Source organism: Lutra lutra, chromosome 10 (genome assembly GCF_902655055.1).
Source record: "Lutra lutra chromosome 10, mLutLut1.2, whole genome shotgun sequence".
Lineage (NCBI taxonomy): Eukaryota > Metazoa > Chordata > Mammalia > Carnivora > Mustelidae > Lutra > Lutra lutra.
The window spans coordinates 23,428,521-23,572,699 of record NC_062287.1 but is presented as its reverse complement, the minus strand read 5'-3'; positions in this window follow the sequence as shown (position 1 = coordinate 23,572,699).

The following is a 144,179-nucleotide window of genomic DNA, read 5'->3' as shown; positions in this document are numbered from 1 at the left end:
GTTGCCGTAATAGCCTAATTGATTTATAATGTTTTTCTCCATATTGTACCATGTGTGCAATTAGTTACTGAAAAGGAAATGCAGCTCAGCTCACTTGCCGCATCTGCTGTTAGTCAGGGACGTACGATTTCATGCCCTATTTTCCAGATGGCTTGGTTAACATTCAGGGAAACCTAGTGACTTGGCCAGAGCTGCAAAGGAAGCTGGGGAGCTCAGGTATAATTGGGCCTGGGAGAACTACCCCAGCTGGAAAGAAAACACAGCACAATTTCAAAATGCAAGCCAAACATACAATACTGGGAGATCAGGTCCAAAAAACTGTGGAGTGCTCTTTTTTCCTTCCTTCAATCACACATCGGTTCATTCACATAGCAAATGTTCACTGAATACTGAGGGGATGGCTGTTTTCTTTGATTACACAGTGGCGAGCACACAGGTACATCTCATGCTTTTATGGAGCCCACAGTCAAGGGGAAGAGGCACCTATTAAATAAACAATCACATGAATGAAAATGTGAATGTGGAAGTGATACGTGTTGGAGGGAAGTACAGTGTTTGAATCATGGGAGCCTTCTCTGGGTAAGAGGTGTTAAATTCTGAGACTTAAGAATGAGTAGAGATTAGCTCCAGAGAGGAGCAAGGGAGTTCTAGGCTGAGGGAATGCAGACTAAAGATGTTGGAGAATTCCAGGAATTGTGGGAAGGCTGATGTGGCTCTAACATAGGGAGATATCTGTAGTAATATAGGTAAGGCTGGAAGTGTTAAGAAACTAGACAAATGAAGGCTTTGAGGTTTCTTTTAAAAACTTTAATGCAGGGTGGGGGTGGTACCTGGATAATTAGTCGGTTAAGCATCTGACTTCAACTCGGGTCATAATCTCAGGGTCCTGGGATTGAGCCCTCTGTTGGGCTCCAGGCTCAGTGAGGAGTCTGGTTGTCTCTTTGCCCCTCCCCCTGGTCATGCTCTCACTCTCTCTCTCTCTCAAATAAATAAATAAAATCTTTAAATAAAAGAAATTTTATATGTGGAATCTTAAAAAAAAAAAAAAAGGAAAGAAAGAAAGAAAGGCAAACTCAGAAATAGAGTAAAAAAGTGGTTGCCAGGAGCTGGGGGATGAGGGGAACAGGGAGAGGCTGATAGAATGATGCAAGCTGTCAGCTATAAGATGGATAAAGTCTGAGGATCTGAACTATAACATGATGACTATAGTTGATAACACTCTACTATATAACTGAAATTTGCTAAGAGAATAGAACTTAAATGTTCTCGTGTATATAAATATGTGAGGTGCTGGATGTATTAATTAACTAGATGGGAAGAATCTTTTCACAAGGCATCAAATCATTACTAAGTACACCTTAAATATCTTATAATTTTATTTATCGATTGTGCATCAATAAAGCTGGGAAAAGGTTTATATTTTTAAGTGTTAAAAAAAAACATTAAATTAAGGGGTGACTGAGTGACTCAGTCAGTTAAGTGTCTAATTCTTGTTCTTAGCTCAGGTCTAAATCTCAGGGTTATGAGTTCAAGCCCCATATTGTGCTCCAGGTGGTATGGAGCCTACTTTAAAAATTTAATTTAGCCCAGTAAATTAAGCCTTTTAAGTAGAAGGGATAATGTGATTTAAAATTTTAAACATTTCTTTTTTCTTCTCCATGGAGAATGGAGACAAGTTTGAGAGAATAAGGAGAAGAAACAAAGAGGTTGGAATCCAGGTGATTGTGGACTGGGCTTGGGAGAAGGTGGAGAAATGGAGTGACTTAGGTGGTGTAGAGAGATATCCAGGAGGCAAAATCAGTAAGATGTGATGGGAGACTGATGTTAGAGACAGAGACAAAATGGTAAGAAGGATGTCCTGCTTTCTTTCTTGAGCAACTGTGTGGGAATGACATTTACTGAGCTGGGAAAGGGCAGAGTGGGAGATATTAATTCTGAAGCCTTATCACAGAGATGGAATTTAAAACAAGAGGGTGGAATAAATCATTTTAAGGGGAAGAGTAGACCAGGAGGGAAAAAAAGAGCTCAAGACTGAGACTTGAAAATTTCTAACTTTAGAGGTCAAACTGGAAGAAGACCCAAGAAGGAAGAAGGAGGGTATCTGGAGAGATGAGAGGTAGACCAGAAGAACATGATATCCCGGGAGTCTCAGAAGAAGAAATGGATCAAGGGAAGGGTAACTGACTTTAATGAATGCAGCTGAATTAGCAGAAACCATGAGAACTGAAAAATGCTTATAAGGTTTAGGAGCATAGGAGTCATTAATGACCTATAAAAAACTAGTTTTGGTGAGTGCATGGCATATTTTCAAAGACCCAAACTCAATGCCAAGTTGACACCTAAGACATTACTCGAGGGGCACCAGCATGCTACAGAATTTATCTCCGTGAGCACTAAAGGGTACAACTGGATATCTAAATGAGTAGGAAAATGTAGATGTGGCCCACAGCTCAAACATTTTTTTTTTATTTTGTCATTTTCCTAAATCCTGTGGTAAGAATATAACACGGTATGAGTGAAGACACTAAACAGTGATGGAGTTGGGAATTGTAGCCTTTCTTTGCTAGGAGAAGAAGGCATGGAGAAGATGTCTTCAGGAAGTGTCTTTGTTGATATTGTTTTTGTGTTTTTGTTTCGTTTCATTTTTTTGTTTGTTTTGTTTTAGACATTTAGTTGTTTTTTGTTTTTTGTTTTTTTGTTTTTTTTTTGTTTTTTTTTTGCATCTCACTGTTGAAGAGCTCAAGCATCTCCCAGGGTCCAGTTCGGGTTACCATATAAAATAAAGAGTGCCACTTACATTTCAGTTTCAGAAGAACAAGGAAGGATGTCTCAGTATCAACTTGTCCCGTGCAATACAGGAGACTTTTTTTTTTAAGATTTTATTTATTTATTTGATAGCAAGAGACACAGCGAGAGAGGAAACACAAGCAGGGGGAGTGGGAGAGGGAGGAGAAGGATTCCTGCTGAGCAGGAAGCCCAATGCAAGGCTTGATCTCAGGATCCTTGCTCATATCATGTCCTGAGCCGAAGGCAGACAATGACTGAACCACCCAGTCGCCCAGAAGACATCTTAATACTAATACATTATTTGACTATTTATCTAAAATTCAGGTCTGACTGGGAGCCCTGTATTTTCATTTGCTAAATCTGGCAACTTTATCCCCAGGACAAAGTTGAACGTTCTGAAGGAAGGAAAACAAGTTTGACTTTTGGCGGTCTTTGATTCCAGGGTGGGGATCTTCTCAAACATTCTCTAATTCACCAGCCACTAACCTATATTCAAAGTACAGCTTTAGGATCTGTGAAGCCTCCTTGGTCCACACAGAACAGAGCAAGTTAACAATGAGACAGCACTAGTGGAGGATAAACTACCCATTTAATGTCATTGGAAACGCTTTCATCTGGGAAACCAAGATTAGAGACTGAAGTCAAGGCATTCAGCCAGTGAGACCACTATTATCACTAACTGAATGAAATTTGGGAGTGCTTCACTTTATTTATTTATTTATTTATTTATTTATTTATTTATTTATTGGGTCGGGAGGGGCAGAAGGAAAGGGAAGAAAGAATCCCAAGCACACCCCGCCCTGGGTGTGGAGCCCAACAGAGGCCTTGATCTCACAACCCTGAGATCATGACCTGAGCCAAAACCAAAAGTTGAATGCTGAAACGACTGCGCCACCCAGGTGCCCCGAAGAAGCTTTTAAAAGACATTTTAAATATAGTTTGATATCCTTGACTCAAAAACAGTTTAATACAGTCTTGTTATTTTCAAAACTCATTTATATGAGTCTTGTGCTCATTTATATCCCAATCAAATATGGGTTTGCTGTTTTGTAATTATGGGTCACTAGATTTAGGAAATAAAAACACAGAACAATGAGTTAAATTCAAATTACTGTTAGATAACAATCTTTCTGTATAAGAATGGAACCGCATTTGTTACCTATCAGCAACTCAGATTTAAATGTGCCTCCTATGGTTCATTTGGTGACTCTATGTGGGATACATCTGATATTCCTGATCCTGAAGGCACACAAAGATGAAAGAGAAGGGAAGAATGTTGTAAGTATTAATACTGCATTTGATCACAGATTTCTGGCAAGGGGAAGGTTTGAGGTCTCCCTAGGAGATGGGTAGAATTATACTCCTGCCTCATTGCAAGCCACTCCTGGTTTTGTGATCCAGTCACCACTGGTTGAAAAACCAGGGATTTGCAAAGCAACTGAGGGAGTTCTACTCTGCACAGGGTGTGCTGCAGACTGTACTTTCAATTCAGTTCACACACCAAGGATAACCTCCCTATAGGATTTCTAACAGAAGGACAGAGAGTTCAGAAAATTGGAATCTCTTCCAAAGTGCTATCTGTTGCAACTTCAAAGCTTCATGGATCACCTAGAGAAGCTAACATGTTCAAGTGAATGTGGGTGGGAGACCCTGTGCGCTTTAACTCCTGATGCTTCTGGACTTCTAACTCAAGATTTTGCCTCTCTTGGAAAATGTGACTTTCTGAGTTGTACAATAATGGGAACTGTTCAGAAATGAAATAAGTGACCTCAGAAGGGAGTTGAGTTCCTTGTGTTTGGAAGGCTGGGTGAGCATTTGGTAGGCACGTTAAAGAGATGTTGTGTATTTGCTAGAACATGTTTATCCAGTATTTGGTTTTGATCTCAGGATCGTTTTTCTGGTCCTAAAAATGGGGATAGTATAACACAGGTTCTAGAATCATAGATTTAGAGTAAAACTCACAACTTGGCCTTTTATTAACTTTGAGTAAATTACTGAACTTTTTAAAGCCTCCATTTCTTTATTTGTAAAATGGGGGCAAACCTAAGGAGTTGTTATAAAGATTTAAAAAGATTAAGCAAATAAGGCATGTAGCCCTTTTTAGACATACACAAAATATTGCAGTGAAATAAATGTTAGCCTTCATTCAAGTCCCTTCAAGTTCTGAGATTATACACTTCCATGAACTTTGGCCAGAAAACTAACTATGGGGATTTAAAGACATGAGGATTTAACTCAAATATTACCATGGTAATGATCAAAAGAGCATTATAGAGTCTTTGGTGTATTTTTTTGGAATTGGCTCAAGGAAAATGAATTCAGGTCCTACTTGTCTTGTCTCTCTCACCAGCTCCTGGCACAACATTAAGTATGCATTTGATGCTCATGAAATAACGTTTCAGGGGTAATGTGATCTTCTTTGCCATAAATGAGAACAGGGATTTTATTATTTATTCCATAAAATCCCTGGTTAGAAATTAGAAAATAAATTCCATATATATGGACAATTAATTTACAACAGAGAAGCCAAGAACATACAATGGAGAAAGGATGGTCTTTTCAATAAATGGTGCTGGGAAAACTAAACAGCCATGCAAAAGAGTGAAACTAGACTATTATCTGACATCATACACAAAAATTAACTCAAAATGGATTAAAAATTTGAATATAAGACCTGAAACTATAAAATTCCTAAAGAAAACAGGCAGTATGCTCTTGCTCATCTGTTTTAGCAATGTTTGTGGATCTGACTCCAAATCCAAAAGAAACCTATATGTAAACCAACAGGACTACATCAGACATAAAAGCTTCTGCAGAGTGGAGGAAACCATCATCAAAATAAAAAAGGCAACCTTCTCTCTTGGAGCAGTTATTTGCAAATCATATATCTTATAAGGGTTTACTATCCAATATATATCAAGAACTCATACAACATAAACAATTGAGAAAAAAGGCACATGACCTGATTAATAAAACAGGCAGAGGATCTGAATAGACATTTTTCTGAAGACAACATACAGATGGGCAACAGACACATGAAAAGATGTTCAGCACCACTAATAATTAGGGAAATGCAAATCACAGCCACAATGGCCTATCACTTCACACCTGTTAGAATAGTTATTATGGGGGCGCCTGGGTGGCTCAGTGGGTTAAGCCGCTGCCTTCGGCTCAGGTCATGATCTCAGAGTCCTGGGATCGAGCCCCGCATCGGGCTCTCTGCTCAGCAGGGAGCCTGCTTCCTCCTCTCTCTCTGCCTGCCTCTCTGCCTGCTTGTGATCTCTCTGTCAAATAAATAAATAAAATCTTTAAAAAAAATAGTTATTATGAAAAAGACAAGAAATAACAAGTTGGAAAGGATGTAGAGAAAGGAATCTCTGTACGCTGTTGGTGGGAAACTAAATTGGTGAAGCCACTTTGGAAAACAATATGGAGGTTCCTCAAACAATTAAAAATAGATCTACCATAGATCCAGCTTGTCTACTTTTGGGTATTTTTTAAAAATATAAAAACACTAATTCTGAAAGATACATGTACTCTTATGTTCATTGTGGCATTATCTACAATAGACAAGATATGGAAGCAAACTAAGTGTCCATCAAAGGATGAATTGTTAAAGGGGATGTGGAATGAATATATATATATATATTCATATATTCAATGTTCATATTCATATTCATACAATATTCATATTCATACATTGTTGCAACAACATGGGTGGACCTAGAAGTATTACTCTAAGTGAAGTAAATCAGATAGAGAAGAATAAATACCATATGATTCCACTCACAGGTAGAATCTAAGAGGAAAAACAAAACAAATAAACAAACAAAAGAATACAAAAACAAGCAGATTAGTGGTTTCCAGAGGGGAAGGGGCTAGCCTGTGGGTAGATGGATTGAGGAGGTCAGTTGGATGGTGATGGACAGCAACTAGATGTTTGGTGGTGATCCTTTAGTAGTATATACAGATGAGGAAGGAAGGAAGGGAGGGAAGAAGGAAGGAAGGAAGGAAGGAAGGAAGGAAGGAAGGAAGGAAGGAAGGGAGGGAGGGAATTCAGTCATGAAGAAAAAATGAGCCATTTCTGTTTTTCAATTTCTCTGCAAACCTTCTAAAATGTGTTTGTGAGCTTCATTGCGGACAAAGAATGCACACTTGCATTTTAAGCAACTCCTACCAATGAGATCTCACTTTTTAAAAGACACAGTCTCAAACATTCTAGGTGGAAGCCATGTGACTATCTTAGTTGTATGTCCTTATTACCCAGATGAATATTTCTAACTGGCTGCTAAACTGTTTCTCAGTAATGTCCAGAAAACTTCTCTTTTTTTAGAATGAGTCATCTTGATTTGATCTATTTTTTTTTTCTAAAATAGCACTATCTCACAGGTCAGCACATCCAAATAATGAATATATTTGACACAGAGGCTTTATAAAAATTAGTTTGTTTCCTGCCCACATCAGGAATGTGTTGTGTATGCAAAATATACCGGGAAGTTTAGTTTATGAGAATTGTACGTCCACCCTGAGTGCACAGAGATAAGTTCTAAAAATAAAGCCAACTTCTACTCTCTTCTTTTGGCGCTGCCCCGCCAACCCCACTCCTCCAGGCAGAGCTAAATGCTGAGCGCAATTCCTGCAAGGACTTGAGAAGGGAGCACAGAGCTCTCTCATTATTCCTCAGTCTCACAGTGCCCCCTGTTGGTATATGGTCTCCTGTCTCCTAAAGGTGATTTCCAGACAGCTGGTTCCTGGGGTGATTTTTACAATCGTACTTCCTTGGTTATGGCTTGACATAATTTCCCTGGAGAGTTCAGGCTTAGGGTATGATAATATACCTTGGATCTGCAAAGCATTAAAAGGGAGGATATTGTCAGATATATGATCTAGCCACGGACACAGGCCAGATGCGTTTGTAACTAATAGAGAAAGCCCTCTTGTCCTTGTCTGCTCCTAACTGGTTTGGCTCTGCAGTTACCTATCAGCACCTTCTTTACTTTGCAGAAAGGCTCAGGTAATTTCTTTCATTGGCCCCCCCAGTTATGTTGTTGGGAGCTTGCTTACAGCCATATATATAATAGGTGACAACAATGTCATTCAGAGAAATAAAACCAAGAGAGCAATAGTAAGAACTCTGAGTTCTTTTCAACATGGTTTCCCTGGAATAATTGCCCACAGTATGGAGTGGGCTGCAATGAATTATTTATAGATGGGGGCAGACCTTCCTTCCTTCCTTCCTTCCTTCCTTCCTTCCTTCCTTCCTTTCTTCTTTCCTCCCTCCCTCCCTCCCTCCCTTCCTTCCTTCTTATAATTTGGGTTGTGTTTCTGGCATTACTGAAATTAGACTTGAGTTAAAAATACAATAAGTCTATCTAGGCCAGTCTGTGGGAGGGAACTTCAAAACAGCCAGAGACAATGAGTTATGTTTTATGCTATGGCTTCTAGTTCAAAACCTTGGGGAAAAAACTGGCTGAGTTCTCTACAGTTAGGGTTACTGAATGACAAGGCCTCAGAATCCCAAGGCAACCATTTGGCTGAGGTCCTGCACCGCCCCAACAGCTAATCAACTCAATGAAAACATGACTTGCGTCGCTATCATGTACCCGCCCCAACCAAAAAACCCAAAAAACAAAAACAAGAAAACAGTTGAATTTTTCCTCCTTTAGTTTTCAACAAGAAATGTTGTCTTCTTAGGGACTTAGTATGGACTGGTAGCATTCATTGTAGAGCCCTTGTTATTCTGTGTTCCAAGAAAGAAGTGGTGGACAGATGTTAGAAATAGAAATTCTAGTATCTGCATTTAGTCTGCATTTTAGTAGACAAGAGAGGGCCAATATTTTGGTCAGGATGTTTGAGCTTCTCTACTTATAAAAGTCCTACCTATCTGTCACATTCCAAGCCAAATCTTATTTACTCCAAAAAAGCCATTCTACTTCCCTTCTCTGCTCAGTGTGGACTCTGCTTGAGATTACCTTTCTTCCTCGCCTTCTGCGCTCCTTCCACTTGTGCTCTCTCTCTCTCTCTCCAAATAAATAAATATATCTTAAAAAAAAAAAGATTTTTCAAAGCTCCAGGACAAAGTCTCAATTTCCTCTGGGAGTTCACATAATTTGGTTCACTATTTCATTATAATATCTACTGTGCCTTGTATCAAAATTTTTCTACCTATATTAAGTTACTTACTAGATTTAAGCGACTTGAAGGTACTGACAATATTGATTTTTTTAGATCTTCAAGCCGCTAGGCCAGTGTGTAATACGTAGCAAGCTTCCATAAATATATGATGGATGAATGAATCAATAATCTTGAAGGGTAATGATAATAGCACTGGACTTGGGAATTGGTAGACCTGGTTCTAGACTCAGCTATTAATTCCTATTATGAGATTTCAGGCAATTTAACCCTACTGGTGTCAGATTACTAGCATGCCTAATAAGTGTTTCAAATTAGGTGACCTCAAAGGTCCCTTCTTTTTTTTTTTTTTTTTTTTTTTTTTTTTTTTTAGATTTTATTTTTTTATTTGATAGAGAGATCACAAGTAGGCAGAGAGGCAGGCAGAGAGAGAGGGGAAAGCAGGCTCCCTGCTGAGCAGAGAGCCCGATGCGGGGCTCGATCCCAGGACCCTGAGACCATGACCTGAGCTGAAGGCAGAGGCTTAACCCACTGAGCCACCCAGGCGCCCCTCAAAGGTCCCTTCTGATACAGGACTGGTGGAGTTTAGACTCCTGAGCAAAGTTCCTCAAGGCAGGCTCTCCAGAAATTCTAAATTCAATAGGTTTCGACTGATAGTTATGAAACACTCTTCCAAACTTGTTTGCTCAAGATGTAGTGAGGGTAAATACCAAGTTAGTAATAAAAAGATTGGAATTTCTAGAGGGAATGGATGCTAATCTTGAGCTTCTGGCTAGATTAGAGAACTGAAATATTATAAATATTGCCTATTTCTACTTACTTAAGGTTAATTAGTGGACTTTGGAGAATAAAGGGTTACATCGTGCTGGCATATGAGTAAGTGATTTGAGCTTTTTATAAAATACCCATAGTCAGTGTCAGATTGAATTCCACAAAAGATAAAATTCACACATACTTTTCATAGATCCTAATCTAGAGAAATTTTTTTTAAAGATTTTATTTATCCCTTTTACAGAGAGCACAAGAGAGCCTGAGCAGGGGAAAAGGGAGGGGCAAAGGGAGAGGGAAGGACAAGCTGACTCCCCACTGAGCAGGGAGCCCGACTCAGGGCTGGATCCCAGGATCCTGGGATCATGACATGAGCCAAAAGGAGATGCTCAACTGCCCGAACCACCCAGGCACCCCAATCCAGAGAAATTCCTTGGACATTTTAACCAAAGGTCTACTGAGCAGTTAGCTAAGGTGCAACCTTCTGGTTGGGTCGTACATTATTTTTACCTACTATGCTTCAACTTAAAAGGGACCAAAAATCTAAGAAACAGAATCCTGTGGTCCCTTGCATATTCAACTTTCTATTCAATATCTAATGATGTCAAATAGGTATTTTCAACTTAACATGGCATAAACAGAACTCTTGCTTGACCCTAATACCCAGCATTCATTTCTCCAAATGTTATTTATTTAAGCAAATGCTATCGTTGTTCACTTCGTTGCTTAGAACAGAAACTTAGAAGTCCTCCTAGATACGTCTCTTTCCCTCAGTCCCATCATCCAATCCACCAATCAGATATAGCTTTAAAATATATTTTGGGGCACCTGGGTGGCTCAGTCACTTAAGTGTCTGACTCTGGTTTCGGCTCAGGTCATGATCTTAGGGTCCTGGGACCCAGTCCCATGTCCCGCTCAGTGCTCAGCAGGGAGCCTGCTTCAGGATTCTCTCTCTCCCTTTGCCCCTCCCCCGACTCATGCTCTCTCTTTCTGTAAAATAAATAAATAAATAAATAAATCTTTTAAAAATAAAAATTCTAAAAATTCTATATATTCTGAATCCAACCACTTCCCACCATCTCCACTGTAACCACCTTTTCCCAAGGCACCATGATCTCTTCCCTGGGTTACTGCAATAACTTCTGAGGTAGTTTTTCCACCTCCATATTTGCTTCCTTACTCAGAGTCCCTTCTACACTGAGCAGCCAGAGTGATCTTTCTAAGGCATAAATCGGATTGTCATACTGCTCCCCGTGACAGTCACTGGTAGCTTCCAAATATACTTTGACTAAAATCCAAACTTTCTTTCATGGCCTACCTATCCCAGTATTTTCTGGCCTTTAAGTGATCCCAAACTAATCTCGTTCTCATCCTCGTCTCGTTTATTTTGCCTCATCCATGGCCTTCTTTGGTGGCTTAATCATACCCATTTGTTCTTAGGTTTCATTTTACATCTAAGGCTTTCCCCATACTGCTGGTTCACTCTTAGTGGTTTCATCTCCATTCATGGCTCTTCCTCATGGAGAATTTCTCTGATAGCCCAAACTAAAACAATCTCTTCTGCTACAGCCCACTCTCTGTTGAAATCACCCTCTTTTATCTTCTTCAAAGTCCCTACCACTTTACCTACCTTATTGATTGGCTTATTTACTTCTATGCTGCCCGATACTCTGTTACAATACAATCTCCCTGTGGGTGGAGATTCTGCCCATCTTATTGCTGGGTTCCACACTCTTAGGATGTGGTAGCATGTCATAAAACATCAATAAATATTTGTTAATTGGCTGACCAACCAAGCCTTCTGATTATTATATATGAACCTTAGGGAAACAGAAAACAAACATGTTATTAATAAGGATCTGGATATCCCCCCCTACAAATATGTAAACCCTTTGGCTTATAAAGGAAACTTGCAATATACGATATAAAGTAAATATACATAAGACTTTTTCACGTTCTCCTTTTTCTTACTCTTTATACCAGAGTGAGACCATCATATATATATATATATATATATATATATATATGTGTGTGTGTGTGTGTGTGTGTGTGTGTGTGTATATATATTTAATAGACAGATAGATAGAACCTAATGACTACTCAAGATTGAGCGTTAGTGTCCTCAAAGGAAATAGCACACTAAAACTGAAGTTGAGGCAAGTTCAGTGAAGAGATCATTTACAAGGATGCAAACAGGATTTAGGCAAAGTAGTAAGGAGGGACCTGATAGTAATGGCTCCTAGCACTGGAGCCGTTAGTACCTTTATTCCTGAAATGTGAAGAAACAATTACCTGAACCAAAAAGAAGTGAATAGAGAAAGCCTTCTGATAGCAGCTGCAGCTTTTCTGGAAAGATGGAGCTAACTGAACCTGATCTGCCAGAAATTAAATTATGGGAATAACTGTCCCAACTGTGCTCTCCTCCTGCCTGCTGCTCTCCCCTGGGCAGTCTCCCCCCAGCAAAGCTCCCCCAGAAGCCTGGAGATCTTGGATGCTGCACACCTAGGTCAGCTTTGTGGGGCACAGAGACGGGTAGAGAGTGTGCAAGAATGGCTATGCAGGAACAAGTAGAAAGTGTCTGACATGCAGCAAATTCAAAGAAAAACATAAAATACTGTCTCATTGAAAAGTTAGCAGGGGGGCGCCTGGGTGGCTCAGTGGGTTAAGCCTCTGCCTTCAGCTCAGGTCATGATCCCAGGGTCCTGGGATCGAGCCCCACATCGGGCTCTCTGCTCAGCGGGAAACCTGCTTCTCCCTCTCTCTGCCTGCCTCTCTGCCTACCTGTGATCTCTCTCTCTCTGTCAGATAAATAAATAAAATCTTAAAAAAAAAAAAAGCAAAGAAAAGTTAGCAGGCCACGTGAGAGATAGCAATAATCCAGTACTAAAGCAAGGGTTGATAACCTTCTATAGGTTTTCTGTCAGGGTTTGGACCCATTTTCTTATCTTGCGCAAGGGAAGGAAAGAAGATGCCTGATGCTTGATTCACAAAGAAGGGATGAAAGAGAGAGGGAGAGAGAGAAAGAAGGAAGGGAGGAAGGAAGGAAGGAAATGGGTAAGAGAGTGCCTCAACACATGACTCTCTCTTTCTCTCTCTTCTTTCCTTCCTTTCCTTCTTTCTTGTTTTGATTTACCTTTCATAAGCATAAGCCGGTGACACTGACTCATCTAGAAGGAGGACAGGGATAACTATAAGAACTGTTCAAGGGCCACGGCCGTCAGAAGTAGTGGGGGGCATTGCCAAGCTTTGTTGTGCTCAGCAGTCTACCTTCTTAATAGAAATTCACAAGAAAGAAATAAACAAATTTTAATAAGTGCTGAAGCTAAATTTAGGAAAATAAAAAGTCAAAGGACCTCATATAACTGTTAGATATTACTTATCTGTGAGGTTCCAAACATTATAAGTCAGAATCAATATAAAATTGCCCATGATTTCATACTATTCCTCCAATAGCATGGGCCTGATTTTCAACATCTTCTCCAGGTAGATTTTTAAGAGACATCACAAACACTCAGAAGAAAATACCGGTATACTCTTCTCCAGGATGATGAAAGCAGCAGAAAGTTTACTTGGTGATTCCTTCTTTGGCCCTAGTTGGTCTCTACAAGACAGCAAATCATGAAAATGTTAAAAATGTTTGCTTTTATCCTCTTGAATCTTTTTTATTCTCTTTATCTGACCCAAAGACATTTAGGAAAGAAGATTCCAGAGTAGTTTAGAAGAGTTCAGAAGAATGAAGATATACAAAAATACATGGAGGGGAATCACAGGACCCAGAAGACTAGGAGTTGGGTGGTAGAAGTAGTGCCCCCCCAAACCTGTCCAGATTGAGTTGAATGAGGATTCTCAACCATGGATTTGTCTGCAGAGCACAAGGAGAGAGTCACAAAGATGGAAGAGAGGGAAGGAAACAAACAAACAAAAAGAAATGGAGAGATGCTTCAAAGAGAAGAAAGAAGGGGGAAAGCCTATGGTTAAGACAAAGAAAAGAGAAGAGAAAGAGAGCAAAGAGAAATGCAGTAAAGAAAATCAGAGCCGTGTGGGAAGCCAGCCTGCTCAGAAGGCAGAAAGACTCTATGGGTTTTACCTGTTCAGGCATTAAGAAGCCAGCTGCAAACAATTTTCAGTAGTGGGATTTTTTAAGGTTTGGGGGGAGGGTGGTTCTTGGAAATTTGGTGCAGGGAGGAAAACTCAAAAATTTATTTTGATGAATCTATCCTTAAAAGTAAAAATAAAAAATAATTCAAAAATACATTGAACATCTGAATTATTAGCGTATCGGATGGAAAAGACGTCCAATGCCCAGTCCTAAGTTATGAAAAGATCGACTTAATAATTTGCAATTGTAAATAATGCCATTTTCAGGAAACTCCATAGATAAAAAGCTAGCAGTATAAATAAAAGCCAGTCCATAGTATATCAGAGTGAAGGGAAGGGCTTTTTCCTTTGCTTTATTTCCTCCTTCAACTCTTTTGTCTGTCTATTAGGAATAGCATTATTGCTAAGCAACACACACACACTTCAGTGTGTGCACACTCGCAGATGCTTCTAAAGGGAAGGGAGTTCTTAAGGAGCTAATGTGAGTCACTGCATCAGTTAGTATGTGAGAGTACTTGTCATGTTTGCCTGGCCTCGTCGTGACTGATGAAAATGTGTTTGTACATGTGTGTCAGTGTGTGCAGAATCTTACCACAGCAGACTTAATGCAATTGAATGCAACTTTGGGATTCAAAGTGAGAAGTGATTTCTTAGACTAGTGTCTTTGGGAGGTTTCTTTTGGGAAAGAGGGAGAAATACAGTATTTACCACCCAAGTCTCAGCCTTGGACAGTAAGGAATTCTTACAAACTAGTTTCAATTGTCCTAAGCAGTAAGATTTCCTTTGATCTGTTTGGGGAGTTAGTTTGATAAGTAACTCTTGGGGCATGCAAGGAAGTATTTTCTGACACTCAAGTCTAAAGTCTTTTCCTTTGTTTTACTTACTTATTTCCAATCATGCCTTCTGAATGCTCTGGAAAATTATTTTATCTAGCTGGCTAGGTATGAAATAGTATATAGACAACCAAAAGCTTTTCCACTTTAGTATGTGTTTCCTGGGGGAGCAGAAAGAAATTTTGAAAGATAACCCATTTGATTAGGTAGAAATGCAGTGCAAATATGGACCATGTTCTTTTTCAGGCTTCCCTTATAAAAGCCCTGTGCAAGCACTAGCTGAATTCACTATGGGAAGACCTGCAGGTTGACCCCAGAGATGACATCCTGGAGAGCAGCTTTCTGATGGATCCTGCCTTTGAATCAATATATCCAGGGATCCTGAATTCCTGACTGTAATTAGAAATCACAACGCCTTGCACTTTTAAAATTACTAGGGCTAAGACACGTTGATAATTTGGGTATGTTGAAATCAGTGCGCATACAGTTGCATTTTCAATGTTCTAATCTAAATCACCTTTTACACTAATAAGTATATATGAGAGTGAAGATGGGAACTCATACTTTTCTGGAAAGAAATTTAGTAATGTTTATCAAGAACTTTTATTTTTTTGTTGTTTTTTAGATTTTATTTATTATTTGACAGACAGAAATCACAAGTAGGCAGAGAGGCAGGCACAGAGAAAGAGGGGGAAGCAGGCTCCCTGCTGAGCAGAGAGCCCAATGCAGGGCTTGATCCCAGGATTCTGGGATCATGACCTGAGCCGAAGGCAGAGGCTTAACCCTCTAAGCCACCCAGGCACCCCTATCAAGAACTTTTAAAGCTGTCCTTAGCTTTTGACCAAAAATTCTTCCTATAGGAAGATACTGTAAAAAGTGACAATAGTGAATGAACACCAAATTGGGCATATTTTATATATTCATTCATAAATGGAAAAAATATGGAAGTTAAACTGATCAACACATAAAGATCAATTAAACTGTAGTCCATTACTCAATGGAATATTTACAATCCTCAAAAGAATCATACTTCAAAAATATTTAATGATGTGACAATGCTCATAATATAGTCTTAAGTTTAAAAAAGCAAGATGGGAAGGCCCTTTGAATATAATTCTAATTTTAGAAAACATATGACATATATCTTAGTTATGCTAATAACAGCTGGAACCCCAAATCCAGGTCCAGTCTGTGACCAGAAAAAACAAACAAATTTACATTTACATAAGTACGCATGTACCTAGAGCCCAGAAGATGATATAAACCATTTATTTTCTTTAAAATAAAGGTCACTGGGGCACCTGGGTGGCTCAGTGGGTTAAAGCCTCTGCCTTTGGCTCAGGTCATGATCTCAGGGTCCTGGGATCCAGCCCCACATCGGGCTCTCTGCTCAGCGGGGAGCCTGCTTCCCTTCTTCTCTCTCTGCCTGTCTCTCTGCCTATTGTGATCTCTATCTGATAAATAAATAAAATCTTTTGGGGCGCCTGGGTGGCTTAGCAGGTTAAAGCCTCTGCCTTCGGCTCAGGTCATGATCCCAGGGTCCTGGGATCAAGCCCCACATCAGGCTCTCTGCTCAGCAGGGAGCCTACTTCCCTTCCTCTCTCTGCCTGCCTCTCTGCCTACCTGTGATCTCTGTCTGTCAAATAAATAAATAAAATCTTTAAAAAAAATAATAAAATCTTTTAAAAAAATAAAGGTCACCTTTCAAATTATAATACTGAATCTACTTTGGAAGTATCTAGTATTTCCTTCATATTTGACAATCCCTTTGTCTTTAAATCTCTCTCTTCTCTCACCAAAGTCCTGCTTCGTCCTAAGGGAAAAAAAGCATGTGGTTCTTGATTTTCTAGGTGTGATAGCAGGCTTATCCCAAAGGGGTAGCACTGCATTGCTTGTAAGCATTTTAGATTTTATAGACTTTTTTTTTTTTTTTAGAATAAATTATCCACAGGGAAAAAGCACTTCTTTCTATCAATATTGACCGCCTCTAGCTATCATAGTCAAAACCTCTTCACACTGGGTGGGAAATGCATGGGAAAAGAGAGAAGAAAATAGAAAATTTCTAGACAGACACACAAATGATTCACAGGATATAACTCAAAATATCATCAGTGGTTATTCCTGGGCTTGGGGATTCTGATTACTTTAATTTTCTAAGTTTTACTTTCCTTTATCTTCAAGATTTTCTAAAAAGAACATATTTCTACATAACTATGATTTTTTCTTTAAAAGAATACATTTGAAAAAGAATACCAAAATCTTCAAACGATAAAATATTGATAAAATATAGTCAAACTATAAAATATTGATAAAATATTAGCCTTCAGTCAACCTCATATTCTTATACCTAACTGTATTCATCCCATTATAGATACAGATACACTTGGTGACTAGCAATTATTAAAAGGAACATGAATGAAAATATTCATCCCAGAGAGAAACTGGCTAACAGAGTGTTCAATATTAGCCTTGAAATTAAATATGTATAAGATATTTTCTCTTGGTTCGTTTCATTTATAATTACTCCTGAGTAATATCACTCTATATTTATCAAGAAATTGGATCATGAGGGTTGTTATTTTAGGATCAAAGTCAACCCGTTGGCAACAATTCAGATTCCAGTCACGTGAGACAACTGGTTTTTGGAGAGGCAATCATGTTATTAATGCTACTAGTTAATATGGGTCTTTCCCGGAGGTGGTAGACGAGTGGTTTCTCAGAACCACAACCGCTGATCCAAACTGTCTCCAGCAACACCATGGACAGCCCTGTTCTGAAGTTCTAAAGGGGTCATTTTATCATCATTTATATGCATTCGTTATACGGAATTCAATAGATTACAGTCAATCTGCCAATCCTCTTGAGAAGGTTTTTCAACAAAGTGAGCTTTCAGGTACAGACCTTTTAAAATGTCTCATCACAGCTGAGGCTGAGACAGAAATGTCAACTTTGCTAATTAATTGTTGCTGTTTTGTCTACTTTTCAACTGACCTGGCAGATCCAAATTCCAGAAGGGGGTAAACTGTGACCAACACTTGAGATGCACTCATTTTTTTTTGTTTTGTTTTGTTTTGTTTTTTGTTTTTTGTTTTGCTTTTAGCAAATTCAGGCAGTGTGAATTCAGCCTAGTGATGAATGTGTCTTTCCCCTTCCAAAGCATCATCTGGACCAAACTGTACATTTTGGCGTCTGCCTTGACAACTCTAACAAGCAATCATTTTGACAGCAGACCATCTGTGTCGAACAATATACACAGTGTCTACATGAAACAGAAAGGGAAAGAACAGTGCCTAGGAAGAAATTATTGTCTGAAATGACCCTGGAGTTTGGTATTTAGAATCTCAGGGGAGACTATGTGCCAAAAGTTGAACATTCAAGACAAATTCCTGTCTTGAATGGTTTCAGGGACTAAGAGTCTCCCCTGAGGATGGAAATGATGAGAAAGAAACATTTAATAAACAACTACCAGCACTGGATTAAGAAGCTGACTCCAATCCTTTCTCTTCTGTTAACTGACTCTGTTTCCTGGGGTAAGGCACTTGACCTCTTGGTGTTCTGCCCTTTTTCTGTATTAATTAGTTGTGTGTTTCCTTGCATAAGTCACTTGGCATTGGTTTGTCTCTCCAATAAACCTCACCTTCTCCCTTTCTTCTAAGAATTTCCCTAGCTCCATTCAAACAGTGAGCCCACCCCCTCCCACGCTGGCCAATATTCATTGCTCCAATCAAATTCTTTCCATTTTGTTTGGAATAGGGACTAAAAGATTCCAAGTCAAAATAATCTGTCTATTCTCTTGAATTCAGACATGAGATCTCTTGGCAGCAGCCATTTTCCATCATGTGTATGAGAAAGTTGAGAAAACTATTCTGTACAGAACAGAAGGATAAAATAGATAAATAGACAAAGAGAAGAAAAAAAAATCTTGGATGATCCTTGAAACCTAAGTTTACTCTTCTCCTCGGATTTAAGGTGAAATTCTGGTATCTTATTCCTTCCTTCTTTTTTTTTTTTCTTAAGCTAGTTTGTCACTTAGAAAAAAGGAAAGCTAAATAATTTAATATTTTACAGGAGATTTGCCTCTGATTTTTCCCCATCTTTATATTGCTGTATCGCTTATAAATCTTTGATTCTCAATAAGGAAAATAAATGACCTTCAACATGATCAGTATACTGAATTATATGAGCCCTGTCACCCCATCCTGTTCTGACTTTCTATTTATAATTGTTTCTCTTAAGGCCAACGTTTTGGTTGTGGTTAGAGGAGAATACAAAGACAAGAATATATTGTCTCTGTCCTCATGGAACAGTGGTGGGACATCCATACATAAAACCCATCAGCTCTTGATGCCAGCTTGAAGGGGAAGCCAGAGCAGGAAATGGCTTCTCCATCCCAATGATTCTGAGGTCTTGTGATTGTGACTTCAGTAATATCAGAAATTGCAAATGAAAAATGCCATTTAAATGAGTGCTTCAGGTACTATGCAGCTGGTAAGACCTGACACTTTCAGATCCAAAGCAGGCTTTTGTGGGAGAATGAAATGTCTAATTATTGTAATAAGAGACCTACCTACCTAAGGAGGGTCTCATTGCCTACAGCCCAAAATACATTGAAGACAATAGCAAGCTGAAGACTTTAATGGGTAATCAAGTGCTTGGTATATGGCCTTTGGGGTCACAATTGTCTCGGTATTCTGGAACAGCTATCTGCTCACTGTCGTTTCTGTATGTGTTCGGTCTCCTGCCTGGCTTCTCCACTTGTGCGGATCCTCCTCTGGGAGCAGGGTCCCTCCCCAATAATTCTCCATTCCAACTTCATCCCTTGAAGGAAGCCTTTAGCCTGCTTAATCCCACACTGATTGTTTCCTCCTCTGATATTAACCCAATTCATCTGAAAATCATGCGGTGCCTTGTTAGGAGAATATAAGTTACTTTAACAATATCCAAACTTTCAGTGGCTTAATCCAGTAGGTGCATAGTTCTTGTTTATGAAGTAATACAAATTTCTAGGCATTTGATGTCTTTCCTCTAAATGGTGATCCAGGAACCTTCCATCATGCTCTCCTACAATGTGCTCCAAGACCCTAGAGTCCTCCATGTCCATCCAACAGACCAGAAATGCCATGCCATCTCCATCTAGTAGCGACAAAATTTTATTTTTCTTTTATTCCTTTGGAAAATAAGTAATCACATGGTTTCACCAGCAATTGTGATGAGAATATGGATAACTCTTTCTGAATGCAACTCTAAACCATAGAAGTGGGAAATTTGAATTTTGGTTGATAGTTGTCCTTTTCACACATTTCTTGTACTTAAATCTCTTCCTGTGTGATACTTCTCATTTCAGCCATTAAAATTCTTTTTTTTTACAAAGATTTTATTTATTTATTTGAGAGATAGAGAAAGAGAGAGAGAGAGAATGCGCACACACACAAAAGTGCGGTAGGGAGGGGCAGAAGGAGAAGTAGACTCCCTGCTGGGCAGACAACGTGATACGGGACTCAGTTCTAGGACCCTGGATCATGACTTGAGTGAGCCAAAAGTAGATTCTTCACCAACTGAGCCACCCAGGTACCCCCCAGTCATTAAAATTCTTGATGATGACCCAATAACATAATGTAGTATACAAACTTGAACATATTTTGTTCTTATTTAACATGTCTTGATTGGTTTTCACTAAATTGGGAAAGTACCTAAGAATTGCATTGATGCCAAATTGCCCCAAAGTGCCTGGAAGTTACCCTGTCATCTGCTTTGAAGACCCCTAAAAATAAACAGATAAATGGAATGAAAACACTCTCTTAAAAATGTGATACTATGGGGGGCGCCTGGGTGGCTCAGTGGGTTAAGCCGCTGCCTTTGGCTCAGGTCATGATCTCGGGGATCCTGGGATCGAGTCCCGCGTCGGGCTCTCTGTTCAGCAGGGAGCCTGCTTCCCTCTCTCTCTCTCTCTGCCTGCCTCTCTGTCTACTTGTGATCTCTCTCTGTCAAATAAACAAATAAAATCTTTAAAAAAAAATGTGATACTGTGTTTTATTCAACAATATTCAGTTCACAAACATTTATGCAGCATTTACAGTGCCCTAAACATTAGGCCAGATGTTTTGGTAAACTGGATGAGTATCTCAGAGACTGTGACCATGACAGTTCACAGCTAAGACTAACAAGAAAAGTCAGTTATGAACATACAGACTGAGAGAACCACATACATATAGGTACAGAGTGAAGTAAAGTTGACAAGCAGACCAGAGAAGGGAGGTCCCTCACTTTCTATTTTGATCCACTGAGATGAGCCCTAGACAGAAGTCAGGAGGCCATGCCTCATCATGATAAAATCAGTATTACTAAGAAAAAAAAAATTGGTATAGCACACTATAAAACACTGTCATGTGCACCATATTGTTTCCTCCCACTACAATCCTTTGAGACAAGTCTAATAGTCATTTCTCTTTCGGAAGATTAAAAAAAAACAAAAACACTAAAGCTCAATTTCTTAAGATTATAAGAGTAATGAAGGGTGGAGGTTGGAGTTATTCGACTGACAGTAGTAAATGTTGTCGTTCTGTATTAGACACTTTCTTGGATTCTTTCAAACTTTATTCTTTTAAGTATATGTAAGTGAAGAGTCACAGCGGCAGTCACGGGCGTCTCACCTTTTAGGTGCTGCATAACTAATCCTAATGAATGGGTGGGTTGGCATTTTACAAAGCTGCAGGTACCAGTTTGGATCACTAGGGGGCCATCACCAAATTGCTCCTTCTGGAAGTTGCGCTAAATTAGTAACTTGATTATATGTTTCCCCCAAAAATGAGGAATTGAATTCAAGTCCCAACATACTAGCTTTTCTTTGAAGGTAGGACCAGCACGGAAAGAGACAGTGTCTTTCACTCGGAGTTCAGCGAGAACAGAGTCCGCAAAGCAGCCTGGAGTCCACGTTTACTCCAGAACATCTTTCTATGAGAGCTATGCTGGATTGAGCGGTGTTACAGCTCCCTCTACTGGCCCTTCCTTAAACCACAACTGGAGTTTTGATGGACTGTGACAGTCTATGAGAATTTAAATTTGAATGCCAATCCGTCTTCCTCTTAAAGATATGCACTTACCCATGTGCAAAATAAGATAACTTCCTATAAAAGTTATCTCACTTCCCCTCGTTTAAGGTTAGCTTTTTTATGTGTAAAGACATGACATTTAATGTTTCTTCTTACACTAAAATACAGTAGGAAACGTCTCTGTTCTACCACCCCAAGTCAAGTGGAATCATTGATGATATAGAGATGCAACAATATCAGCATCTGTAAATCTGAGTATTTTTATAAAAGGCGCTGATCTGCCAAGTCATCTATATCTCCTTTCTTCTGGCTCAAAAGTGAAGGTCAATTTTAGTCTTCAAGGAGATTGCCAGGGAGGGCTCCCCTTTTAAAACCGCACATGCCACCTTCAGCCAGAACCCGGTTTGTGCTTCGTCTTCCTCCCACCCCATGCCTTCTTTTCCCTTCCAGATACTTCCACCCCCATTGTTCTCTCTGCCTTCCCATAAACCTGGGGCAAACTGTCGTCTGTAAGCAGCCATACCAGCCACAGCAGCTTGCATTCGTTAAAAGCTTTACAGATGAGCTCAAACACATATTTCATCTCATTCCCGAAGTCATCAGATTCAAGCTTGTCACATTCTTTGGACACAAAGCTCCAGGCATGTTTTATTCATTATCTGTTCTCATCTTTGAGACAGACACCTGCAACCTATTTCGGGGTCTGGAGATATCCATGGAGTTTCAACCTACCATGCATAGGTTTCTGTATCTTTCTTTGGGCCAGGACCCAGCTGGTTCACTGCAGCCACTCGGTGGCCCATCTAAGAACGAGGGTCAGTTGTTCATGAGGGTGTTTGTGCTGCTGGCATTTGAGGACAAAGTTGAAGCTAACATAGGAATAATTCTTTACTAGCTTTTACATCACATGACTTAAGTTCTAAACCATCTTCTTGAAATGCTTGAGGATGATGAAGAGAAACAAGAGTAAGTAATATTGAATTGAGGGCTGCTGGCCTGATTACTGTTCTGGAGCCCTGCATATAACCCTGTGATTCACTGACGGCAACCATTAGGGAGCACAGGATTAAAGTATGAAGGCTGTTTTGTCCCCCGTACTTTCAGGTGGCTATGGATAGCTGTTCTAGTTCTCTGCTTTGGTGTACCTACCTTTGAGGGAGGGTAACTGTAACTTGATCAATCACTTGCAAAAAAATATGCCTTCTTTGTTAGATGCTCAAAAGCAAGTACATGGTATAGATTGTGTATCCTTTTTGGATCCCTGACCATAAGAACATGAGCAGAAACATTCTAAAATTAGGTGATATGGCAAATTCGTGGTAAAAATAAATGTACCTCAAGTATTCTGATTCTTTAGGCTAGTCTGTCCTCTAATAGTGTCTTTTTCAGATAATAAAGATTTTGATATTTTGAAATAATTGAAAATGTTAGAAGAAAATCAGAATTGGTTTAAGGTTTAGAGAGATTAACGAGCATACACTAACCAAGTCTACCCCAGCTTTCTATAGATGCTAATCTTTGTGTAGGGTGACAAAGCTTTGTTTAACTAACTAGCTAGCTAACTAACAAACTAAATATATAAATTAAAAAGGAAAGGTCCCACAAGGTTAAACAAAAAATTACTTGCACAGAGAATTCTATGGGGAGGCAGTATGGGGAGACCCCACTCTCTTTTCTTCCATTCGCAGAAAATCAAATCTAGTGCTAGGCCACAAGTCAATTGGTCGGTCAGAGAGAACTTGGACACCAGGCTCTAGACCTTTAGAGGGTTAATCCACTTCTGAAAAGGACCGAGTATTAGACCACAAAGGATTTTCAGTCTGTCCCAGTCTCACACTCTAGTGATCCCATGCTAGACAACATCATTTCCTCCTCCTCACCTGTTGAAGGAGAGAGACGTCATGTCCTAACATAGACCACGCTTTCCCAGCCATAGCCAACATAAAAGAGAAACAGTCACAGAAGACCAACAACTTCATACATATTTCTTAAGAGCACGCCTTGGCATTTTAAGACATATAAATATGTAAGAGATACAATCTCTATTGTACCAGCACTTACAATTTGCTTGCATTTGTATAACTCACACGTGGCCTAAGCCAGTAAGATCAGTCGGGCTGCTGGTTAGCAGCAGAAACCTGCACTTACTCCTCACTGCCTCTTTTTAATTTATTGTTCTAATCACTGGGCATAATAGCAGCCAAGCCATCGAAGGATGGTGCTGTGACAGGATAATGGTCTCCGGCTTTGAAAATAACGTCTCAGTTTCTCTGAGGCCTCTTCTTTGGCAGAAGGAGACCATTAGCTTGTCACATGTCCCGCTCTATTGACATTATCTTTTAATTACCCCCAAAGACCCATCTCCTAGGCAGTATGTCTGAGATTTTCAGAACACGGGGCTTTTTTTTTGGACTGACATCCCGATCCATTTTATCATTTAACTTCAGAAAGTCTAAGGTGGGGGAGAAGATTAAAGGCTTTTAGAGATGGGGAAGAGCATTATGGGAAGACATGGGGAAAGCTAGATTCATGACAATAATTAAAGGGAAAGTGAAGTAGCAAGGAAAGCAAGTTACTGTGCAAGAATTCCAGGAACAGATGTGTGTGTGTGTGTGTGTGTGTGTGTGTGTGTCTATATGGACAAGCATATCATGTTAAGTAGAATATTCGAGACAAAAGTTAAGTTCTTAATTGAGTGTTTTTATAGTTTTGTATAGGGCATAATTAGAGAAGCAGAAGGCTGCCAAGTCCCAAGAATATTTTGCTCTGCCCTCAACATCTCTTGTGAGACACATCCATATATCTGGGTGGTCCTTTCTGCGGGCTCCAATGTTTCTGGCAAGTGTCGGAAGTGTTATTATGCCCACGAGGCTGGCCAGCTGTTCCCTATCTCCACTGAGGACAAATAAAGTAAATAAGCTTAAACTGTAGAAAGAGGCTAGGTGAGACAGGAGAAAGCAGTCTGGGGCCATGGAAGGTCTGAGATCTGAGAGTTGAAAAACGGACAAAGAGGAATTCTTTGTTAGTAGCGGGTTCTGGCGTGGGAAGGTTTAGGGGTTGCATGGTCAGGAAACCCCAGGCAAGTGGGGAGTTAGAAAGGAGGGACGGGGTAGAGCTTGTTACAGAGGGCGGTCTCCGGCCTTGTGACAGAAAGGGATGGATACTGTAGGGGATTCAAGCGTGGGAGGTAAACTCCATGTCCTCTCTTGCTTCAGGGCTGGGATTCTGCCTTCATCCTTTTAGCGGCTGTGTGGTTCCCCTCGAGGTCATTAGTTAGGAAAATGAGCTCTGCACAGATGTCTTTGTCTTGGTATAGCCCTGTGACCCAGTTAACAGTGATACCAAAGCAGCTATGTGGGGATGTGCACTCCTCCTTGTCCCAGCTCTGGGAAAGATGGCTCCCTGCCCATGTTTCCAGCTCACACTAATATCATGGCTGCCAGTCCCTGATTAGAGACCTCCCTGGGGCTTCACTTGTAGCCTGTCTCCTTTCCCCGAAGCCCCACCCTCTTCTACATTCCAGAATCCCCTCCCTTTTCCTGTTATTGTCCTGCTCCTCTCTGATAAGATTACATTTGTCCCTATGAAGAGGAATTTTTCTTTCCTGCACATTAATGTTTTTCAAAGGCTCGCTAATGAAAAGATCTCTATCCTAATGCCAGATAATTTATACTAAGTGTTCGGGGATCTGAGAGAGGAATAGGAGGGCCCAGGGGTGTGGGAGCCCTGATACTCCTTTAATCACTTATGAAACATTTGACAAACTATCACCACGCTTCTGATTCTGGTTTCCAAATGTAATTTTGTTTTGGCTACAGGGAAAGGAATTGCATTTTACAAGCTAGAGTTAATAGTTCATCTGTGAAGGAGAAAGACTCACAAGACATGAGTTCCAATGTTAATTTTGCTACTGTGCTTAGTCGCTAACACAACTTACATCAACTCTACCTCAGCTTCCTCATTTGTGAAGTGGGGCCATTAATCTACCTCTGGGCTCCTATGGGGGTTAATGACATATCATGTCAACCGTGCTTTATACGTGGGACATATAAATATAAGGCACTTTGATCCCTGAACACATAAATTGTGATTTGAGGTGAGTTGTAAGAAACAGGCCCTATAAGGGGTTTTAGAAAGTTTAGACATCATCTTCATCCCCAAATTCAGCTCCCAGCCAGGTCTCACTCAAACTTTGTTTAAAAAATACTGTAGAACTCTGTTCAGGCTTGACCAAATGGAAAGTGCTCCTCAGCGAGTATTTTATAGATGGCAAAATTGAGCCCCAGAAAGTACAAGAGAATTATTCAAGTTTGTGTGCATCTTTTAACAGCAAAGCCAACCCTCTGATTTAGCTCAGACATGAGATACCTGGGCTGGGTCCTTTCCAGTCAAACATGTAGTTTCTTCTGTCAGGACCATGAATATTGTGATTGTCCTTAAAGTCATGTTGGATCTAAACCAAACAGACCTTGGACCTACTTTGGGCTCCCCAGCATGAAATTTAAATTTCATGCTTAGATTTAAATTTACAGTCCTTGCATTTCAAGGCTGTTGCTGATCTGCTGAACCGACTATCTTCTGGCCTGTCTTCCTGTTTCTGTTGGCTCTTCTGATTTATACCCCTCTTGGCCCTGACTGAGCCACTTGGCTTGCTAGCTAACCAGAAGTTGTGGCTGCAGGGCAGTTGGCTTTGGTCCATTTATCAGTGGTTCAGAGAATTTGACATCCCATAGTGCAGTGGCAAACCTTGCCACCCCACCTGGAAATAATAGAAAACTGTTTCCACCAAAGCCACAAGAACACAGGGAAAAGCCATTGAATTCATATGAAAGTGAGGCTGGAGACTCAAACCCCCAGGAATCTTTGGGGAGAACTGTCATTTTCAAACCAGGATGCATGTGAGATTCATCTGAGGAGGTTGTGAGACATTTGAATGCCCAAGACCCAGCCTAGACCAACCAGTGGTTCACCAACTAGAACATTCATCATTAACATCTGTAAGGATTATTAAAACCAATTGTTGGGTCTCTCTCACCGAGTTTCTGATTCAGTAGGTTTGTGGTGGGGTCTGGGATTTTCAATTCTAACGTGTTCCTGGATGAGGCTGATGTTGCTGGTCTCGGGATCTCATCTTGAGAAATACTTTCTTCAATCAAATATCTTGAAATTTCTTTTTTAAAAGTTCCCTTGGTGATTCCAGTGTGCCACAGAACTTGAAAACTACTGACAATAGAGAGGAACACAGATACCAGAGCATCATAACTCTAATCTTCTCAAGACAATGAGTCCTGAATCTTCTCAAGAGTGCATCCTTCTGGGATGCCTGGGTGGCTCAGTGGGTTAAGCCTCTGCCTTCGGCTCAGGTCATGACCTCAGGGTCCTGGGATTGAGCCCCACGTCGGGCTCTCCGCTCCTCGGGGAGCCTGAGCCTGCTTCCCCCTCTCTCTCTGCCTGCCATTCTGCCTACTTGTGATCTCTCTCCCTCTGTCAAATAAATAAATTAAAAAATCTTTAAAAAATAAAAGGAGTGCATTCTTCTGATAATCAGATGACTAGGCCTTTGCTTCTGTGGAATATGCAATTTAATTGGAAGGACACTCAGAATGCACCAAAATATTCCTTCCTTTGTTCCTTTCACCCTTTCCCTTCTCCTTAACAAGGAGCTTAAGCTTCCCAGAGGACATATGTTTACTCCCTGTGCTCTAAGACATCAGGAAAGCTAGCCTGAGTTTCCTGATGGATGCTGGAAGAAGTCAGAGACTTGACCTCAGATGCCCACCTCATCTCTGTGGTCTGAAAGTATTTCTAGCTGAAAGAACAACAGAGCTGGACACTGTAACTGTGAAATGCCAGAGGTCACTAAGTTGGCCTCATCATGTTTATCAGCAGACCCATTTGGTCAGAGAAGACGGGGCATGAGGACAGCTTGCGTGAACTTCTCACCCTCTGCAGTCAGTGGGATGATAATTCCTAAACTGGAAGGGGTGGATATTGACCTGATAGCCATTAATTAAGGATAGCTAATAATCAATTAATATTGATCTGTTGTATGATCAAGTTCATTGTATATGCTTTCTTATTTAATTTAATCACATCAATCTTATGAGACAGACATTAGGTTTCTATTTTACAGAGGGGGCAGTAGAGCACAGACAGAGAAAATAGTTTGCTAAAGTTCAGAAAGCTGGATTCCTACCTCTTTAAGTCTAACCTGGTACACCACTGAGTACTGGAGATTTCTGTCCAAAGGACAGATCAAGAGGGGAACAGGCAGCACCAGGGATCTAAGGTATGGCATGTGCTGGGAGACACAAATATTTTTAGATAAAGGAGGTGCTAATGAGGCTTAAGAGCAAGGTCAAGATGGTTCAGAAGACAATGATACCAACTTCATTGGCATAAGGCCTCCTTTCTGGGCTAGGATAGTCCTTGATCAGTGGAAAAACAAACACAACAAAAGCTTGAAAACCTGATTCTCATTAACCAAAGATATTGTCAACATGACGTAGTAATTTATGCATATACACTTGACCCCTGGATAACTCGGGGGGTCAGGGTTATTGACTCCCACACAGTTGAAAATTCATGTATATCTTTTGACCCCCTTCAAAAAACTTAGCTACTACTAACCTACTGTTGACTGAGAGACTTCCTGATAACACCAACAGTAAATTAACACAATTTTGTATGTTATATGTATTATATAATGTACTCATATAATAAAATAAGGTACAGAAAAGAAAATGTTAAGGGGTGCCTGGGTGTTAAGGTTAAAGCCTCTTCCTTTGGCTCGGGTTGTGGTCCCGGGATCCCAGGGGGATCGAGCCCTGCATCGGGCTCTCTGCCTCCCCACCTCCTGCTTGCCTCTCTGCCTACTTGTGATCTCGATTAAAAAAAAAAAAAAAAAAAAGTTAAGAAAATAATAAGGAAGAGAAAACACGTTTTCAGTGCTGTACTGTATTTATGTAAAAACATCTGTGTATAAGCGGATTTGCACAGTTCAAACCTGTGTTGTCTAAGGATCAACTGTACATGGAAAATTAATTTGCAAAATCTGAAGATATGCAGTGATTTGTTTACATTGATAAATGTTTTTCTACAATATGATTTTTAACGAGTGAATTTCATTACGCTCTATGTGTGTGCCATATTTAACCTATGGTAGGACTAGCTTTTATCCAGTTGTCCTCTTTATAATGTAAAATTATGGTAAAGATTATATCAAATTCTACATCTTTACTTATTTTTAATGTAAAATTCCTATGACTTGAAGTGCTGGGTCTTATGTAGGCATACCTTTAAGGTCTCTGATCGTCTTCCTAAATTGCTGGTTCACAGCATGTCATGTTAGTGTGACACCCCATGGAAGGAACAATTTGTTGCAGGACCTGTGTTTTCCTGGCGTGGCGTGCTGACGAGAATGGCTTGCTTCTGCAGGGGGCGCTGCTTTTGGATTTAGCGGCTACCTGCAACCCCTGCCTTGAGAATGGACAAAAAAAGACTTCATTCTCACGAAATCCCCTATAGCAACTCTCCATAAAGTTGATTCTCTGCTTGCTTTTTTGAAGTTAAAGAATTGCCTTTATTTTTTGCAAATTAAGACTATGTTGATTTTGTATATTTCTGAATCAAAAGCACCTTTGTCTTCACAGCACGAGTTAGAGGATGCACAAGGAGCTAGAAAAGAATGCGATACTTACCGTGATTACCTGTTGGGCATTTCCCTTAAAGCACTTTTTCATATCTTGTCATTCTTAGCGCTGTTTCTAAAGAAGAACTTTATCTCAAGCAAAAATCACAAAAGGCAGAGCTTGGCCTCCAGAGATGTAGCTCAGATTCTCAGGCCTAGTGAAGAACTCACAAAATTGTCTACAAAAAAAGGTTTTATTTTGTTAAAATAGTTTTCCACCTCCATCGTCAAAAGGTGCTCATGTCCGCCAACCTCAAAAACATGCTGGGTATTAAGGCTTTTTTTTTTTTTTTTTTAATTTATTTATTTGACAGAGAGAGATCACAAGTAGGCAAAGAGGCAGGTCGTGGGGGGGGGGCGGGGAGCACGCTCCCCGCTGAGCAGAGAGCCCGATGTGGGGGCTCGATCCCAGGACCTTGAGATCATGACCTGAGCTGAAGGCAGAGGTTTTAACCCACTGAGCCACCCAGGCACCCCGGTATTAAGGCTTTTAAATCGCATTTTGACAGGTAAAAATTAGTGTTCATTGAAATGTGATTGGCATCTCATCCTACTACAAAATAATAGTTTTAAAAAACTTATTTCACCAAATAGGATTTCTGCATTAGTCATAGGTATATCAACACCACTGCAATGAAAAATGTTGACTTAAATCATGGGGGTGGGGAGATAGGGTGGCTGGGTGAGTGTTGTGAATTATGTAAGACTGATGATTCACAGACCTGTACCCCTGAAGCAAACAATACATTATATGTTAATTTAAAAAATTAAAAAAATAAAATAAAAAAGTGGTAAAACTCCAAAAAGAATCATAGTTTAGACTTATTAGCGCACTTAGCCACATTTTTCTCTTCATGCCTCTAATAGCCTCTTTCTTCACTAACTCTAGGTTTTCTGACTTAGAACTCCCAGATGTAGTGTGTGTGTGTAGGGGGGGATTATTTCCCGGAACCCTTTGTGTTTTGGAACTAATGAAAGGAATAGTTTCTCTTTAGGAAAACCAGCATTTCCATTTGCGTCTTCATTTTTCTACCGTACTCCACCCCCTTGTTAACCACCTCATTTTCCAATTAACCTGAGGATCCCTGATTCTGGGGGTGAGAGGCGAAACAAAGGGTTGTGCAGACAATATATAATACCCCCACGAGGGCGTCAGAATTTGACAGCCTTCAATAGGTTAATTTTTCAAAGCGGTAAGCTGATATTTCTGTATAAAATGCACATCTGCAGGGTAAATGGTATTAAGTGTTGGTGAATTATGGTCCCAGCCTAGAGGTCACTTGAGCTTCGTTGCTACAAGCACCTTAATGCTTTTTTGAATGAAGGCTCCGCTAATTGCTTCCATATGATTCTCCCCTTGCCCCTCCTCTCAACCTCCATCACTGGCCCCACCCCCTCCCCAATTGTGCTTTGGCACACACAGGAATAATGAGCTATGAAATTGTACCATGTTGATTGGAGGCTGATGTTGGAACAGAACCTGCCATTTTCCCCTGGATTTGCTTTGACTCTTGAAGTTCAGACAGCTTTGGGGTCAAGTCCCAGAAGCCCTAAGTCCGCCCCCCTGCTCCTGAGTCCCCCATTCCTTTAAACCACTGGGAGTGCACACTTAGACTGTGAAAGGGAAGGCAGACCATTAATTAGCTTGACTGTTATGCTGTCTGGTGGAAGCGGGATCTGAGGGCATTTTAAAGGGTGTGTTGGCATGTTGATGGGAAGGAGGGAGGCGAGAGGGGTTGTAAGTATTTCCAAAATTTGCCACCGAAGGATCCCCTGTGCGAGCCAAGCTGGACCCGACGTTAGCCTTCTGAGGTTTGCCTCCTCCCCACCCAGATTCCCATGCAAAGTCTGAACCCGGGCACACTGGGGGAGCAAAGAGACAACTCACGGGGGCCTCTTGGATGGAGGTTACATTTTTAAATATTGTCGATTTAGCTAAAAGAGGACCAGCGGGAGACCTGGCAACAGGCACATATGAAGAAGAAGCCCTGCATTAATCAGGCAACTCTAGCTCACCCGGCGCTTTCTTAAGGGGGGATGCGTGGGCTCTAACTCCCCTGTATCAGGTGGGAGATGCCCGGTGAACACGTCCACTTCTACCAGGAAGAAAAGAAGGCTCCTTGTATCAAGCCGCTTGCCCAAGATTACAGCTCAGATCTTACAGATGGATCCACCACCTGGATCCACCCTGGGGAGCGCCGGACTTCAAAGCCTGTGCTCTTGGGCAGCGTCGGTTAGTGGTACATGGGTGTGTGCGTTCTGGAGTTGAGTAACCCAGAAACACGCAGTTTTCACGTCTGGAAAGTGAGCACGGTCTTTCAATATACCTTACATAGCTATTGTGAGGTAAGACAGGGTCAGCTAAGAATGCATGTGCGGCCATGAACACTGTGCACCTACTGAGCACTCAGAAGATGTTAACCGGGGGCACCTGGCTGGCTCAGTGGGTTAAGTCTGACTCTTGGTTTCAGGTGAGGTTCAGATCTCTCGAGTAGTGAGATGGAGTCCCACCTCTGGCTCCACACTCATCAGGGAGCCTGCTTGGATTCTGTTTGCCCCTCCCCCACTCTTTCAAATAAATAAATCTTAAAAAAAAAAAAAGGAAGAAAGAAAATGTTAGTTGTTATTCATCCTGCATTTTGTTGTTATTAGACTTTCTGTTTCCTCCTAGGATCCACCAATCACCGCTGCCTCCTAATCCTTGATATTCATGAAGGCCTAGAGCTCCTCATGCCAAGCTATCCTTGACTTTAAGCCCAGCTTCGTTTCCCGATCAGTCCAGCTTGAAGTGATTTTGGCTTTTCTCGAATTCCTCTAGCGCTACCTGTCCTATTCTCCTGGTAGTAGGAGGAGGGGCACGCACTGCCCCTTCCCTTTAATTGCATTATTGAACTAGTATTTTCATTTTATAGCTATTTAATGCCCCTCCATGTTTATGGCTTATTCTCCCTCAACTAACTATGGGGGTCTCTGTAGGGTAGGGGTCTCACATTTCTTTGAGTTTCTTAGTGCACCTGGTTTGAAGCCACACAGACATTGCTGGTCTGAGAAAGTTTGAGAATTCTATCTTATAACATTTTAATAAAGAGGATAAACCCTCATTTTAGAGATCCTTTAAGAAATTTGGTAGAATTTGTTTTTATTCCCTGCATTTCTGGTCTGGTCTGTAGTCCGAACCTGGCCGGACCACTCAGAAGCACCTGTAGGTCTCAGGCCTGTGACTGATGCTGGCCATCTAGGTGTGAACTAGTAATTGGAATTCGCTTTTGAGACCATTAGATGTTGTTGGGCGGAAAACAAAAACAAAAATATAAACACCAAAGTAGGAAAAACAGTTAAAAAAAATTTTTGACGAAAGTTTTATTCGTATTTAAAAGTTCTATTTTCCCACTATGGATCTGCGCTTGTAACCACATAAATGGTGACATTTATGTATCTTTACCCAGCAAAAACTCCTGCTGAATGTGTTTATCGTCAAGGTTCTTTCAGACATGTTTTATAAAAGCTCAACACAAACTAGCTTAAGTGAAAAGGTTGCAAGGGATGAATTGAAAAACCAAAACAGCTTTCAGGGATCTTAAAAACTGATATCCCAGGATGGCTTTGTGGCTCAGTTAAGCGTCTGCTTTCAGCTCAGTTCATGATGCCAGTGTTCTGGGATCAAGTCCTATACCCCACATCCCTCATTGGGCTCCCTGGGAGCCTGCTTCTCCCTCAGCCCTTCCCCCTGCTCATGCTCTCTCTCTCACTCTCCACTCTATCTCTCTCTCAAATAAGTAGAACCTCTCTCTCTCTCTCTCTCTCTCTCTCTCTCTATATATATATATATATATATATATATATATATATATATAAAAACTGATATCCAAAGCATCTTCTCTCTCTTTCCACACTTTTTTTTTTTTTTCTTTTTCTCTAGGCTGTAGATCTGTTCTTTGTCTTTTTTCAGCTCTGGGATTACTTTCTCAAAGCTCCTTAAGAAAGTTTTCTCTAGCAGCTCCATTTAGAAAACTACTTTGGGAGAATTCTGATAGAAACAAGAATAAGGAATATTCTAATTACCACAGTCTGGGTCGCATTCATTCCCACCCAACCCCTGATATAGTCAGAAAGGCCAACTTCACTGCCTTATCACTCTTTTTAAAAAATGTATATATTTTGAGAGAAAGAGAGAAAGAGCGAGAGTGACTACAGGGACAGAGGGAGAGGGAGAGAGAGAATCTTAAGCAGACTTCATGCACATTGTGGAGCCTGTCGTGAGGCTCGATCTCACGAGCCTGAGATCATGATCTGAGCCAAAATCAGGAGTCCAAAGAGCAACCAAATGAGCCACCCAGGTACCCCATGCTTAATCACTCTTAACAATCTTAAGACAGGTAGGATAAAAGGTTAAATAATTGAATGTTATTAGGTTATTTTGTCTTGCACTTATTCATTATGTATTTATTTAACAAGTATTTACTGAGCACTGAGGAGGGAATGAACAACAGCCATGGTTACTACTCTTGTGTAGCTAATACTCAATGGAGAGTGGCAATTAAATAATTCCTAACAAAGTGAGGTCAGTGTCATGGGACAGAAAGTTCAGGGTGCTCCAGAAGTATCCCACAAGACCTCCTAACTCAGGGGAGGGTTGGATTCTAGGAGGAAGTGACGTTGAAGCTGAGATGTGAGAAGTGAATTATAGCTGGCCTGGGGAAGAGGAAGGGAGAGAACATTTGGTGCCTTTGAGAATGCCTAATGATAACATTTATTTGTGTTCATGTCTTCTCTCCTCTACTGCTCCCTAAGAACAAGATAAACGAGTTGTTCATCTATGTGTCTTTCATGTTTTCTTCAACAGGGCATTTCCCAGAGTAGGTGTTCACAGTGATATTAACATCTATGTGGTAATTAATGTATGCCAGGTACTATTCTAAGTACTTGACATTATTAATTGATTTAATCCTCCTAGCAATTCTATGAGGTAAGCGAATTTATCAACATTTTTAAAACGAGTCAACCAAGCCACAGAGAGCTTGGGTCATTAGTACAAATTTACAGAGCTAATAAATTCTGGGAGCCAAAATTTGAGCCCAGGAAATTTGATGTCAGAGTCCAAGAGCTTATCCTTTATGCTATATCATCTATTGAATGATGGATGGACAGATGAATAAGAACAAAACTGAAGGCATAGGACCCAAGAAACAGAGCAACTAGGGATAATGCCCAACAGAAATAACACAGGGCTGAATGCATCTGTCTTAAACACCACAGAGATACAGCTGATCAGTTAACCATGGATGTTGTAATGCCTGGTTGGAAAGCTAGGAAGTACTTTCCCAGGGTTACAAATCAGTTCCTCAAAACTATACTGACTCTCTTTGCAATACAGACCTTACAAAACTGCAAACAGGGGGCTTGCAATGTCTGAGAGTAATCTTGTATCCCAGTGTTCTGAACTCCAAAGCTTTGTAATTCCATTTTTTCTTGATTTCCCCAGATCTCTCCAATCATCATCCAGCACCCCACCTTTGTTAAGAGTCATAAAATAGCCATAAGTACTTGAAAGACATCCTAGAAGGTGATTTGTTTGCCTAACAAGTTAGAAGTCCAGCTTATGGGTCTGTTCAATTTTGGTGAAAATAAATGACATTTCCGAAGAGTTTATAGCTTAGCATTTCAGTATCCATTTAATAACTATTCAGCTGGTAAAGGATGAGCTCCGTAGAGCTGATAGCTATTTTATTTGAGGTATAATATTACAGAATAATCCCAGTGATTGACCTTGGCTCCCAAATCTCCAATATGGATATCGCCTCTGAAGTTTCTCCAGCTCTAAATCTTAGCATTCTGGTGTCTGAACTCTGCAGTGAGGGGCATAGATACCTCCCCAGAGTTCTTTGGTGGCTGCAGGAGTGCTGTTGGGAAGGGTATCCCTTCCCCTTGTCATTGGGCTCCACTTACCAAGCTGCTAGAATCAGACTGGCTATCAACCCCATCCCCATACTGTGTACCTAGGTCCAGGTCCATCTCACCACATCTGTACCCTTTCTCCTGACAGATTGGCAAAAGAATTTATGATGTTCCTGACCAGAGAGAATTGGAGGAAATATGAAATTTTAACTAAAATAAAGCATTTTCACTGGAAGCTACCGACCCTTCAAAAAAAAAATTCTAGTGGGATGCCTGGGTGGCTCAGTGGGTTAAAAAAAAAAAAAATCTAGTGAAAGAATTTGAACAACCACTTTTAAGAAAATGGCATATTGGAATAAAGCAGAAGTAGGAGTAAGGGGAAACTGCCAAGGTTGCAGTCTACCAACCCAGTTTGGTAGTTTCTGCATTTTATTGTGGGGCCTTACATGGGTTCTAGTCAAACCCATTAGAGCTATAGAATCACAAACACTCCTCTCTAATTTATGGCCTTGCAACTGCACTCATTTGACTGAAAAAAATCTTGCATTGTTGAGACAATTTACACCTTTTTATGGTTAACCATGTCTCATAGGCTTATAGGCCATTGGCTTTTATTTTCTTCTTTATTCGTTTACGTGTTTACTTTTATTTGCCTTTTCATGTATCATGTCCATTTTGCTATTGGAATAAGGACCTTTCACTTATAGACTTGCAAGCACTTTTCCACGGTTATTGTTTATTAACTCCATACCTATTAGGTGGATGGTTTTCTGTGCATCCCAAAATACCAGTCACGTAGGTCATGCTTGATAAATGTTTCTAACTAAAGAAAAAAAATTAAAGTTTGTCTTTTGGGGAATATGGCAAGGGTCTCTAGTTGTCAGTGTGAGAGTCTAAGCATAATGCAGCTAGTCTAACTTTGCTGCAGAAACGAGTGACCTCCATATCTCCGAGGTTAATAATAAAATTATTAATTTCTTAGTCGCATGCACAACAGCTCTGGGGTGCTTGGCTCTGTACCATGTCTTCTTTATTTCAGGACCCACACTGGACAAGTAGCTCCTGTAGACACCAGAGACTTCACATGTTAGGGAAACTTCTTACAGCATGTGCTTAAGTGTCCTAAAGTATCTGCTCAAAAAAAAATGTAGTCAAGTCAACCATAAGTGGTGTGGCGATAAACTCTATAGGGTTGAGTCCAGGAAAGAGGGACAATGAGTATTTGGAACAAATAAATGCAATGTATCACAATAGGATTCATTCATCCTTTCTTTTAGCAGTTTACAGACTTCTGAGTTTTAGGTCTGCATATGGTGGCCATGACAAACACTTTATTTCTAAAACCATACCTGTCCCTAGGTGTGGGCATTTAAGTTTTACTAAATCCCCAAAGAAATGTAATCTTCAAGGTAAGGGGCTGTCCCTCCATTCTTCTGCCCTCCTCATGACTAGAATACAATTAATTTTGATAAATTCTAACTTATCTTTTTTATTTTTTAAATGGATCTTGCTTTTTGGTGTCTTTGCCTAACCCAAGGTCACAAAGATTCTTTTTTTTTTCTGTTTTGTTTTTTGTTTTTTGGTTTTTTTTTTTTTTTTTGGTAAAAGTTTTAACTTTAAATCTTACACTTAAGTCTGTGATATATATTCAGTTAATTTTTATGTATGGTATGAGATAAGGATCTAAATTCATCCTTTTGTCTGTGGATATTCTTTTGTCCCAAAATCATTTGTTAAAAAGACTGTTCCTTCCCCCATTGAATTGCTTCCGGACCCTTGTTAAAAAAAATCAGCTGACTATACATATAAGGGTTTATTTATGGTGAGGCGCCTCAGTGGGTTAAAGCCTCTGCCTTCCGCTCGAGTCATGATCCCAGCATCCTGGAATAGAACCCCACTATGGGCTCTCTGCTCAGTGGGGAGCCTGCTTCCTTTCCTCTCTCTCTGCCTGCCTCTCTGTCTGCTTGTAATCTCTGTCAAATAAATAAATAAAATCTTTAAAAAAAAAAAAAGGTTCGTTTATGACCCTTAATTCTGTTCCAGTGGGGGTGTATCTGTATGACTGATGTAACTGTGTATCTTTATGACAGTATCACTCTGTCTTAATTGCAGTGATTTTAATTTTTTTTAATTTTTTATAAACATATATTTTTATCCCCAGGGGTACAGGTCTGTGAATCGCCAGGTTTACACACTTCACAGCACTCACCATAGCACATACCCTCCCCAATGTCCATAACCTCACCACCCTCTCCCAACCCCCCTCCCCCCCGGCAACCCTCAGTTTGTTTTGTGAGATTAAGAGTCACTTATGGTTTGTCTCCCTCCCAATCCCATCTTGTTTCATTTATTCTTCTCCTACCCCCTTAACACCCATGTAATTGCAGTGATTTTAAAGGAAATATTGAAAATTGAAATAACTGAAAATTATAGGTTCCTCCCCATTAGTCCTTTGATTGTTAGTTTTTATAAAATACCTGTTGGAACAGGGATTGCGCTGAATCTATCCATGAAGTTGAGGAGATGGGCATCTTAATAATATCGAAGTTTCCAATCCATGAATATGGAATGTCATTCAGTTAATTGTTATTATTGCTTTTATTTTTATTTTTAAGAGGGGAGAAGCACAAAGGGAAAGGGAGAGAGAATCTCAAGCAAGTTCCACACCAAGTGAGGAACCCGAAAAGGGGCTTGATTTCACGACCCCAAAATTATGACTAAACCCAGATCAAGAGTCTAATGGTGAACTGACTGAGCCACCAGGTGCCCCTGATTATTATCTTTAAATTTCTCTCAGCAATGTTTATAGTTGTCAGTATATAAATCTTCCTCTTCCTTTCTTACACGCATCCTTAAGTATTTCATTCATTATATTTTATTGTAAATAGAAAATGTTCTTTTAACTTTATTTTTAAATAAATTCAGTAACAATCCATTGCTAATATATAAAAATACAACTGATTTTTATACATTGATCTTGTAACATGAAACGTTGCTGGATTTATTTATAAGTTCTAGTTCTGTGTGTGTGTGTGTGTGTATTCTTTAGGATTTTCTACACACAAGATCACTGAAAATAAAGATAGGCTTACTTCTGCCTTTTTAATATGGATGTCTTTCTTTTCTCTTTTTCTTTTTCTTTTTTTAAGATTTTATATATTTGTCAGTGAGAGAGAGATTGAGAGATAGAAAGCACAAGCAGGGGGTGTGACAGGCAAAGGGAGAAGCAGGCAGAGGGAGAAGCAGTTTCCTTGGTCATCAAGGAGCCAGATGTGGGGCTCGATCCCACTGAGCCACCCATGAGCCCCAAATGTCTTTCTCTTACCTGTTGACTTTTCTAGTATAAAGAGTGCAATGTCGAATGTCAGTGATGATGGTGGCTATCATAAGGGGGAAAACATTTCATTTTCTACCATTAATTATGATGTTAGCTATAGGTTGAGGAAGTTCCTTTCCATTTTAGGAGAGTTTGTTTGTTTGTTGGTTGAAGAGAGAGAGAGACAGCACAAGCAAGGAGAGGGGCAGAGGAACAAGCAGACTCCCTGTTAAGCCCCACTCTGTCAGTAGTCAACAGACCCATAAGCAGAAAATCAACAAGGATATAGATGAGCTGAGAAATATCATCAATCAGCAATTCACATTTGCAGAATACATCATCCAACATTAGCAGCATACACTTTTTTCTCAAGCTCACACGCAATATTTAGTAAGATAGACCACATTCTGGACCAGAAGACATACTTTAATAAATTTAAAATGATAGAAATCATACAAAATATGCTCTCTTAATTCTATTGAATTACACTAGAAATCAACAATAGAAACATAGATGGAAAATTCCAAAATATTTGGAAATCAAAAAACACACTTTTAAAAAACACATGGGCCAAAGAACTCACAAGAGAGTTTTTAAAATATTTTAACAAAATGAAAATTAAAATAATATTTAGTATCTGTGGGATGCAGCAAGAGGAATTTTTAGTGGGAAATTTATAGCATTGAATAATATTGTGTATTGCATTGTGTATAACATTGAATAATATTGTGTATTGTGTATTGCTATTGTGTATAGCATTGAATAATATTGTGTATTGAAAAAATAAAAATTAATACTCTAGTTTTCTTTCTATCTTAATAAATTAGAAAAAAGAGGAGCAAGTTAAATCCAAAGGATATTAAAAAAAATTTAAAAACAACAAAATTAATTAAATTTAAAACACAAAATCAAGGAGAAAATCAACAAAACCAGAAACTAGCTTTTTGAAAAGGTAAACTTGATAAACTCCTAGACAGGCTAATGAAGAAAAAAAGGAGAAAAGGTATATTACTAACATGAGAAATGAAAACTCCTAGATATTAAAAAGATTATAAAGGAATATCATGAACAGCACTATGCCCAGAACTTCGATAACATAGTTGAAATTCATCAATTTATTGAAGGACAGAATTCACCCAATCATACCCAAGGAGAAATAGGTAGTCTGAGTATACTTATATTTATTAAAGAAATTGAAACAATAATAATAGCCTTCCAAACAGAAACCGCCAGACTCAGATGGGTTTGCTGGTGAATTCTGCCAGATATTTAAGGAAAAAATTTTTTTTTGCCAGTTTTCTACAGTGTCTTCCAGAAAATAGAAGCAGGGGGATTACTTCCTATCTCATTCTGTAAGTCCAGCATTATCCTATTATCAGAAGCAAAGATATTTTAAGAAATGAAAATACAAATATCTCTCTTGACCCACAGATGGGTCATAGAAAAATCCTCAACAAAATATCAGCCAGATGCCACAATATATATTAAAAAAAAAAAAACAAAAAACTACACACCATGACCAAGTGGGATTTATTCTAGGTATGCAAACCTGGTCCAAATTAAAAAAAAAAAAAAATTCAATTCATCAGAGAAACAAACTAACGAAGAAAAAAAATGTGATCATATTTACATATGCAGAAAAAGCTTCTGACAACTACACTAGAAAGAAAAAGAAACATCCTTAATTTGATAAAGAACATCTACAAAATAGCATCATATTTTAAAGTGAGAAAATAGACACATTCCTCCTAAGATCAGGAACAAAGCAAAGATATACTGTTTCACTACTTCTATTCCACATGTTACTTGAAGTCCTAGCTCATAAAATAAGAGAAGGAAAGGAATTAAACATATTGGAAAGGAGATAATAAAACTATATTTGTTCACAGATGACAGAATTATCTATTTAGAAGTTCCCCAATTAAAAAAGAAATACTAGAACCTATAAGAGATTATAGCAAGGTTGTAGCATACAAAGTCAATACACAAAAGCCAACTGTTTTCCTATATACCTGCAATAAACAATTGGAATTTGGAATTGAAAACACAATGCCATTTATATTAACACCAAAAAATGAAATTCTTAGGTGTATCTCTAACAAACATGCATTTTTAAAAATTTTTTAAAGATTTTTTTTTTTATTTATTTGACAGAGAGAGAGAGAGGGGTCACAAGTAGGCAGAGAGAGATGGGGAAGCAGGCTCCCTGCTGAGCAGAGAGCTTGATTCGGGGCTCCATCTCAGGACCCTGGGATCATTACCCGAGCCAAAGGCAGAGGCTTAACCCACTGAGCCACCCAGGCGCCCCACAAATATGCAATTTATATGAAAAAACCCCCCACAAAACTCTGATGAAAGAAATAAAAAAAGATCTAAATAAATAGACAGACATTCCACGTTCACGTGTAGGAAGTCATAATATCGTTAAAATGTCAATTCTTTCCATACTCACATGCAGATTTATTGCAATCAAAATTCCAGCAAGTAATTTTATGGTTATTCCTTAGCTAATTCTAAAATTTATGTAGAAAGGCAGAAGACTCAAGATAACCAACACAATATTAAAAGAGAACAACGTTGAGTGACTGACACTATGATATCTTTAAGACTTACTATAATGCTATAAGAATCAGGACAGTGTGGTCTAGGTGAAACAATATACAAGTAGATTAGTGGCAATGATTAGAGATCCCAGAAATAGATCTGTGAATACAGCCACTTGATCTTTGACAAATGAGCAAAAGCATTTCAGTCGTCTTATTGTAAAGATAGTCTTTTCAATAAAGTGTAGTGGAACAGTTGGATATCCACATGCAAAAAAAAAAAAAAAAGAATCTGGACACAGGTCTAACACCTTCACAAAAACTAACTCAAAATAACACATAGGCATACATGTAAAATGCAAAACAATAATACTCCTGGAGGATAACATAGGAGAAAATCTAGGTGATTGTGGGTTTGGCAGTGACTTTATAGATATAAGTCTGTAAAAGAAATAACTGGTAATCTGAACCTCACTAAAATTAAAAACTTCTGCTCTGTTAAAGGTACTGTTAAGTGTGTATACTTGCAAAACACATATCTGATGACAGGCTGTATCCAAAATATAAAAAGAAATCTTAAAACTCAACAATAAAGCTTGAGTGTATTAGGGAATTGTAAATTAAAACTATAATGGGATATTACTACATATTCATTAGAATGGCTAAAATCCAAAACACTGATAGCACTGCTGGACAGGATGAGGCAACAAGAGCTCTCATTCATTGCTGATGGAATTCAAAATGGTAAAGCCACTTAAATAGTTTCTTATAAACCTAAATATAGTCCCACTATATAAGTTAGGAATCATACTCCTTGATACTTATCAAATGAGTCAAAATCTTATGTCCACACAAAATCTGCCCACAGATGTTTATAGCAACTTTATTCATAACTGCCAAAACTTGAAGGCAACAAAGAAGTTTTTTAATACGTGAATGGATAAGTAAACTTGTACATCCATACAATGGAATGTGATTCAGAGATTTAAAAAAAATTTAAAAAGATCAGATAGGAAGGAGCCAGAATAAAAGTAACCGTTGACTTCTCTATAAAAGGAAAGGAGGCCAGAGGACAGTGCGATAACATATTTAAAGTACATAAAGAAAAATGCCAACCATCTATATCTAAAAAAACTCCTTTTCAAAAATAAGGGCAAACAAATATATTACTGGATAAACAAAGGCAGAGAATTTGTTGATACTAAATCCTTCTTTACAAGAAATAAGAAATACAAAAAGAAGTGCCTTTAGTTCAAAGGAAATGAAAACATTAAAATAGAGTACTAGTAAAGGCAATTACAGAGGTAAAAATAGAAAACTGCATAAATGCTAATGTTTCTCCATTCTCTTAATTTAAGATGACTGTGTAAAACAATAATTAGAAAACTGTGTTGTAAGTATAACATTTAAAGATGTAGTAGATATTACATAATTACTATCATGGCAATAGCCCAAAGGAAGAATGAAGGAAAGAAGTTATTTTGAGGCAAAGAAATGTTAACTTGAAGGATTACCAGATAACTTGAATCCAAAGAGATAAAGATCTCCAGACATAATAATAAATGTGTGGATCAATATAAAAGACACTACAAATATATTCTTCTTCTTTCTTGTCATAATTATTTTAGAATATATGATTATATACATAGGTAATTATAATACTGCATTGCTGGATTAATAATGCATAAAGATTCAATATGCATGGCAATAATAACATGAGGGGAAAACAGAAATAACAGAGAAAATCAATGAAACTGAAGAGCAGTCCTTTGAAAATATCAGCAAAATATACAGATCTTCAGCAACGAAGACACAAAGAGAGAAGACAGATTGCTAAAATCAGGAGCAAAATAGAGAATATACCAACAGGATCTTAAAGAAACAAAAAAGATAATAAGGTAATATTGAAATAACTTGATGTCTATAATGTAGGCAATGTAGATTAAATAGATTAATTATTGGAAAACACAAAGTACCAAACTGATTCAAAAAGATATGAAAAATTCGAAGACACCTATATGAAGTGAAGAAAATAAATTAGTAATTTAAAATCTTCACAGATAAGAGCTCAGTGCCAGATGGCTGGTGAATCTTATAGGACATTTATGAAAAAAATACAAATCTTTCATAAACTATTCCAGAAAATTAGGGAGCAAGAATTACTTTTCAACTCATTCTTTAAGGCTAGTGTTCCTCTGATACCAGAGACAGGGAAACATCATGACGAAAAGAAAACTATAAACCATAATCCTTCATGTATATAGATACAGTAATTTCAAGAAAATATTAGTAGATCAACATCAATAACATAGAAAAAAGAGTTCTACAACATGACCCTGGAATGCAAGGTTGGAATAGCATTAAAAAGTCAATTGATATAATATAGAATATCAATAAAATAATAACAATAGAAAAACCAATAGCATACTAATGTGATAGAGCCTATCAATAGATAAAAATACATGATAATACATTATAATAGGGGCTAGAAAAACTTTTGAGAAGAATCTAATATGCATTTATGATTTTAAAAAACTCTCCTAGGGGCACCTGGATAGCTCAGTAGGTTAAGTGCCTGACTTGGGCTGAGGACATGGAATCCAGCCCCATGTGGGACTCTTCTTTTTTAAATTTATTAAGGTATGTCTTATGGTCCAGCATGTGGTCTCTCTTGCTGAATATTCTATGTGAGCTTAAGAAGAAAGTGTATTCTGCTATTGTTGGATGAAATGCTCTGTCAATGCTGAATTAGATCCCATTGATTGATGATTTATTTCTCATTTGATTTTGATTTTCTGCTTATGGATCTGTTGATTACTGACAGAGGGGTGCTGAAGTCTCCAACTCGAAGAGTGGTTTTGTCCTTTCTTCTTCTTTTTAAAAAAGATTTTATTTATTTACTTGAAAGAAAGCATGAGCAGGGAGGGGTGGGCAGAGGGAGAGGGAGAAGCAGACTCCCTACTGAGCAGGGACCCTGACGTGGGACTCAATCCCAAGACCCCGGGGTCATGACCTGAGCTGATGGCAGACACTTAACTGACTGAGCTACCCATACATCTGGTTTTGTCCTTTCTTCCATCAGTTTTATCAGTTTTGCCTCACATAGTTTGATTTTATGTTGTTAGGTGAATGCAAGCTAAAGATTATTGTCTTTTTAGAGAATAATTTCTTAATCACTATGTAATACTCCCTTTATTCCTGATATTTTACCTTATTTTGGATTCTGTTTTGTCTGAAGTTAATACAGTTACTCTGTGCTTGTTTTGATTAGCATTACCATACATCTTTGTTTTATCCTTTTACTTCTAACATATCTGTGTCTTCACAGTTAAAGTGGGTTTCTTAGAAACAACGTATAATCTTGTCTTGATTTCATATCTGTTCTATCTCTATGTTTTTTCATTGGTATATTTAAAACAGCCACATAAAAAGTGATTATGATTATGATTTTTTCAATTTGTTGTGTTATTCTCTGTTTATTTTTTAACTTCCTTCTTTTTCTGACTTCTTTGATTTTATTTGAGCCTTTTTTATTATTCTACCTTCTGTCTTCTTGGTGTATCAATTGTATATATATTTTAAAAAGCAAATCTAAGTTGCCCTAGAGTTTTTAATAAACATTTATAAGTAATCTAAGTCCATTTTTTTTATTTTTATTTATTTATTTATTTTTTTAAAGATTTTATTTATTTATTTGACAGACAGAGATCACAAGTAGGTAGAGAGGCAGGCAGAGAGAGAGGAAGGGAAGCAGGCTCCCTGCTGAGCAGAGAGCCCGATGCGGGACTCAATCCCAGGACCCTGAGATCATGACCTGAGCCGAAGGCAGCGGCTTAACCCACTGAGCCACCCAGGCACCCTAAGTCCATTTTCTAATAACATTATTCCGCTTCATTTGTAGTACAGGAATATTTGAATATTTATAGTTTTCCTACTTATAATTGAGTATTCCTACTCTTTCTTCTTATTCCTTGAACACTGCTGTCATTTATTCAACTTATCCATATGTTATAATCACCCAGTAAACTGTTTTTATTATGAATTTGAACAAGTATTTATTAGATCAGTTAATAATAAGTTAAATAGATATTTATTTTACCATCATTTTCTAATGATTGTCTTTCTTTATGCAAATTCTAAATTTCTGACCTATTTCATTTTCCTTCCCTCTGAAGAACTTAATATTTATATATATATGTATATATATAGAGAGAGAGAGAGAGAGAGAGAGCGAGCTTGGGTCTGAGGTCGGGGAGAAGCAGAGAGAGAGAGAGGAAGAGAGAATCACCTTAGGACTCTCTCGACCCTGAGATCATGACCAGAGCCGAAGTCAGGATTTGAAATTAGCCACCCAGGTGCCCCTGAAGAACTTCTTTTAATCATTCTTGAAAAGCAGGTCTACTGACAGCATTTTCCTTAAGTTTTTGTTTGCCTTGGAGAGTTTTTATTCCTCATTCACTTTTGAAGGATAATTTCACTCTGTAATGAATCCTAAGTTGACTTTCTCTTTTCTTTGAACAGTTGAAATGTTTCACTCCATGCTCTTCTTGCTAGCATGGTTTTGGACAAAAAGTCCAATGCAATGGTTATTTTTCTTCCTCTTTAGGGATTATCCCTACCATCACCATCTCTGGCTTTTTTTGAAGATTTATCTTTGTTTTTGGTTCTTACAATATGATAACATCTAGATGCACATATTTGGTACATCTTGCTCTTCTCTGAGCTTCCTGGATCTGTGATTTGGTGCCTATCATTAATTTGGGGAAATTCTTTTTCATTATAACATCAAATATTTTCTCAATTCTCTCTATTCTTCTTCTGATATTCCCATTACACATATGTTACATCTTTTGATTGTTCCAGTGTTCTTACATATGGCCCCTTGCCATCATTGTCTTCCTCTTCTTTTCTTCCTTCTCCCCTTCCTCCTCCCTTTACCCTCCTCATTTTTCTTCTCTTTCTCTTCCTCTTCCTCCCCACTTCTTCCTCTTCCTCCCCTTCTCCTTCTCCCTTTTTCTTCTTCCTCTTCTTCTTCTTCTTCTTCTTCATTCCTTTTTTCTTATTGATTTTCAGTTTGAGAAGTTTCTACTAACATATCTTCAAGCTCACTGATTGTTTCCTAAGCCATGTCTAGTCTACTTAACAAGGGTATTGCTTATTTTTGTCACATTTCATTTCTCGTATTTTCTTTTCATACTTTCTTAGCTCGTTAATCTAGTCTTCTTGCATTATTCATCTGTTCTTACATGTTATTCACCTTTTCTTTTAGAGTCCTTAACATAGTAATCCTAGTTATTTTAGATTCTTTATCTGATAATTCTAAAATTTCTGTTATATCACTGTCTGGTTCTGATACCTGCTCTACCTCTTCAAACTGGTTTTTGCTTTTTAGTGTGCCTTGTATTTTTTGTTGAGTGCTGGATATGGTGTATTGGGTAAAAGGAAAGGCAAATAGACCTTTACTGGAAGGTTTTATGTTTTTGTGGCTAGAAATTAGGCTAAAATTTCTTGCGGTGCTCTTGTTTTTGTCTTCTTTGTTGTCTTTGGTTTTCCCAGAAACTTTTCCTTAAATTTATTCTGAGACTTGCAGTTTTTTTGGTTATGATACCTGCTATTATATGGGAACCCTGTTGATGAAGTAGTAAGTGTGGGCGAGGCATTCTTTATAGTCCTATGACTAGGCCTCAGTCTTTTAGTGAGCCCATGACCCTATTTTGACCATCACAATGCTTCTCAGTCCCTCTCTCCTTTCAGTGGCAGAGGAGAGCCTGAGAGGAATGGAATTGTGTATTTCCATTCCTCCACATAGAAGGCTAGAGCAGCTAGAGTTAGGTATTTCCCTCCCACTAGGATGATCAGGCTCTTATAAAACCTGAAGTGGTTAAGCTCTGATGAAACGATTTCCCTTAAAGGTAGATTTTTGTTAAAGAGAACAGAATACTCTGGGCGTATTTCAGAATAGTTACTTTTCCCTTCCCCTGGAAGGAAGGATGGTGGAATTCTTCTCTGATCTTCACCCTAACAACCTGGGTCGGGGGTAAAACTGATGGAAGTGTGGGGAGTTCCCTATGCAACTCTCAAGCTTGTCCACAGTGAGCTTCCAGAAACTCAGCAATTAGTTTAAATTCTACCATGGTATTGTCTCCAGAGGCTGGCTTCTGCTCTTGGGATCTGCTCTGTTATCCCCTAATTATCCTTATCTGCCTGTATCTCTAGTTTTGGGGGCAGCGCTTTGCCCAAAGCTCATCCAGAAGTGCCCTAACCAATTCTGAGAAGGCTTTTTGCTGAAGGTATGGAAACTGGCAGAGTTCTAGATTCAGAGCATAACCATTTAGCTAAAGCACCTTCATTAGGTGGAGAAAGAGTGGCTCACCCTTGAAGATTGAATCCTGCAAGATGGCAGTGAGGTAGTACGGGTCTTGTATGGGATGCAAGGATATATCCAGTGTTATCAGGGCCCTTTCTGCTCAGCAGCCAATGTTCTGCTGCTGCAAAGAGGTCATGAAAAAAGAATTGAACCTGATTGAATTTCCAAACTTGAAATCTCCTTAAGCATTACAGGAACCCTGAGTACATAATGGGGGATGAGATTGGGGATCTTTTACGTGACTATATCAGACTTTTAGACTTCTTAGTATTAGGGTCATGTGGGTGTTGGATTACTCAGTGAGTGGTCTGGAGCATTCTCTTTTAACCCAGGACCTGGCAGAAGGCTAGTTCACTTAAATAAATATGCTGAAATGAATTGAATTAAAAAAAAAAAATTCCCCTGAAAGTCAAATCACACAGATGAGGGTCAGGCATATACTACAACAAATGGCATAGGCAGAAACCAGACTCTGACTTTAGCTGAAGCAAGACTCGTATAGAGGCCAATGCTGGCCTAATTATGGGATAATAATCCCATGGGTCAGTAGATACCATTTGGGTGAAGTTTTAGAATACCAGATGGCATAAATAAGTGTGTAAAACTAAAACATCTGTACATTTTTCTATATGAAATGAAAAACAAATTAAATTTTAAAAAATACAATAAAACTTATAAAGTTTATGGTTTGGCTTTGAAAGAGGACAAGCAAGATATATAGAGGGACACTGGAGAAGTTAAAAATGAGCACTTCAAAGAAATCAGCAATTGTTGTCTGGAACTTTATTTTCCTCTTTTTAGAGAACATTTTTTTTTCTATTTTCAAGTAGTTATAGAAAATCCTGAAAACATAGAAAAGAATAAAAAGGGAAGAATAAACCCCACTTAATCTTAAAGCCCAAGGTAATATTTGTTCCCCTTTCAGTGTATATTATTACATCCTTGCAGCATTTTTTTTTTCCTAATAATGGGACTTAAGCCAAGGGGTATTGGGCAAGACTTCTCTGTGGATTTAAACATTTGAGCCAAGACCTGAATGACATTTTAGTTTTAGCCCTGGAGATAGCACCAGCAAAGAGAATGTGACGATGTGGGAGGTTTGATTGAGGGTTCAGAGTAAAGGGATAAATTTGGGGCTTGATTGCCTCTGAGACTGTCTTCAACGTCGTCATGCACTTGAAATTTGGGAACAGGGAGAACTCTTACACAAAACAAAGAACTCCCTCATCTGGCATTTTGGGAAAGTATGTTCCATAAACAACCAGTGCTAGAGGATGTTAATTAGTGTTGACTGGAAAACACAGATCTGGGGTCAAATAAATTAATTATTGATCGGGTTGAATACAGTCAAGTAGGTTTCTCTACTGCAGAATTTCTCATAAAGTTTAACGTGCTAGTATGCCATACACATCTCTGGAGACAGGAAGCAGAGTATACCGTGTTTCTCGAAGACTGATCAAGAGGGTAACGGCAGAAGGGCTCGTATTCCAAAGTATGTATTTCAGGAACATTTTCCCCTAGACCTGTTTGAAGGGCTGCTTTGCTCATATTACCAGAGATACAGGATGGAGAAGTCAACATCCTGTAAAGACAAGTTCAGAGACAGCTATGCAAAGCTACTCTGTGTGATGCCCACCATCAGGCAGGCTCTCAAGACTTACTGAGAGGATCAGCTGGGTGGGGGAGGATATTAGGCGCTACCGTCCCAGAGAGTGGAGAGAATTAAAGAGGTGGTGAACCAGGCATGAATCAAAGAGAACCGGGAAACTGAGGCAAAGCAGGCACTACCCCATTCTTGCTCGGCTTGTGCCCAAGATACAGAGGAAACCAGCTCGTCAAAGCTTCTGGAAAGCAAATCCCCCCACCCCCCACCCCAGCGTTATCTCACTGGGATTAGAAGCTGCTTTTGCAGCTGAAAGCATTCCCATTGGAAGTTTCTTCCTTGCTTTTAAAGAAAGCCTGACTTGGGAAAAGGACTTTCTAAATTGGGCTGCGATGATCTAATTCACTATATACTACCGAGGACTGTGTTGTTTTTAACTTCTACTTACTCTAACACTGTAATACTCACGTGGGAAATAAAGCAAATTATGCAAAGTTTACAGGGAAGTTAAATGAGTCAGTCAAGACTAGCAGCAATCAGACCGTATGTCTTCAAGAGGGTTGTTAAGTATTATTTTATGAATATGTATTATCCGGGAGATCTTGAGAGCCATGGAAAATAACCTCTAGACTCCTGTTCAGAGGAGAAGGAGCGTTAGGTCAGAAGTAATCTTCACTGCGGAGGGACTGGGCAGTAGAAGAAAGGGTGCAGACTTCATACACATAGAGTAGGACACATGAGGTGTTTAATTCTGCCTGTTGATTCCCTTTGACCTTGCACCTGGCCAGCTCTTGAATCAAGCCATAAATGTCTACAAGGTATCAATTCACTTACAACAGGCTCTACCTTGACTCATTAGCCATATGACTCGGGTCATTTACTGTTCTCTCAAAGCCCCAATTCCTCATCTGAAAAATTGGATCAGTAATATTTAGCCCTCAGAATTTAACTGAGGTAAATTTTAAATATACATCAAGTGTCCAGCAAAGTTTTCAAGTATATAATAAGTGACAAAAAAAGTATTCATTGACCAAGTTATTGGCAGGCGAGGCATATTTTTGCTTCTTTGGTGTTCACGTCACAGGTTATCAGTGCTGACATTTTCTTTAAACGGCAGTAAAAGGCCTTGATGATCAAGCATTTCAGGTTGCAGGGAAAAGTTATTTAATCTGAAATGGCTGTCTAACTTCAGATGCATTATTTAATATCTCTGTTTTCTGTCATGTATCGTTTGAAATAATCTCATCGCATCCTAATACAGAGTGTTGGGGTTCAGAGACCCGGGTAGGAGCCTCAGCTCCCTGTGACTTCAGGCCAAGCCCCTTAACATTTCTGAGTCTCTGTTTCCTCGTGAGTAAAATATCAGTGATACTCGTCCAATCTAATTCCCAGTACTAGAATCAGGAAAAACTGAGATAAAGCGGACGTGCTGTGTGGATTTTGTAAAGCTGGATATGTCTCTAAGTCGGTATAAACAGCGAATGGAGGAAGACAACTCACGGACCTCCTCTTATGGCGTCTTCATCGTGATGCGGGCACCTGCGCGGGGGGCGGGGGGGTGGGCAGGAGATCATGTTTCTCACTCGAACGGTACCTGCCTGCAGTTTTACCCCTTCGTTCTCCATTTTATCATCTGAGAGCAACTGGAGGAGTGGAAGGGAAGGAGATTGGAATAAAATGCAAAGATTCCTCACTGCTCTCCATTCCACGAGGCTATGAGGATTCTAACTTCCCTTTTTTGTTGCCTCTGTGAGTGATGGCTTCCACAGTCACGTGGACTTGGACCCCGCTTGTTTGTAGAGAGCTGCTTGCCAGAGGCATACACGGGAGTGGGGTTTGATAAACTGCTGTGTTCTAGAAAAGTGCATCCTTTGCGTTTGCTTGCGGAGGAAACAAATGCACAGCTTGGCTGCTCCTTAAAGAACTTTCCGTCCCACATTCTTGCTGGTCAGACACCAGGTGCCAAGAAGCAAGTGATCCCACAAGAATTTCACTTTGGCTCTCCTGAAGACAAAGGGGCCATTTTAAAATTTCACAGTTGTGGGCAGGCTCTACACCTAGCTTGAAGCACAGGGCCTGAGTAATTGGGTTGTCACTTCCAACCATTCTGAGCTTTGGCCTTTCTATTTGCCAGGAGAAAAAAAAAAAAAAAAAGAAAAAGAAAAAGAAAGCAACATTCCTATACTTAATTTTCACAACCTTGAGTCAACAGAATGTGACAAAGCCTGGCTAGTTCTCTGCCATGAGTTTCTTCTGCCTATAATACTTCACCTCCTTGCTTCTTTTCAGTTGTCAAATTGAGGTAACTTGTAAAACTAAATCTTGGATGTGAGAAACCACTCCCAGTACAGGCCAGCGACACAAAACACAGGCACACACGTGTTCAGCGTTAGACACGCAGACACACGTGTATACACTCACATATTATGTATACACGTCCTTGTTGAATAATTTATATTGTTTGTATCTTTGGAGTTTTTCAGGATAGACTTTTGTTTCCCTTATGTCTCTGTATTTATCTCATTTCATAATTAACTATAAATAGTAACGTTTATGCTGACAGTCATAATAGCCAACAGCTAACCAATGTTTATTAGATGTAAGGTTTTGTGTTAAGCTTTATAGGTACAATTACCCTCCCATAAATGCTGGATCATCGATACTGTTGTTAACATTTGAATGTATTAGATGAAGGAACCAAAGCCTGAGCAGACTTTGCCCAAGGACCCAGTGTCTGAACTGGTTCTCAAGTCAAAGTGTTTCTGATCCTAAATTCCAAAATTTGGCCACTCTCTTCTACTCATTCTCACACATATGCCCAAACCTAAAATTTCAAACAGCCAAAAGAAGACTTTGATGCATCTCTTGGGAATCTTGAATTGAGCCCCTTCCTGGTTATGAAGGAGGAGTAGGTTCCTTCCTAATCCCAAAGCAGGAATGAACAGTATATGACAGGTTGAACTGTATTGCTGATTATTGACTAATTTTAACAGAAATGGTGATTTAATATGGCTTTATATGCCCAATATTACATGTTTGGCACCAACCAGGGTATCTCAAATAAGAGTGTGGCAGGAAATGTTAAGTATGTGAAATATTAGATAGAAGGCTTTGGAGTATCTGCACAAGGGAAGAACTGGAGAGGACAGGCCTTGACCAAAGGCATTTGTGGAAAATAAACATACGGGTAAAAACATAAATTTATCTGTGGGCCAAAAAATACATGTCACCAGTTTTTAACCCTAGCTTAGAAACAGACTTACTAGTAATTAGAAGAGGGAAAATTAACTGGAGATGGGAGTTTTCAGAAAGCTGCCCAGAAATGTAGAATCTTGATGAACCCTTTAGAAAGGGTAGAATTGAAATAAACAGAACTATAGTGAAATGATGATGGACCATTTATTTTAAAAGTATCTGGTGTTGGAGCACAGGTGTCTCAGTCGCTTAAGCATCTGAGTCTTGATTTGATGAGGTCATGATCTCATGGTTGTGAGATAGAGCCCCATATTGGGCTCTGAGCCCACTGGGGGGTCTACTTGTCCCTCTCCCACTGCTCCACCACACCCCTGTTCACACACATGCACGTTCTCTCTCATATATAAATGAATACAGTCTTTTAAAAAAATTTTTAAATAATGGAAGTATCTGGTCTTGGACTACCTCACTACAGTATAAGAATTATGAACAAAATCATAATTTATATAATAATATTTTGGGACAATAGGACACCAACCACAATTCCATCACATGAAAACAGGTTCTACATACTGTGACAGTGAATGAGCTAATACTGATCCAACACCTCACAACACATCAGTGCTGTGCCAGATGGTTGAGGGAAAAAAAAAAAAACAATAAAACCCAACCCAAAAGAAGTACAGTCCAGGGTTCTTCTGTTCACAAAATCACCAATTTGATTTTTAATCATCCCTGACTTTTATTTTATATCTTAGCTGGTGGCGATGTCAGGGGGAAAGCTCCATCCATCCCGGTAGGGAATGTGCTGCTTCAGTCTTTGGTTAAACTACCATTCCTTTTCTGTCAAACACTGTCAGGCATTCTGCACCCGAGGCCAGAGGACCGCCAGTCTTCTTGCAACTCTTCCCGGGGGGTGTTTGTGTCCAGTCTCAGAATCATTCCTGGGGGGGGGGGCAGGGGGAGGTGCAGCTCAACGCAAATTAAGGCAGTGTGGAGAGTGACAAGTAAATGAGTGCAGGGCTGCTCTGGCTCTGTCTGCCCTTTCAGAAAGTAATCAAGTCAAATTATCGATGAGAAGAGGCTAGGCTCATGGCTGTGGGGCGTGCAAATGAAAACCAGATTCAGATGCGGGCTGCCTTGAGAAAGCCCAGGACCTTTATTTAAAGACAGAGAGTGAGGGAGAGAGAAAGAGAGAGAAAGAGAGAAGGAAAAGGAATTATGTTTTCTCCCCACCCCCAGATTCTGCTTACTTTTAAATACTATGCTTTTTTTCCTCATTTAACACCCCTACCACGGCCCCCCGTTTGTTTCCTGCTCTCAGTCTTCTCCAAGGAGGCTGAAAGGACTCCAAGATCATGCAGAGGAGAACCTCTTGGTGTGTGGACATGGGGCAGAGAGAAGGGAGAGTGGGGTCAGAGCCCTGGCAGGAATGCGCCTGGGCTCTGGGATGGCTTCAAACAGCATGATGGGAAAGGATGAGAAATGGTTTTGGTCTAAAACTGTGGGTCATCTGGGGGTCCTGTGAAATGCACCTGAACTCTTTTGGCCACTGGTTGTCTGCTGGGCAATTTTACTCCCCGGGGGACGCTTGGACATTGGAGACATTTTTGTTAGCAATGAAGGAATTGTTACTGGCATCTATTGCAAGAATGTTCCTAAATGCCCTAGAGTGTCCAGGACAGCCCCCTACAACACAGAAGTATCTGGGACGCATGACAGTACAGCCCAGATGGAGAAAACCACTTGACTAGGAACCAAATGACAGAGGGTCTAGAAGAAATGGAGAATGGACTTCCCTACCCAGCAGCCCTGTAGGACCCTCTTCTGTAAAGTGTGCTTAGCAACTCCTGAGGCCCCATTTGAAACTAGAGGGGGCTGAAGTCACTTTAGAATTGATCTTTCCAGTAATGAGCTCATCTCCTTGGAAGCAGAGGAGGAGTGATGGAAACATTCAAGTCCGGGCTCTCTCGTTGGACTAGTCCTTATTCTTCCATCTACAGCTGAGAACCATCGTTCCCTTCCTGAACAGAGCCACCTCCAAGCAGCACCACTCCAGCAGGGTTCCGGTCACCTACCACACCACCTGCTTCCTTCCCACAGCTTAGTGAGAGTGAACAGCTTTTCATTTGGATCAGGTGGTTCAGCAGTGGGAAGGAGGAAGCTAGCATGGTGGTGGTTCACGGCATCTTCTGGCATGTCTCCTCATCTGTCTCATTTTTTGTGGCGATCGGCTCCCCGAAACGGTTTTCAGTTTTTCTTAATGCAATTCGGAGAGTCAATCTCTGCTCCTAAATCTGTGTGCGGGTGAGGGGTCTGACCACCATTTTTATTTCTAACATAACAAATCCCATTCAGCAGGGTTGATTGCTTCTCACTTCCAGAAGGACAGATGGAGGAACCTGCTTATCCCTGGAGCCCGCTCAGGGTTTGTAAGGATAAGAGGCGAACTCAAAAGGAAAAAATGAGGGTGGGAGGCGGGGTCCTAATGGGGAGGAGTCCGCAGGTGGTTGTGGCTACATCAACAGATGCTACTGATCAAAAGACCAATTACCTGTACCTGATCAGGTGTCCCCTGAGAATGGGAATTCCAAGTCTTAAGCCGTCCTCTCTTCAAACAAAGCTGGAAGGCACTACATCCCAGCCCAGACTTTACTGGGGGGCACGGGCATGAGAAAACATGAGGCAGTTTCAACTCACCAAGAGGTAATATTTAGGTGCTAATTCTTATTTTATCCCTTCTCTTCTTTATGCCTTAGCTAGTGCTTTTCTCTTTCTCCCTCTCTCAGTACAAAAGCCCCAGTTCAAAGAGATTTTACATTGCCATGGCAAAAATCCCACGTCACATTTCCAAAAGTCTTAAGTGCTCGCAAAGAGCTCAGAGGGTGGCTTGAGCACTGACAGGCTCGAACAAAATGATCTTTGGATGCAGTGAGTGTAACTCATTCAGAAGCATGTGGATTATATTTCTCTTAAAATCCACACCATTTTAAATGAAAGGAAGAAGCATTAGATCAGAGAGATGCTAAATTTTGTTCAGCCTCAGAAGACTGTGGGCAAATTGTTCACCTCGCTTGCTTTCCAGCTTTTACTCTACAGGGAAATGAGGCTACAGTAGATAATGCCTCATGCCCTTTCTCCCTACAAAAGTCTGTGGCTCTCTGAGCTGGAATTCATCCCACCCAGACACCCTTCGAGCTTAGCTTCCATGGGGAGAGAGGGGTTCCTGACAGGTCAATCAGGTAGAGCCCTGAGATTCAATTTGTCCAGTGGAGAAGGGCCACTGGTCTTCGCTCACCATAAAAACAATGAGAAAAATGACAACACGTGAAATTCTCAAGCACACCTGCCATCTGGAATCGAAACACTTGTTCTGTTGTTTTCTAGGGCCCAAGGAAGCAGCAAGGATGAGCTCGTTCCCAGCAGCCTCTGCTGATGCTGATGGGGCATTAGGAAATTGCTTTGTTTTAAAAGCCTGAACTATGCTTACTTGAATGAACAGCGCAAGGGTTGAGGAATTCACACCACCCCACAGCCTTTTGTTTGGTCAGCCTCTGCTTGCTTGAAAGGCATAGTGGCGTGAGTGATTGCAAACAGATGCAGCAAGCATAACATGCAGTCTGATGAAACTGCACTTTTAGGGGTCCACTCCTATGGCCTCAGGAGGTGGCAGGATGATGGAGTTCCACACTGCTACAGCCATTCCAGCCCACTACAGCAGATGCCGCTCTGTCCCCGTGGCCTCTGGCAACGAAGATTGCCCCAAGACAAGCAGCTGGGACGAGGGAACCCATTGCAACACTGGTTGAACAGCTCTACTATAAAGAATTCCCTCCTATATTCAAGAGATATTTCTTGAGTGCCCTCTATGTGAGGCAGGGTGCTAATGTTGGGGATACCACAGGGACCAAAGTGGTCCCTGTCCTCAAGGAACTTGTAAAGAAGGAATTAAAACACCAGCCTTCACGGGCATAATGTGACAGCTCTGTGCTAGGTGTGTGACAGCATCTACTTAACCCTCCCGCCAAACTGCTGTTTCCATATCTGTCTATCTATCTATCTATGTATCTATATTCATTCATATATATTATTCATATATATGTATATATGTATGAATAAATACACGTCAAGAGAGGTGAAATAGTTCATCTAATCCTATTCGACTTGTCAATAGATTTCAAAATCCTTCAAACCCTTGCAACTTGTCATGCTCTCGCTCACAACAACTCAACTCTTCTGGGACTTACCTTCCTGCTCGTTGTTAGTGAAGAGACTGAAGATGTTCATTACAAGGTGTCTTCCAAATATGATATTCTTCTTGGCCACAAGCAAATTCCAGGGGCTCTTCTTCCATATTTGAACTCCTTGAAATGTTTTTCCATTTGGGGGATTTTGGGGCTCTCTTCTTTTCTGGGTATCTTTCTAATTTTTCTGAAGGCTCTTCTTCAATCCCCTTTGCTGGTTCATTTTCTCTGGCTTCCTTGAAGGGTTGGTGTTGCCCCAAGAGCTCACTCTTGGGCCATTTCTCTCCACCGCCTCCTATTGGCCTTCGGTGAGATAATCCGTTCTGCTTTGTCTATCTTCCCATTTGTTGACAGCCCCAAGGGTCTATACAGGTCCAGACATCACGGCTATTCTGAGTTCAAGTGTGGTGTCTGACTCCTTGGGAATGTGCCCATGTGTGGTACAAGCATCTCACTCTTTGTGGTGGGTATGATGGATTGGCACTCAGCATCCATTCTGACTCTCTTCAGGCATGCTTTTCAGTACTCCAGAGGCTGGGGACCATATGCCTTATTTCCCTGGGTGTAACTCATGTTCCACTCACTAGAAGAATTTGAACAATATTTGGAAGGTGGGAGAGAGGGAGAACAGTTTGCTGTTGTTTCTGATGTTACTGGTGGTCGGGAGGCAACATTGTGAAAGTTTTGCTTTTGTTTTGATTTTTTTTTTTCTGTAATAGCACTACAGTTACTAACTTCATGGGTGTCGAAAGCCATTTTGGGGGTGGTGACATCCCAAAATTTGTAGCACAGCTCCAACTGGGTGTGCTTTTCAAAAATATTTTAAAACATTTCATTTAAGTTTAAAATACCTATAGAAAAGTACACGCACCGTGCACTTAAAATCTTATCAATTTCACAATCTGAGCACATGAACACACATGTAATGGCACCCATATCAAGAAACTGAGCAGGAAAAACAGTATCCCAGCTGCCCCTCCCCTAGTCCCAGTCATTAAATTTCTTGCAGAAGGATAGATGCTATCCTGACTTCTAACAGGATAAATGAGTTCTTCCTGCTTTTGGACTTTATAGAAATGTAATCATATAGTATATATTTTTGTGTGTTACTTCTCTCCACTCAACATTACAATTGTGATATTCATTTATATCTGTGTGTAGTTGAAGATCATTTATTCCAAATGCCATACATATCCCATTGTATGAATTTATCATGATTTGCCTCTAAATTCTACTGTTGATGAGCACCTGGTGATTTCCTTTTTGAAACCATTACAAAGAATGTTGCTATGAACATGCTAGCCAACTTTTTCTTAATGCTTTATAAGAATTCTTTATTTATTCTTGATATTAGTCCTTTATTGGATAGATGGATATCACTGTACTCCATGCTTTGACTTTTCCATCTTATACTGGTGGTTTTGATAAACAGAAGTTAATATAATTATAGAATAATTTATCAGTTTGTTTTCATTTCTGGTTCATATCTTTGCGACCAAGTTAAGAAATCTTTACTCTATTCACGGTATGATGTTCTTCCCTGTTTGCTTCTAAAACTTTATTATTCTACCTCTCCTATTTTTATCTTCTTATTTTTATCTGGATTGATATTTGCATATGCTGATTAGTAGAGATCAAGACACACATTTGTTCATTTAGTTGTTCAACTGATCCATCACCATTGACTAGAGATATCATTCTTCTCTCCCTACAGAAGTGTCATATTTATGGTAAACCAGGTGCTAATTAAGTATATGAGAGTCTAATTTTATACTTTGTATTCTTTTCCTTTAGTCTATCTATGCAGTAATTCTATACTGTGTTAATTATGGGAATTTTGTAATAGGCCTTAGAATCTTTAGTAATTCCCTCACCTTTATTTTTGATTATTCTTGGTCCTTTATATAATCAATTTTTTGTAGATATCAGATTGTCAATTTGCATACACACATATATACACTTACACAAACACCTGCTTGGATTTTAATGGGGATGCTATTGAATTTAGAGATAGTTAGTGAAGAATTGACATTTTTCCTTTATTGTGTCTCCTGATCTATGAGCATAATATATATTTTTATTTATTTAGCTCTTACTTAATTCATCTCAATAGCAGTTTGTTGTTTCCAGTGTAGATGCATTGCACATATTTCCTCAAATTTATTCCTAAATACTTGATGTTTTTTAATGCTAGCATAAATGGCATCATTTTATCTTTTGTTTTCTATTTGTTGCCAATTTATAGACATGCAGCTGGTATTGCATATTGACTTTATACAGAGTATGTCTCTGGATTAATTTATTAATTCTAATAGATTTCTGTATTCTTTTGATTTCTTTTTGCATATATAATCATGTTGTCTATAAACGATTCCTTACTTCCTTTCCCATAATTGGACTTTTTTTTCCATCATTGCACTGACTAGAACCTCTGATATAATTTTGAATAAAAGTGATGTTAGCATTAACTCTCTCATAACCTACAACATGAAATCGTAGGATTTAAAAAATATAGAATCTTGGGGCACCTGGGTGGCTCAGCCAATTAATCCCCTGTCTCCTGATTTCAGTCCAGCTCATGATCTCAGGGTTGTGAGAGTGAGCCCCAAGTCAGGCTCCATGCTCAGCGGGAGGTCTGCATGAGATTCTCTCTCTGCCCCTCCCCTTGCTCATTCTCTCTCTCTGTCTCAAACAAATAAATAAATCTTCTTTAAAAATACAAATTCTCAGCTGAAGTAAGACTTGTTCCTAGCTTGCAAAGCATTTTATCATGAAAGGGTATTGAACTTTCTCAAATTATCTTGCTTCATTTAACCTATCAGCATTATATGTTTTTTCTTTCAATTTGGAGAATTAGAGTAACTGATTTTCAAATATTAAGTGACCTTGTATTCCTGAAATCAGCTTTAGTTTGTTGAACTGTATTATCATATATGATAATACAGTTATATATATATATACACACACACACACACACACACATGTGTGTGTGTGTGTGTGTGTTTAGAGAGAGAAAGTTAGATTTAATTTGCTTGTTTTTTAAAGGATTTTTTCATCTGTTTATGAGAAAGCTTGATCTATACCTGCCCACACTTGCTATGGCCTTGTCAAGTTTTGGAATTTGTTCCTCATATAAGAAATTGAGACATGCTTTTCTACTCTTCGGTAGACCGTAAGACTGGAATATTTGGAAGAATTCACTACTTTAAATCATCCATTTCTATTCCTTCTTTGTCAGCTTTGACAAGTTGCATTTTTTTAAAGGAATTTGTTTATTTCATCCAAATTGTTGAATTTATTGGCATAAAGTTGTTTATTATATTCCTGATTATTTTAATGCCTATAAGATCTATAATTCTATCCCATTTTTCCTTCCTATAATTCACTATAATTTGGGTGTCACCACCACCCCCTCTTAATTAGTTTTGCATGTTCATGGATTTTAGGCCTAAAATTTTCCTTTCTCCTACTTCTTCTTAGGTTTTGCTGTCTCATAAAAGGAGTTGGGGAGTAACCATTCTTTATAATTCCATACTTTGCATATGACAAAAATTGTTTATTCCTTGAAAATTTGGTAACTTGTGAAATCAGCTAGGTATGGAAATTTTCTTGTGAGATGGTACAAAGTTACATACAGATTTATTACTTGACTAGAAATAAGAGAATTCACATTTTTAATTCTTGTGTTGGTTTTGTTAAATTACATTTTTCCAGGGATACATCCATTTCAGTTTCCAAATTTATTGGCATAATGTTCATAATAACATCTTACTATACTGTGAGGGTCTAGACTCTCTGCAGTTAGGACTCATTTTCATTTCTAATGATGATTATTTGTGTCCTTTATTTTTGTCTTGGTCGATCTTACCAAAGATTTGGTTAAAAAAATTATATTTGTTTCACATACTTAAATTTTAGGTGTGTTAATCATATTTGTTTTTATTTATTTATGCCTTTTCCCTTATTAACTATTTCTCCCTGCTTATGAACTGTATTTTTAAAGAAAGCTTTATTTCAGAGAGAGAGGGAGAGAGCGAGAGAGAGAGAGAGAGCATGTGTGCATGTGCACGCATGGGGGGAGGGGCACAGGGAGAGAATCGTCAAGCAGACTCCCCACTGAGTGTGGATTCCAACGAGGGGCTTAATCTCAAGACCCTGAGATCATGACCTGATCTCAAAACCAAGAGTCAGATAGATGTTCAACTGACTGAGCCACCCACGTGTCCTTAACTTAAATTTTTTTTTTTAGCAAGTTTGTTTTACCTTATCATGTATTTTGTCTAAGATTAATATGATTATACCACCTTTATATTGGTTTAAATATGCCTAAAATATATAGGCTATATATATATTTTAACCTTTCTGTATTTTTGTGTTTAGATGCATGTTTTATAAGAATAAAGCTGGAGTTTTAAAAATCAAATATGACAACATTTGTCTTTTACCAAAAGCACTTAATCATTTACATTAATTATAATTACATATAGATTAACATTTTTTATATACCCCTTATTATATGCCTACGATTTGCCCTACCTTTCCTCTCATTCCTTATTCTCTTTTTCTTAATTAAGTACATCTTCCTGATTCTCTTTTTACCAATACCAGTATGGAAAGCGTGAATTTTATTTATTTTTGTTTAATGGTTATGTTGGTAACTACAACATGCATGTGACTAATCGAAGTCTGATTTAAACAGTAGCCTTGTCCTCATCTAGAATGATTTTTGGTTTCCTTCTTTTTCTTATTTATAACTCTACTGAGATATAATTCATGTATCTTCCTTTTGGGGGATCATTTAGCTGTATATGAGATTCTTGGTTGACTGGATTTGAAAAACAATTCAGTACTTTGAATACATGATCCTGTTGCTTTCTGATTTCAGTTGTTTCTGGTAAGAAGTCAAATGTTAACATTGATGGATTTTCCTTATGCAAGGTGAGTCTTTTTCGTTTGTTTGTTTTTGCTTTGAAGATTTTCTTTCTTTCGGCATTTTTACTATATCACTTTGCATTTATCCTACTTGGAGGTTGTTAACCTCCTTAGAAATTTCATCAAATTTGGGATCCTTTCAGTGATTATTTCCCCAAATATTTTCCTTGAAGCTCTATTTATCTTCAACTATTTTCTCTCCTTTTTTTCAGTTTATATAACATGTATTGTTGTATCTGAAACTTTGCTGGATTATTCTGTCAGCTCAACGCTACTATGAGCCTCTAGAGAATTTTTTCATTTTTACTACTGTGCTTTTCAACTGTGCTGAAATTCAACTGTGTTATTATTCAACTGTGTTAAGTAATTTCTATATCTTTATCGATATTCTCTATTTGATGAGACATTGTCATCGCACCTGTTTTTATTTTTTAAAACATGGCTTCTTTTAGTTCTTCGAACATTTAAATAAATGGCTGCTCGTGTTTTTTGTCAGCTAAGTCCAGTCTCTGGGCCCCTTCCAAGGCAGACCTTATCGCCTGCATTTTATGCTGGGTATAGGTCACACTTTACTATTCCAGATAATTCTCCTAGTTTTCCGTTGAATATTGGCTATTTTAAATATGGTATTGACGTGACTCTGATATTGATTTCTCTTGTTACTCAAGAGGGGCTCTTTTGTTGTCAGATGCTTGGCAATTTGTTTATTGTTTAGTGACTTGACGGAAATAATTTTGCGAAGTCTATTTCCTCCATTGTGTGAAACCTCCGATACCCCTGCTCATATTATTTTTCTCTTTTTCTCTTTTATCCTGGCTACCTAGGGGTGGCCTCTGGAATGGTATAAACTCCAAAATATTACTGTAGGAGTTTATGACATACCACCCCAAAACATGTCCCTTTGATATATGGATTATTTTGAGCTGTAGGTATTTCAAACAGGGCAAATGCAGAGAGAGGCTTTCTCTGCCTAAAGACAGATCCTCTTTTTCTTTTTTTTTTTTTTTTAATTTAATTTAATTTTTTCAGTGTTCCAAGATTCATTGTTTATGCACCATACCTAGTGCTCCATGCAATTCATGCCCTCCTTAAGATCCTCTTGAAGGAACTCAATTGTTCCAAATCCCCTCCCCAGGAGATTTAACAATCAGAGAGGATTAACTTTTATCGTAGGAAAGGAGACTAGGAGTCCACACCACACCCAGACAAACCTTGTCACAAACTATCATACCTTTATTTCTCTGAGAGTCCATTCATCTTTCCTAGAGGTCATTTATTCTCCCCTAAGAGATCTAACACCCCTCCCCCACTCCTTTCTCTATTTAAAAAGCATTCAGTCCTGAATTCTAAGCCACCTTGGAGGATTTCTAATTCCCAATGAATCTCCCATGTATACAGGAATCCTTGCATGTTCATAAACTTTGTTTTCCACTTGTTCATCTTTCTTTTATTATGGTGGTCTAAGTTAAGAACTCAGAAGGGTAGAGGTAAAATTAGTTTTCCTTCCCTCCACCATTTAGTGCTCAAATGTTCTGCATAAGTCCTTAGCTGGTAAGAACTTCACCTTCCACCATTGGCTATAATGTGGCTTTGAGATCATTACCATGGTTCAGAGAGTTTGTATTTTCTTTTCTTTTTTTGAGAGTTTGCATTTTCTTGCCCCAGATTTACCCAGGGACTACTGGCTGGGAGGTTTCCTCTTAGACTGCTCCTGAGGGACGCAGCATGCACACCGTCTTAAAGACTACTAGAGATGAGTGTGGTTTTATTTTTCAGCCGGGATTCCTATCAGTCAGTGTTTAGATGGAGGTTGTGCTTCTAGTGAGGCTTCCACTCAGGGCTGGCGGGTCTACGCTGCTTGGGGAATGCTTTCATACATGCCCTGCTCTGATCACTCCCGTGTGGAAGCAGCTTACAGTGACTATTCAGCTCCTAACCTCAGTGTTGCCTGTGATTCCAGGAAGGATCATCCCTTGCTGTCTCTATTAAGCTTATAACTCTGCTGCAGTTTTGTTTGCATCAAGTTGCTAGTAACCTCCTTTTAATTGCTCTCCATCATGATTTCTACTATTTTCAATGATGCCCTTAGATAGGGATTTCTCCACAACCTGTTGAAAGTAATGCCCCTTCCTAGAGACAGAACCCTGGAGTCCTTTATTCTTATGGTCTTCTCTCTCCTTACCACAATGGAGCTGGGGGAGGGAACACGCTTTTCCCAGAGTGCAGTCCTCTCTTTTGAGCAGACACTGGGCCAGGGGGTTAGAGGTGAGAGGAAGGAGCCTCCACTCTTCTCAGCTTGCTCCTGGAGAGGAAGATCCATCCTACAAGTAAATGAGTAGAAGTTTGCCATGTCTAGAGTGGAGCTCAGTGAGGGGAGGGGAGACATCCTCTGAACTGGAATTGGGCCTCTGCAATGTGGGACTTGGAGGAAGTGAGAAATGCCAGCAGCTTGTACTTTCTGGGATGTATCTGTTAGCCCCAGACCTTAATCTTCAGGGAGAAGGCACTGCTGTCTTACTGGCCTCACCAGTCCAAAATAGAGCATCCAAGGTAAAGCCTTTATAACACAGAAACTGGGTGGGAGGGGTTAGAGAACAGCACATAGCCCAAATGCCCTGGACTGACTGTTCATACCAACACTTGGTAGATTTTCTCCAATGACTATTTCTCCATTTATTCTTTTTTTTTTTTTTTTTTTTTTAGATTTTTATTTATTTATTTGACAGAGAGAAATCACAAGCAGGCAGAGAGGCAAGCAGAGAGAGAGGAGGAAGCAGGCTCCCCGCCGAGTGGAAAGCCCGATGTGGGGCTTGAACCCAGGACCTGGGATCATGACCTGAGCCGAAGGCAGCAGCTTAACCCACTGAGCCACCCAGGCGCCCCACTCTCCATTTATTCTTATGCCCTTAGAACAATTTCCAGATACTTCAAATTACTTTTTTAAAACAATTTCACAGGGGCACCTGGGAGGCTCAGTGGGTTAAGCTTCTGACTCTTGATTTTGGCTCAGGTCATGATCTTAAGGGTGGGAGATCAAGACCCTGTGTTGGGCTTCTTGCTGAGCAAGGAGTCTGCTGGAGATTCTCTCTCTCCCTCTGCTCCATCCCCACACCCTAAACTGCTCTCTCTCTCTCTCTCACTCTCCTTCTCTAAAACAACAACAAACAATTTCATTGGTTAAATGTTTTGCTGGGGAGAGGGTCCATTGTGCTCTTTATTCTGCCATTCCCTAAATCCTGACACCCCCACCTTTAGTTCATTTTCAGCTTCATTTGCTTTCCCTTGATTTATATCCATTATATTTTAATTATATCATTAATAATCCACAAGACATTATTTTCTAATCCATCTGTCTTTATATTTTCCATGTATTTATCACTTTTTGTGCTATATATTACTTCTTACAACTCACACTGTCCAGCTGGGATCATGTCACTTCTGCCTAAAGTATATCTTGTGGAATTTCCTTTCACAAAGTCTGCTGATGGCAAACTCTCAGATTTTATTCCCTTTAATTTTCTTGAAAGCTATTTCTGCTCAGTAGAGATTATGGGGTGGGGTTATTCTTTTTTGTTTTTGTTTTTTACAATAAAAATAATATTCCCTTTTCTGGCTGTCTTTGTTGCTAATGAGGAATCAATATTCAACCGTCTTTTCTCTCTGGCTACTGCCATGTTTCTTATCTTTGGAGTTCTATAAGGTTTACTAGAAAGTGTCCAGTTTTGCGTTTCTTTTTATTCATCCTGATTTGGATTCGTGTGGCTTCATGAATCAATTGCTTTGTGCCTTTTATTGGCTTTAGAAAATGTTGAGATGGGACGCCTGGGTGGCTCAGTTGGTTAAGCAGCTTCCTTCGGCTCAGGTCATGATCCCGGCATCCTGGGATCGAGTCCCGCATCGGGCTCCTTGCTCATCGAGAAGCCTGCTTCTCCCTCTGCCTCTGCCTGCCATTCTGTCTGCCTGTGCTTGCTCTCTCTCCCTCTCTCTCTCTGACAAATAAATAAATAAAATCTTAAAAAAAAAAAAGAAAATGTTGAGATAATAGCTCTTTGGATACTGTCTCTAACATATTTTGTTTTTCTCTTATTCTTGGTCTTTTGATTAGACCTTCTCATACATACCTCTGGGTCTTGAACTCTCTTTTTACCCCCCATGTCCCTGTTTCTCTTTCAGGATTTCAGATAATTTCTTCATTTTTCTCTTCAATTTAGCTCAACAGTTGTGCTTAATCTTTGGTTTAACGAACTGGTTGTAATTTTAATTTAAATATGCACATTCTCATCTTTAAAATTCCAGTAGGTTCCTTTCATTTTTTTATTTTTCTTCCTTATGCGCATTATCACACTTGTATTGTTATTTCTTTCAACATATTAAATATATTCCCTCTCTCCCTACCTCTCTCCCTCTTTTTCTCTCTCTTCTTCTCTCTCTCTCTCTCGTCTTTCCCTTTTCTCTCTCTCTCTTCCTTGGGGTGTGTGTCTGTCCATGCCAGTATATGAAATTTTTACTGATCTATTTCAACTATTTCTTATTTTTGCTGGTTTCAAGCAAATATACCTCACAGGTATGTTTAGTTATTTTTAACCATGAATATCTTATTTTCCCTAAAATACTTGTTTTAATACAAATTATTTGACACATGGAGCGTCTATTGGCTCTTTCAAAGGTATTTCATCCACTTCTGTTGGGTACGTATAGACACTATTGGTCTCAAACCACTAAAAATACTGAGTTTAAGATCCTGTGTATTACTAGGTACATCCAAATGGGCTACAAATCAGCATGAGGCTAGTTTTTTTCCAATTCTTAGGTGAAATATTTTCCCTCCTTCCACTCATTGCCAAGTTTTGAGATTCTTCCCCCCACCCCACCCCACTTTTTCCTTGGCTTTGGGACAGGGTTGGGGAGGAGAGGGCATTTCTTGTTTATCCCACACCAGACCTCTGTGACAGCTTTAAAAAAGTTGATCTATTATTAGATTCCCACCTTTGGTTGGGCCTGAGGTTTCATTTGTTTTCTGTACCACTTTAGTCTGTAAAAACTGAAGTGAATTTCCCAAGTTTAGCAGCTGCCCTTTTTGGGTGAACTCTGGCTGGAATGCTTTATTCCCTTTCTGTGTTTCCAGAGTTAGCTCAGATCTTGGTCTGAGAATTCTTAAATTTTGCAGCAGCATATTAATGCCTTAAGGACCTTTTGTTTTTAATTTTATCTAAGAACTTCAGTTGTTTTAATTAGGAGGATCAGTTCAAGAACCTAGGTCACTGTATCACCAGGTCTTACCCAGTGTACCTCTGGGAAGGATGAAGATAGCTTACATCCTATTCATATCTAGTACTGTATTTCTATCTTTTTTTTTTTATTTGTCAGAGAGAGAGAGAGAGAGCACGAGCGCAGGCAGACAGAGTGGCAGGCAGAGGCAGAGGGAGAAGCAGACTCCCCACAGAACAAGGAGCCCGATGTGGGACTCGATCCCAGGACGCTGGGATCATGACCTGAGCCAAAGGCAGCTGCTTAACCAACTGAGCCACCCAGGCGTCCCTCTATCTTTTTTTTTAAGATTTTATTTATTCATTTGGGAGAGAGAGAGAGAAAGAGAGAGATATATCTGGGCAGAGCGAGAGGGAGAAGCAGACTCCCCACTGAGCAGGGAGCTCAGTTCAGTATGCAGCTGGATCCCAGGACCTGAAGATCATGACCTGAGCCTAAGGCAGATGCTTAACCATCTGAGCCACCCAGGTGCCCCTTTCGATCCTTTGATATCTCCACAGATTATTTTTATTTATTTATACCGTGTGGTTTTTTTTTTTTTACTTTCCATGTACCAGTTTCACTTTTCATTATTTTCCCTTTTATATCATCATATCTGTAAGATCATTTTCTTCTTCCTGAATAAATCCTTTAGAAAGTCCTTTAGTGAGAGGCTACGTGTCTTATGCTCACTCTGAATTTCTTTTTTTGAAAATATCTCTATAACCCTCATCCTTAGAACACAGGTTTTCTAGGACTGCAATATTAATTTAAAAGATGTTTTCTCTGAATTCTCTTTTTTAAGATATTCCCCTTTCTTCTGACTTCCATTCCCCAAAAGTCTACTGTCTCTCCAGTTATTTAATTGCAATTAATTTCTCTCTCTCCCTCCTTCATGTATTCAAGATTTTCCATTTGTCGTCAGGGTTCTTCTACCAGTTCACTAAAATATGCCTTGGAGTAGACAACTCTCTTTTTAAAGTTTATTGAATATTTCCTTCTTATATTTCTTTATACATATCTGGAAAATTCCTACCCATTATCTCTTCAAATTAAGCCTTTTCTTCATTCTCCCCACATTCTCATTCTGGGACTTTCCTTCCATGTCTTAAACTTCCTTATTTTAATCTCTCTGTCTATTTATCTCCCTCTTATATTTTCTCTCTTTGTTTTTCTGTGTCCCTTTGTGGTCATTTATTTGGATCCATCTTCCAGTGTACTAACGCTTTTTTCGTCTTTTATTTAAACCCTTCTTTGTTGTTTTAAGATAATATAAATTTACTATAAATTATATATGATATAAGTAGAACATTAATAAGAACAAAAATTTAACATAAACATAAAAGGCTCATTGGTTGGTTTTAAATTTAAGGATATGTTCTTCTTACTTGATTATCATTTTTATTATTTTGTTTTAGTTCTTTAAAACATTTCATACATGTTATATCCTGTATCTGATAATCCGATATCTTAAGTTTTGGGGTGTCTAAATTGATGTTATGTTTGTTTCTGCCAGTGATTCCTATTGCTTCGTTTCCTTGGATACTTGATAACTGATGAGTATCAGCTCAAAATGTGGTGTTCTGACAGGTAAAATCATGAATGGTTTACTCGATAACAGTTTGCATTTGATTGACCCAGGAACTGGGTGCTAGTATCTACCCAAGACTGCTTTAGCTCACTTATCGGATACATAGTGAATGTGGGAGTCTCATGTTCCTATTCCTTACCTTTGGTGAGAGAGCAATGACATTTATCTGTAGGTCAATTACTAATTTTGCATTTGTTTATTAGTTTCTGTGTTTGTTGTTGATGTTTTCAGTGGTGGGTTTCTGTTTCCTTTTGTTGAATCTGTGTATTTTCCTTGTTTGAGAATACACTTTTTTTTTAAGTTTTTTTGTTTTTTGTTTTTGTTTTTTTTTTTAATTTGAATAGAGAGAGAGCATGGGAGCAGCAGGGAGAGGGAGGGGGAGAAACAAATTCCCCACTGAGCAGGGGACCTAAGGCGGGGCTTGATCCTAAAACTCAGGGATCATGACCTGAGCTGAAGGCAAATGTTCAACTGAATGAACCACCCAGGTGCCCCGAGAGTACACTATTTTTTGAAAGTTTGTTATAATTTATCTAGATCCATTTTTGTTATAGTAAGTCCCATCAGAGTTTGTAATCCGTGTATATTAACAGAAAAATCTGTAGTACCCTACACTTGTATAAAATGTCCAGCTTTCCTAATCTTATCAGTTTATATCTTAATGAAATATTACTTGATAAATTTTCATTTTATATAATTTTTTCTATCCTTTCAAATTTACCTTTGGTGAGACACTAATCCAAGATAACTGGAGGCAATAAATCCTTGTGCATAAAACCAACATTTTCTATGCATTATAGTCTGTACCAACTACCACGAGGTACAGGTTAACTAAAAATACCTCTTCTATGTTTGGTAGCTTGAGTAGACACTAGCCAACTTACTACCTTCAAGTTATACTATTTGTACAATATCTTGTACACTTGAGCTTGAATTAGCTAATGAAAAAAAGCAAGTATCCTATAACTAGGGAGAATATTGCATATTCCCAATGGTCAAAATTCTGACATTTACTAGGTGTATTATACTGGGCTTCAGTTTTTCTCATTTGTGAAATAAGGATAATAAGGATGTATCTTGTATGATTAATTTTCTCATTTGTAAAATAAGGATTAATAATGGACATATCTTGTATGATTAATGTCAAGATAAAATGATATATAATGTATGTAAAGATATAAAATGCCTAGCAAAATACTTGAAATATAGAAAACTTTCACTAAATTTTGGCCATGTGGTTATTATCTTTGATAATCAGTCCAGGAAGGGGAAAAGAGTATTAGGTAAATTTTGAAGGAAATATGATTTGCAAAGTTAAATTCAAAAACTTTGAAGGAGTCATCATCACCTGCTGGGGAGTCAGGCAGCACTAAGGAGGGTACCAGCTGTCAAAACGAAGGGCTAGAAATGTGAGTGCCACAGGGTGGTTAATTTCTCTAGTTCCCCAATTTCTCCAGGGCTAGTCCAGGAAAACAAATTGCTTAAGGTCTAAGGTTCCTTGGGAAGTATGTTCATACAAAAACAGTACTTTGCTGACTTTCTTCAAGTGTGAAGTTGAATAATGTGATAGAGGTTGGGTTCACACCTCAACAAGTACCTGGTTGACTGTGCCTTATACTCATTTCTGCCCTTGCAGCCCCTTGAAACAACCCTTAAAAGGAGTCACTGCAAATTCCTCTTTCGAGATATAAATGTAGGTGGCCATATCCACAGGGGGAAATGAAGACACAAAGAAAAATAAAAACTGAAGGGGTACCTTGGAGGGGGTGTGTGTGTGTTGTTGTACCTGAGTTTTCACATCCGAGAGACCACCAAGGAGCCAACACCGATGCAATCACACGAGGGTTTATTTAACAAGCTTAAGCTTGGGCCCAAGTATACCCGACACAGCGGGGTAGGGGCTTGGACCCCAAGCTTAGTTAAGGCAGGGGTATTTATGGGTTCCTGTTACTAAAGCAGGGTGGGGATTCCTGTTACTAAAGCAGGGTGGAGGTTTCTGGAACAAAAGCAGGGTGGGGCTTCCTGTTACTACAGCAGGGTGGGGGTCTCTGGAACTAAAGTAAAGTAGGGGAAAAGTTCAGCCCTTGGGCACAGGGGCCTGAGATGGCTGCCAGAGCTAAGATGGCTGTACTTATGCTAAGGCTAAACCTGAGGTGAGATGGCCTTAATTTTTCTTGGCCTCCGTGTGTGTGTGTGTGTGTGTGTGTGTGTGTGTGTGTGTGAAAGGAGAGAGAGAAAGAGAGAGAGAGAGAGAGAGAGAAAAAGAGGCATTGGGGATGCCTCTAGATATGATTAACAACAAAGAAAAGCATGTAAATGATTATCACTCAGGTCACAGTAGTGTCTTTCTAGCAGAGGGAGTAGAGTGGATTACAGGGCAAGGGGATAGGTTGTTTTGGTAGTGCTGTTTCTTATCTTCTGTGAAGTCATAAGGGTAGTCACTTATGATCATCTATTAAACAATATACAATGTTTTATTCACGTTTCTGTATTATCTTCTCTTCCTCATAAAATGAAAAGAATAATAAACTGTTAAAATTGAAAAATATTTAACAGCTTTCATGATTTTGTAAAAACATATTATACATACAGCCAATTTTTAGTTATTCTCATTGTGATTATCCTCCTTAGGATGATTTATGAGGTTTCTGATCTCCAGCTGGTTTGTCCTTGCTAACAGGCATACTTTCTGAGGCTATTTCCCTCACCTTCAGATGCTGGAAGCAATGCCTAGCTTTCACTCATTAACCAGTTAAAAAGAGAATATTCACGATCTTTCTTATATCAATCAATAAAGTAATCAATATAGACTGTTGTTGTAAATCCAAACAATACTAATAGTCCCTTCTGCCCAAGCTCCCAGGAGCCAGCCTGCTCTCTAGGGCTGCAGTGGGAGGGCTCACAGGTGTTGAGTGGAAGCCTGGCCCAACCAGTGAAATCTGGAAATGATCTCTCCTTAGAGCTAGGAAGTAACCAGATTCCCTAAGTACAGTTGTTCTACGGAAGGAATTCAGAGCATGTCACCTCAAAATACGCCACTGGGTGAAGAAGGAGTACTTCAAAATGAAGGCATCTGAAGAGAACCTGATAGAAGAAAAACTCCCTACCCTCCACCTATCTGCCTCAAAGCAGGAATGTTTGTAAAGCTGTCCCCCCTCTCCTTTCTACCAGGAAGGCAGAAGTTAATCATTAGAGACAAGTAAAGACCTTATCAGCCCAAAGAAGGCAACAGAAGAAATCTTCATAACAAACTTTACTAGCCCTTAGCTTCCATAAGCTTCCCATATATTTACCTTCCCATAATTTGCCATGCAATAGCCTAAACACTTCTTCCTTTTCTTGTCACTTCCTACAATATCATCATTTTCTTGTTGAGATGCTGTGTAAGTCCCATGTTCTAATCATGCCTTTGAGTTATTCATCACTGACTATACCTGTTCCTACGTGTGATGCACCTCCTCTTTCTTCTTCTTAATCTGTCTTTGTCAGTCTAATTTGCAGGGCCAGTTAGAGAGCATAGTAGGTAGAGGGAAAAATTTGTGTCCTTCCCCACACCGTCTACCCCTAACACACATGAAGATTTTCCTTTCAATTTCCATTTTGCTCTAGTTTCTGGAGTCTCTTTATCTTTTCAGTTTATTACAAAGATAGGAAATTATGGCTGAGGCCTCCCTCTGACCCTTAATCCTTCGTATGAAATGGTTTCTACAGGATTTTATTCCCTGGATCTGCTCCTGGAACAGTCCTTCTCTGCCACTCTCTCCATTTACACAGAGGACACCCGCCATTCTTGGCCTCCAAAGAAATTTCCTCCCCAGATTAACAGCCAATTTCCCCCTCTCCCTTGATTTGTTTATTCCATCAACACAGAATCAAGCTGAGATAGTTTCTGTTTTTTTTTTTTTTAAATCCTCCCTTTATTCTCATATTCTTTTTTTTTTTTAAGATTTTATTTATTTATTTGACAGAGATCACAAGTAGGCAGAGAGTGAGAGGGAGAGAAGCAGGCTCCCTGCTGAGCAGAGAGCCCAATGCGGGGCTCGATTCCAGGACCCTGGGATCATGACCTGAGCTGAAGGCAGAGGTTTAACCCGCTGAGCCACCCAGGTGCCCCTATTCTCATATTCTTAAAAAAACAAAACAAAAACAAAACAAAAAAACCTTCAATCCCCAGCCCTGCCTCATTTCTCTCCCTTCACATCAGAAATCTTCAAATAATCCATATTTATTGCCACCACTTCCTTAAAATGCATCCACCATTAACCCATTCTAATTAAGATTTCCTCCCATCACTGTGTTGACATTGTTTTTGTCAAGGTTACTAATGACATTTATCTCACTAAATCTGGTCATCAATTCTCTCTCTTCATCTTACTCAATTCTCATACAGCTTCTGATTTGGTACTGCCTGCCCTTAAGGAGCTATCTTCACTTGACTTCAGGAACATCCACTTTCCTTGTTTTTGTCCTGGCTGGCTGTCCATTTCTTACCATTCTTCTTTGCTGACTCCCCTTCTCTTCCTGACTTCCAAATGCTGGACTTCTCCAAGATCAGTCCCTAGTCTACTGTTCTTTGCATGCATTTTCTCCTTCACTCAGAAACCTGATCATAAATACCATCTCTATGGTGATGTCTCCTAGAATTACATCTTTGGCCCTCACCTCTTTGGTGAATTCAGACTTGGAAATTTATATGCCCCACTTCACATTTCCACTTGGCTATCACTTGGGCATATCAAACTAATTTTATCAGACTAATAAGAAAATTTTTGTTTTTTCCTCCTAAACTTGTTTCTCTATTGTTTCCAAAGCAATGAAGTATTATTTTCATTCTTCCCATGATGTTGGCCAAAAACTTTGCCTTATTCTGCAAATCTAATCCACTGGCAAATGTTGTCAGTTCTTTCCTCAGGGTATGTTCTGCCTCTGACATGTTACCACCACCACAGCAGGATCTCCAGTCCAGGCTGCCATTGTTTTATACCTCGTCTCTTACCTGGCTGCCTCACCTGGTCCTGTCTGTTCTACCTGACCCTGATCTTGACTCCCTACAGAAATTTCTACACACAGAAGACATAATTATCTTTTAAAATTGAATATCATAAGGGCAGTCAGTTAAGCATCCAACTCTTGGTTTCAGTTCAAGTTATGATCTTAGGGTCATGAGATGGAGCCCCATGTTGGGCTCAGCATGGAGTCTGCTTGAGATTCTTTTTCTCCCTCTGTCTTCCTCTCCTACTCATACGTTCTCCTTCTCTCTCCCTCAAAAGTAAATAAATAAATCTTGGTTAAAAAAATTTTTAAATAAAAATGAGTATCATAAATGTTTCTTTCCTTCATAAAACCTTCCCACAGCTTTCCTTTATACTTAATGCAAATCTCTGACCATGACCTAGAAGACATTATATGACCTGTCCCTCACCTCTCTCTCCTGACACTTTCTCCCTCTTCTCATGATGTCCCAGCAGCATTAGTCTTTGACTTTTTCTTGAATATCCCACATCTATGTCCATTGTGTAACCTTGATACTTGCTGACCTTTCTGCCTAGTTAGTATATTCAACCCAAATTGTTGCACAGCTACATTCTTCTCTGGTGTGTTCTCTTTCAGAATTTCCTCTAGAGTTCTTCCTTGACCCTATTTAACACACAGTCATCCCCTCCATGCCTGAAATTCTCTGCTACTCTTCCCCATGATCTTGCTTTGTAGTAACTTTGCACGTATTTACCTTACTTTATATATAGTCCTTTGTGATCAGTATGTACCACCATTGCAAATTATATTATCATCTTTAATGATTTCTTTAGAACATAAACTCCAAGAATAATGTGTAACTTGCAATTAAAATGATACCATTTCTTCTCAAAAGACATTATAGACTCCTAATAATTCCAAAGTGATCATTGAGATCTTGAACTCACGTGAGACCCAGAGCCTTCCTGCTCTGGGGAGAACTGTTTTATTCCCCTTGGTGCTATTCAGGAAGAAACTGGCCAAGATATTAACCTCTGACTTCATCCTTGGACAGGAAAATGGAGTGAAATCAACTGGGTCTTAACTCTCCCCAGGACAAATATTTTCCAACCCAATGAAAGATTTATTTTTATGTGCAGTGAAACATCTTTCTCCCCCCTCCTCACTCCTTGGAAAGAACCGAAACAAAGTTGGTTTGAAAAGTTGGCCAACTATTCTAATAAATCATCCTCAGGTTTGGATGTGAAGGTAAATTTATCAAGAGTAAAGGTCAGAGCATGTTCCCCGAAGCCACTGGAAACCAAACTCCAGCACTAACCACTGATAAACAAATGGCTTAAACCACATAGCTCAGAGGTTAAATTGTGCCATGAGAAATATGACTCGATATTTTAGGAGACTCAAAAAATATAAACCTTCTTCATAGCAAACACTTTGCCCACTGATTAAAAAATAAATTAAAAAGCGAAAACAAATCTAAAGTAAATTCCTATCTCTTTTCTTCTGAATGCAATAGTGATTGGAAAACAATTGTTAACTGCTCCCCCCCCATCAAAATTGCAGAAGTTCAGAGACTACTGACAGCATCAGGGAGCAAGTCTTCATACTGACATTGTGAGGCAAAAATTTTTACCACTTTTCATGCTCAAACTACATGCTACTAAGACTTAGACTTTTCAAATAGAATATATGAATGTCTTCCTCTGCTGAAGTTTGCACAGAGGTGGCTCGGGCTTAAATATTAAGGAACAAGGAAAGAAGGAGGATGAGAAGAAGCTAAAAGCTCTTAAGCGGTGTACTACTAATATGTTCCTGGAAATGGCACTGCCCTGAGTTTCACCTTGGGGTACAGGTGGAAGTCCCTCTCATTACTAATCCCCATTTGCTTAATTTTAGATAGGAGAATTTTCAAGTGAACTCTCCTACGGGAGGCTTCCCAGGGTGATCTTTTTATAATGCTTCTGATGTTGGAAGCAATCAGTAAGAGGTATATAGTGAGTCTTCCTAAAGAAAGGTAAATGAGAAACATGAAAAAAAGTTTGTTTTTTTCTACAGAACCTTTGGACATTATTTTACTTTTATAATCCTATGACATACATTCAGTAATGGAAATACATTTTTGAAATTCAAATAATTATTTGGGAAATAGAGATTGCAATTTGTAGGGCACAATTATTGCCCACAATTATTCCCAGACAGCATTGTGTATTTGACACATCAAACACTAAAAATTTTTTTAAAAGATTTTATTTATTTATTTGAGAGAGAGAACGAGCAGGGGAAGGAGCAGAGGGAGAGGGAGAAGCAGACTCTCTACTGAATAGGGAACCTGACACGTGACTCGATCCCAGGATGCTGAGATCATGACTGGCACCAAAGGCAGACGCTTAACTAACTGAGCCACCTAGGGACCCCCATTAAATAATGTTTTATTGAGTAAAGGAATGACCCTTGTGACACACATGCTCATCAAGATATAAAGAATATACCTCTTAACCAAAAAGAGCAGGGAATAAATCAGTAGTTAGGTCATTTTTGTATTAAAGAACTATAGATCTTCTTTAACACTTAGAGATCTAAATGTGAATGCTACGTCCATAGGTGAAATAAAGAACATTAGTCATAAAAGAAAATACTTGATAAATTGGATTAACTAGAAGTCACATATGCTGCTAATCAAAAGATGTCCCAGAAAGGGAGACAAACCCTAAGAGACTCTTAATCTCAGGAAACAAACTGAGGGTTGCTGGAGTGGAGCGGGGGTAGGGTGGCTGGGTGATGGACATTGGGGAGGGTCTGTGCTATGGTGACCACTGTTAATTGTGTCTGATGATTCACAGACCTGTACCCCTGAAACAAATAATACATTGTATGTCAATTTAAAAAAATGGGTAGGCAAGCAAAAGATAAGGAGACCAGATATACAATTTATATATATATATAATTACTTACATGCAGAATATAAGGGGAAAATTACAGACAAATAATTAAAAACATGCACAAATAAGCCAATATAAAACAGACAAAAAACTCAAGTAGATAATTCTCAAGAGAAGACATAGGATGGCTAATAAGCACATAACAAATTGCTCAGCATTACAAGTCAACAGGGAAGGGCAAATTATAACCACTATGTGATAGTGGTTATATCATGAAGCATTTCATATTCATGTGGCAACTGAACTCAAAGGTGGCCAAGGCTATCTTTTGCTGATGAGGATAACACACATTTAGAAAGCTCTTTGGCCGTTTCTTATAAAATTAACATCTGTCTACCCTGTAACCCAGTTTCCCTGGACATTTACTCATGAAATAGAACATATGTCCTCAAAAAGACTTTTCTATGTATGCTCCTAACAGTCTTATTTACAGTGACCAGAACTGAGAGTCATCCAAATACCCATCAACAAGAGAACAGGTAAACAAATTGCGGAATTATCACAAAATGGAATATTACTTGACAATAACTGGGACATACACAGTTGAATCTAAAAAACATGACATAAAAAAGTGATAAAAGCCAGACAGAAAAAGGTACATACTATATGGTACCATCAAAGGAAAACTAATCTACAGTGACACATAGAAGAAAATCATTGCCTCTGGATAGGTGGATTGGATAATAAGGAATGAGGAAGTTAAACGTGGTCAGAATGGAACTTTCTGGGGATGATGGAAATGTTCTAAATCTTGTTCTGAGTGGTGATTACACAGGTGTTTACAACTGTCAAATCTCACCTGACTAAATCCTTATAACCTGGGTATTTTAATTCCTATAACCCAACATAATTTTTTAAAAATATTAATTGATTTTTTTTAATATCACTGGCTGTTAAATTTTTTTCTGTAAAAGACCAGATAGTAAATATTTTAGAGATTGATACTGTCTGTGTTAACAATTCCTCAACTGTGCTATTTTAGCAGGGAAGTGGTCATGAACAGTACATAAACAATGGTCATGTCTCTGTGCTTATAAAACTATATTCACAAAAACAGGTGACATTTTCGTTTGTGGGCCATAGTTTTCTACCTCTGTTCTATATCCTTACTTAATTTCTCTAACTGATCAATTAGTTATTAAGAGAGATATATTGACATATTTCCCGTATTGGTGAGTCTTTCAGTTTCTTTTATCTGTCAAATTTTACTTCTTATATGTCAAGGCTTTTTTTTATTATATGTATGTACTATGTATACTTGTAAATGTACTAGTGAGCTGAAACTCATAAAATTTTTTCATTAGTGTGTTCTGTATCTGCAGATCAATAAATTCAATAATTTACTTTAAATTTAAATATACCTTAAAATCTCAAGCTAGGACAGAATTCTATTATTAAATAGCAAAATACTACATTTTTAAAGTAAAATGTATCCATTATGTATTTTTTCCATTTTTAAAATTTTCAACCTTTTGGTGCCTTTCTATTTGTAGAATAATTTCTTATAAGCAGCATAGAGCTAGTTTTGTTTTTTATCTTAAAAATTTGTTGTCAGTGTATGTACATATATATATATTGCATATTATGATTTCTAACACTTTTTTGCTTTCTCTATGCTTCTCCTTTCATGTTCATTAGTTTCTCTTTTGATATTGAATATATTTATTGAATTTTTATATTCCCTTTCCACTCTACTGTTTTATAAGCTACACACCAGTTCTTTAAGTAACATCTAAATACATGCATATTTTACTACAAATCTAAAGTCAATGTCTAGGAACAATAAATTAATAGTAGTGGAATTGGGGGCGCCTGGTTGGCTTAGTGGGTTAAGCCTCTGCCTTCGGCTCAGGTCATGATCCAGGGTCCTGGGATCGAGCCCCGCATTGGGCTCTCTGCTCAGCAGGGAGCCTGCTTCTCCCACTCTCTCTACCTGCCTCTCTGCCTACTTGTGATCTCTCTCTCTGTCAAATAAATAAATAAATCTTTAAAAAAATAGTAGTGGAATTGAAGTTAACATACAATATTAATTTCAATTCCATTACTCCATCATAGCATTTTATCTTTTCCAATATTTTGGTGCTATGTTCTACCTCCCCAATTAAACATTGTTATTATGATTGCATAAGCCAATTTGTTATTTTTTCTTACATCTGAGGACTTCAAGATTATTTTCTTTTACTGAAGTATTTCTTTCAGAAATTATTTATGTTAGAGTCACTTGAGTCAACACTGTCAGTTTTGTTTTAATAAAAATGGATTTACTACCCTCTCTTTCTTCAACAATAATTTATCTGGATACCCTTCAGAATGTTGAAATCATTATTTCACTGTCTCTTTCTCCACAAATGCTACTGAAAATTCAGGTATAAGTCTGTCATTTCTTCATAAGAAATCTGGTTTTTTATTCTGGGACTCTTTATGTTTTTTAAGTATGTATATATGTATATATGTATGCATGTATGTATGTATTTATTTAGAGTGAGTTGGGGGAAGGACTGAGGGAGAGGGAGAGAGAGAGAATCTTCAGCAGACTCCCTACTGAGTCTGGAGCCCCAGGTGGGGTTTGATCACAGGATCCCAAGGTCATGACATGAGATGAAATCAAGAGTCTGATGCTCGGCTAACTGAGCCACTTAGGTGCCCCCTTCTGGGAATCTTTAATATCTTTTTTGTTTTCTCTTTTTTGTGTTTTGCAGTTTTACTGGACTTATTATTATTATTATTATTAATATTAATATTCTTAACATGCTTTGGGCTTCTTGAAGCAGAGGGTTTTTCTTCTTCTTCTTCTTCTTCTTCTTCTTCTTCTTCTTCTTCTTCATCTTTTCTGGACATTTTCAGTCTTTATCTCATCAAATACTGTGTTTCATCCATTCTTCCTTGACTTTCAATCAGCTACTTGATAGTGCTTTTCAGTCTTTCCTCCATGTCCTTATCTTTATGTTTCATATCTCTTAGTTTCTCTGGAATCCTGATAAGTTCTCCAGATTCATTTTTCAGTTCACCAACTCTCTCTGAAGGATTGTCTAATTTTCTATTTAAAGTATCTCTTGAAGGGCACCCAGATTGTTCAGTCGGTTAAGCATCTGATTCTTGGTTTCAGCTCAGATCATGATCTGAGGGTCCTAATATCAATCCCCACATTGGCTCTGCACTGGGCATGGAGCCTGCTTAAGATTCTCTCTCCCTAGTCAATTATCATATGGTTTCACTTATTTGTGGAGCATAACAAATAGCATGGAGGACAAGGGGAGATGGAGAGGAGAAGGGAATTGAGGGAAAAACGGAAGGGGAGGTGAACCATGAGAGACTATGGACTCTGAAAAACGATCTGAGAATTTTGAAGGGGTGGGGGGTGGGAGGTTGGGGGCACCAGGTGGTGGGTATTGTAGAGGGCACGGATTGCATGGAGCACTGGGTGTGGTGCAAAAATAATGAATACTGTTATGCTGAAAAAATAAAAAATTAAAAAAAAAAAAAGATTCTCTCTCCCTTCCCCTTTGCCCCTCCCCTGAACCCACTTACATGTGCTCTCTCTCTCTCCCCCCCCAAAATATATATATGTACATATATATATATAATGTCAATTATAAAATTTTTCATTCCTATAATTAATTTCCTTTAGAGTTATTTTCAAATCTTCTATCATCCCTTATTCATGTTTTAAATTCCCAATTCAATTAAACTATTTAACACTTACAATTTGCACATTACTATTCTAATATATGAGGCTCTTGGAGATAAAATTATACTGCTTATTATTTTTGCTGTCACTCATGGTGACTTCTTTCCTTCTGTTTTGAGATTTGGCATTTGGTAGGTCTTCCTTTGACCTTATGTCCTTGTGAGTTACAATTCAAGCATAGCCTCACTACCAGTGAAAGCCCAGCTGCCTGGTTCCTTTCATTATTCACTTATGAAATAAGTACCTAAAAAAACAAATTTTATTTTTTTCCTAAACAACAAATTTTAAGCCTATAGTACGGGAAGAATATTTCTCCCTTGAGCATGTTTTAAAAATTATAAATTTATTTTGCCACTGGGACAAATACTTTGCCTCATTATTCATGTGTGGTGCATTTGCTGTTTTCCTATCCCTGCAGAAGGCAGCTGCACAAAAATGTATCACTGCTCTTTGCTACTGAGTAGGAATGACACTAGCTCTGATTGCTTTTATGTTAGAAATTTTATGTTAAATTTCCACTTGTAGGTGTTTTCTTAAGCAAGAGTTTCCCCATACAGAGTTGACTGCCTCACTCTCATACCTAAATGTTTTTAGGCTTCTCCGTCCTCATTCTCCAAGCCACCTCCATCTCTTGCTGGGACAGAGCAGGACCTTCAGAACTGACCTCCTGACCCACCTCTGATACTCCTCCAATCCATTCTTATTACAACAACTTCATAAACTGAGGTAACAAGGCAGTTCTGAAGAAATTAGATTTGTATTTATGAGGTAACCATTAAAACCATGAAGAATCTGAAGGATTTAAAAGCTATTTGTTTAGCCATCCAGCGTTCTTCTAAAGGCACTGGGTGGTGGGGGGAGGTTCCTGGGAGGTTCAGTGGTGATTGGAATGAGCCTGGAGTCGGGTTGTGTGCTCAGCTGGGAGTCTGCTTGAGGATTCTCTCTCTCTCTTGCCCTCTCTCCTTGGCCCTCCCCCCTGCTTGCACACTCATACAGTCTTTCTCTCTCTCTCAAATAAATAAATAAATCTTCTAAAAAATACAAAGAAGACACTGGTACAGAAATAAAGGAAAAGCAAAATGGAGGGAATAAAACACAATGAGGTGAAAGGACAAGAGGGGTTCAGGTAGCAAGATGGAGGAGAGTGAAAAGATAAAAGGGGAACTGAGGGCTCTCTGGAGAAAACACTCTAGATTTTCTTCAGCTCTTCTTTTGGTTAGGCCATATAAACTGACCTTGAGAATGGGGTGGAAATCACAGGGTGAGAGGGGAGGAAAATGGAATGCCCCTCTTGCTCTTGAAAGGCTCAGATGCAATAAATCTTATGTGATGTGACAGTGTACCCCATGAGACCCAGCGTGGGCATAGGCTGATGGGGTTTGGGCAGGGTCTGGTAGTCATCCACTAGCACCACAGACCTCTGAGGCCGTGCTCTTCACTTGAGCGTAAAGCTGTTTGGAGAGGGCAGGACGGTATTTGAAATGGCTGAGTTGTCTGGGGCTGAACGGGCTTCTTCTCAGAAAATTTTGGAAGACAGGAGGTAAGAAAAAGAGGAAGAAATACACAAGTACTGCCTGATAGAAGAAACAGAACCAAGGACCTGACTGGATCTACTCTCTCTGAGTAAGACTCCATTTGCAGGACGTGTGTGGCTATTGGAATCTACTAGGCTATACAGGTGTTGGGTATTCAGCCATTCCCTGCTGTCTAGACTAGCAGTGGGCAGACCGGAGTCTTGGGAATAAGAACACAGATGTGGAGGAAAGAGAGGAGAAATAAGAAGACTTCATTCTTCAGTATCCAAGATGTTCCTTCCAACTGTGAGTGGAGCACTGATGGCTTCCGGGGGACCTCAGTCCAGGGCAACACCTGTCTGTCAAACTAAACATTATTCCTACCATTACCTGAGGGTAAATCAAGAGAATCTTTGACATACTTCCTGAAAAAAGATTTGGGTGGGGATGGGGGAGGGGCAGAGTCTCATTTGCTAAGAAAGGGTCTCATCCTTATTCTTAAACAACTTCTTCTTCTTCTTCTTCTTCTTTTTCTTCTTCTTCTTCTTCTTCTTCTTCTTCTTCTTCTTCTTCTTCTTCTTCTTCTTCTTCTTCTTCTCCATCCTCTTCTCCCCCTCCTTCCCTCCTTTTTTTTTTATTTTTAAGATTTTACTTATTTGTCAGAGAAAGAGAGAGAGGGAGCACAAGCAAGGGGAGCAGCAGGCAGAGGGAGAAGCTGGTTCCTTGTCGAGCAGGAAGCCCAATGTGGGGCTCAATCCCAGGACCTGGGGATCATTACCTGAGCTGAAGGCAGACTCTTAACCGACTGAACCACCTGGCCGTCACTCTCTTAAACGTCTAATGGACAGAAATCATGCCTCCTCTACATGAGCAGCACAGATTCAGGACCAGAGTACTGTTTGAGCTCCCAGTCCTGGCTCTGCACCTGCTAGTTGTGCTAACTTGGGTAAGTTACTTAATGTCTCTGTACGACAGTTCCTCATGTGTGAAATATAAGGATTAATTGTGTTAGCAAATATAAGTGCTTGAAACAGTCCCCGGCCCATATAGAAACATCAGGAAATGTTGGCTATAATGACCATACCCTCGCTAGGTCAAAGCCAATCTGGCCCCAAGGTCTCACTCACCGAAGTGCTTAGGACATGTGATACAAACCATGTTGGTGGCTGCCTCTTCCTCCTGTGGTGGTACAAAGGCTGAGTTTCTGCAGCCCATGTGGGGATAAGCACATGGTTATTGATTATTGATTACTGATCTACACTCATATCCGTCATCACCCTCTGCCATACAGTGCTATCGTCAAGCAGGTGAGGGCTCTTCAAGGTTACTGGGTGTACAGAGACACCGGTCATAATGCAAGTTTATTATGCGGATCCTTAATGAAGCTCTCGAAAACATGATGCTGAGTGCCCAGCCTCCATGAACTCCAGACAACCAGCTGCTCCCTGAGAACCTGGCCCCTCCAGGAAGAGTGCTATTTGCTCCCTTACAACCCAGAACCTATTATTTTCCAGTGACCAGGATACCTCTAACAAGTCCTCCCTTCCTCTAATAGAACAAATTTGGATCTCTTTCCCCTTTGAGAACATCCCTCTGATCCTTTTAATGGATGTAGAACTAAAAGAAGAACAGTCTGTTAACTTCCCTGTGGGTTTGTGGAAAGCACAGACCTCAGTGACACAAAGTTAATCCTCCTGAGATATTTTTCTGGGTATATCATCAGTCCATGGGGAGGGGGGGAAGATACTACTTGTCAATCTCAACATCATTTAAAGAGGGTAAACTAAATATTATGTTATTCCTGATGATGTCGTTAAAAAGTAAGCAGAAACACTGCTGAAGCATTATTGCCAAAGGAAAGCTTGGGTGTTTGAGGATGGTTGGGAAGGGGATCCAAAGATGAGGGCAATTCATCCATTGCTCTTTTTTTTTTTTTTAAAGATTTTGTTTATTTATTTGACAGATAGAGAGATCACAAGGAGGCAGAGAGGCAGGCAGAGAGAGAGAGGGAGGAAGTAGGCTCCCCGCTGAGCAGAGAGCCCAATGCGGGGCTCAATCCCAGGACCCTGAGACCATGACCCCTGAGACCATAACCCGAGCCGAAGGCAGAGGCTTTAATCCACTGAGCCACCCAGGCACCCCTCACCCATTGCTCTTAAAGAATGCAGGATCTGGCTGTGACCAAGCTTGAAACACAGCAGGCGTAGCTTACTATAATGGGTTGCAAATACGGAGCAATTCAGCCTGCCTACCATGAGCCACGTTGCTTTTATAAAATCCTATATGTATTCATCCTCTGTTCTGCTCTATTCCCCAAACTGACACTTTTGATCAGATTCGTGGGCTACAAGATAGCCTCATACTTGAGTGGTTTCTTCCACTCTTGGTATTCATCCCCAAATTCTCTATTAATAGGAACTGAGGCTCAGAAAACAAAGCCCCGGAAAGGAACAGACAGATGTCTACATTTTAACAGGAGAATCAATTAGCTGCTGCCCAGGAAGTTATTTGGAAACCCAGGTGAGGATGCAGCTGTCAAAGCGAGGACAACCACTGTATCCCTGAAGAATTTTATTTGCATCTGAATGCAATCTCCACCCACAGAAGGGCTGCCTGACTTGCTTCCAGGCTAACATCAGTCAATGTTTTCGTGGGAAAGACCACTTTGACTTAGGGGTAGAAACACACACAGCTTCTTGTACCTGCTTTCCTGACACCTGCCTAGGAGTCACAGAAAGAATTCTCAAAAAGGAGGTGTCTTAGCCAAAGATCTCCTAGGCCTTGTTTACTATGGTAAAGCGGCCTTTCCTCTCTGCGCCAGATGTGGGGAAGAAGGTACAAGGACTTTTAAGAAGATTTAGTTTAGATAGAACTGGATTGATTTCAAGGGGCTTGGTTTTTGCTTAAGAAAGTCCCCAATCAGACTGAAAACATGATCACTGCTTGAGTTGTAAGTTTTCCTTCTAGTTACCAGATTCCGCTCCTTATTCTCCAAAGTATACTAGATATTTGCTTTGTTTCCAGAACGAAAGCATCAGTCTTTCCTAAAATGCATTGCCAACTTAGAGCCATTTTCAAACTACTCAAGCCAATCAAAACAGTATCTCTCCAGAGGTAGTGTTGAGAATAGGTTGCAGACATAGCTTTGCACCAGAAAAAAAGTTGAGTTTGGAGAGAATTCTCTACTGACCTTGCACACGTTACTTGTTGCCCATGGCTTCACAAGTATGGATCACAAGTGTGTCCTAAGAGCTAAGTACTACAGATGAATAGAAAGTCTTTGGTACAGAACCTGGTGCATAACAAAGGGTTAATAAGATAGTCAATGTCTCTGCGTTGTCCCTTAATTCTAGTAAGTGTATTACCTTTGGAGTTGCTAGAACTCATTCCCCACTCAGGAAAAAATGTTTCATGAAAACTTTATTTATTTATGTGCTCTGTAGTCAGCCACATGGCTAGAATTTGGATCACAAACCCCTTTGAAAATATAATTAAAGCCATGGATTCCCTTCTTCCAGAAGAAAAGTTACACATTTTAAAAGGAGTACCAGGGTACACCGATGTTCTTAGTAGCATTAGTCACAATAGCCAAAAAGTAGAAATAAGCCAAATGTTCATTGACAGATGAATGGATAAACAAAATGTTGCATGTACAGGCAATGGAATAAAAATTCATTCCTTCAAAAGGAACGAAATTCTGACACATACTACAACATAAACGAACCCTGAAACCATTATGCTGTGAAATAAGCCAGACACCAATGAATACGCATTCTATGATACCATTTACTTGAAGTACCTAGAGCAGGCGAATTCACAGAGACGAAAGTGCAATGGTGGGTGCCAAGAATGGGGGGGGGAGGGGCTTGGATTTATTGTTTAATGGGTACAGGGTTTCAGTTTGTGATGAGGAAAATGTTCTGTGGATGGATGGTGGTGATGTACTTCATGCCACTGAACTGTACAGTTAAAAATGGTTAAAATGGCAAATTGTATGTTATGTGCATTTTCCCACAATTAAAAAAAAATAATACCAGGGAACTCTGGTTCATTGAGTCCAGAGGAAGACTTAATTTTTTAAAAATTTAAATTCAAGTTAGTCAACACATAATGTGTTATATTAGTTTCACGGGTAGAATTTAGTGATTCATTAGTTAGATACAATATATCCAGTGCTGATTACTTCAAGTGCCCTCCTTAATGCCAATCACCGAACCCCATCCCCCAACCCCCTTCCCTCCACCAACCCTCAGTTTGTTCCCTAGAGTTAGAGTCTCTCATGGTTTGCCTCCCTCTCTGTTTTTATCTCATTTAATTTTTCCTTCTCTTGACCTATGTTCATCTGTAGACTTAAATATTTTTTAAGAAGCTTTACCCTGCTACATAATTTATATACCATCCAATTCACCCATTTTAAGAAAGCCATCAGCTGTTTTACCAAATTTAAACATTTGTACAACCATCCCTATGATCCAATTTTAGAGTATTTCCATCACCTCAAAATGTTACCTTGTATACATGTGCAATTAATTACTTGTTCCCAACCTGGCTCAGACGAACACTTGTAAGATTTCTGCCTGGCTAACATTCCCTTTTCCACAAGTTTCATAAAAACGAAATGACAGAACATGTAGTAATTGTGTCTGCTTTCTTTCCTTAAGGATAGCGATTTTCAGATTCCTCCCCATTGCTGCATGGGTCAGGATTTCGCTTCCTTTTGCTGCCGAGTGGTATTCTACTGTGCGGCTGTTCCCCAGAATGCTTATCCACTCACCACTTGACTGATACTGGGATTATTTCTGGGCTTTGGCTACTGTGAGTAATGCTGTTGTGAATATTCGCGGATGAGTCTACATAAATACACGATTTTATTTCTATTTATAGATAATTAGCGCATAATTGCCAGATTATAAATTAAGCATCTTTGTTTAACTGTTTGAAACAACTACCAAATTGTTTTCCAAATTGTCTGTACCATTTTGCATGTCTACCAGCAGTGCATTCAAGTCGTTGCTTTTTGTTTTTTTTTAAGATTGTATTTATTTATTTGAGAGAGAGAGAGAGAATGCACAAGTGGGAGGAGAGGCAGAAAGAAAGGGACAAACAGACTCCCCCTGAGCCTCATGACCAGAGCCGAAGGCAGGTATTTAAGAAAATGAGCCACCCAGGCGCCCCTAAGTTTTTGTTTTTGAGGTTGTTTTGTTGTGTTGTTTTCATTTTGAAGCTCCATTGGCATCTGATTAATACGTATGCGTACGTGGGCAGAAAGAATAGATTGAAACCGGTCGATTGGGCATTTCATTGTTAAAATTTTGCGGTATACATGTAACCCCTGGTAAAGAAATTCTTACTGCTCTCACTGTCTTTAAAACAATGTAATAGACAAATTTTATATTCAATGCTACAAGCTTTTTCTTACCTTAACATTTTACCTTACCTTAACATTCCTCACCTATTCGTGAGGAAGTGTTTCATAGCAAATATGCTGCTTTTTGGTGATTATCTCAACCTCCAGGCAGAATTGCAGACAGGGGAACAGCAGGAGTTCCTGAGCTAATTTGTCTGGCTTTGGATCCTGGTTCCACTACTCACCGTCTTTGTGTCTTAGAGGGTATGTTATTGAACATCTCTGGGTGACACATTTTTTTTTATCTTCAGGTGGAGAGAACAATAGTATTACTTCACAGAGTTGTCCTAAGGATGTCAAGTACTTAGAACGGCATGTCATATATTAGATATACTTTATTAAAAGAAGAATTATGAGCAGGAATAAGGTTTAAGCCAAAGGAATCATTGGTAAAGTTCCAGGAAGTGGCTGGGAAGATTTAACTCCATTCACCTCCTGTGTGTGAATGCCTATAGGGAACATGAAAATGACTAAAACATTGCACTAGAATCAAAAACCCAACTCGCATGTATGTGGGTAATGTGGAGGGTAGAGAGAAAATTAAACACACAAATATGATGCAGATCCCAGCGCAAGATTTCCTTGGTTCTCTAATTTCCTTGTGTCCTCATTATGTAGACACTGTTAACACCAGTGCTTGAACCCTCTCTGTTCCTGGTGCCCCAGGACACATGCGTGTGCATGCACACGTATACACACAATATGGGATTTAAAAATCTAGCACCTAGGGGCACCTGGGTGGCTCAGTGGGTTGAGCTTCTGGCTTTGGCTTGGGTCATGATCTCAGGGTCCTGGGATTGAGCCTCATATCGGGCACTCTGCTTGGCAGGGAGCCTGCTTCCTCCCCTCTCTGCCTGCCTCTCTGCCTACTTGTGATCGCTTTCTCTCTGTCAAATAAATGAATAAAATCTTAAAAAAAAAATCTAGCACCTATACATTGGGACGACTCAGAGTATATTCAACAGACAAAGAGAAATGTTTCCATGATGCACATTTAAAAAGGAGAATATTAAATGGATCAGGGTAACGCTTGGCTTATTCTGTAAAATCAACCTCAGGATTATATAGAATGAAGGGGCAAAGAAATGGATGGACATTCTTCTCCCCACCCCATCCCGAGGTGGTCACTGCAGTCACGGTAGGCAAGAATCCAGGCAGCCGAGAAAAACCCCATGTGTGATGGACCAATCAGTTCTTTGTTGCCATGCTCCCAGTTCACAGCACAGAAATTCGGAGGTTTTAGAAATCAAAGACTCCAACTGTCTTCCTTTACTAGGGAGGTGAAACGACAATTTTGAAAAGACTGATATTCATGTAAGTAGGACCAAACTCCTGAAAAGTACTCTTTGCATTCAACTGTGCTTGCTCAGCCAATCTGAGCTCCTTTCTACCAGAAGGAATGGGAATGCGGAAGGAAGGAAGCAACGGCTGTCTCCTGAAGTGCCACGGGGACTTTCAGATGTCAGCCTAAGTCTTGTGTCACATCAGCTCATGAGCCTTCACTAGCAGTAAAGATCCTACTTGGATTTAGGTACAGACTCTCCTCCCCACCAGAGCCCAAAGCCAATACTGCATCCCAATAGGACTGTTGCCCCCTCTTCAAGCACAGATTGGACAATGAGGCCTGTCTTCACTTCTGACCTCCCTTTTTTCCACCCTCCTTTTAGGAGAATCTTTGCCCTCATCATCCCATCCTCTAGCACCCAATCCCCAGTGTCCAAGGCTCCTAGCATGAGAAGATATTTATGACTAGGTCAACAGCAGTAAATATATTAGCTTCTGTCGGGCCCAGCCTTATACCAGTTCTTCTAGGCTCTATACCTGAGTGTTTCTCAGTTAATGGCTTTCATGGGAAGCCATGTGTGACCGAGTGACAGGGAGAGCCAAAAGACTCAAGGCTTGACTTAAATCTTTGCTCCAAATTACACATTACATAGAGATAATCAAAACTCAAGGATACATGGGCTGAAAACACAAATGTACTACCCAAACATTCCCTGAAGCAGAATCATTGACTGTATAAATGCCAAGGAATTGTGAATTTTGGTGACTTTACAACTGTATCCCAGATCTATCATTTTTTGACATTATTATCAATTTGGGAGTACAAATCTTTGTAGTTCAAATTTGGTTCCATTAAACCACACAGAGGAAATAAGTACAGAAGAAGAACCCATATAGTTACCATTTATAAAGCACTTAGAATGTGCCAGACACCTTTCTAAATCCTTTACACAGAGTATCTCATATATCCTTCACAAATACCCAAGATCTAGACAGTAGAGTTATGTCCTTAGTACAGATGAGGAATCTGAAGTTAAGTATTAAGAAGTAGCGCGAGGTCTGATGCCAGGACACCTGGTTCCTGAGCCTGTGCTCCTAACCACGCAGCCCATCATTAATGCCCAGGGTATAACTTGGGTGCTACAGAGGATGCCTGACTTTCTACAACCAGCTCTTTTGTTTCCTGCTTCCTCTCTCCATCCTTCTTCTTGCTAGTTTATTTCTGACATACTTCTACTCTCATTTTTGTGACTTGTGCCTTATCACTACTATGATATCAATAGATACAGTTAAATGTTGGGCTTCTAGGCCAACAGATCCTAAACTGAGTGTAATTTTTAGTTTTCCTTACAACTAACCATATTGTGAGATATTTTTCTCTCCCACCCTTCATATATTTCTTCCTTCGTTTCCTTCCTCTCTCCCTCCCTTTACCCCTCCTTTCCATATTCTTTCCTTCACTGGAGTATTAAGTCGCACTATTAATTAATGAATAATATTAATTAATATTAATAAATAGTTAATATTCATTAAATAATAGTGTTAATTACACTATAGGCACAACTTTGTGGTTTTCAGTGGTTCTCATGAAGGGTTAATTCTTCCATGTCCTGCCCTCCTGGAAGAACATTTGGAAATATCTGGACATTTTCAGTTGTCACTAATAGGAAGGTCAGGGAGAGTATTCTACTAGTATGTACTGGGTAGGGGCCTTGGAGGCTGCTAAATATTCTACAATGAACAGAACATCCCACCAAACCAAAGAATTACTGATCCAAAATGTCAATAGCTTCGTCATTGAGGAAAGCTTAAATAGATATAGAATAATCCGAGGTGTCATAAACAGTTCATTGTGCAGTGCATGTAGTGGAGAGGGCATAAAGAATAAAAAATGACAGTAGTACATACAGTTAAGTGCTTCAATTAAAATATGTACAAGTTAGGGAGGTAGCACAAGGGAAAAACATAGGAAGTGTGTGTGTGTGTGTGTGTGTGTGTGTGTGTGTGTGTGTGTGTGTGTATGTGGCTATAAAGATTGTCCAAGAAGGCTTCACATGGGATGCAAGTGCAGAACTACTTCCTCAAAGTTTAATGGGGTGGCAGAATAACTCTAGGGACATTGGGGAATAACTCTAGGAAACAATGGGGAGAAAGCACGGTCTTTCGGGGGAAACTCCCCATAATTTGGGCTGCTATAGAATGGATTACAAAGACTTTAGGGTTAGTATTAGGAGTTTGCCCCTGAACATTACAGACAGCGGAGTGTCATCACAGGGTTCAAGTTAGCAATATGGCAGACTCCGAGGTGCTTCCAGGAATGCTGCAGTCCACCATGTGGACTGGCATGTGGGAAGAAGGGGCAGACTGCAGTACTAACAAGGAAGCCCTGAGTAGAGTCTGGGAAGCAATACCTGGGACATGAACCAGGGCAGCAAGATTTGGGAAGGAGAAATAGAGTGAAACTATGGGAAATTTAGTAGACGGACTCAGCAGCAGCTAACTGGTAGCTATGGAGGGAAAATAATGAGAAGTCCTTCAGTTCTGGCTTGGGCAATTGAGCAGAAACTGTAAGATGCAATATAAAGGAGCTGGGGTTTATTGGTGTGGTGGGAAGGCATCACTTAGTTTTTTCAAATGAGTGTGCTGAGTTTGTGAACACAAGTTGTTGTTGCAAGAATGAAGACATTCGTGAAGCTACTGGACAAATCCGGACCTCAAGGGGAGTCATGAGTTGCATAGGTAGGTGGAGAATAGGGGAAGATGAAACAGGGGCTTTGGGGTGAGTCCCTGAAGGAGAAAGTCAGCAACTCCCTATACAATGTGAAAGGAAGGAGGGCAAAGCGAGCTCAAGCCTCAGTGGCATTGATGGCAATGGCTACCCATCTGATTGGAAAGCCCCAATAGCAGGGGTTTTCAGGAAGTAAAAGGTACTTAAGTCAGTCTGGGAGGTAGAATTAAGTTTTTGATCATGAGTGAAGACTCAAGTGGCAAGAAGACCTATGACTCAGGCCCAGACAAGCAGGTTAGTTTAAGTTAGGACTCTGGGCTCTGCAGGAAATGACAGAGATGGATGATAAACCAAGATGGAAGTGGAGGCTAGGTCAAAAAGTTAGGGGTTGATTGTGTACACAGATAATGGACCTTCAGCCATAAAGCTACCCTTAGAACCTCCAAGTGGTAGATTGGAGAATGTTCCCTTCTCTGTCAATTATTGGCTCAGATACTGGGTATCTCTAAGTGGTTGGGGTTGGATAAATCTCTAAGTGGAGGGCATTGGGGCAAACAGTTAAGTGAGTCTGGGAAGGCAGAATGGAAGGTGTCATCCAGCCAAACCACATAATAAGAGGTTAAACCTGTCTCAGAATTGCTCTTTTCAGAAGGTGCCCCATACCACCGCTCATGCTTATTATCTAGACTTTGTAATTTAGTAGCATTAGTACCTTTGTGTCTTTTGATCTACCTTGTAAAACTGCCAAATTCCTAATGTGAGCCAGCTTCTTTTTTTTTTTTTTTTAAGATTTTATTTATTTGACAGACAGAGATCACAAGTAGGCAGAGAGGCAGGCAGAGAGCGAGGAGGAAGCAGGTTCCCCGCTGAGCAGAAAGCCGATGCAGGGCTTGATCCCAGGACCCTGAGATCATGATCTGAGCTGAAGGCAGAGGCTTTAACCCACGAGCCACCCAGGTGCCCCGTGAGCCAGCTTCTCAGATGAATCTATCACTGACGATCCTGGGAGGATTCAACCCTCCTTTATGGGGGCTGCAAATATAATTGTTTTCTTTATTTTAAAATATGTTTTCTTGAATTATTTTATATGGCATGGTATATTTTTCTTGCTATTCCTAGTACTTCGGGTATAGGAAAAAAAATCAATGTATCTTAGTTAAAAAATAAAAAATAATGATCTCTTTATCTCTGTTTTGACTTGTCTTTGTCATTGAGTTTATTTGTTAATCACGAATCTGTTGCTTTTTCTTACATATCACCCTTTAAATTTCAAATTCTGTTAGTCATAGACACATACACACATACACATAGATTTGTTTGCTTAACTATGAAACACATTCCATCTTTATGACGTTGGCATGTTCATGTTTTAACAAGCTGCCTCCTAACCATCATCCTAATCTTATTTGATTGGGTGCATTTGGGGATGGAAAAATATTTAAGCTGCAATTCTCAAATTATATTTGGCAGAGGATAATATGTTTCCCCTTTCTCAGTACCAAACTGTACAAAAATATATGATCAAATTTTTCAAATAATGTGTTTTCTTTAAACATGTTTAAACATGTTATTCTTTAAACATGTTATTCTTTATAACATAGAAGCAGTCTCGGCTTGAGCCTGAGCTACACCCAACCCTGGGCGTCCGATATGCCTGGGTTTGACTGGCAAGCTGGTGGGGCGAGTAACACTCTGGGGTCTACTTGGATGCGTTAAGTTGCATGAGCCTACCTCGAGGACAGGAGTGAAATATCCAGAGGACAGTCTGACGTCCCTGGACGGACGTTAGTGGCTGATATTTGAGTCCTCTAGAAGGCAAGCTGCAGCTAGAAGATAACTGAGCTATGGGAACCGTGTCAGAATCTCTTGGAAGGTTCTAGAGCACAACCAGTTCTGTATTATACTGACGAAGGATAGGACAGGAGCTTCTACCCACCTTTATGCAAAATCCTGCACAGCTTTGACGTACTGAGAGCGCTACCCTGGCCTTGAGAGGATGTGCAGATTTTCTGACATGGATACACTACTCCATAGCAGGCACCGCTGGAGAGGCACGTGTGCGGTACTGTAACCGGGTTTATCAGGAAGGCGACACGCAAGAGGGCCCTGAGATAAGAGAGGAAGTATCTCCCTGATACCACGTGGCTATTGTAACTGAGGGACTATTTTTGAACACAGATAATAACCCTCCAAGGATCAAGCGGATGTGATGTTGAAGATTTTCAGAGGTTTTGTAGGAGCAATTTGGAGATAGCATTTGTGAAGCTATTGCTATTGATTCTGTACTAATTGTAATCACAGCTGGAAAACCTGTGAAGGGCTCCCGGGTGGCTCAGGCAGTTAAGCATCTGCCTTTGGCTCAGGTCATGATCCCAGGGTCCAGGAATGGAGTCTGACAGCAGGCTCCCTGCTCAACGGGGAGTCTGCTTCTCCCTCTGCCCCTCCACTCCTGCTTGTGTTCCCAATCTCTCTCTCAAATATGAATAAATAAAATCTTAAAAAAAATAAAACTGGTAGAAATGTATATTAAATTATTTGATATTGATTAAATTATTAAGTTATTCGATATAATTATTTAATGTATATTAAATTATTTGATATAAATTGATGTGATAGAGATGTATATAAATTATTTGACTTAAAATTATTTAAATTTCTAATATATTGGGGCATCTGGGTGGCTCAGTGGGTTAAGCCTCTGCCTTCAGCTCAGGTCATGATCTCAGGATCTTGGGATCGAGCCCCACATCGGGCTCTCTGATCAGCAGGGAGCCTGCTTCCCCCCTCTCTCTCTACCTGCCTCTCTGCCTACTTGTGATCTCTGTCAGTCAAATAAATAAAATCTTTAAAAGTAAATTTTTAATATATCAATAGATAAGAACATGTTAGTTTTCTCCTTCATATTCATATAAAATATTTTTAGAGTCTGTGAGATAAAATGGGTAATTTATAGGATTCCAGATCAGGCAGAAATGGATGTGAATTCCAATTTCCTACTTACTAGTTGGGTGGCCATAGACAAGTTTCTTAAACTATCTGTGCCTCAGTTTTGTCCTGAGTAACATGAGAATAACACAGACACACACACTTTATCAAGTTGTTGCAAAAACATACTTAAAATACCCATCCCAATGTCTGACATCTATTAAGTACTCATTAACGTTACCTCAACCCACTTGCCTCAACACTATCAGTTATCATGTGCATGACATGCTATGCTCTGTGAGTAAAACAGAAGAAAAATGTCCCATAGGAGGCTGTCGGGAAGCTCTAGTCTTTTTTTTTTTTTTTTTTTTGGTCTGGGTAATTTATTTTCCCCCAGAAGTGTCATGTTGTCTTTGAAAGATGCTTTCATGTTAGTCTCCCTTCTGCAGCTTTTGTGTATGCAGAGTAGTGAGTCCCCTTTGCTAGTATCCTTTGTTCAGTGAAGTAGTAAATACACAGCACTGTTCTTTTACTTCACATGGTTTTATCCCCTCTCATCATTTTTCTGTGATTCCACTGGGGAAAATGCTGATAGGGCCAGAGAAAAGAAAAGCCTAGAAAAATGACTGGACTGTGCTTTCTCCTATTAAAATTGTCAACCTTTTCCTGTGGTAGACATTTTCTCCCCATTTCCCAGCATTGAACTGTTCCCACCTGGGACATATTTAGGACCAGACATCATTTAGGTTTTAGAGAAGAGATAAGCATGGATTAATTTTTAATTACAATCATAAAGGATATGGCTAAAGGATCATAAGGAAATAGTAAAGAGATAAAAAGCTTCACATCCAGCAGGATGGCTACAATCACAAAGACAGATTAAAAAAAAAATGTACTCGTGAGGATATAGAGCAATTAGAATATTCCTACACTGCTGGTGAGAAAGTAAAATGGTGTTTCCCCTTTGGAAAATCAGGAAGCTCCTCAACAAGTTAGAGAATGACCAGATGACTCAGCAATCACACTTCCAGACAGATACCTAATGCTCATAGCAGCATTATTTATAATACACAAAAAGTGGAAGCACCTCAAATGTCTGTCAACTCCTGAATGGATAAATAAAATGTGGTGAAGGGAAAGAAAAAATTTTCCTGTGTCCAAGGTTCTTCTGTCTGGACTAAGAATTACATTTGTAAGAGACAGATTAACAGAAGAAAAAAACCCAAGTTTTATAATGTGCACACAGAGGACCAATAAAGAAATGGAGAACTAGACAAATAACCACGGCCGGCAGTTTTCATGCATTTTAAACAAAGAGAAAATTAATTTGTGAGAAACTGACAGGATAAAGAAAACAGATGTTTGAGCGCTTTAATTAGTAAGGAATTCTAAGTGGAATTTGCACTGAGGTAGTAGATCAGCAAAATGTAATGAGGTTTGTTTCTACAGCTTTCTTAGCTTTAAAGTTCCCATCTCGAGTAATAAGGATACCTTTTTATTGCTTGGTATGGGGAGGGGGCCTTTCATATGTGAGATTTATTACCTGCTTCCAGGGGAACAGAGGAGGGTCTGAAGTTCCTTGCGCTCGTAGTTTCCCAAATAGTTTCAATCAAAATCATTAATATGCCATGTGCTACATTTTGGGTGGCCCAGCCTTGGCCCCTACATTGGAATATCCATACAATGGAATACTATTCAGCAATAAAAAGAAATTATGTACTGATACACACTACATGAATAAACATTGAAACACTATGCTAAATTAAAGGAAGCTAGTCAAAAGGAGCACATGTCATATGCAATAATTTAAATGAAATACCCAGAATAGGCAAGTCGATAGAGAGGGAAAATAGGTTGGTGGTTGCCTAGGCTGAGCTGGACAGAATTGGGGAGGAAATGGGGAGTGATGGCTAATGGTATGAGTTTTCCTTTTGTGGTGGTGTGAATTCTAAAATTCCTTGTGGTGATGATTGCACAAATCTGTGAATATATGAAAACAACTGAATTATACAATTTAAATGAGTGAATTGCATGACATATAAGTTATGCCTCAGTAAAGCTGTAATTAAAAATAGATTAGGAGCACCTGGGTAGCCCAGCCGGTTAAGCGTCCAACTCTAGATCTCAGCTCAGGTCTTGATCTCAGGGTTGTGAGTTCAAGGCCCGCCCAGCATAGAACCTACTTAAAAATAAATAAATAAATAAATAGCTAAATAAAGTAATAGAATAATAGAGTGATACAATGTAGGTAGGTCCCCCACATCTGCACTCCACCCCAATCTATAGAGTGGACTTTAAAAAATAACCATTAGATATCCAAACTTTGCCTGTAGAAGACAGGGCCATCTGTGTTATAAATACTAGCTTGGAAGATTCCTTTCAAAATTAAAAATAAGATGAAAAAGAAACTACCATTTCAAACTACATTTTTCAAAAGCACTCTGCTCTTTCAAGGAAGTTTCTCATCAAATATTCTGTGATCCTACGATTTGTTGAAGTATTTTTTATTTCTAACACAATACCGTATGAGGAGAGGGGAGCATGTTGTGAAATTAAGACCAAGAAAAGCAGCCAAGAGAGGCTTGGAGGGAAAACACTGGATCTCTTTATCATACTACTTAAAGGCCTTTTAGATCTGGTAGAGGTGACAGAGTCACCCAGTGAAGTGAAGGATAACACAGTACAGAGGAATCATGTAAAATTGAAACAGGGCCTTTCCTCTAGAAGAATCTCCAACTTGCAACTTCTGGCATTGGCTAATTTGTCTCCCTTGCTTCCCTGTGACAGGAGACTGAGGCAAGAGGTGAAGGGTAAGTTAACCAGGGTCACCCAGCGAAGCTCTTAGAGAATGAAGACTAGGGGCCAGCCATCTGAGTGTTGGGCTCCATCACTTGAACGATCACTGACTATTGGAGCTCTGATCTGAGACTATGCAGGAGGTAGCTAAATGATGCAGCAGAAACAGGGTAATGTGTCGTCCAGTGTATCATCATGGAAGGCTTGCAATGGCTTTTTAACTGGACGAGTCCATCCCTCTCTAAGAAGTACATAGGGACCAAAAGATCAAATGAGAAAAGCTGTAGCTCTGAGTGAAAGATGGAGGAACGGAGCATTGACTTTGCATTATTTTTGTATTTACCTTTTGAAATGCTCCTTCATGCAGAACCAAATCTAGGCACTATTTAATGCATGTTATTTTGGTTATGCTCACCAAACCCATGAAGCCTATCTTATATTGATTTTCCAGATGTAGAAACTCAAATGAAGAGAGGTAAAATGATTTCCAAGGATCATGCATAAAAAGGTGATAAAGCCACTGGATTTCAGTCTCTATCTTCTGATTCATGTTCCCTTTTACTCTGGAACTTCTGTTTCTGAAAATTTGTGAAAATAGCATTAAATATTTTCTAACTTACATTAAATTTTTCTAATATCTCATAAGATTCTTTACTCCAATTTATAATAATTACTCCCTTTCCTGAGTTCCCAGGCTTTCATTATTTAAATAGCTTGTTATGTAAGTTGTATCAGAACGATTCTATTGAGAACGTAATTACCCCACAGAGGAGCTGAGGCCAAGGTGCCTTTCTCTCTTTCAAAATATTATGGGTGCATACTGATTCCGATTAAGTGCTCAATAAACATTTGCTGAATCAAGGGATTCTTCCAGAAACTTCTCTATTTTTTTTTCTATGTGTTTTTTGCATTTTGAGACATTTTCACTTGTCAAACTCTATGGCATAATTTATACATTTTCTCATTTATATACAATTACCATCTGCATTTTATGGTTAAGGATACTGAGGAACAAAGACATGGAGTTTATTTTCACAAGGTCACAGAGTGTGGGCCTTCATTAGCCTGATCCCAGAGTCCTACCTCCTAATTATGACAGTATTTTGCTTCAAGACCACCCATCCATGTTGTAATGGGACCTAAACTTGAACCCAAGAGCCCTGGCTTTTGGTTGCCAGCGTCATCATTAGACCCTCCACCAGGGGAAATCAACTAGTTGAGAAGCTGTGCCTTCCCTCCCAACGAGCTCCCTCCACCTGGACTAACATGGCAATTCCCTGGGGTCACTTTCTACGTTGGCACACACACAGTAAGTACAAAAGCTAGAGCGCCAAACTCCAACATTCGCGCCATAAATATTTCATCTAATCACCCCACTAAATCATCAGACTGAGTCCCCAGACTGCTCGCTCGCTCTCCATTCCCCTCTGCTCTCCTGAGGCTTTCATTTGAGCCTTTCCCTCCCAACTAAAACCAGATACGTAAGGATGACATTATATTTCTTCACAGCTAATAGCTAGACTATGAAATCATTCAGCAAGCAACTCCCCAGCCATGTGAATCAGTCGTAACAAATTTCCTTCATTTTTATAACCCTGAAGATGGAAGAGGGGCCAGGAGGTGGATGAAGGAGAGGGATATTGCCAGGTATTGTTAACTTTTTCCCTGGGTAGTTGAAGTGAGAGCAGCCTGGGTCAGATTAGAAGCAAGATCTCCTTGGAAAGGCTGGAACACAACAGGACCCTGGTAGACCCATATTGCATTGATTATGAAGCAGGAAGTGAAATCTGACATGGGTGACACTTAACACCCTCACCACATCCTGTCTCCTAGACGATGAGAATAAAGATATTGTATTTTCAGTGGCACTGACATTTTTATACCTCTTAACGAAAAGGGAAACAACTTTTTGGGACTGGTTGAAAGGATAAGGGAGCAGAGAATGCGTTCACAGCCTTCGGGAAGAGAGGGGATTTGAGTAGGAAGTTGTATAAGGAAGGAAACAGCAAATCCTATATTTGAGGTGAATAAAGAAAACTTATTTGCTTCAGCCTGAGCTAAGAACCGTTGGGGTGAGAAAAAAAAAATGAAATAACAATTCAAAACAGGGAAATCCAGTATTGATTTCTTTATGACCTGAAATAGTTAAGATTTTTCAAGGTTTTCATCTCAGTGCACTCAACAATTTCAAGAACTGAAAATAATCTTAAAATTGCGTTAACTGTTTAAAGCTGCTTGAGGATCCATGGAATTGAGGCATAACTGCGAGTGTCTAGATTAACAGCAACATCTTGACTTGATGAACAGGTGGCAATTTATAATAATACAGTGGGGGGCTGTTGAACAGGTCCCTGGAAATCACCCTCCGCCCCCCAACACACACACAGCCCTTGCCCCACCTCTCAGAAGCATCTTCTAGCCATTTGAAGGCAAGCAGAAAACTATTTCTGGCCATCTTGAGGAAAGAGCTAGCTTGATATCCCTCAGTAACCTGTTTAAACAAGTTAAACCACAAGATAGTATATGTTTTGCTATTCCAAACCTGAATCTCTTGCTCTAATTTATGACCATTTCTTCATATTTCATATTGGGCAAGAGTGAAAAAGAACCAGCCCAGTGTCCCCTTCAGACAGGTCCTGTCATCAACTCCGTTGTATTCTCTCCAGAGGGGTAGGTGGGCAGGCCGTTTTCTATAAAAGGCAACAAGAGCCCCTAAACCTGATGGAACTAGGTAAATCACTGCAACAGCCAGCCAGTGGGGGGCGCCACAGGAATTACCATCAGTGATGAGACCAACAATGAAGCTGTAATAACATCTGACAGCTCAAGGACATTCAGTCACTTTTAGAATATTTTCACACAAATCTCATTTAACCGCCATTTGAATTTTTATTTTATTTTTTTAAAAAAGGTATATTTATTTGAGAGAGAGTACGCACAGGAGTGGAAGGGTTAGGGGGTCGGCAGAGAGAGAATCTCAACCAGACTCCCCGCTGAGCAAGGAACCTGATGGGGGGTTTGATCTCATGACCCTGGGGTCACTACCTGACCCCAAACCAAGAGTCGGAAGCTTAATCAACTGAGCCACTCAGTTTTTTTTTTTTTAATTTTAAATAAAATTTTAATTTTTATTTAAAAATGGATTTTTATTTTTAAGTACATTTAACTTAAGTACAACTCTTAACTCCACCTTCACCAAAGCCCCTTAAAATGTCCAAAAGGTAAGTAGAAATTTCTTATAAACTTGAGACCCTCTATGGATTTAATTCTTCTCTTCTCCACAGTCTGCTACTCTGATTTCGGTTCTTCTCTGTGCTTTTTTGAAATTCACGAGTCCCACTAATGTGATTCTTTTCCTTCTTTTCACTTTCATTTTTTAAGATCCCAAAATTCTCCTGGTAACTATTGTTTTCCTACTTTATGTCCCTTATGACCATTAAACCTGCCCGAAGTCTCCCTCAGAAAAGCAAACAAACAAACAACAACAAAACCAATCTTTTGGTTAACCAGGTCACAAGACTCGTATCATGATGGATACCTGTAGTCAAAAATACATACAATGGGTTCTGTTCTTCTTACATATCATTTTTAGGAAAGTATTCTCTCTCTTTTCTTTTTGTGAGGTTACTCCCACCCCTCCTGCACACCTACACACGTGTGTGTACATGAAAGTGTGAGCACATGCTTCTAAATTCATCTTACTGGGCTGCGCCCAGGCAGGTAGCATTGGTCCCCCACCGGCTGCTGAAAAATATTTGTTTGCACCATTGAAGAAACTGACATTAGGAGTCTGCTCATTCTTATCTTGCTTTCTAGTTGAGACAACTGTTAGACTGTAGAAAGTAAATATAACTTGGAAGTTAAGACAAAAAAGACTTAAGTCAAAAGACCTGCTCCTAACTGGGAGCTTGGGTAAGACCCCTAGTCCTCCCTGGGCATCTCTCTGCTCATCAGTGAAGTGCGATACTATTTTTTGTGCTTTCTCTTGATAAAAGAATGAGATCATGAGATACATGCTTCGTAAACACTAAAATCCCTGCATATTAAGATTATTAATAATGCTTTTCACAGCTCCATATTTTGGTTTACAGTGATAACATATCACAGTGGACAAACACAGAGTCTGTAGGCAAAATGTCTGGGTTTGGGGGGTGCCTGGGTTAAAGCCTCTGCCTTCAGCTCAGGTCATGATCTCAGGGTCCAGGGATCGAGCCCTGCATCGATCTCTCTGCTCGGCGGGGAGCCTGCTTCCCCCTCTCTCTCTCTGCTTGCCTCTCTGCCTACTTGTGATCTCTGTCTGTCAAATAAATAAATAAAATCTTTAAAAAAAAAAGTCTGGGTTTGTATCCAGGCTTTTGTACTTAATAGTTGTGTGACCTTGGGCAAGTTATTAGCTCATTTTTCTATGCCTCCATTTCCCCCATAATAATAGCACCTACCTTAGATGCTTGTTGTGATTCTATTACTAGTTAATGCTTATGATGCAGTTGGAATAGTGCCTGACTAACAGCAACTACTTTATCAAGTCATCTGATGGGTTTTTATTATTATTGTTGTTTTTATTATTTTGTTTTCATGATGTTATCTTCTCTCCACTTCTCTGCACTGAGGATCTTTGTTGGCCCATTTTCAATAATCACATCTTCAGGACAACTGGAATTTCTTTCAAATTGCTCCTTGATGGTTTGCATTTTATTCTGTTGATTCATGCCTTCTGCTCTGGGATATTTTCCCTTACTTGCATTACTGGAGCATTTCTTCTATTACTGTGAACGTAATGTGATCTTCGGAAGACCTGACTGTGGTCAGCTTGCACATGATTTCTTTTGCTTCTTCACTTCCCCATTCTTCAGAATCTGACTGGAACATACTAATAGGAAAGCTTTGGCAACAACATAAAAATAGCTCTGGGGGCAGTTTCACTCATCAGCTCATCTGATACTTTTTACTTAACCTTTGCTCATAGAGTTCTACTGGTTTTAGAGTGACTTCTGTGACACCCATTTTTTTTTAATAATTTTTTTTATTTTTTATAAACATATATTTTTATCCCCAGGGGTACGGGTCTGCGAATCGCCAGGTTTACACACTTCACAGCACTCACCATAGCACATACCCTCCCCAATATCCATAACCCCACCCCCCTCTCCCAACCCCCTCCCCCCATCAACCCTCAGTTTGTTTTGTGAGATTAAGAGCGTGACACTCATTTTTGCCTTGACTTGGAGGGAAAGTATTTGTTTCACTCATCACATCTTTTTGAATAAGTTACCCCTGATTTCCTGCTTTGAGGATATTCCACATTTTCTCAGAAGTGAAGAAATAAAAAACTAACAACAACCCCAAAAACCCTTCTCTTGGCCCCTGGTGCCCTGGCTGCGCTATCTAGCATTCTTGCCATACTGGCCATACTTTCTGGCACAGCTTCCTCATTGGAACTTACAGAGTTTAGGGGCGCCTGGGTGGCTCAGTCAGTTAAGTGTCTGCCTTTGGCTCAGGTCATGGTCCTGGGATCCTGGGATTTCTTCCGCACTGGGATCCCTACTCGGCGGGGGGGGGGGGGGGGGGGGGGGGGGAGTCTGCTTCTTTCTCTCTCCCTCTAGCCCTCCCCGCTACTCATTCTGTCTCTCTCTCAAATAAATAAAATCCTTAAAAAAAAAACCAAAAAGGAACTGATAAGGTTTATTGATCTCCCCTTTGACAGTATCATCTGCCTGTTTCTTTCAAAAACTGTGACTAATATCTCCTTTCCTCCTTTACAATAGTTGTTTCCAACCTTCTCTCATACCACCTCTCTTCTTCAGGAACCCCTCCTGGCTGCCTAACTTTGTAAGCTGCCCTGGCTGCGGCTCCATTATTTTATTCTTCCTGCTTTGATTAATAACCACATTCTGTCTGGTCGTGCCTTACCTTGATTTTCTTGCCTTTTTTTTTTTTTTTTCTTCTTCTCTTAAAGGCGTTCTACACAAATGCTCTGTGGCATGCGTCCTTCAGCACTACCTTACCTCGGCTGTCCTGTGATCCAAAGCCCATCGCCACCCACCACCCTCTTTCTTGCTCACTCCAGAGGGCTGGAGCTTTGATTTTTGCCTAAACTCTTCATCACTCATCGCTTTGATCCTGTCTTTGCAAATCTTTTCCTTTTGGTCCTTGATTTTTACTATTCCTGCTCAAATTCCCTCACTCTTGTTTTTTTCCTTATTCAAGAATTCTGTTAAATGAGTCCACAGCTGGAAATATCTATTTATGTCTTTAAAGCTGGTAGCTTTATACTTTCAAAAGCTCATTTGTTCCTCCCTCCCTCCCTTCCTTCCTTTCCTTTTCCTTCCTTTCTCTTTTCTTCCTCTCTTTTTCTTTCTTTCTTTTTTTTTTTTAAGATTTTATTTATTTATTTGACAGGGAGAGAGAGATCACAAGTAGGCAGAGAGGCAGGCAGAGGGGAAGGGGGAAGCAGGTTCCCTGCTGAGCAGACAGCCCGATGCGATGCGGGGCTCCATCCTAGGACTCTGGGATCATGACCTGAGCCAAAGGCAGAGGCTTAACCCACTGAGCCACCCAGGAGCCCCCTTCCTCTCTCTTTCTTTCTTATTCTCTGAAATGTTTGGGTGATACAGGGCATTCCTCATTTCTCTTATAGTTTCAATCTGTTCTTGTTTTCACAGGAATTTGCTCCTCCTCCATGTACCGCTGTCAATCAGTCTACCTCTGAGAAATGTAATTTAGTCTATACCAAAGCATGATTAAATAGGTGCTACTATCCTATCAACACTCCTCAAACACCACCACTTCAGCCATAAATCCAACCTAGTGTATGTCTTCACTTTTCTGGGTCAGCATAGGTCACTGTAAGCCATTTTCATGAGAAGCTGATTCTCACTAAGTGCATTAGAAAGTCACTGTTGATACCGTCCTTACCATGTGTAGGACTTATTATAAATATTACAATAATTATTATCAATGCTATTTTTCAGATAAAAGAAATATCTAATGAAGATTTAACGGTGACTCACACTGTTCTAGGCATTTTCTCACAGGAACGTTTTTTATATCTTTTGAGGCAGGTAAAACTGTAGCAGAACAATTTTATAGATTTTTTCAAAGATAGAGATTTTTAGATACAGAAACTAAGGGTTGGTTGGTAAGGAGTGACCTATTGAGCAACAGAACCAGAATTCAAATGCATGTCTCCCAATTTCCATTTGCTTACATAAGTAACTTTTTACCTTAACTTAAAAAAAAAAATCATGAAATATTTTAAGCACACTGTGCTATGGAGAAAACAATCAGCATAATCAATCAAATTTTAAAATTTTGCTGTATTTGTTTCAGAATCGTTATTAGTAGTAGTACTAGTATTTATAGCAGTACAACTAGTAATATTTTACCCAAGTTCAGCATCACCAAAGCAATCAAAGACCTCCACAGATTCTACAATTCGATCCCTTGAATTTGTTTAATTATCATTCTCAGCTAATACAGCCAATGTACAGTGTTGAGCTGGAGAAAGTGTTTCGTGTTTATTGAATGGCTTTGTGTTCTTGTTTGTTTTGTTTTTTTGTTACTAAGAATTGAGTTGCTTTTTTTTTTTTAAAGATTTTATTTATTTATTTAACAGACTGAAATCACAAGTAGGCAGAGAAGAAGGCAGAGAGAAAGGTAGGGAAACAGGCTCCCCACTCAGCAGAGAGCCAGACGCGGGGCTCGATTCTAGGACTCTGAGATCATGACCTGAGCTGAAGGCAGAGGCCTCAACCCACTGAGCCACCCAGGTGCCCCTCGAGTTGCTTTAATTAATGTGTTATTTAATTTCTCTAGGTGGCATTCATAGATGGTTGGCGTCAGGGTACCTTGTGGATGTGAAGCATCTTTCTACTCAGTACAGAAGTGGGTAGGAGAGGCTCCCAGGTTCCTGAAAGCTGGAGAGTAGTTTGCATTGTGCGGTGTTATTCAACTCTTTCTTTATTCAGTGTAGTAATGTTATCATTTGTGAAGGATGGGATAAACCGTACGACTCCTTTGTGTTCAGTCCGAGGAGCTCGGGATGATTTACAGAACCTGCTTTCAATGAACAAAATGTTCTTGTAAATTTGGCTTTTGTTTCTCTGACTTATGAGTGAAGTGCAAAGCAGAATGAATGGAGAAGCTGATAGCATATTCCCAACTCCAGAACTGGATTTTAGGGGAGATAAAATATGTAGTGCATATTATTAGAATAGCGGGGACAAGAACAAACTGGTGCTACCCCTAGTAACCTGATGATTGTGCTTCTAGAACCTATGGACCTGAGCCTTTGTGATTAAGAAGACTGATGGAGAACTTACCCAGTTAGGGATGCCTTAATTTATGAGGGATATTGAAAATGTTAATAATAGGAAGAAATGTGTGCAAAGCTGATATTATAACAAAGAGTCAACAAATGGTATCTTGGTTATCATGAAGCTTAATAATTACTATTTGCTCACTTGAATCAGGCACAGTGAGGACTGCTTTAAATACATGTCCTCATATCATCTTCATAATTACCCTATGGAGTATTCTTTTCATGGAATGAAGTTTCATTTTATAAATAAAGAAACTGAAGCTAGAGGGTTTCAGCAATTTATATAAAGTCTCCCAGTCATTAAGTGAATAGAAAAACTCTGTCTACATCTGGTGAGGGTCTCAGCCACAACACCAGGGGTTGCCTTTTCTTCCTGCAGAGCCTGTCAACCCCTTGTATTTAATATTTTTCATCTATTAAAATTGCCAAGCAAAGTAGGAAAAAATTAAATCAGAAAATGAAAGACTTATCTGTTCCTCTCTGTGTTTCCACAGCAAACACTGCTTATTAGCCATCCCATCCGCTTATATTGGATTTTGAATCATTGACCTTTTGTGTTGCATTATCACATCACCATTATTTTAATCTCATACAGCACCAAGTGTGTAGAGCCCCGAGTCCTAGCAAATGGACGTTCAAGATAAAACATGTTTTTCTGGACCTGATCCCCAAGATACATGGCACTTCTAATCCCTTGTTATTTATTGCACAATACACCCCTTCCCCAAGGAGTTATGTTAATTTTGGTTTTTGTTTTTCAAATACAATTTAACAGTGACTACAAAATGAATTCTGTTTCAGGAATGTCATTGTGCTCTTAGGATATCAAAGACAACAAACGGAGTTAGATTTTCTGCTAGCACAGTGCCTGGTACATGGTAAATCACCAATAAATGTCCTTTAGTATCACCGTTGGCTTTCGGTAAAGACAGGACGAACACACACACAGCTACCACAATGCGAGGAGGAGATCTATGGAACCTGAAATGCATACTGACAACCTCCCATAGACCTCTTATCTAGCTATCCTGGCACAAAAAAACACACACGAAAAACATGAGCTAGCTTGAATACATGGTAAATTGTTTTCTTAGGCTAAAAGACTTGTTTAATGTTTGCAACACGGAATTTCTAATAGAAATTACATTAACCAGGCTCTTATTTATTTCTGCTCTAAAAGATAACCATGCATTAAATGAAGGAAGGGCCTCTGCTTTCCTAAGAGCTTATATTACATGAAAATATGGCCTTAGGACTCCTGCTACCAGTAATTTTCGTAGTACTTACCTAGGATTTTCACACGAATTATTTTAGCCTTGAGAAAGCCCTAATAAGATAGCTGCAGCAATTTACAGACAGGGAAACTGAGAAGAGGTTAAGTGAATTACTCACGGATGTGGAACAAACAGCCAACATTTTCCATCTCCAAATTCTTGTTTTGAAAATTCAGCCTCACATCTGTGAGTGTGAAGCACATTACCAGCTCTAATTACCATAATAAACTGAGGGAAATCTACTTCAGAACAATAAATTATTATGCTTGGATAGCAACAAACAATTAATCATTACCAAATTAATAAATTTGTACCATTTGCATCTTAATTGTTTGACTACAATTTCGCTGGCCCTGTTGCCCAGGACAGGCGGTGAAGTTCAGAACCCACGCTGCTGGGAGCTTAGTTGACAGACCACTCCATACACTAATATTCTGGACTCCCACTGGGTTTCTTTCCACCTATTGCTCTCAGCCAATGACTGCGCAGGACTCGAGAGTTGGGTCAGTCCATTCTTGAGGGAGGCGGGACTCCTGATAGGCATCAGACCTGCTGCTGGGTGGAAGGTTCTCCCTACCTTCTTCTGCTCCTCCACCAGCAATAAATGTCTCCTATGCCCACTCCCATTTTGACATCTGCTTCCTGGTGGTATGAAATGATGCAGCTTGAATCCCTGCCCTTCCTCTTCATAGTCCCCCTTTTAAATGAATAGATTGGTTCATTCTCATGCTTGAGTGAATGTACCCCTTTTGGGGTAGGATGTTCAGAATGTCGGAGCAGATCCGTGTAGATGGATCTGGTTGGAAATGAAATAGAAATGCAGGCTTTCTCCAGCTTGTTTACTTATTTGGGAGAATATTAACGCAAAAATCAAAAGTCACGCGAATCTGTGCTTAAATCCATATGAAAAGCTACTTAGTGAATCTCTTCTAGGTGTGCAATCCACATTAGCATTTGAAAAGTTTTCAGAAGACCTTTCACAGGGCAAGCCAAAATCAAAATCTGTTTAAATGTATTAACCTATTTAACTTTATTTATAACATTTATTCTTTTCTCCAGCGAGGAATATTGCCAGGGGCCATATCTATCTAGTACCATTCTGTATCCTCCTCTTGTCCCCTCCCCCCCAAACAGTTTTAGCCACTCAGGCTGCAGTGTTTCAGGGTAACCCATTCTGCCTACTTGTGACTTTGTGACAGGTGCTCAAGGTTAGATAGAGTCCCAGCAAAAAAAGACTCTTGGCTCTTGGACTACTTTTTTTTTAATTAGGATATTTAAAATATGATACTAATTTAAAAGCTACAACTTATATATTATCCCAATACATGCTATTTTCCAGAATGTGATGTATTATAACTTTGTGTGCTTATGTTCCTTGTGTATGGAATGTGCCTACTATGACAGGTTGCTTTTTCCTGAATATTTCCATTGCAGACTGATGAAAATTTGTTCAGCCTAACAGAATGAAGTCCCACAAAGGTGAGTTCTACCCAAAATACCTTCTCCCTCATACCAGTTAAAACTATCTAAAGACAACAATACTTGAGCCTAGACCTATCCTAAACAGACTCTTATTGCACCTTATTTTACAGAGAGAGAGAAGGAAACACAGGGATTTTTGTTTGTTTGTTTGTTTTTGGTGTTTGTTTTGTTTTGTTTTAAGTAAGTGCAAATGTCACTTAGCCAAGTGGGTGGAGTAGGGATTTGAGCCCAGGTGGCTCCACTCTTAACCACTCCAGACTATTGCTTCCCTAAGTCTTGGGAATCCATTCAACCACAAGATTCTAAACAGTAAGAATGGAAGTTAGAAGCCAAGGGAGCTTTAGTTTCAAATTCTGACTAAAGATTTTCAACATTACATTTTTTACCCAGGCAAATGATCAGATGTGGTGATGGACCATTCCAGATATGCTGACACTGAAAAATTAACTCACTACGACTTTTCCTCAGGATGAGATGCGAATTTGGTTTTGAACAAAAATTAAGGTAAAAGGGGGTCAGAAAGAGGAAATTCTATCCACCAAAAAGGATCTCCAACACATGTGACCAAGAGGCGTACTAAGGATGGGAGATGGGTAGGAGATCCAGAAAGAAAACAGAACACACTAGAACAGAAGCACAAAGATGGGAGTTCACCAGAGACATAAAGATATAGTTGAGAATATGGAAAAGGATATTGAAGGCCTGCAATAGAGAGATTGGAGCTCTTGGGAAAACATCAATTATTTTGTTCACAGAACCCTAGACAGATGAAAACTTGTGGGAACAATTAGCTCCAGAGATGACAACGACAAAGGGTGTATAAGAAAGGGTACAACAGTGAACAATGCTTGGGTAGTCATAAGAATGTAAGCCTATTGATTTAAACGTTGGGATATAATGATGTTATCAATCTAGGAGTAGGTGAATCTGGAGAGGTAGTGGTGTGGAAATGCCAAATCCTTTTCTCCAAAGCCAGTTTGTCAAGACACAATGCTTAAAATTAAAAAACAAAACAAAACAAAACAAAAACAAAGCAAACAACAACAACAAAACTTGCAGGAGACTCTCTCATTTTAAAATTTTAGAATTATCTCACATTAGAAACTGTTGACAGTTATGTCAATGGACATAACAACACGACTGAAAAATTAAAAATGAAAATATTTTTGCTATGAGTTTCCCAATTTATCAAGGAGGATTCTGGAGGAGGAACAGAGCTGGGGGAGAAGTGAGAGAGCTTTAGTTTCCTCTGAGCACAAAAGTGGGGCTTTAATCTCTTGGCCTGAGAATTTCTAAGATTAAGGTGGACAGACTCTAGAGGAAGGAATGTGACACACAATGTGGAACATTCCTTATCCGTCCTCAGATCAGGAGCCATGGAGAGAAGGTCACAGAAGGTCATGACTTTTTCTTTTCTGTCAGCTCATGTCATGTTGATGCAGACCCATGGCTGAGCTGGCTGAGCTCCTCCTCTGGGCTGTAAGTGGGGGAGACATGCCTCTCGTCCACTCCACCGTGGCTCCCCTCACCAGAAGAAGGGAGCTGCCAATGGACTTGGCCTATGGGTATTGACTAGGCCCATTAATCATGTAGGTGACAGGCACCCTATCACTTCAATCTCTTCTGGGCCACCGCGTGAGCAAATGGAGGGTCTGATTATTAGGGCCTTTTAGTGCTCTGTTGCTCTCTCTCTCTCCCCCCAATACACATACCCTCCATTAATCTTTTGATTTCCTTCTTTCATGAAGCCGATCAGGAGAAATGTCCAAGATACACATTTTGGCTTCAGGGCCGGTAGAGGCCAGGCTCACAACTTAGCCCAATTTGAACATTAGCTCAAGGCAGGTAGGCAAACTAACTTTGTCAGAGAGCCCTGTGTTGAGGCCTGGGCCTTTCCCCTGCTCACACTGAAGTGATTCTCTGTTTCTTATTTGGCTGCCGATCCTTTTACATCTATCCCTTGGGTACCTTCTGGTGGGGGAGGGGAGTAGACAGTTTGCAAGGCAAGATTCAGGCATTCCTGGATGCCAGATTCTAATAACCACCTCAAACAAACAAACAGACAGTCACACCTAAACTGACAAACCTTCATTTCTTATAGGGACCATGAAGAGCAATCACACTTAGTTTATGCAAGACTCCGGATTATTATGCACAAATGTAAGAAGTCAAGAACACATTTTTTTTATAGTCTTCTTCTCTTACAAATCCTATGTGATAGAATAGACCAGTTCCTGCTATTTATTAGAGACCTAGGGATGCTCATAAAAGCCTCTACAAGCTGCTCTGGAAATCTAGGTTATCTTGTAAAATCCCCATTATTTTCATGTGCTTTTCCAACAAATAAAAATAGGAAGAATGCAATTTCTTCTGATGAATCAGAAACAAAAGAATGTATAAATGAAAACCAAAGGAATAAAAATGTAAAGCTTAAAAAATCCAAAGCTTATGTTAGATAGGGAATTAATAAATATTGAGAAAAGACACAGTGTTCCAGTTTACCAGCATTAATCTCATGGGTGTAGCTTGTGTGACCCAGATAACTTCATTTTAAGGATGAAGACCATATTCTCTCTGCTCAAGTGTTGGGAGTTCTAATCTTATGCAATAGAACCATCACCTAAATTCAGTAGATAAGACACTAAGACAGAATTTCTTTTCATATAGGCACTCACTAAATTACTGCAAAATAAATATTATATGGATTTGTATCATGGTGGGATGGAAGTATTTATCTTAATTTCCCTCATTCTCAGAAAGTCAAATGTAGTCACTTGAACATCAGTTTTCTCAGGAATTCCCTCACGGGAAACTGGGACTCTCAAATTTATCTCTTACCCATCTGACATTTTAATTTCATAAACGTGTCCAAGTCTAAACGACGCTTGGTGGGAAGAGGCAATGACGTGAGGGAGGCCTTTTGGGAACATCTCTAACTACCCCTGACTTCTCTGCCATGAAATGATCGAAGTTGAGTGATTTTTCTCTTGGAAGCTCCTATTACTTATCCAGTTTCATTTTTTAAGCCTAAACATTTTACGGCAAGGAAGTCATTCACATGTGTTGAAATATTAGTCTCCCAGTGAAGACTCTTAAAACAACATATTATTTCAACACTCCCTCCTTCAAGGACCAGTTGTTTCAACATTCCCTGAGTCTCAACCCATATTACAGGCAAACCTTTCTTCTGCATATTGTCTGAAGATTTACATTTCTATCCACTTGGAAGGGAAAAGCTCTGACTTTGGTCTGGCTATGAGGGACTCAAAATTGGTGCTGGCATTGTAAGCATGGTTCCCCTAGTTGGGTGGGATCCAATTTAGTCTTGTTATCTGTCGTTTCATTACCTTCGTTCCTTACTTTCCTCACACTGCTATTATTTTAGAAAAAAGGGTAACAGGGATTAAAATGAAAATCCGCAGAGATAAGGAGATGAAGAGATACAAATGTCTAATTATACAATAAGTCTGGGAGATGAAAAGTACAACATGGAAATATAGGCAATAATACCGTAATAATGTTGTATGATGACAGATGGTGACTACACTGAGTATGGTGAACACGGAGTCTTGTGTAAGCTTGTTGAATCACTATGTTGTACACATGAAGCTAATATGAGTGTGTGTCAATTATATTTCAATAATTAAAAAAAAAGGAAATCCACATAGAAGTTCTAATTCTACTTACATAAAAATCTCAGCTATCACCCAAAACCCATTTATCAAATGACACAAATAATCATGAATTTCTTTTCTCAGGTAATAGGGAGGTGACTGTTTTAACATAAATAGCATCCTATTCAGAATATGGTACACTTTCAAGAGTTAGAATGTATTCTTTCAACCTTTGGATTTTATTAGGTTTATCCATGGACTCCCCGTAATATAAAGATCACCAATGATTTTTACTTTAGTTACAATAATGAAGTTAAACAACCTAAACAAATATTATGTAAGCACAGAAAATGTATCAATCACTATTCCAGACGCCGTAAAGGAGATGCAGATGAATGAATGACAATGCCTGTCCCTCTAGGGTGTGCCAGGGGAAACTGACACACTCATGCATAATTAATATATGACCAATTGTCATAAATACTGTGCAAATATACAAATAAAATACGATGGCAATATGGAGGGAGGAGGGATGGATGGCTTCAACAATTTCTGATAGAAAAGAGATCTATCGACTGCATTATATCAAAATCACCCTCAGAAAAGCCCGTCACATTTTCCCCACTTGTCCTTGCAAAGACAGTCCATTTTTGACTCATAAGCCCTTCATCACCCCTCTGTCACATCCCACACTCAACTCTCTACAAATTATTGTCTACACTTTGAAATTGGTTTCATATGCCCTCTCTCCCCTGCCACCCACTCACCCCCAAGATGGCCTCCCTACAACTCAGTAACGAGGGGCGTTGCCTGTGTGGTTAGCAGAGTGTAGGTCAGGCCAGGAAGCCTTGTGTGAAAGAGTAGTTGTTGGTGGTTTGGCTTAGAGAGAGAGCAGAAGTCTTGCCAAAACGGCTTTGCTTCTCACTTTAGAAGTGATGGATGCTGGCCACAAGGCTGTTTTCCCCACAGGACTTTTAAAAAGTTCATGAAAAATGACATTATTGCTCATGGGGGTTATCTTGGCGGCGTCCTCCAGATCACACACAGAGTGTACACCCTCCTTTGGCCAAAGGATATTGAACATCATTTCTACTGACCACAGATTTAGAAGCTCTATGCACACTTGTAATTGGCCTTTAAAGGGCTTCTCAGAGCAGCATAGTCTGAGATATTGCAAGTTTTCCACACATAAGTCATGTATACCACACCCCCACTGCAACCACAGATCTGGTCACATGATTCACTCACTCAGTGTTTTGTATTTACAAAGTCTCTCCTCACCCTGGGGTCCAACACTGAGAAAGACAAGAGTTCATTCCTAGTTGAATTCCCAGAATATCTTTAAAACACCTCTTGCTGCTTTTTCAGTTTTTCCAAACTCCATTTAAAAAGGGACACTGTCTCACCGTGTCCTCATTGAAGTTTTGTGTCATAAACAAAATAAACCAAGAGAAACAAAAAGATAAGAGGTAGAACAAAATGTCCACTACATTCTACTCAATCGCACAACCAAGAAAGAGACCTAAGTCTGACTTTGCATTTAGTAAGAATTAGAAAAGGCAAGGTATTTTGGATCGGAAAGTAAATGGGTAATCCTTTGGACCCACTTGGGTCGACTTTATCAAATATTTGCGGGGCACCTTCTGGGGCCCACCTACTTGGGATTCTAAAACGTGTGAGATGTGGTCATGGACCTCAAGGAGTTCACTGAGTATGGAGAAAGTCAACAAGCTTGCAATGCAGTGTGGGAAGCATGGAAGCAGCAAGGGATGCCCAGTGGCATTGGGACGGTGGAGGCGACTCCCAGAGGCAGGATCTCGTTCTGCTGTGTGAGGAAGCTGGAATGTTCTGAGAGGAGGGGAAAATATGTGAGATGGTATTTAAAGATGAGGATGACAGTCTCCTCAATTTCCACATGGAAGAAAAATGAGACCTAGAATGATGTAATGACTTATTTTGGGGCCAAGAGATAACAAGCTGTATCTCGTATAAGAACCAAGAAGAGGGAGGGATAAGAGGGCAAACAACTGAGGGGCTTTGACAGACTGGGGATACTTGATGCGGCTGGAACACATAAGGGACATTTTCAATACTTTTTAACAATGATATCAATGGGTAGACCCAGAATCCTTTGCGAAGAAAGCCTACCCCAAGAAGACAAAAAAGATGACACGAGGATGCGTTGGGGTTCCTTCAACCAAGCTCCACAAGATTATATATATACTTAACTGGCTTTTCATTGTTTTTGCTTGTAAGAAAATGTATTCTATTCTTATTCATACTTTGTCCTGGTTCCAGTTTACAAAACTCTCAGGTGGGGCGCCTGGATGGCTCAGTTGGTTGGGCGACTGCCTTCAGCTCAGGTCATGATCCTGGAGCTCCGGGATCAAGTTCCACATCGGGCTCCCAGCTCCATGGGGAGTCTGCTTCTCCCTTAGACCTTCTTCCCTCTCATGCTCTCTCTCACTCTTTCTCAAATAAATAAAGAAAATCTTTAATAAATAAATGAATAATAACTCCTAGTCCATGAAATAACATTTTAGGGATCCACATAGTTCTCCATGCAGAACGGACCATCATTTATTCAATTAGTGCACTTCTGTTGATTAACCACTGTAAGAACTATACTCCTTGAAGCCTGGAAGTTCATAAAAGCATGCCCAGTGCTTGATTGGAACTAAGGATACCCTCTGTATCTCAGTCAAGAGCCTCCTGACCTCCTCTCTCTTTTCAAAATCCTCTCTCAGAGGCTTTCACTGAGTCTGCAGATTTGGATGCTGGTCCTTCATCTGTGTGACCACAATCGTTTGTTCAAACTACTCTTGCCATTACTGCGATACGTAGCACTTTGACTCTTAGTATCTGTGTGTATGACTCGCTCACACATAATGTTCTCCCAAGACTGTGACTTCCCTGAGGGCTGTGACCGCGTTTTGTTCATCTTCTTATTCCCAGAACTTTTCGTAGTGTGAGGCACATAGTGACAGCCAATACATGCTTCCAGCATGGATGCCTGTCTCTACTGTCAAAGGGCACATGTCTGTTGCAACTTTGGTACCAACCTCATCTACATGATTACAATTTTTCAAGCTCATCTCTGGTTTCTACCATTTCCCCCCTTCATGGACTTCCCTGTTTCCCTTATATCCATCTCTAGTATATTCCTTGTAGAGAGGCTATAGTCACTATTTTTTTTAAGATTTTACTTATTTATTTGAGAGAGAGAGAGCATGAGTGGGGCGAGGAGCAGAGAGAGGGAGAGGAAGGGGGAGAGACTCATAAGCAGACTCCATGCAGATCATGGAGCCCAACACGGGGTTCGATCCCATGACCCAACAGCATGACCTGAGCCAAAACCGTGAGTCAGATACTCAAACAACCGAGCCACCCAGGTGCCCTTGTAGTCACTATTTTCAAAAGAGAAGTCAGATCACACCACTGGTCTGCTCAAAACCTTCTAATGACTTCCCACCTAACCTAGAGTAGAAGTCACATCCTTACATGGGCATGTGAGGCTCCTTAGGATCTGACGCTGCACAGTGTCTTCAGCTCAGCTCCTCCTCCCCTTCCCTCATTCACTAGGCTCTGCATAATTATAGCATCCCCTTGACTATTCTTCCAACACATCCTACCAGGAGCCATTTTATCTACTCTTTGCCTGGAACTCTTGTCTCGGGTAACTTCATAGCTGCTTCTGTACGTCCTTCAAGTCTTGGCTCAAACACGAGCTCATCAGAAAGTCCTGCTCCCCAAATCATCTATAAGATGGCAACAACTAACTAGTCCCCATTCAAGCACCCTTCACCCCATTCCCTGCTTTGGTGTTTTGCACAGCATTTCACCATGAATATTTGTTGTATATTTTATATTAACTTTAAGTTACGTGTCTTATGCTGCTTGACTGTTTAAGTCAGAGACTGGCAATTTTTTGCTCACTGTTGTGTCTTCGATACCTAAAATATTGGTTGACACTTGGTAGGTGATGAAAACTGTTTTTCAAATGGGTGCATAAATAAATAGAAAGATAATGATGTGATTTCCCACTTATTTACCCTAGTTCTATCCTCTTCCTGTGCCTTGCTCCATCTGCTACTGTAACTCTATTGTTTGTTGCCAAATTGGCCACAAAGCCTCTACGTTGTTGGAGTCAACCTTCCCTTTCACATTGAAATGAACCTGGAATGCACGCTGGTTTCCGGAGGGCAAGAAAAAAATTCCATGAGGATGGATGAGCATTGGAAGTATCAATGAGAATTCATGATTTCTAAACTACGAGTTCTCTCTGTGTGTGTTTCTGTGTCCATGAATGAGTGTACATGCAAGTGTGGACATGCGTGTGCATGTGTCTGGGCTTACAGGTAGTTCCTAGCTCTGTCTACTGGAAGAGTCCAGCGGTAAAGACATCCCGGGAGCAATGAGTATGCCTCCTGCCCCAGTCTTGGTCGCTAATACTGAAGGGAACTAGAATCCTCAGGAAACAAGGATCCTCAGAGGAACGGCTGATAGGGTAGGTACAAGAAAAGCCTAGAATATCGTGTCTTGTCAGAAAGAAAGTGCTTAAAAACATAATAAGAACATGTCACAAGGAAACAGGAGCCAGCTTGAAAGCCCTCGCAAATCTGGGACACTTTGAGTGTCCCAGTGGTTAAGTACAGTAATGAATTATAAATGATCAAAAAAAAAAACCCAAGAGATTCATTAACTCCAAACAGATATTAAATAGATAAATGAGGGGTGCCTGGGTGGCTCAGTCGATTAAGTGGCTGCCTTTGGCTCAGGTCACGATCTGGGGTCCTGGGATGGAGCTCCACATTGGGCTCTCTGCTCAGAGGAGAGTCTGCTTCTCCCTCTCCCTCTGCCCCTCCCCACACCCGTGTGCTCTCTCTCTTTTGCAAACAAATAAAATCTTTAGCAACCATCACAGTGAAGACTGGGTCAGGCAAGATGTGTTAACAAGTGCTAGTTCTTGAGGGGAATTTTGAGGAAGAGCAGGACCCCCGGCGTGATTTTAAGTATCTGCCTATGACTTACATGTTGTTGCAAGGGGAAAAGGTAGCAATTGCACAGGGGAGAAATCATGCATCTTGAATAGGGGATCAAAATTACCAGCCCCTGTGAGGGACAGATGGATGTCCCACGTCTCACGTGTGATGTCCCAAGAAGGATACTGGGTGAAAATGCATAATCTGAACGTACGCACGAGGAAGGATCAGACAAACCGCAAATGAGGAGAATTCTGATTTTTCAGACAGGTTGGTAAATGGGATTCTTGAACATCATCACCATGATTCAAAAACAGGGAAGGCTGTGGAGATGCTTGAGATTGAATAAGGCTAAAAGGACATAAGCAGTGCATGTAAGACTGGATCTAACAGGCAGCATGGACTAGAAGAGAAGAAGTGCTCTCCCAGGCCTCCCTGGGACACTCGACAGAGGCGGAAACACAATGGCCCACTCATGTTACACCAACGATAGATTACCCGTGCTGGAAACGATACTGTGGCTCACCTGGAGGAATGTTGCTGCTCTTTGAAGATGCACACCGGAGTATTTAAAGGTAAAGATGAATAGATTTTCCCTCGAATGTTTCCGAAGAAAATAAAGAAGCTGTGTGAGAATGTTCAGATAGGACAGATGATAAAGCAAATAGGGTTACATGTTAACACGAGGGGAATCTGCACAAAATTATAATCTTATTTTTATTTCTCCATTTTTCCGTAAGTTTGAAATTATTTCCAAATAAAACGTTTATTTTAAATGCACTGCCGCACCTTAGGGAAAGTTCTCTTCCCAGTATTTCTGCAGACCTCCAGGACAGCCTGTCCTGTCTGTGCCACTGCCTGGGGCTCTTATGGACTCTCCGTGTCCTTGGGAAGTGGTGCTGCCATCTCCCTGCACCCCATGGGGAGGACACCCACAGCACCTGTCACGCAGGGAGCTGTGCAGGAGATCTTTACTGAGCCCCTGTAGCTAGAAAGGGTGGTCACATCATAGCATAACAGACAACTCATGGGCGCCTGGGTGGCTCAGTGGGTTAAGCCGCTGCCTTCGGCTCAGGTCATGATCTCAGGGTCCTGGGATCGAGTCCCACATCGGGCTCTCTGCTCAGCAAGAAGCCTGCTTCCCTCTCTCTCTCTCTCTCTGCCTGCCTCTCCGTCTACTTGGTGATCTCTCTCTGTCAAATAAATAAATAAATAAAAAATCTTAAAAAAAAAAAAAAACATAGCATAACAGACAACTCAAAAGGACTTGTAAGATACTCCCTTTCTTCTCTTTCCCTGGTCTCCTGAGTCCATGAGATGGTTCTCTCTGGCTCTCTTCTTAGGCTCCTCATCTCTCAGATGCTTTCTGAGTCAGGGTCCCCTTCAGAGGCTTGCTCCTCTCTTCCCTCCCCCTGCTCCATTCAGCCATACCTTCTTCTGCACCTGGGACCCCGTTTGGCCACTTCCCTACAGCAGAAACCTCTTCAAAGACCAGCATCCTTTCTATCCCAGACACGCAAGAGTCCGCTCCTTAAGAAGACAGAAATGGCTACAACCAGTTTTGGGGTCTAAAGCATCATTTTGTTCTGCTCCGGCTACCCTACCTTCCCAGCTGCTCCTGAGGCTGCTTAAAGAGAAAGAGGAGGAGACCTTGCAAACCTATTTGAATGTTTCTTTTATACCCAACTGTGAGAAGTGCTTTACAGACAGAATTGTTTTAAAAGATTTTATTCATTTATTTATTTGAGAGAGAGAGAGAGTGAGAGAATGAGCAACCATGAGCAGAGGGAGAGCAGAGCAAAGGGAGAGGGACAAGCAGGCTCTGTGCTCAGCACAGTGTCCCATCTCACCAGCCTGAGAGCATGACCTGAGTTGAAATCAAGAGTGGGCGCTTAACCGACTGAACCACCAGGCACCCCAGGCACAATTTTATTCAAAACTCACAAATCGCAGGACAGAAGTACGGCTGTGATTCCCATTTTCCAGGCAATGCCACTGACATTTACCAGCGTGATGTCTAAAATCTCCTGTCTGGCATGTCAAATCCCTCTGAGCCTATCTATACGTCTCTACCGAGATGGATGACTGCCAATTCCAGAGAAAACAAGTTGTGAAACGTCTGCCCAGAGACAAAGAAGTGTAGTGGAGGTGTGGGTGTGGCATGCATATCTGGAAAGTACTTAGTTTGCTATTTAATTGGCGGCCCTAGGAATCCTGAAGCAACATGAGAAGAACTCTGCTGCCATCTAGTGGACACTCTGCACTACGACCCGCGATTTCCTTCTGCTTGGGTAAAGTACCTGAGAAGGTCATGGAAAAGTATGGTGTCCGTAGTCTTTTTATGCCACATCTAGGGGCAGAGGCTTTTCAAGCACAAGCCATATTACAGTGATTCCTGGAAATTAATCTGTGGTGCCCAAATCAAGCTGTCTTGTCGGAGGATTTAAAAAAAATGTTTAGCCCTACAGGACAATGTATAAAATGATTTTTTTTAACATATTCTAAATAATCTTCATAATATACTTGTGGAGTAGATATAACTATTCACACTTTATTAGAAGATCAAAGAATGACTTTTTCAAGTCTCTACATTTAAGTAACAATGAGACTTACAAAGAAGTGCATTTCTTCTTAATTCAAGCTCAGGCTTCCTCCCTCCTCTCCCTCCTCCCTCCTCCCTCTTCCTCCTTGCCATCTTCTCCCCTCCCTCCCTCCCTCCCACCCTCCCTCCCTCTCTCTCTCTTTCCCTTCTTCCTTCCTTCTTTTCTTCTCTCCCTGCCCTTCTCTTACCTCTTTCTTCCACCTTTCCTTCTCTCTTCTTCTTCTTCTTCCCCTTCCTCCCTTTCTCCCTCCTCCTCCTTCCCTCTTTGCACAAGTGTGCATCTCCTCTGGGGCGGGATATGTGGACTGGCCAGGGCCACACCCTTGCTCTGGCAGCAGGAACCTGGCCTAGGAGATCTGAGGGTGTCTGACCTGTGGCGTTCTGGGGAAGCCTTGCTCTCCTGGCACAGGGGCTGTCTTTTCCTTGCTCTGCTCCCTCCTGCAGTCATGCTGTGGCTCAGGCTGTAAAATGAGACCTGTGATATCTGGGGCTGACTTGATTGAGCCGCGAGCATGCACCAGCAGGCGCTCCCAAGAAGGTTCATCCAGAAGAAAAGAGGCCTTTTCCCTCCACTGAGCTACGGGCAGCCGTGTTTCTGAAACACACACCCACAAATGTCCCTGACTGACAGGATGCCCACATCCCCAGTTCATTGTATATACTTTTCTATCAACAATATACATGAGGCTTGAGACAGAGAAAAAAAAAATCCAGAAATAGAAGCCATTAGGGGAACAAAAAGCATATCTTCTCTTAAATAAGACTTGATAATAGCCTGCAGAGTCAAACTGGGTTAGTTTTGTAAATCATTTTCTGAAACCCTTGGGCCACAGACATTCGACCAGACCAGAAAATAATAGCCTTGACCCTCGCCCCCGTTCCTTCCTTGCCGCTCCTTGGTATCGATTCTTTCTTCCCCATGAACTCACTCCCTGATGCTGACAACGGACACAAATAGCTCTGTGCAGCAGAACCATTACAAGTTTTCATCCTCACTGCCCTGGGAGCGTTCACACAGAGATCAAATACTGCAAGGGACGCACGGCAAACAAGGCTCCTGCCTCCTTCATCAGATCCACCTCTCCGGAGGCCCTTAGTGCCTCGGCCAGCTCAGGGACCCTCCAGGACTCATGTCGTCCCCAGCTTTTCTGTACTGTCTGCCAAGAAGACCATAGGGCTGTAAAGAAACCCAAAGCATTTATTTGATGTTTTCAGGATTGCAATTCGAGAGACGGAAAGCGGGCTCCCAGATTGGGAATTGTGAGTGGAGAATGCAGGCTTTTTAAGGCAAAACCACAAGGTTGCATAAGTTGTTTTGGAAGAATTCTGACTGGCGCTGGCCGAGAGGTTGACAACCTAATGCAGGATTGGCCATCGAGTCAATAGGTATTACCTTATCTCTACTTCCATCCTCAGTTGGAAGAATGTGCTTCGGGAGGTGGTCTGATTGCTATAGGGAAGTTGTCATTGATAAGCTGTAACTGACGAAAGTAAAAAGTCCTTGGGATTTCAAAAACTGAAACAGGAGAGGTGCAGAGGATCTTCTTGGTCAGCATCCTCCAGACCCTGCTGTAACTGGCTCTCCCAGAGACTCTCACTTCCCTTTGGAATCTCCTTTCCTAGGACAAAGCCTCTGAAGTCCCCTGGAGCCCCTCCGGGCCTTGCCTCCTACGCCCTGTTCAAGCCTGTGTGGGGTCTCAATGTCCAACCCCAGGCTTGTACTTTTTTACCCCGAATTCCAGGCTGCATGGATAGCATCTTTGGTGGGATCGCCGAGTTGCTTCATCATTTCCCCCAGAAGCCCTCTCAGCTCTCCCTAGGCTCCCTGTCGCGCTGCCCCCCCTGCACCCTCTGTGTCCTGTAGGATTTCTGTATCTCCAGACCTAGACCCATCGGGAGTTTAGATAACCACCGTGCAGGTGTTTTCGTAAGACTGATTCACGCGCTTTAAAATGATACATCATCTACTAAATTCATTCCTGCAAGTCCTCCAAACACGAGGCTGGTCCTGCTGGGGAAATCCAAGGGCTGGCACCTGCAGCCACACCTGGTGAGCCTCCTCGTTCCTCTTTCTGGAAGGCAGGGTCACAGGCCCACTGGGCAGCAGGGCTGCCTCTGACCCAGTGGGAAAAGCTACAAAATAATGGGTTGGTGGTTCCAGCTGGCCAGGGTTTGGGTTCGGCAGCTGCCAGATGGGCAAAGCTCAGCAGTAATTCCTACAGCTGCTCTGGGGGACAGGGTTAAATCCTTCTTGGAGAGTCGAGGTCAGGGAACCTTTGGCTGGTAGTGAGAAGAAAAAGCTCAAATGGGCTAGGTCTGAGAACAGATGGCAAGATCTTCCTCTCTACTGGGAGAGTCCATACCCTTCCAGGAGCCAAGTCCTATAAGCATCAAAAAACTTAATTATTTCTTCTCTGCCCCCAATATCTATGCATCTGGACCTGGGTTAACCAGGTCCTTCCTTCCCAGTGTTTTGTCAGGGAAGACACAGCAGAGATGGGCAGATGGAACATGTGCCATGGTTTTCTGGAGTCTGTGGCTAGAGAACGTGTCCTGGTCTAGATGGAATGTGAGGCTGAAATGTCAGCTGCTATCTTTATTTGTCCTAAGGATATAGATCAAACCTGTCGAGCTCATAGAAATAAATTTTGCTGCATACCCAGATCAGAGAAGTCACCTTGACAGTGGCCCTCTGGCTAGGAAATGTGATTGAATTTACCCTTTCTTATTGGTGATCACAGGATTTTGGAGCTAGAAGGCTCATCATACTCTGTGGGTTTTCCAAATGTGCTCCCCATGGGACCAGAGGCCACTCAAGAGTTGCAGGGGTGGAGGTCAGGGAATGGGGCAGAATCTCCCAACCACTCACCGGTCTACCTAGACAGCTCTCCTTCTGTTGATTTCATGCCTTCAGATACAGCAAAGTAGGTAGGAGCCCAGAGGGTTAAGTCAGGGGCTTGGCTTATCTTGAGTGTTAGTCTGCATCTATACGTTTCCATTTGTAAAATAAGGATAATAATAATAATAATAAAAACTAAATTTTATATAGCATCTACCAAGTGGTTGGCATCATTGTAAGCACTTTATAACCATTTACTATTAATCATTTGATTATTTCCATTTAATGCGAGAAGTATTGTCTTATAGCAGAAATCCAATAGTGTTAAATTCTAGAGACAGCTCACATGTCAGGAAGTCCGTATATTCAGAGTGACCCCTGCGAATTCCTTAAAGTTCTTCGAAAGTCTAATGCTTTCTGCAGGGTTTTGTGAATCTAGGCTTGCCTGACTTTTCCTGACTCTTTGCAAGTCAGCAATTGTTAATGAGCCTCAATTAATGTTTCATTTTTCTCCTCCAGTGTGCTGGTAAAATAATTTTCACTCAGTCACCTGGCCTCTGAAAATTGATGGTCTCAACATCAGTGGTCAGAAACCCTTAAAATCCACTCATTCTTTATTCAACGTGCAATGATTTTTTTAGTCGCTGACATCGTTTGAGTTTACTATTTATTTACTCTTTATTATTATTTACTATTGGGTTTGCTAGATTCTACTCTGAGCACTTCAGTCAGTATTCAAAACACGCTGCGGTAGGGGTGCTTGGCTGGGGGTTAAGTGCTGGACTCTTGATTTCAGCTCAGGTCATGATCTCAAGGTGGTGGGATCCAGCCCCACACTGGGCTCCGCACTGCGCATGGAGCCTGCTTAAGATTCTCTCTCCTTCTCCCTCTGCCCCTCCCTCCCACTCCCCCGTCTCTAAAACAAAACAAAACAAAATTCAAAACCCCCAAAACATGTTATGATAGTTATTATGATCTTCATTGTACAGATGGGGAAATGGAGGTGTAATATGGCATCAGACATGAACCCAAGCAGCAGACCCTAGAACCCCTTCCCTTACTCCTATGCTACGCTGATTATTTTAGGCTAGATTGTTTCCACTGCTTGCTTATTTATTTATTTATTTATTTATTTATCTGAGACAGACAGAGAGAGGGAGAGAACCGAAGGAGAGTAAGAGGGAGAAGCAGACCCCCTGCTGGGCAAGGAGCCTGATGCAGGACTTGACCCAGCACCCCGGGATCATCACCTGAGCCAAAGGTGGATGCTCAACCAACTGAGGCACCCAGGGGTCTCAATTTAATATTTCTAATAAATACCAGTATTAGGCTCATTTTAATGATGAGAGAACAAGACTGGGAGGGGGAAAGTATGGTCCAAAGTTCTGTACTACAACACGATAGAATTTCCCTGGGCTAGCACAACCTAGGATGATAATATTACCATCTGCACCATCCTGGATAAGAGGGCTGCAGGGGTTAAGTGAGATGATGATGGAGACAGCCAATCGTAGGTCCTGGAGCATAACAAGGGTGTAATGTTAATTAATATCATAACTGGATTCCCGGGAATGGGCTCCAAGTCAGAGAGCAGGACATTTATTATGGAGTGAAGGGAGGGGAGGGAAGGGAGCTCAGACAGAAGGACAAGTTCACCAGCAAGGAAGCCCGAGTTAAGCCTTCAGCCAATTCCATGCAAAGCTCTGAGGTTAGAGTGGCCCTTTGGAGTTGTCATGAGTTGAAATAAGGGAGCCAGACTTTTATCCCCTATTGCTCAGGCATTGGCTGAAGGCTGCCCTTCTAGAAGGTGGGACCTGGGGTGAGACAGCCCCTAAAGAGTCAGACAGCCAAATGCTGTCTGCTGTGGGCAGCTGAGGGAAACGTCCTTCTTTTCTGAGAGGAGAAACTGTGGGTGTCATATTATTACATCTACTCATTTTAGTAATATTTATTTATTTTTTTTAAAGATTTTATTTATTTATTTGTTAGAGAGAGAGAGGGAGCGAGCATGAGCACAGGCAGACAGAGTGGTAGGCAGAGGCAGAGGGAGAAGCAGGCTCCCCGCTGAGCAAGGAGCCCGATGTGGGACTCGATCCCAGGACGCTGGGATCATGACCTGAGCCGAAGGCAGCTGCTTAACCAACTGAGCCACCCAGGCGTCCCCATTTTAGTAATATTTAAATTTGTATTAGTATTATTGGCCTCATCTCAGGATTTTGTTGGAAAATTTTTTCATCTTTAAATGTCTTTGAAAGTTTCCGATTTATTTTTTTAAAGATTTTATTTATTTGAGAGACAGAGACAGAGGGAGCACAAGTTGGGGACGGGGAGAAGGAGAGAGACAAGTCAACTCGCCCCACTCAGCAGGGAGCCCATACAGGGAGCCCAGGACCCATGACCTGAGTGAAAAATCAAAAGTCAGACACTTAACCAACTGAGCGACCCAGGGGCTTCCCTTTATGTTCCACTTCTGCATCCATTCTTTTGTCTCTAGCTTTTCCTGTCCTCATTGCCAGGGGACCACACCTGGTTTCACAGTCTCACCCACATACCAGTAAGAGAAATAACCTCCAGACCCTTAATTAGAACACGGTACATTCAAACTCCAACCTTCAGCCCACTAGACATGTAGGAACTATAGACGCCATAGAAGACATAGAATCTACTCTAACTCTGGGATTTATAGAACTAGAATTCTTAAGATTTATAACCATGAAGGTCTTTAGAGAGAACTTCCACAGCTATAAATTAGATATGGTATAAATTATAGTCTAATGTGTATTTCCCTGAAAAGCAGCATGAAAATGGAGATGTTGGGATGTTAGTAGTAGTATTCTCATTATGCAAGATTTGAGGCAAGTATGTGTCTATAAACACTTGCCTCAAATAGAAAGTATTTTAATACATAAAGTGTAAAACATGAAATATTGGAAAATTAGCACAAAAATAAAAGATAAGAGCTAAGAAATCAAAAGGAGTGTATGTCTGAGGGAGGAGAGATGAATGTTGTCTCAATCCTATCTTAAAATAGCTACTGTTGTTAAACACAAAACTTAACTCTGAACTTTCTGGTAGCCAAATAGGGCTCAGAGCTCTATAGCCCTTGTCACACTTGTTCTTTAAGGAGAAGACCAGGATGTCCCAAACAGTTAAATCCCAAGCTTAGGGGAGTCCCACCTGCTTTATCTGGGCACTTCTTTGGCAGATGGCAGACAAGGAAGCCCTAAATTTCATCTGACACTTGGTGGGAGAAGGGGTGTATGTGTCTCTGTGTTGGGGTCCATGTTCATAATCATGTGTGCATATTTAAATCACCATGTGCAGGGCGCCTGGGTGGCTCAGTCGGTTAAGTGACTGCCTTTGGCTCAGGTCATGATCCCAGGGTCCTGGGATCGAGCCCTGCATTGGGCTCTCTGCTCAATGGAGAGCCTGCTTCTCCCTCTCCCTCTGCCCGCCACTCTGCCTACTTGTGTGCTCTCTCTCTCTGTCAAATAAATAAATAAATAAAATCCTTTTAAATCACATATGCATAGCTGTGCAAATTTGCACATGTATAATAACATGTCTCAGCTGATAACATGTTCTGAGCCATATCCATCTATAGGTGCCCCAGGAATAGTCAACAAGCATTAACCCTGTAGGAGAAAACACTTTTCTGATACCAGCTTCCAGGCAGATGATGGGTGCAATTGTCCGGTTATCACTCTTGCCCCAGGGGCCTGAACAGGCTATATTAATGAGACCCGGGCTGCCATAGGCTTTCCAGAAGGCTACCTCTCAATCACTTAGGCATCTGGTCCTTCCACGTCCCAGCCACCGCTCCCACATCGAAGATTTAGAGCTCACAGCAAAAGTGCAGGAAGCTTGAGATGGTGAAGAGTATATGGAAAGCATTTTCCTTTAAGACATGTCGTTGGAACAGCACACTGACTTCCCTTGCTCACATTCCACAATGGCCCATTGGGAGCCCTAAGGGTCTGATGACAACGTCAGCACCACTGTGTCTAAGTAATAGGTTCTCTGAACTTCCCGGTACCCATGATGATAGAATGAAACAATCCCAAGAAGTGTCTTTCTTCTTTCCCTTTGGTGAGGCATAACTAGCCCTAGTGGATCATCTTCAAAGACAAAAGACAAATGTCGGTGCCTCTCATTAATATGTCAGTGTGACTACTTGAAAAAGAGGCCAGAATGTTATCAGAAACTAACACCCTTCCCCTTTTTTTAATTGCCAACCTTGTACCAAGCAGTAAGAGTTAGGGTCTTTCTTGAGTAGGCTTATCTCAATAACAAATAACGTTTAGTGAGTTTTGCAAGGTGCCCCGTGCCGGGGCAAGCACTCTGCATGCATTATCCCATGTAGTCCCATCAACAGCCCTCGGAGGCAGGGACTACTATCATCCTATTTATCAATGAGGAAATTGGGGCATAGAGACTAATTTGGTCAAGATTGCTTACCCAAAGTGGGGGAGATCCTGACCTAGCACAGTCAGATGGCATACCCGAGCCTCTTAACCTTCGTCCTCTACCTTGTTTCATTAAGATATGAGAGCAAAACAGGGAGAAGACTAATTTCGTTTCTGCTTCTCCAGGATTCTTTTGGGTCTAGGATTCATTGGGTCATTCTTACTAGAGTATGAACTAAAAAATGTAATAGGCTTCCTAGAGTTTGTCTATCCTGAACTACCTTAAACGCAACTCCAAATCCTACTTCTTGGGGCACCTGTGTGGCTCAGTTGGTTGAGCAGGTGAGTCTTGGTAAAGGCTCAGGTCATGATCTTGGGGTCCTGGGATCGAGCCCCGTGTTGGGCTCTTACCTTCACTTTGTGCTACATATTCACATCCATGAAGTCAATATCTTAGTGTCTCTGATAAAGGCCAAACCCTTAGCAATCAAGGCTGTTCACAACCTGGTCCTCGGTAATTGCTCTGTCCTAGCTCATTTCCAAGCTCTCACCATCCTGGACATCACAGGCTAGAGTTATTTAGGACTCCTCGACTAGCACAGCAAGTGTCCCGGATTGGGCCATTTCTGGTCCTTTCCTTTGCCTGGGAGACTTATTTCCCTTTTATCATCTAGAGAACTTCAATATGGCTGTCCTTGAAAAAATAACCTAAGTTTCCCCTCTAATGTAAATCCACCCAGGCAGAATAAAGTTCTCTGTGATGCTGGAATGCTTCGAACAGCTCTCTGTTACAACTCTGTATTAGTCAGGGTTCTCCAAAGAAGCAAACTCAATAGGAGATATAGATAGATGAACAGGCATACACATAGATAGATAGATACATAGATAGGGATAACTGGCTCATGCAGTTTTGGGGACAGGCGAGTCTAAAATCTGCAGGTTGGAGATCCAAGGAAGAGTTGATGTTGCAGCCCCACTTTAAAGGATATGTGGAGGCAGAATTCCTTTTTCACTGGGGACCATAGTCATCTTTTCTCTTAAGGCCTTCCACTGATTAGGTGTGGCCCCCCTACACGTTGAAGGATAATCTGCTTCACTCAAAGACTATTGATTTTAAATATTAATCTCATCCAAAAAGTCACCTTCACAGCAACGTCTAGACTGATGTTTGACTCAAAACTGGGTACCATAACCTAGCTAATATAATATATATACATATTATATTATAATATAAAATTCACTACCATAGGCTTTTCTCATATTTCACTTGTTCACTTGCCTGCCAGCTCCCCTAATATATGAGCTGTTTCTAAGTAGTGACCCTGAGCTTTCGTGTCATTGTGACCATACATTAATGAATATCATTTCTTTAAACATGTAAAACTGTAAGCACCACGTCCACCATCAAAAACGTGTTCCCAGAGTGACACTTCAGATATAGAAGGTGGAAGGCAGTAAGGGACACAGAAATTATTAGACTGCAGTGTTTGACTGCAGTGAATGGATGGGTAGCAGATGACTAAGCTCCCTGGCTTCCAATAGGAAAATAGGTTCTCTCTGGTGAAGTTGGGTGAGTCTCATGATTCTGGATCGCCGGGGCCAAACCCCTCAGGGAGAGTAGCAGGTTCAAGGGCGGTCAGAGATGCAGTCCCTCAGATGGCGGAGAGACGCCCTAATCATCCCAGGAGACCCAAACCCCTAAGTAGGGCTTTAAATTAACTTCCGTCTTGGCTGCTTTCTTCGAAGTCACCTTGACTTTCTCGGGAGCAGAAAGTCACAGGAGGCAGCCCCTTTGCCAACCACTAGGTGGCAGTGGAAGCCCACCTCGGACGGGCTCGGCGTTTTCTGCTTGCTCAGCTCCCCAAGTCCGCTGAGAAAACTTCCAATCCCCCCAGAACCCTGCTGGGAATTTCAGGTTAACTGACTAAGTCACTTTAATTTCCTTGGGAAAAGAGTTGCAGTCATACATCAGATAAGAGGCTCCTGAGGCGCCCAACCCTGCAGTGTGAGGCGCCCACCTTTTTCCAGCCCCTAGACAGAAGCTTCTCTTTTCTGCTGCCGCTAGACAGGAGCCTCCACCACAGTGGGATCAAAGACCGTTCCTGCACGATCCCACCCAAGGCCTGTTTACTTCCACAGCTTGCTTCCACTTCCCAAAGCCAGCACGGGATTTCATGCTTAGTACCTGCCATTGATGTCTTGTCAGTGGCCTTTCTCCACTTCCCTCCTGGGGCTCCACAGTGGACAGGCAGCCAGTTGCAAGCTACAGAGTTTGCAGAATCAGACTTCTTCGTGGGTCCTGCTTGCTCCTGGGGTGTTGGCATAAAACATATAATAAGTGGTCAAAATAAACAAAATTCTCAAGTCAGCCAAACACAGAGATTTGGGCATTAAAATATACATATGTATTTTTTCCTTCTTCAAAAGGAGGAAACCTTTATCTCCTCTATGAATTTATTTGTATTGCCTCTATAGCCAATCATCTTTGAAGGACAAACTTTCCTCGGATGGGGACAATTTGTAGTTTTAGCTAATCCAGTGTACAGGATAGGGAACGGTATGCTGTACAGAGCAAGGGCTCATAAATGTTAGTTGGTGCTGACACCACTCTCCGGAGATTTTATGTACCAGCTCCTTTGTCTTTGCGACTTCAAAGTCCTTCACCTACAGGATCTCATTTTCTACTTAGTGTGATAACAAAGGGCCATGGATTATTATCCTCAATTTACAGGCAGGGACAATAAGTCAAGGAAAGACTATTTGCCTGAGAATATAGAACAGGTCAATGATGTAGTAGATTATTTCTCTGCTCTTAGCAGCCATCCTCCTTGCCTCTTGTATCGAGGTGCTAGTCTATGACCCCCAAACCCTGAACCCAAAGGAAGTAGCATCAGAGTCTCTTAAATGGACTTGAGGCCTGAATCATTCATTACCTACTCTCTATGTGGCCACCATTCTCTGCTCATTGGTCCTAAGTCACCAACAGGACAGATCATCGATGCGGTCTTCTGGTAGATCAATAGTCAACAATATCTCATTACTGCAGGAATCATCAGATCATTCCAGCAGCCTTGTGCTGATTTCCATCAAGTCAGAACTTTTCGAAGATGGAACACAGTTCATATCCAAGTTCTCCATATCATTGACCTGGAACTCCAAGCCAATGCCACCCTTTGGGGTTCGGAGTTGTAAAGCCAGGCTGTACAAAATATAGAACAATAATGGCAAACCACCCCCCAAGTTTGTGCAGTTGTAATCACTTCCACCAAAAGCTATTCTATCCTCCTGCAAGACCCCACTCATGTCGCCTCTGTGAGAATGTCTCCTGACCCTCCCCTTCAGTTGGTATTAATTGATGGCTCCTTGAAACTTACATAAAATGTAGTGAGTATTTCTGGCTTGAACTATCTCCTACACTTATATAAGAGCTATTTATCTGAAGTTCTTCCCCACTGCTTCCATTATTGGAATTATAATGTCCTAAGGAACATATGTCATATTATATTTACTTTGTATTATACCTGGAGCTAGCACATTGCTTGTCCTTAAGACAATGTCGTAGGACAACAGACAGCACGTGTCCCCAGGAAGGCTTGTTGAATGGCATTTAATCGTCCCAACTAAATCCATAGCCTTTAGCCATATCTAATTCATTTGGAAGTTGAACAGATTAATCTTCCTAAAACAGCACTGTCTTCATGCCACTTCTCTGCTAGCAACAATTCTCAATATCCCCCATTGCTCATAGAATTAAGTCTACTCAGGGAGACCCAGCATGCAAAAGATGACTGAATTCTTCCCCGTCCTACTTGTCCAATTTTATGTCCTGCGTCTCCAGCATTCCTTATTGCCCACAGGCTTTGCTTTGGGCTTTGAATAATCCTTCCCTAGTTCTGCCTACATACTTTATTTTAAAGCCTTGTTTCTACCTAAAATGCCCTTTCTATTTCTTTGCTTTTCAAAGTCCTTACTTTTCTTCAAGGAGGATGATTAATGGGAAGTATCACTGGATTTGGTGGAAGAGAGAATACTGGTAACATTGAAGAGTGGAGAATGGAATTTCTGCAGTGTTGGGGACAGAAATCAGATTCCTGAGGCAACAAAAGGAGAGAAGTAAGAGCAGCATATGTGATTCATTTACTTACTGATTTGACAGTCAGGAAAAAAGCGACCAGTAATAGGGCGCCTAGATAAGCTCAGGGGTTGCAAACAGTGGCATTCTGTTTGGTTTGGTCTTGGAGATGTCCTCAGTGTGAGTGGGAGGGTGTGCAGGAGCCTCTGTAGAGAAGATTAACGCTCACAGGAGCCTGCCTGTGGTGGCTTCTCTCCACAGCTGGACCTGGATCATCCTCTCTCACCTTAGCCAGATCCTCCTCAGCCCTCAGCCAGGCCCTCATCTTGTCATTGCCGAACTTTATCAGGAACTTCTGCTTTGTTCACACCCATTTGCCCTTTCAGGTCCCCTTCATCCAGCTCATACCCCACCATCCTGCCTTTCAGTGGTACTATAAATCCCTTTGTCTTCTAACTATCGTGGTTCTTCGTTAAATCCAAACATCCCCTATGGCTGTTGATTGCATCATGAAACCAACATGAGAAACGTATAAAAACAATACTGGCTTTACTTGAGATTACTCTGACCAACCTCACCGGGTCCCACAGAACTGCCAAGGTCGTATTACATTTTACCAAGTCAGCTCACTCACTCAATGGCCACAGCCACAGGAGTCCTGTCACTCTCTACTCATTCCTAAAATGCTTGGCCACTCCCTCTCCACCTCCCGCTCCTTCCCTCATCCCCTTGCCCACACACAGACCCACACACACGCACAGTCTTCTTTCTCAGGAGAGGATCTCACTTTTTTTTTTTTTTTTAAACAGGAACAGAAGCCTAGAAGCTATCAGATGGACGCTCCCTCCACTCTCCCCAAGCAGCTGTTCCCATCCTTCCTCTCCTCCTTCCCTCCTGTTTCAATAGCAGAGTTGTCAGCCTCCTACCTAAGGTCAATAGCTTGACCTCAGCTTTGGGGACCTCCTCATTCTTTTCTTCTTAGAACACATCACCCCTCCTCTCTCCCCTCTTAGTAGCTCCATTTCTCAATTCCATCACTTCCTTCAGTGTGTTAACCGTGCTTATATTAACGGTTTAAAGCATGGCTCCTTTGCAGACTCACCTTCTTTTGCCTCATGTCGATAATAATGATGATGGTAATGAGCAAGAACCGGCGAAAGATACAACTAACATTTGGTAAGTGCTTATTATGTGCCAGACACTGTCCTTAGAACTATACAGGTGTTATTTCATTTAATCTTCACAAAGCCCTAGGGAATAAGTATTATTAGCTTCGTTTTTACAGATGAGGGAACAGAGGTAGTAAGAGGTTAAGCGAATTGCTTGAGGCCACACAGCTAGTATATGAAGGAACCAGAATTTAGACAAAGGCAATCTGGCTTCAGAACCTCAACTCTTTGCATGTGTGTGTGTGTGTGTGTGTGTGTGTGTGTGTTATCAATGTAATGCTGTCCTCATAGAATAAATTAGGAAGCTTTCCTTCCTCTTCCATTTTTTTTTTGAATAGTTGGAGAAGAATGGGTATTCACTCTTCTTTAAATGTTTGGTGGAATTCACCTCTGAAGCCCTTTGGTCCTGGACTTGTGTTTGTTGGGAGGCTTTTGATTACTGGTTCTGTTTCATTGCTAGTAATTCTTCTGTTCCAATTTCCTTTTTCTTCCTGCTTCATGTTTGGAAGGTTATCTCTCTCTAGGAATTTATCCATTTCTTCTAGGTTGTCTGATTTGTTGGGATATAATTTTTTGTAATATTCTCTTATAATCCTTTGTATTTCTGTCTTGTGGGTTGTTATTTTTCCTCTGTCATTTCTGATTTTATTTATGTAAGTAAATCTTTCTTTCCTTGATGAGTTTGGCTAAAGGTTTACCAATTTTCTTTATGTTATCCAAGGACCAGCTCCTGGTTTCACTGAGGTGTTCTATTGTTTTTGTGTCTCTATTTAATTTATTTCTGCTCTGATCTTTATTATTTCTTTCCTTCTACTGCCTTTGGGTTTTGTTTGTTCTTCTATTGCGAGCTCCTTTAGCTGTAAGGCTGGGTTGCTTATTTGAGATTTTCTTTGTTTCTTGACTTAGGTCTGCATGGCTATCATCTTCTTTCTTAGAACAGCTTTTGCTGCATTCCCCAAATTTTGCACCATTGTGGTTTCATTTTCATGCCTCCATGTCCTTTGTTCTCTTTGTTTACTAGCATGCTATTTGGCCTCCATGTATCTGTGTTCTTCCCAGATTTTTTTCCCCCCTTGGGATTGATTTCTAGTTTCATATCATCATGGTCAGAAAAGATAGGTGATAAGATTTCAGTCTCTTTGAATTTGTTCACACTTGTTTTGGCCTAACATGTGATCTATTCTGGAGAATGTTCCCTGTGCACTTGACTGTATATTTCTGTTTTGGTGTGAAATGTTCTGAATGTATCTATTAGGTCCATCAGGTCCAGTGTATCATTCAAAGTCACTGTTTTCTTGTTGATTTTCTTTTTTTGTTTTTTAAGATATTAATTATTTATTTGACAGAAGGAGACACAGCGAGAGAGGGAACACAAGCAGGGGGAGTGGGAGAGGGAGAAGCAGGCCTCCTGCCAAGCAGAGAGTCTGATGTGGGGCTTGATACCAGGACCTTGGGATCATGATCCGAGCTGAAGGCAGAGGCTTAACGACTGAGCCACCCAGGTGCCCCACCCCTGTTGATTTTCTGTCTGGATGATCTATCCATTGATGTAAGTGGGTGTTGAAGTCCCCTACTATTATTAAAGTAATGTTAATGTCTTCTTTTACATCTGTTAATTGTTGCTTTATGTGTTTAGCTGTTTCCATTTACAGCCCACAAACATTTACAACTGTTAAATGCTCTTGTTGGATTGTTCCTTTATGATTATGCTTATTAGTGTCCTCCTTTGTCTCTCATTATATTCTTTGATCATAGAATGATACTGTTCCCTATTCTTGGATTTCCTCAGAGTTGGACTTCACAATGTACTCTCCTCCTCTCTGCCCATAACTCGACTTACACCAACATGAGATGACTCACAAATTTATATTTATTTCTAGCCCTGAATTCCCCTGAGTTCTAGAACTGATCATCTAATTCTCTATTTGATGCATACATTTGGAAGACATAAAGGATTTTTGGAGTAGGTCTGATATAGACCTGATGATCTCCGTCTGGGTGCTGGTCTTCTTCCAGCATTCTGTGTAGCATCTGGTGGTACCACCATTCATTCATGTGCTAACACAAATGAATCTCAGTACATCTGTTGCCCTCATCCCTCTTACCTCCATATCTGTTAGAAGATGAAAATCCGATTCGTTATCCCCCTGCTTGGTTTCTTATTGTTAATTCAACAAGAATAATAAAGGGCAAGATACACATTGAAGAAACAACGAATGTTTGGTGAGCCTCATCTCAGATCACTCTCTGACTCCTTGTGCTTTAAAGATTTATTTACTCATTTTAGAAAGAGAGAGAGAGAGAGCAAGAGAGAGAGCAGAGTCGGAGAGAGGGGAAGAGGGAGAGAGAGAGAATCTCAAGCAGATTCCCTGCTGAGCATAGAGCCCAACATGAGCTCAATCTCATGACCTTGAGATCATAACCTGAGCTGAAACTTAACTAACTGAGCCTCCCAGGCACCCCTGACTCCCTTGTTTAGCAGCAAACATGTCATGCTCTTCCTGACCCAGGATTTGAACTTTTCTTTTTCTGGAATACTCCCTAGTTCTTCTAAATAACTCCTATTCAATCTTTAGTTCTCAGCTCAAACACTTCCTTAGCTAAACCTTCCCATTTCCACAAACTAAATCTGGTCTTTGTTAGACACCCACATCAAGTCCCCCTATATACAGCAGAGCATACTTTTTATTGCAGTATTTCCTTTATTTTGATTAGTAATGTAATTGATATCAATTTCCTAACTAGATGTGAAGCTCCATAAAGGCAGAGACCTTGCCAGGATTTGGTCATCATAAAAATAAGCTATAATATTTAGGCCAAGGGTTAAAAGAACTCAAAAAAAGAGCCAGGAAACTTAGACAATGTGCTTAAGATAATATTTTTCTTCTTTTTTATACAGACCCCCTTTATAAGAAAATCTGTCAGTAGGATGATATTGAGAATATTGGCCATGAGAAGAAAGATTCGTATTCGTAGGGCCACATGATAGGGACTGCAGAAGTCAGAAGGACAAAAAGGAAAAAAAAAAGAGGTTTTCTGTCAACAACCTGGGGATTGCTTGTAAATCTAGGTTCTCTGAGTCACTCAAATAAAGTGCTCATAAATTGGAAGGCAAGTGTGATGTTAGCCTCAGCCACCATACATTGTGCCGTGGAGAATGAGCTATCTTGGATGAGGTGGCATGAGAAGGGCCTGGGTCTAATTACAGCCGTGTTTACAGGACTAAGGCAGAGGGTGATGAGAGAGAAACAAGCAAACCAGCTTATAGTGGAGGATCAGGCTGAACCCTAGCTACGGAGCCCACAGGTAATAGGCAAAAAAATCCTGATGAGAGGTGTGGCATGTCTTCATGTATCAGAACCAGGTCACTCCAACTTAATACCTGGTGGGACCATATGGAGAAGGTTAAGGCTATTGCAAGGTTTTGTGGACTGTTAAGACTCCATACGGGAGTATTTGGGATTGGGGGCTAGGAAGAGGCTCTCCGAATTGGCCAGAACTAACTAGACAGGAGATACTTCAGCAGAACCAACTCCCCAAGGTATTTTAATCAGGGAGGGTGTTTTGGATTGAACTGTGCCCCCCCATTCCCATGTTGAACCCCTAATCCTCAATATGATGATATTTGTAGATAGGGCTTTCAGGAGGTAATTAAGATGAAATAAAGTCATGAAAGTGGGGTCCTAATCCAATAGGACTGATGACCTTATAAGAAAAGGAAGGAAGAGAGATCTCTCTCTTCACATGCATGCACTGAGGGAAGACCACGTGAGAAGGGGCCATCTATAAGCCAGGAAGAGGGTTTTTACCAGAACCCAACCATGTAGCACCCTGCCCTGATCTTGGATTTCCCTCCACTAGAAGTGTAAGGAAATAAATTCCTTTTGTTTAGGCCACCCAGACTATGGTATTTTGTTATGTTGGTCCAAGCAAACTAAGGCAGAGGATAAGCAAGAGCAAAGTCCTGTGTCAGACCAGCAAATAGAATTTTTCCAGGTAGAGCTGGCCGTATCAAATGGTGATTGCTTTTTGGAGTTTAAATGAAAGAGATGACCCAGTGCCTCCTCTTGCTTATCCTCTTTAGGTCTTAGCCACCAGCAACCTCTGTGTCATTCTCATTTTGGTCACCCTGTGCGTACTTACCTTTCTCCTTTGTTTTCCCTTACTCTGTTTATAATGTGGCTCTACGATCATTACTGTCAGTTTCAGGCTGCTCAGCACCCATCATGTGAGGACCATAGGAAGCATAGAATATCAGCAAAAATAGGAAGCTTTCTAGAGTGGAATGTCTGGGGACCTATCTCTTTATTATTCCTGGAGACCTAACTTGCTAGAGAGATTATCCCTAGGTGAGGGCAGCACATTCTGTCATTTTATAGAACTCCCAACAGGAGATACTCTACTCACATCTTTTACCTACTCCATATAGGAAGCAACCCATTTGGTCAAATGCCAGGCTAACTATATTGACTCCCTATGCTATAGGGCATTATCTAGTTTGTGATAGCCCTTGAGTCATTCTTTCGAACCAAATCCAAGAACTTGAATCCTGCAAACTAGGATAGATTTTCTTGTTCCTCAGGTACCTCTTCGCTCTTGGATTTTCTTCATGCTATTCACACCCTCTTGATACCTGATTTTGTGTAAGTCACTGGATGTTTTATTATCGGGAACTGGACCTATCTTTTTTTTTTTTTTTTTTTCCAGTGCCTATACTGCTTTTAAAGCACATACGTAGCTGGATCTGGTCACATCTTTCCCTATTTGCCTTATCTTATGCTGTCTTACCAGCCCATCCTCTGCTATATGGCTGAAATCTCACTGATGGTCAATTTCAGGGCCAGACCCGATCTCTCAGAGAAGCTCCTTCAGCTATGGAAGTGCTAGGGCTTGGGGCAAGACTGGGCATGGTGTGGCAACAGGTAATTCAGGTATAAGCACAAGAAGAATTATAGTTAAAAAGTATAAAACAGGTCTTCAGTAAACATCTGCTGAAAGGACATGTGGATGAATTTGGGGATAAAACTGATGGATTTCCATTGAAAGCTCTTTTCCATTTTGGATTTTACTTTCATACCAACCAAAAATATTTTCTGTTTTTTTTTTTTTTTTTTTTTTTTTTTTTTCGGTATCAGGACCTTGCTTACTAGGACATGGGCTAAAATGTGCCAAACCCCTTTGGAACTTAACTTTGGGAAGGTGAGCTCTTCTTCTGTTTGGATAACTCCAAATAACTCCAAATATCAAGGAAGACCAAATACTCATAAAGCCATGATGCCAGTAGTTATCTTGAGAGCTGGAAGAACACTGCTGCCTAATGCCTTCCTCTTCATTGAAATGCAAAAGTCCAGGTCATAAAAATGTTCTTCTTAGGGTCTTTGGGATGACCATTTTAGTGACTCTTAGGAAAGAAACTTAGCTATACCACTTGTCTCTATCCTTTCTCTCTTCCTTGAGGTGTTATTGTTTCTTATATTGCATTGGGGTTATTTGTTCCAAGGAAGATTTATCCAAAGAAATTATAGCTGAAGTCAAAGAATTGTGGTTGGAGTCAGACAGACTATTGGCCTTTCCTGTAGAATTAAGTTTTTAATAGCAGTTGGTGCTGGAGGCCGATTCCCTTGATACTCCTTCTTGAGTGGCTCCTGCCTACACTAGCAAGGTTAACCTATGCAGCAATGTTAATTAATCTACACTAGTAATGTTAATCTACACTAGCAATGTTAATCTAGCATCCATAACAATTATTCTTATTTTTAAAGCTTTTCTTTATTTATTTGACAGAGAGGGCCAGAGAGCACAAGCAGGGGGAAGAGTGGAGGGAGAGGGAAAAGCAGACTCCCTGCTGAGCAGGGAGTCCAATGTGGGTCTCAGTCCCAGGACCCTGGGATCATGACCCGAGCCAAAGGCAAATGCTTTAACACCTGAGCCACCCAGGTGCCCTAGCATCCATAATTAAATCCTTAACACTAGTGTTGCCCTTCTGCTCTGTATGCTTCTGTCCGGTTAAAAGTTCTTTTAAAGGCAAATATATATTTTCAAAGTGGAAGATACAAAAGAATTGACCCTTAGCTAAAGCAAAACTATATTTTGAAATCTTTGTATCACACTTAAGAATATTTCCTAGAAACACATTATTCTTTCTAATAGGACAAACTCCTGCATGAAGGCTAATTTTAATGCAAAAAAAAAAAAAAAAAAGGCATTTTGGAAGCATTCAAAATGCTCAAGAAGCCTAGCTCAGGCCTGACCCAGGCAGTGTAGTGTGGGGCTTGAGGACAAACTCCTGCATGAAGGCTAATTTTAGTGCAAAAAAAAAAAAAAAAAGCATTTTGGAAGCATTCAAAACACCCAAGGAGACTAGCTCAGGCCTGATCCAGGCAGTGTAGTGTGGGGCTTGAGGGAACAGGTTCCACATAGAACTAAACAGGCACAAATCCCAGTTCAGCTACTTAATACCTATGCTACACTGAAGTGCTCTTTAATTTCTTTGTGTATCACTTTCTTCGTCTGTACGCAGGGAATCATTATACAACTCTACAGGGACCTTGTGAAAATGGATTGACATAACTCACATAAAATGTTTATCCCAGTGAACACCCCAAAATGGTTGGTTCTTGTGGCTGCTATTACTTTATGACCCCTACTCTTATTAACTTATTCAGACCAAACTGGCAATTGTGTGCTATGAATTATGGAGAGGCTTTTTAAAGGTCATCAGTTAATGGGACACTCTCATCTGCAAATAAATGTGAATCATCATATCAAGTAAGAAAGGTTCTTTGGGCGGGGTGTGTGTGTATGTGTGTGTGTGTGTGTGTGGTAAATAAGGACAATAATACTTTGGAAAAAGCTCTAGTCTGATAATCAGATGAGCTAGATTCTAATCTCTATAGTAGCCCCATTTCTTAGTTTGGTTTCTGTGTCTCTTTGTGCGAAGTGGACAGAAAGTCCTCCCTTTCTACTGATCTCATAGAGTTAGTGTGAGCACAGCTAAGACATATGGGTTTTAGAGTTTTTAACATATCTTTTTAATAGCCCAAGCTACTATTTTGTTTAGACTCTTTTCATTTTTAAGGGTCTTATTTTAGACTCATCATCATTAAGGTATTATTTTTATCTCTCAAGGATGTTATACCCCCTTTCCTCTGGAATGATGTGCTTGGAAAAATTTACCAAATATTACCTCATGTCGTTCTCATTATCCGTAAATCATTTTATTAATTACTGTATTGACCAATGTTTATTTTGCCACGAAAGGTCTACTACTTAACTCAACAGCAAGAGGGCTCCAATCCTAACAATAACATAGAAAAGACTGGAAGAGGACTGCTCTGTTTTCTATAGCTTCCATAGATCATGTGAAGGATGCATAAAAATTGGGGGAAGGATAATTCTGACCTTTGCTTCATGTTTTGTAAAAATACAATTTATCTCTGTCATCCATTTCTTATTTGTTTTCCCTAAGATCCCATTATTTTACACAAGAACTCTTATGTAATTTTTTTTTTTTGTCCAATGACCTTATTTTACAATGCTCTTCTTTTTTTATCCTGTAGGATAAAAATTAAATAGTAATTACATTTTCTGCTTCCAAGGAATGTTTGTTTTTTCCACAGTTGTTTCTTTCCTCAGTTTTCTGTCTTTTTAACCCCCTGGGTCTGGTCTTCTTAATTTTTGAATGACATTTAAAGACATGTCATTGTAGGGTTCTAGTGCAAAGGGAGAAACCATAATGAAAAGACAGCAGGATATGTTAGTAGCCTCCAGGAGGTCAGACAAATGCTTTTTCTTAAAGTTTAGATGTCCTGTGCAATGTTCCATCCAACTTCCACTGAGGAAACTCGCCGTGCATAATGACTGAGGTTCTGGAAGAAGGAGAGAGTTGGTATATTATGATAAACCAACGCACCTTGCAGCTATTCATTTGCTGTGCTTAGAACTTAATTTATTTCCAAGTCATTCAATGAGTATAATACAGAAAGAGTCTTGGGTTTTTATCTACTCTGGACAGCAGAGCATATTGCTCCAGTAAGCATAATGGGTGGAAATTAGGCTCAGAATTCTGGCTGAAGAGTTCTGTCCATGTGAGGGAAGTAGATACAGATAAATCACTCTTTCTGTGTAACACCTTTGCAGGAAACCAACGAATAATGACACAGGGAGGAGATGGTGGCCACAGCTCAGTAGCTTCCATGAATAGCTCCAAGAAGCAGGAACAGTGTGATCTAAGACCTGATGTTACTGTTATTAATTGCAGATTTAATGGGACTGTGCATTTTATAGGAAGGTAGCTGTCTGGACTGAAGCATAGTGTCACTTCCTGTAAACCCTGTCCTTGACTCATTCAGGAATGTTCTTTGGCTCAACTTTTCCATCTGCTCCACAAAAGGAATGTTTTGCCTGCCTAAAATGTTAGACACTACTAGGAAATCCTTTATTTTTGTGAAAATCAAGGTCAAAGGTATAGAATGATGGATTACAAAACTGAGCCAGGAAAATGGAGCTTTTATTCCAGGAGAAAAGGTAATGTAAGGAAGCTTGGGGGTGGGTGGGTGGGTGAGTGATATTATGGAAATAAGAAATCAGATAAGTAAAACTAATGAAAAAGCATAATCCCTGTCAAACTTCTGAAATGTAGTTCAAATATCATCTTCTATAGGTAAACATAATATATGTAAACTAATGTGTTTACACATGTTTGTTTGGAATGTGTATAAACTCTAGTTTAAATAAACTAAAAATAAAGCTATATGCTATCATATGCGTTTCAAATGACACCCACAATCACTAATCTCATTTGAACCTCATGCTAAGGACTGTGGACAAATATAATTCTCTTTGTTTTGCTGTTATAGAAATTGAAACTCAGAGAGATACAATGATTTGCATAATTTTTCACAGGATGAGTTTGTAAGACCACCTCACAATGCCTGGCAAATAGAAATCACTAAGTAAATGTTTGTCAAGTGAATGGGCATATGAACGAAGGAGCCTGGTCCCTAGTTCACTGTTTCTTCCTAGTACAGTGTGTCATAAACTTCTGCTGCCTTCTGGCTAAGGGTAAGGGAATTAACTGGGAACACCCTACTTAAAGAAAGATGTAAACATTCAAAAAATCTTCTTTGTATTTTTCATCATCAGGTGGATTTTAAAATAGTTCTGTTATTATAGATCTTTGCATTCTTCTTTCTTCACCCCCAATCATATTGAATTTTTCTTGTTTGTTGAAGAGGGGCAGTTTTCATAAGGCTCTAGAAATGAGAATATACACATCAAGAATTGTCTTCTTCTTATAGTTTTATTTATTTATTTTATTATATTCAGTTAGCCAACATATAGTAGTACATCATTAGTTTTGGTGTAGTGTTCAATGATTCATTAGTTTTATATTGAAAAAAGAAGGGGAGCCTGGGCAGCTCAGTTGGTTTAGCATCTGCCTTCAGCTCAGGTCATGATCCCAAAGTCCTGGGATGGAGCCCCACATCAGGCTCCCTGTTCAGCCTGCTTCTTCCTCTCTCCCCTGCTTTCTTTCGTGCTCATGCTCTATCTCTCGCTATCTCTTGCTCTCTCAAATAAATAAATAAAAACCTTTAAAAAAAGAAAAAGAGAAAAAAGAAGGCAAGGATTTTAAATTTCAGAATCAGGTAAACTGTTTAGTTGCATTATTTCAAGTACTTTGGCCACTAGATCATCTTTTAAAATCCAGGTTCCTAAAAAGTCATATTTTAAATTAAAATGGATCTCATAGTGCATCTTTTATACAGACTGTTTCTGAGGAAAATTTCTTAGGGAAGCCAGATGTCTAGAGGAAAGAAAAAAAAACTAGGACACTAGAAGAATTTGAAGCATCTGGCATGAACAAACATTAAACACAGCCCAGACAGATGGGTAATAGAAGCACAGAGATGGAAATACTAAGAAATAATCAAAAGGAAATGCTGAAAATGAGAAACACCATAATAGAAAAGAACAGTGTCTTTGATGGTTTCATCAGTAGACTGGACAGAGCTGAGGAAAGAATCAGTGAGCTTGAATGTAAGTCAACAGAACATCCCAAACTGAAATGCAAAAAGGAAAAGTAATGAAAAAATCTTAAAGAACTGTGGGTTGGGGTGCCTGGCTGGCTCAGTCAGAAGAGCATGTGACTTTGGAGTCATGAGTTTGAGCCCCACATGGTGTGTAGAGATTACTAAAAACAAACAAGTAAAGAAATGTCTTCTAAAAAATATGAATGTGTCCCCCGATTGCATGGGGTATACTTAAAATAAAGAACTATGGAATAATTTTAAAAAGGTGGAACATACACTTAACTAGTATAACAGAAAGAGAAGGGGGAATGAGCAGAAAAGAATATTTAAAGTAACAATGTCTGAAAACTTCCCAAACTTCATTATGGATGCTGGACCACAGATCCAGGATGCTCAAAGAACACTAAGGGAAATAAATACCAAAAAGCACACCTAGGAATATCATATTCCTAGAAATGGAAGATCAAAAGCCGAAATCAAAGGCAGAAATAAATCTTGAAAAAAGTCAGAGGGAGGAATAAAGCCACCTTACTTATAGAGGAGCAAGGATAATAAATACAGCAAGCTTCTGGGTAGAAACCACGCTGGCATAAAGAGTGACATGAAATCTTTCAAGCATAGAAAAAAATTCCAACCTAGAATTCTATGTCCAGTGAAATGATCCTTCAAAAACAAAGAAGAAATTAAGATTTTCAAAGATAAACTTGAGATAATTTATTGGTGGCATACTTGCCCTGAAAGAAATGACTTAAAAAAAAAAAAAAAAACTTTCATGGAAAATGAAAATGAAACTCACAATGAAAACTCAGATCTACATACAAATAGAAAAGTCATCAGAGAAAGAATAAGTAAAAGTAAAATAATGAAGCTGTAAAGAAAGTTGTATGCACCTAACAAGGAGACTTCAAAATATGTGACGCAAAATATGATAGAATTAGCAAATCCTGTATAATATTTGCAGACTCTAGCTCCCCTCTTTTACTAATTGATATATTAAACAGGCAGAAAATCAGTAAGAATCAAGTTCAGCTGAACAGTACCAATCAACTTGATCAGTTTTCCATAAGGTAACAGTTAACTTGTTCTCAAGCTTACATGGAACAATTATTGATGATATAGGCCATATTCTAGACCAGATCATAAAACATACCTTAAAAAACTTAGAAGAATAAAAATCATAAAATATGGTCTTCAACCACAATGAAATTAAACTAGAAATCAGTGGCAAAAAGATAGCTAGAAAATCTGCAAATTTTTAGAAATTAAATAACACACTTCTAGATTTGGCATAAGACAAAAATGTCTCACAAGAAATTTTAAAATATTTTGGGGGCACCTGGGTGGCTCAGTTGGTTAGGTGTCTAAATATCGACTTTGGCTCAGGTCACAATCTCAGGGTCAGGCCCCATGTCAGGCTCTGTGCTGAGTCTGGAGCCTGCTTGAGATTCTCTGTCCCTCCTTCTTCTGGCCCTGGCCCCTCCTGTTCTTCTGTCTTTCTCTTTCTCTTTCTCTCTCTCTCAAAAAAAAAAAAAAAAAGTAGTTTGAATTAATGAAAATGAAGGCACCACTTATCAAAATCTGTAAGATAGAGCAAAAGCAGCATTTAGAGAGAAATATATAGTATTAATAAATAAATTACAAAAGGGGCACCTGGGTGGCTCAGTGGGTTAAAGCCTCTGCCTTCAGCTTTGGTCATGACCCCAGAGTCTTGGGATCAAGCCCTACATTGAGGGGGGGGGGAGGTCTCTGCTCAGCAGGGAGCCTGCTTCCTCTTCTGTCTCTGCTTGCTTCTCTGTCTACTTGTGATTTCTGTCTGTCAAATAAATAAATAAAATATTTTTAAAAATAAATAAATAAATTACAAAGGAAGAAATTCAAAATATATAATCCAAATTTTCATTTTATGAAACTGGAAAGGGAAGAGCAATTTAAGCCTCTGTAAGCAGGAGAAAAGATGAATAAAAATCAATGACACTGAAAACAGGCAGTTGATAGAGAAAATCAAAGAAATCAAAATTTCTTTCACATTATCAATAAAATGGATGAACCTTTTATCTAGGCACAAATTTTCAATATCTGAAATGAAAAATAGGGCATCACTATTGATCTCATTGGTATTATAATGATAACTTATAAACAACTTACTTGCAAACAAATTTGATAACATAGATGAAATGAGTCAATTCCTTATAAGACACAATCATAATTTATAATGAATGAATGAATGAATGAATGAAAGAGAGAGAGAGAGAAGGAAGGAAGGAAAGAAAGAAAGAAGGAAAGAAAAGCAAAGCAAAGAGGGAGGGAAGGATTGAAGGAGGAAGAAATGAACATAGGCATTGACTTTATACCTTTCACAAAAATGAACTCAAAATAGATCTTAGACCTTAATGTAAGATGAAATCTGTAAAAAAAAATAAGAGAGAATTTATTGGACCTTGAGTTTGAATTTTTAGATATAACACAAAGACAATATTCCACAAAAGTCTAGAAGTGATATAAGATGGACTTTATCAAAATCAAACACTTCTACTGTGAGGGAAACAGTAATAAGAGGATGGAAAGAAGGCTACAGCCTGGTAGAAAATATTTGCGAAACATATATTTGATAAAAGACTCACAGCAAAAATATACAAAGAACATTTAAAAGTCAACAATGATAAAACAAACAACCCAGTTGGAGAAAATTTCAGACAGATACCTCAACAAAGAAAATACATTGATAGGAAAGAAACATTTAAAAAAGTTTCTCAACTTCATTTGTCATTACAGAATTCAAATTAAAACAATAAGATACTAATACATATATATTAAATGGCTAAATTAAAAAAAAATGACTATAT